The sequence below is a fragment of the Phoenix dactylifera genome, chromosome 9 (genome assembly GCF_051530095.1).
Source record: "Phoenix dactylifera cultivar Ajwa chromosome 9, Ajwa_hap1_PhDact_Kaust_v1.1, whole genome shotgun sequence".
Lineage (NCBI taxonomy): Eukaryota > Viridiplantae > Streptophyta > Magnoliopsida > Arecales > Arecaceae > Phoenix > Phoenix dactylifera.
In genome coordinates this window covers 8,373,282-8,517,460 of record NC_143198.1, presented here as the reverse complement: position 1 = coordinate 8,517,460, position 144,179 = coordinate 8,373,282, and the positions used below count along the sequence as shown (strand labels likewise).

Sequence of the window (144,179 nt, the reverse complement as noted above, 5' to 3'; positions counted from 1 at the left end):
TATTTTTTTTAAAAAAATTCTGAACAATATGAAAAAATCATGATGAAATGAAATTTTTATGCGATCAAAAATGTTGTTCCACATTATAAAAGCTGATATATACCATAACAATTACTTAATTTAACACTATCTTGGTGCCGCCTAATTATATTACAAGACCAGATAATTCTTTTGATCAAATAGAAAAATTTACCCTTCCAATTCTGTATTAAATTTATATATTAACAGTGCATCAAATTAGACTCATATAATGTGTAATATTGTGATGTAATATGATAGTATCGTCATATTATAGTAAAACTGTTATTGTATACATCAGATATGATAATATATACAATATTAATATCATATGACTATAATATTATATTTATATTATCAAATTTGATATATAAGAATTGTATTGTTGCATCATATCTTTTGTTAATCATGCTAACATTAATATTATGTGAAGGGTTCCAACTAGTGCAATTGGGGGTTTCAAAACAAGGATCTGGGTTTGAGTCCAGTCCTCACTCATATTTTCACTATGATTTCTCTTGTTCTAGTTCTCAAAACATAATAATATATTGTATGATATTACATATAGTTGTAATATTATATTTATAATACTAATATTCTGCTGTTGATAAACATAACATGTAGTAATGCTATTATATTAAATGAAACATGAGAGGAGATTTAGGTGAGGGCCATTCTAAATTTCAGCAAAATATAATTGGAGATAATCTCCGAATAAGCCCATCCCTGCATACCTAAGGAATATATTATCTGGAGTTATTTGAACATCTAGCAGGATAGCTTGGTTTAGTTACTCCATGCCTGAAAAACATGAGCTATTTAGCTAGCTTCTTTCTTTCTTTTGTTCTTTCTTTTTGTCGGAAGAAAGAAAAAAAAAGTGTTGTTGAGCATATATTCCAAGCATAAGCTTGGTTATTATGGGGTATATAGACCTTTTTGTTCATAAAGTATACAAATATAATGCATCCAGATTCTAGATGCCCATATCAACTTGCCAATTTGAACACCCTTGACTTGTCTCATTTTTAATTCATACCATGTCATGACACAAAACTATTGCTCAACATGCTACGTGCACCATAAAAGAAAAATGGGATGACAAGATGTTTTTTTTAGCTATTGCAGAGAGCAGTGATAAATGTACTACACCAATAGTGCTATTTGAGAGCCTTTTTTTTTGGTGAAATAGATGAATCATATCATCCTAGAGTATATATAATCAGAGGCATCTACCGCAATTCCATAGAGGTAAGAGAGATGAAGTTCCATATGACACTTCCAAAGTGATGGGCAACGTGAGAAGCAACCTAATCAACCACAATATTAGCCTCCCTATATATGTGAGTTGCTTCAAAAGCCGAAAGAGTTGAAATGATCCTCCAATAGAGGGTAAGGCTATCATTCTGTTTATCCAACTGATGACCATCATGGAGTCGTCCTCCAGCAAGATTCGGTTGGTCCCGAAGACTATGATGGCCAAGTTGGATGCCTACATGTATTAAGCAAGATTTGAGAGCCCTACTATCTTGGATGCCTACATGTATTAAGCAAGCTAACATGGCCAAGTTGATGTGTTGTGGATGTTACCTGTAAGTTGGATTGGAACTTGGAAATTCGATGACCTTTGCTTCCAAATGCATGGATGACTACCCTTTCTTTTCCTACTAAAAAAGAGAAGAGCGGATCTCCAAATCAAGAGCATGCCCAGTATCGCCAAAGTGGCAAAGATATAGCTAGAATCTCTTAATATGAGATAGACACATAAAATTTGTAGGCCTAGTTGGGGCTTGCCACATTGGGTACATGTCTTCTAGCAAGGGGTATTATAAGAACCAAGAAGGGCGGTTGATGCTTCTTCAAGATGTGAAGCCATTGATTGCTAACTTTTTGAATGCAATTAGTGGCTCGATTATTTTTCATGATCAAATATTAGAGTTAAGCACATCACCGACCAAAACATGCTGCTATTGTGATTGCTTAACATTTCAATATGATTTTTTTTTTTTCAATTTAAGGAGAGGCTTCAACAATGTAATTGCCCTAGTGTAGGAGTCCCTTTAGTACTATTATTTACTAGTTTAATAAATATAAAATTCAAGATTTTCTTTTATTCATATCATCTCCAAGATTTTAGCATAAATTATGTAACATCGCCCTTTTTCTCTATTTACAAATCAACTTAAGTAATTTTACCCTAATTTGCATAAAGGCTCCTTTGTAAGCCTTCCATCACCTAAAGTAACCAGGGTCTTTGGTTAAATAAGGGGTTAGAAGTAGGGATGCCCATTATTCAGGTCGGATTAGTTTAGGATTGTTTTTGAAACTGAACTGACTTAAACTAATTTTCTAAAATTGAAACCAAAACTAAATCGACCATCTGCAAAAAGCAATTTAAACCAATATGAGAAATTCAGTTTGATTTGGTTTGGTTTATTGGGCCATTTAGTGGACTAAGTTGATATTAGAAAATAATAAGAATAGAAATTAGAAAGTGGAGAACGAAAGAAAAATGAGGCTCAAAGACACTGTTGAATCCAGTATTGCATCGAACCAAATTTCTATGAATGGTTCCTTGCTAGTAACAAGCCATCCAAGACCGCATTCCATTTGGAATTTGTTTCAAAATGCCACAAACCGTCTATCATCAGTTCATCACAGCCTCTCCTAGCAAAGCAATAGAAAATAAAAGAAAAAGTTAAAGAGAAAGGAAGGGAGCAAGAGGTAGAATATCATGGCTTTTACGCATCTAGAAGAGCAAGAAGAAGAAAGGGAAGAAGAAAGAGAAGAATAGTAGACCATATTGGGTTTCAAAGGAATTTTTGAATTGATGAGACCAAAAGATCTCCCCTTCTCTGCTCCTCTGGCTGACAATCTCTCCATCTCAAGATGGTTATAAATCGGTTGCCTACAGAATAACTGACTTTCTAGAGCTGCCTTCCATATCATTCAGGAAGAGAGAAGACAAGCAAAGTACAAGAGGAGAGATGGTAGTTTATTTTAACAAAGATCTGATTATATGAAATTGAATAACAACAAAAACACAATCAAGTAAATGAAACTCCAAATGCCTGATGAGAGGAGAGGACATTGTTGATGCCATGAGAGGCCAGGGGAGAAAGAAGATGAGGGCGAGTGGGGATTAGGGCTCAGTAGAACTGAGATTAAATTAGGCCTTCAATGAGGAGAGGCTTTTGGAGCGAAGAGGATGCTAGTGAGGAGAGGGCATCAGAGAGAGGAAGACGCTGGTGAGGCTATGAGGGGATGGGGGGAAGAAAGAGGTGAGGGTGAGTAGAGATTAGGACTCGGTGGAATTGAGATTAGATTAGGGCTTCACTGAGGAGAGACCCTCATAGAGGAGAGGATGCCTGTGAGGAGAGGATAGTGGTAAGGTCATAAGGAGTTGGTGAAGTAAGGAGGTGAGCGTGAGTGGGGACTAGGGTTGATGGAACTAAAATTAGATTAGGGCTTCATTGAGGAGAGGCTGCTAGAGAGGAGAGGACGTTGGTGAGGAGATGGCGCCACTAAGGAGATGACGCCAACATGATCATGAGGGTGAGTGAAAATAGGGATTTAAAGCTCAGTGGATTTAGGGCTTCCTGGGCTTGATAAGGAGAGGAGAGAACACTAGTCAAGAGAGGAGAGGACGTCGGTGAGGAGGAAGCCAAAAAAGAGGCAAGGGCGAGTGTCAACTTTTGAGTGATGAGGAAGGAGACAAGGGCTTGGTGGCTTAGGTTTTAAGGCTTGATCGATGGATAAAATGGTGGAGGTGCGGAGGCAAACAAGCTGGACTAGTAAACCAAGAATATATCAATATAAGGGTTTGGATCAGTTCAGATTGAATTGGTCTTTTACAAACTTAAACTAAAACCAAATCAACTTTTTTTGATTCAAGCCTTTCTCAAACTAACAGCAAATTGACTTCAACAAAAACTAATATAAACCAAACCGAAAAAACTAGTTTGGATTGGGTTCATGGTTCAGCCAGTTTTTTGCACACCCTTAGTTAGAAGACAAAACCCTTTCACCTAGTTTGAAATGACTATCTTAACCTTGGTTACTCTTAATTAGGGTCCATAAAGAGTGCTTTTTTTCCACTCGACGACAAAACCCTTTCACCGTCTAAGATTTACTTTCTTTCTTTCTCCTTGCCAACCACACTATTGCTACCAATGCTATTTGCTATCAACTGACTACTCTTTCGCTATTGGAGCAACTTGATTTTCCTTCGATGAGCAACTGCACGCTAATAGTTTTGCTTTTAAGTGATCCTAAAAAATGGAATGGATCTCTCTTTAGTTGTAGGCCTTATCTCGGTAGTGCTCGTTGTGCCTCACCCTTCTCTCCATGAGAAGCTCCATGGTAGTGGTGATGCCGTTACTATGATACTATGAGAACGACGAGTGGTGATCATGTATCAGCTTGCCTAGGCATTGGTTGACCTCTACATGTGGTGTGACTTCTAGATCGTCCATGGCAACATCAAGGCCTCCAGTGCTCTCTTTGACAAAAGATTAGATGCGAAGCTTTGTGAAGACAAGATAAGAAAAAAGAGAGGATGAGAGGAAGAAAGGAACTCTAGATTCGAAGTCTGGAAGTGAAGAAGTGCTTTGAAATTGAAGAAGTAGAGAAGAAAAAAAAAGACCCATGCCTAATAAAGAACATGATGGGTACTTTAGTCATGAAGCATTCAATGGTCCCTATTAATGTCTATAGTAATGTTTTCTTTAGGTCTGCTAATTGAACTTTAACCCATGGGATTTTTTTGTAAATTAAACCAATATCACTTGAGTCGATTTGTAAATAGGAATAAAGAGAGGCTTGATATATAATTTTGACAAAATCTTGGGTGTGATATGCAGAATGACCTAAAATATATTATTAGGCTACTATAGCTTCAAACTAATTTTTTTTCTTTTTCTAGAACAATAAATGAATTTGTTTTGAGTAAATAAAGAAACAAATAATTTCTAGTCTAACTATCTTAACAAAAAGAAAAAAAAAAAGCTCCACCACCCTGTGTCATGTGGTGATAGGTGCTTTATATCACAACCCTACCATGTATCACATGAACTTAGTGAATTATGCCAATCTCTTATTTCATATAATATGGAGCTTTTTTTGAGTACCATGATTGTGGCTCAGAGCTTTACTAAAGGGCGGAGCCACGTAACACAGCTTTTGGGGAGGGGAGGGGAGAACTGTAAGACTGGAAATGGATCAAATATAGATTAGATATTAGGGTGTATGTGTATTGTATCCATATTTTGCAATAAATATAGATATAGATACGAATATTAAATGGATACCAAAATCAATATTCATATTTGTTCTAACTAGATACGGATAAGAATCAGATATTAAATATATCCATATTTGCTCTAAAAGATGCAAATATAAGTCAAATATTCATATATCTGTATTTTTTCTATCTTAATATATATATAAGCCTGATATTATTCGAATATAAACTTAATCTTTAACAAAAATGAATGATGAAAAGTAACATTAATTATACAATTATAGAGGATTAGAATGGAATTCATGATGCATATTGCACACGACACTAAGCAACTAAAGATTTCAAGTATAGTTATTAAACTAGCATAGAGAGTAACATGGTAAGGATCCAGGTCACTAGTTCAACTGAATTTGTATCAAAATATTAAGAATAAAAAATTATTTAAGGCATAAATATAATATAAAAATATTAATTTTTTTTTGCAGCAAGTATTATTATCTTTCAATTATAGCATAAATAAAAATAATTATGAATTATTTATTCTTAGAGAACTTGCAAGAAAATATATATATGAATATAGAAATACACATAAGTTATTTTTTTAATATTTTAATTGTAAAGCTCTAAAATATAATAAACAATAAAATAAAGTATGCTCATTTTTCATTTTTATCAAAAAAATAATTTTTTATATATCATAATGTACATCAAATGATTATTTAATGATCTTAATATATGCGAATAAGCAAAATAAACTCTTTATGTATAGAAGAAATACATATTGCAGCCTTGTCGTTGAGGGCTTGCTATATTTAGATCTTGATTCGCAAGGTATTTAAAATTGGAATTCATATTTGGATTTGACAAGATTTGTAAATAAATATCTAAATTCGGATCTAGATCTAAACAAGCATAAAAAATCCTATACAAACTCGATCCATTTCGGATATGGAAATGAATGCGATCAGATAAAATCCGGCCTATTTTCAAACTTGGTGTGGCCAACATCAGTCTCCAGCACATCTCAAATCACCGGCTTGAGATCCATGATTAACCAAAAAAATGAAATCTTTTGGTAGAGAAAAATAAATATCTTTATTTTATTTTTAGGAGCCCAAATTTTTTGGATCTCTCCTCTCTATTCTATAAAAACTACCAAATAGAGACCATTCGACGTCATATAAAAACTAATAAAGAAATTTTATTAAAAACAAAAAAAAAAATCAGATAGAGAACGCAAATCAAATCCTCTTCTAGTTAGAAATCATGCAATACTACTATTCATCCTTACTAATGGCAATAAGTCGAGTAAGAATCGAGTAAGCTATTACTCGTATTTGCCTCGTACTCTCCTCAAGACGAGGTGAGTAGAGTTAGATTGAACTCGATGGACAGACCAGATTAGATAAAATTATAAAAATTATTTTTTAAAACAAATAAAATGAATAAAAAAGAATTTAAAAATAAATTTTAGTACTTTACATAATATCAAATAAAATAAGAATCGAAAATATAGAAGATAGCAAACCAAATTTTTAACAATTATAAAAATATAACAAACAAACATATTATTTTTTAAAAAGTTAAATATTTTTAAAATAAAAAATAAAATAAAAAATAAATAATTAAATATTATGGTATGTAATTTTTTATATGTTTAATTTTTTTCATGAGTAGGGTAGAGAGAGAATTTATGAAAAATTATATATACTTAGATTAGGTTGGAAATGAGCTTTGTATCCATTTTAGATTCGCTGCAGGTTGGGTTGGTTAAAACTGGCTTTACTCAGGTTGATATTTACTCATCCCCCTTCCCACGCCTGACACCTCTAGAGGGCGTTTGGTATGGGGTGATCATCTCAGGATCAACGGTGATGTGGGTAGAGGTGATAAGATCACCGCGTTTGATTGCACCACGATGATTTTACGTGGTGGTGATGCTAAATCACCTCCACTCCTCAAATTGCTGTCCAATCCGGTGATGGGATACCCGTTTTTGAGGTCGGAAATCCTAGATCACCTTAGGGCAGTGATTCTGGGTTGAAAGTTAAAGATGAAAATACCCTTCAATTTGGCAGAAAAATTGATATATCAATATACCATCAATATATTATGTCAATGTTATATATATATAATATTATGTTGATATTATATATTATATTAATAATATATATTATATTATAATATATTACTAATCATATTATTATCATATTATTATTGAAGGATAATTTTAAATTATAGGAGAAATATATTATTACATTTTATATTTATATAATGAAAATATTTAATATATTACTCCTATTTACCTTATTTTTTAATCCAAATAATTATTAGTATTAAAAAATCTATCATAAATATAAATAAAATTATTAATTCTATAATGAAACATAAAATATTTTTATAAGATTAATAATTTATAGGAGTAATAAATATATTTTTATAGAATATATTAATAATTAATATATTAATAAATATATTAATAATTAATATATTAATAAATATATTAATATTTATTATAATATATTTTATATATTTAATAAATATATGATAAGGGCTACTAAAAGTAGAATATGTGACAAAATTATGAAGCTATTATAGGAATTAGCATATTATCCTATATTTTTGATTTATTAAAATTAAAAACACATAAAAAATTCATGTAAGATATCTCAAGGGTATTTGTGGTATTATGTGATCGGTGATCTTCCATCTCCGTACTATACCAAATAAGTCACTCATGGATCAAATAACTCCCGCATTCAATCATCGGGATCTTAGATCACCGTTGCAATCCTGTTGGGGTTACCAAACGCCCCCTAAGATACTGAATATATACCAACCGGACCGCATCGCTCGAGATTTTCGGAATCAAACCGATCTTCCAAAAAGAAATCGCTTCCGGCTTGTGTTTGTGTATCCATTATTATTTGGAAGCCGGCCGGCGGCGAACGCCCCGCTTTCACATCCGTCTCTGTGTTTCTCGTGATGTCGCCCCATCTGGCGACGAGCTCTTCCCTCGCTCCTTGTCCCCATCTCTCGAAGGCGCGGCCGCTTCTCCGTGCCTCTTGCTCTACTCCGGCCTTCGCCGCCGCTCCGGCCATCGAGGCCCGCAACCTGAGCTTCTCCGTCTCCACGAGGCCGCCGGGCAAGCTCGTCCATATATTAAAGAATTGCTCGCTCTGCGTCCCCCCCGGGCAGCTCTGGATGCTTCTCGGGCCCAATGGCTGCGGCAAGTCCACCCTTCTCAAGGTATTCCAAGGCCTCCCCTTAGTTTCCTCCTTAAAACCGAATAATATATTATTAATTTTTGTTAGTGGATCAGTTTTTTGTTGCTTTATCATGATTGCTAGCTGATTCGAGTTTTTATAGTTCGTTGTATTAATGGATCAGTTTTCTCTCGCTTTTTTTTAAAAAAATTATTGCATAGTTTCTATTTTCTCGCATTTGCAGGATACATTTTGGTTTGCTTGGATGATGTTTTTCTGTATTATGCATCATATACTTTTTATGTAATATTATAATAGTATGAATGTGATTCGGACATATGTTTTCTTATGAGGATTTGAAAGTCTTGAAGTTGGATTCAACGAGTAAGTGTTGGCGTTATAGATTACTCAGTCAGTCCTCTCTGTATGTGTAGTATGTTCTTCTTTCCCTATAAAATGTTTTAGATATGGAATTGCCCATGAAACATTTACTCCATTATTATATAATGAACTCATAATGAAATATGTGAAGGTTTACAAGAATAAATAAAAAAGATAATGCATATATGGTGCTATGGGTCTCATCCTCATGAATCCATCCATTAACCAAACACTAAGAATTTCTGCTAATACAGTTGGAGCCTTTTTCATAAAACACATAAACATACTACATAATTACTGTTAAAAGATTCTACAGTTAGGGCCTTTTTCATAAAACCATAACTATGTTTTTTCAAAAAAAAAATAGTGAAATACTTTTAAAACACTACATGATTGCTATTAGCTATTAACACGACCAAGGATAAGATAAACTGCGAAAAAACATAAAGAACTTTCGAACAAGATAACAAACACCAAAAAGGAATATATTTTGATTTATAAATGGGCAATATTTCAGAGACGAAAAAAAGATACCTTTATTTAATGTTCTCAAGTTAATCTTTTGCATGAATTATAACCCTCAAAAACTAAAGAATAAACCCTGTTAGAATTAAAAGTAAATTTATGAAAGCTCTTGATGGTGTTATCCTTACTATATTTTTAGGTAGGAGAAAGTTAATAGTTATCAAGGAGTATAACTGGAAGACTCTGTTTTTTGCAAGATGAAATCAACATAAAATGGAACCATTACAATATTTTCATAGTCACATTGAGAGGGAAGAGACATAATAAGAGGCAAGGGAAAGGATATTAGACTTAGTCTAGGTGGACATGATTTAAAGATTGGACCTCTCCAATTTGCACTAACAGCTGTCATGCCTCAAGATGGTGCAGTAGGTAAACACAACAAATCAAATATCTTGTTGCACCTAACCTACTTTGTCAAACATATTTTGTCAATGATAATCAATATGATAATAGACTCAAGAAAAGTGGTAAAAATAAGTATGCACTAAGACTCCTTAGATGAGGCATGCCTTATTTGGAAATGACTAGGTCTTCTAAGTTCTAAGGCTTTAGACATAAGACGTATTAGACCAAAAAGTATTAAAGAGATGAGAACAATTTTTTATAATTGCATTTATTAGATGAGCATGGAAGAAAGGGCAACTTCGCATGCATCAAAATTAATTTTCTAATCACCAAGATATTGATAATCATTTGAAAACCCATGTCAAATATGTGCAAACCCAAATTAGTAACTCCAATAAAAATGCATGAATAAGTTGAGACCTACTAGATTGAAAGAAGATGATAATGTCACTCCTTTTTTTCTTTATCAAAAATATATCATTATGAAACCAAATGAAACTAGGAATGGGGAAGGGGAGATTTGATAGGAAGGATGGGCGAGGGTTGGATTTAGCTGCTAAAGGACACTAACACTAAAAGATAATATATAACTGCTTTTTTAGATGTGGCTTATTGAAATTGTCATGTGTAATGTTCTTATCATGGCAAATATTAAATCCTTATGATCACATATCACTATTAGTTGATGAGATGATAGAAAGGATATATAAATATATTTGCACTTGAAAGCTATTAAATAAAATTCTAGAAATAAATTCACTTCTGCGTATCACATGAAATCAGGAAGATGACAATTCTATGTGATCTTAAATATTACTGATTTATTACAATTTATGCCATCACAAACACAATCGTTGATGATTCTCTCTTGTTAGGAAGTATTTTGCTACTAAGACAATAATTGGGGCTCGAGGGATTGAATCTACTACTATTTCAATTGTATTTTCAATACATAATTTTAATCCAATAAGATGATGGCTAAGAAGGGAGGAAAATATCTTTTAAATATAAAATCTCTAAAATAATTTTAGTAATCTTTCTCACTTGTACATATTCAATAAAAGCACAAATAATCTTCAATATTTTTGACTCATTACAAATTTATGCAATCACTAACATAATACGATTCTTCCCTTTATGGAAGTATTTTACTAAGGAGACAATAATCGTGGTCCAGTGGATGAAACCTACTATTAATCTCTAGTGTGATAAGTAATTTTGAACGGCGAGGTTTTGTAGAACAAACAAAGAAATAGAAAAAAGAATTAAGGTTAAGGGAAGAATCTCACTTGGCTACCCCCTTCCTCCACTTCTTTTTTGCTTGGCTTTCAACCTTCTAATACTATGCTATTGTTGTATCCAGAGTCGGCGGAACCGTCCCGAATCAGGTGGTTCTGGCCGTTCCGAGTCATATCGGCGGCTCACTAGTATGGTATTGGCAATGGATAGCACCTCACTTGATCTTACTCTTTACACGATGATTGCCCTTTTGGGTTTTTTGATCAGCACCGGCTCAATCACCATCGCCATCTTCAAACCGTCAAAAAGCCGTTCGGAAATGTTATGTCTCTGCGGTTCAACCGCTTTAACACAGAAACAAAAGGAAATTTAGCATCACACCTACAAAAGATCAGGCAAGCACTTTTATTTTCTTAGCTGCTCTGGATTCTATTCTAGATGCTACTCGAAATCTCGAAAGAGTGAAATCTAGCCTTTTGTTTTTATCCTTTAGAAAAAGCCCATCTCTGCAGCAGTTGCATGGCAAGGGCAAGGGCTGTTGTGATTCGACGGTTTAGAGCATTACCCAGATAGCTAGTAAGCTCCTAGTAGCTCTTAGTAGATAGCTCCGAACCTGTCTTCTTTTCTCTCCTTTCTGTGGAACCGAGTTTATGCTCTTCCTGTTCTGGTGGTACTAGGCCTTCTGCCGCTCTTTCTTTGGCTATTCCACTTTCTTGATTGACCTTATCGAAAGGATGGAGGAGAAGAAAAAGCTTTATCCCACTGGCTCTCCTGTCGCTTTAGACAATGATCCAATAAGAGGAATAACTGGGACTCTGGTATCGAATTTTTTACCTGAACCGGTGGCTCACTTTTTCTAAGTAATGGGAAAGAGGACCGAAACACTATGTACCATTTGATAACCCAAAAAATGAAATGGGTCCCAGTGATTTGGATCTCACACTTTCCACCAACCTCAAAGGAATGGGTAAGAGGCTGACTCCAATTTGAAAAAGGGAGAATATGGTGGTTGAAGCAGCTACTGCCCTACCATAAGAGCAATAAGCCAGTCACAGGCAAGCAACCTCTTGAGTCTCTAACTTCCGAATCCGAATGCCCAAAAGAGAACCAGTCGCTTTCTTCTAGGAAGCGGGTTAAGACTCATCTGCAGCTGTTTTTCTCAAATGTAGGTTCGGGAGCCGGGGTAGGAAGGAATGTTTAGAGATGGAGCGAAAGACCGCACTCGAGGCAGAGAGCGCTCGAAGAAACGAAAACTGTTGCCGAAGGTGGAGAAGAAAAGAGAGGAAAAGAGAGAGTGAGCGGGGGAGGGAGGGAGAGGGAGGAAAGCCAGCAGAGGGTCGGTGTAGGCCGGCGTAGGGTGGCGGAGGCCGACGCCTGAGCGGGAGGCGAGGCCGCGGCCAGTTCTCTTGTTTCGAACGAAACAGATGTGCGACCGCTTTTTTAATTTTGCGATTTTTAAGTAAAGTCGGCGATTTGCTGACTTCACTTAAACATCGCAAAAGTGGCCTCCCTTCTTGCCCAAACGCCGGCCTCCACCACTGTCCGCCGGCCTTCGCCACTGTCCGCCGGCCTCCTTCTCCCTCCCTCCCTCTCTCTCCCCCTTCTCTCTCTTTTTCTCTCTCCCATGATCTGTGTCGCCCTCTCCTCTATCGGTACAGGCCCGGCATGGCACGACGCGGGCCCGTACCAACTCGTGCTATCGGAGAACCGGTATAGTGCCCGGTATTGGTTCCACCGACCTTGGTTGTATTTATGGCCAACTTCGAAAATTTATATAGGGAATTAGGGTATCTACGAGCAAAAAGGGAATAGTGTCTGGAGATACCTAGAATGCTTTATACTTTTCATAAGTATGACAGTAACTTGTGGGCCTAGAAAATGTCTTGTTGATGAAAACTTAATAATGCATCATATGTTCCCTCAATATCTCTCATATTTGAGTTCCATTTTGTATATCACGATTGTCCGTGCACCACATGTAGCCTGTGATCACATAGGCTCCATGCCTCCATGTGCACAATGCACAGTCGCATGTACTGCATGGCCCCCGTGCGATCTCTACTTATCTTTCTATGCATGGATTTGCTATGACCTCTATTTTGTTATTATTTTACATTTAGTTGTTATACAATTTGCATTTTACATTTAATCCTTTTACATAGTTTGGCCAGTGTTTTGCACGCACTTATGCATACTTTGCCCACAGTTACATGTAGATTATGCATGTATACATGGCCGGGGATTAAACATAAAATGGTCATTGAAATCAAAGACTAAGAATAAAGTTCAGTTAATAGGGTTTAAACATATATTGGCAGCCAATCCAATGTTAGACCTCCATCAGCCCCTTTATGCTATATGAACCTGTTAAAATGGGTCTTCCATACCATCTTTACCTCATCATGAAAGAGTGGTGAAGACTAATTCATCTTAATCTAAGACTTCTCCTCCAAGAAAGTTATTGACCTTTCGATAGTTGATTGTGTTGTGGTAACCTGAAAATAGCACAGTAGTTCTTCATAATTAAGAGCTGATGTTAAGTCTTAAAGAGAGGGTCTCTAAATAAGAATTTCTAGAATATGATTGGTCATAGAACTTCCTGAAAAGTGTATGCATTTAAAAAGTATATATATATATATATATATATATATATATATATATATATATATATATATATATATATATATATTCAAGAACATGCTCTTTGCATGTGTGCATGAGCAATCAAAATTAGTGATGGCAAGGGAGCTAGGATTTCAGCTGGAGGACAACAATGATGATTCTTGACTTGTAATTTATTTCAAAAAGAAGATCAAAAATTAAAAACCAAATAATCATACAGGTCTCTATACATCAATTTGCTTGAATGCATAAGTGCACAAATGACAAATAAGGTGCATAAACATTCTGTAATTCTTAGGTCCTTAACTCGTCAAATTTAAAGTATCCACAAACAAAAAGAATAGGCATGTCTAATTTAATACTAATTTGTAAGGCTCTAAGTACAGGTTTCTATAAAGAAATATGTGACAAGTACGAGATCCTTAACATGTGAAGGAAAGTATAAAAATGGAGATAGAGACAGATGTCTTCTTAGTCAGCCATGCTTCCTATCCCTTCCAATATCTTTATTTTTCCTTCTATCTTCTTATCTAGGCCACACAAGGTGTGTGGTTCTATAGGCTTTGAATCACCAGTTTCATATTGTACTTTTTAATCTTTAAAGAAACTAGGTAGAGGTTTTCTAACAGATTATTAGTTTCCTAGTAAGTGGGGAATTTGAGGAGTGTAGGAGATGGACTTTGTATGTTGATAAACATAGAGAGATGGAGATCTCATGGCATGTTCTCAAAAAAATCATACAAAAAAACGAACTTAAAATTTATAGGTGGGAAAATCTCCATAGGTAATTATCTAATACGTGAGCTCTCAATATCCTACGTGGGGGGTGGCGGGTGAGGGGTGGGGGGTGGGAATTCCCTCCTCCCCTCTGGCCAGCGAATGATAGAAAATACAAATTGATAGCCCACACCATTAAATGTGAACTAAAGTTCTAAAATGACCAAAATATTAGATGCCAAAATCCCACAGCATCAACTTTACGGAATGAGGCCTTGTAATAAAATCCTTCCTGCTAATGCCCATGAGGCCACATAAATCCTTGATGTCCATGTATATTGCTTAGCCAAGTGTCCATATGAATCCTTATCGATATTACAAATGAGGCCACAAATACCACCTCCTTAGGAATCTGCACAAAACTCTTCAGTAATTTTAATGAGGCTGATTATAGCTGATATACCGCCTCGCTAGGGGTTCACATAAGTCTTTCACTTTTACTATATTTTCAGTTTAGAAAATCTTCCAAATGCCTTACAAAAACTTATAATATATATGTTCATATTATAAGTGTTTTGCAAGGTATTTGGGAAGTTTTGTAAACTAAGGGCTTGATTGGGAAATCCAGCACCCGTTGGATCATAGATTACACAATCTATTTAAGTAGAGCCCATATCCACCCAATTCTTCTCCAGCACAAATTCTGTGGGAGAAAAAAAGACCTCCATAGGTCCTTTTTTCATCCTATAGCCCAACAGGCCCATAGATGGGATCTAGGCTAAGATTAGGATAGACCTTTAGGAAAAAATGGGTTGAGTAGGCTAACAGACCCGATTCCTATAGAAAATCTAGCCAATCATGCTGGATTTCCCAAATAGGCCCTAGACTGAAAATATAGCCAGAATGAAAGACGCATATGAACCCCTAGCGAGGTGCCTTACATACAGTTAGATTCAAGTCATAATACATAGGTAAAATTCCAAATACCAATTTAAAATCTCATACAACTCAGAATTTCCATGTAAAATACCAAAGGATAACAACCAATTAACATGGTGCTAATTTTCAAAGAAGGAACTAGTCAAAAGTCTTTGGAACAAATGATAATTTCTATTATTAAACAACTTTAACACCGAAGCTGATTAGAGATTCCAAAATTCTAAAACAAACCATGTTTTGGAATTAGTTTTGAGGTCTTGAAACAACATAAATTTCCAGCAGATACAAAATTTGGAAAATACAAATGAGATATTAAGATATGAAAACTGATCAGGTCCTTTAGATTTACAAAACCATTGTTTGGTTTGTGAATTGAGTTTAGGGTACAAATTTATCATATTTCACTTAAATAAAGAATGGTTGATAAAAGTAGTTATAGGAAAGGCATAAATTTTGAAAGAATTTTAATTCAAAATTTTCAAAACCATAGGTAAGATTAAGATGGACTATGAGATTCAAAAATAATATGGAGGAACTTACTTCCCAAAATGAATAAATGAAACCCAAAACCCTTATCCAGAATTTCTTCCACTTCTTCTAGCTGAGCTAACCTTCCCTTTGGCCTCCCTCCTTGTCTCTATTTAAAGGCAAGGAGAGATGTTCTGGATTATGTGGGGTCCACTTCACTAGGTGGTTCTCCACCACTTATGTATGTTGGTCACAAGTAGGGCCCACTAAGTCAATTACCTATTAGATTGGTTTGGTCAAAAAGTAACTCAGCAGTAGATTAAGACGGGTACAAATAGACAAAGGCAAACATAAGCGTATTTATGTGTAATATCATTTTAGTAAACTTCTAGTTACTTAAGACATTACATGTAAATAGGGAAGTATCCCCTATTTGAATTCAATGAAAATTCAAAATATACAAAAATTTCAAATCTTCAAGATTAAAAGTTGATTTCCGACTTTAGCTCAAATCCCCAACTTTTGGCTCAAAGTCAAAATTTCTTCTTTCATATGCCAAGGAATTTTCCAAATCTTAAAGTTTTGTAAATTCTTTCATACCTAAACATCAGTAAAACCCAAAAGTCTGGTTAGAAAAGTCTTACAAATTAGTCTCCATAGCATGTCACCCAAAATGACACCAAACAGTGCTTAGCATTTCTATAAATTGGTTCATTTTTATATTACTTTCATGTATTCACATACATATGTATTTTTCAAAGTATTGTCTATGGTCTGCCGAATCGGTACCGGTAGGTGTACCGGTGACCTACTGGACCGATTCGGACTGGTTCGTACCGGTGCCAAACCGGTCCGCATAGTATAACGCGCTGCAAACACGTACTGATGCAAACCGGTCCGATTCGCACTGGTACACCCTCTATACCGCTCTATGGAGCTGGAACCGTTTTCTACCGCAGTATTGTACTGGTCAGGGACCGGACTGGTCCGGTACGTGCTACACCGGATATTGTCTATGGTGTTATATTTTATCCTTCTTCCGTGATGTTTCTGAATTTCTCCATTGCATTTTACCAAATGTATGTGCAGCATGTTTTTTTCTTTTTCTTTTGCTTTGCTAAGCTCATGTTAGGGAGATACATCTTATCTTTTGGACAGCATTTTGCTTCATGCAACATGCTCTAGGATAATTTGAAAGAGAAATCTTGGTGGAGATGAAACTTCCCCTTATGAGGGAGTAGCATTGTGAAGATACTATCTCGGTGAAGCAAAATATTGGGTCTAGCAGTGAGTCGTTGGAATATGAGGTTTATTAAAATAGTAGCTTTTGTGAAGCATAACAATAAAAAGAATGGTGCTACATGAGAGGGTTAGATATTAAAATTACAGAGGGTCATAGGATCGGATACAACTGCTGCTGATAAATTTTTATTAAGTAATGGAATGTAACAGCAAATGAGGAATGCCTATAAGCTTGATGTGGAAGCTAGAAGATAATCGGTATAATCTGTGGAAATGCAACAACTGGAGATTCAAACACCGGTGATATAACTTCCATTTAGTATAGTAAATTTTTTTCAGATTAATAAAGGTGCAGACACTGAAAATTGAATCTTCATATGACAACTCTCACTATTCTCATGAAAGCATAAAGAGACGGTCTCTCTATAGTTTATATGTAACAAATGATAAACAAGCAGTGGCAGAACTCTCATATCATATAAAGCAAATAATTTGCAAAATATTTATATGACCATATATGTGATCTATTTTGTATAGGATTAATTTCTTTTTTCTTGTTGTAATTCTTTGTTCAGGACTAAGGACTGTGCCGGAGGCTACAGTTATCTTTTTTCCTCTGTATGTATACTTTTAGACACTTCATACTCCAATATGCATGATCATAATAATACAACACCATCACAAATTTTAGGAATTTAAAACTTTGTTAACCTTTCTTATCATTTTTTGCAATCATGTGTTTGTATATGAACTCATTTCATGAATGGTTAGGTCTTGGCAGGACTCCTAAATCCATCTGATGGAACCATGCATGTCAATAGGCCAAGGAGCTTTGTATTCCAAAATCCTGATCACCAGGTTTTTCTTTCTGCTGCTGAATTACTTTGGATATTTCCTTCATTCCCACTCAGAGTCATATTTCTATTCTCTATAAAAACAAATATGATACTTCCTGCAAATTGAAAGATGTTAATTGTCAAGAATCAAGATTGTCGGATTGTTGATAGTACACAGAGAAATTTGACCAAAATAAATAGTTTTACACCGAGAATTTCATGTAATTATTAAAACTGTTTACTGCACATTTCTAGCCTTCAGTATCTTGGACAAAGTAGTCTTGCAGATGTTGGATTATTGATTAGGGCATGGGATGTGTATGCTTTGCATGCAACAAGTTGTTAATCTCTAAATATCAGATATTGCAACATTGCAGTGTGGACATCCCTCAAGGGGGGCAACCATCAATCGGAATGTGAAATAGGGCCACCACATTTTTTTCCAACCAGGCAGAAAAATAGGAAAAACCTAATCTGAAGAATCGGAAAAGGACTGGAAGGAACTAGAGGAAAAGTAAGGCCAAGGGTATTGCTAGGGAAGGGAGCCACCCCTTAGCCAGCCTTGGATAGATTGGGCTCTTACTCACATTCTCTCAGGCAAAGTTTATGAATGCCTACTAGATTCCATTCCTCCCATATCGAAGACTAGATATGGGTTTGGTTCGAATCCAGGTGCTCCCATGACATAGGGACCACATATGCTATGCCTCTCGGAGTCTCTCTAGGGCTAGGTAATTGAGGTTTGCCCCTATGTATCCTAAAAACGGGCGTATTGAGGTCATTTCGAAGTAAATATGAAATAAAAAGAGGAGATAAGCTACTCCACTAGCTAGTCTAAGTTATGTAAGTGAAATAGATGCATTTGTTAAGCAAGAAGCATTAATATAATGAAATTACATGAGATCTAGATTCGTCGTTTCGGTACCGGACCCCGTATCAGTACCAACTTATTACAGTGTCGGTATGCCTAGTATGGGGGCTAGTACGGCGTACCAAGTGTCGGTACGCCCCTTGTACCACATTCGGTATTGGTACGGTATGGTACAGTTGGTGTATGGTATACACTAGTACCGACTGGTGTGGTAAACCGTGCATGGTATTGAAAGAAGCTGCTTATATTTTTTTGAAAAGAAAATAAAGGAAAAGGGTATCAAATCTACATTCCAATTGATGGAATGGCTCTTCTTCTTGGAGAGGACCCCTTAGGGGTCTCCTTTTTGTTGAAATCCCTGTTGAGGCTTGTTGCTTGCTTCTCCTTCAAGAACTCATTATGGGTATGAGGATGTAGATCTAGGCTTGGAAACTTGGGAATTATGGGTATGAGGATGTAGGTCTAGGCTTGGAAAAGATGGCAGGAGGCTAGATTTAGACTAAGGAGGGTTCATTGTGTGTAGATCTAAGTTGGAAAGGTAATGGTAGTGTTCATGGCAGCAGGGTTATTGCTAATGTTTCCAGCTAAGGGAAGAGGGAGAAGGAAAAGGGTTTCCTAAGTTAAAGGGTTTCTAACAAATCGAAATGGCCAAAAGATCCATTCTCTTCTCTAGTGGAGGCTTTTCATAGGTGAGGGGCTGGTTTAGTGGCTGAGATTAGGCCTTCTAGAGCCTTCTCAAGACTGGATTCCTTAGCTCACATGATGAATGACTACATGGCTCTCACATGAATCAATGCTTATGGAGGGCTGAGATTTGATTTCAAGAAGCATTAAACAGTTCATTTTAGAGAATCGATGGCATGGTTCAAGTGGTTTAGTGAGCCACTTATGAGTCACAAAAGTGGGTAAATATTGTCTTGGTGTCAATCAACTAGCCTACTTTGGATGCTGAAACATGTGTCTGGAGAGCTTATATTGAGCTGAAATTTTGTGGGCTCAAAGTGTAGGCGAACATGTGGGTAAATTTTGGACCAAATTGTAATTCATTTTGGCCAGTGGTCAAATCTAGCCAAACAGGCTATTAGTAAGACTGTTTTAGGTCCACATTGATGCGTCGGACACAAACATTTGGAACTTAAACCAAAATGGATAAAATTGATTTTAAAAGGCCTAGCTATGGTTAGGGAATTTCTACTACAGGGTTTGGGACCTTTGGGTGAGGTATGACTAAGGTTGACCTAAAGTTGACTTGGGATTTTTGGATATTTAGCTAGGAATGCATGGCCGGGTTAGACTTTTGCTGATATCCTAGTTTTGATGTAGCATTTGGATCACAGAAGGAGCTGCCAAAAAGGTGTTTGGGGGTGTCTACATGTGGTATTTGATGTATATATTATACTCTATGTTACTGCAGAAGTACAAAAGTTTCTTCTCCTTTCTTTGTTCAAAAGTGTAATTCTCAAGGTAACATTTTGTGAGATAGATATGACAACCCATTAGTTTTATGTTATAATTCATTTACTTATCTTTTTGATTTAGATATTAATGATATCTTGAGCCTAATAACTAAGTTGAAACATGACAATTGTGGGTCATCTGTCTTAAAGGCATGTATAGTTTTTTACTCCTAACTGCTTGGCACAGGACCTTCATAGTACCATTACTTCTTGTTCTATACTTGTCTTCCATTATGTTATTGCTTCTTATCTTTTCAGTTGGCAAGTGCTTCATGAGCTAGTGAACCATTGACCTTGTAATTTCTTCAAAAAGTCTCACATTCTTCCATGTTTTTCAATATAAATGGACTAGTTTGGGATTTGTTGTGAATTTTGAGGATGGATATGCAAAATATACTACTGCTGGGCACATGAGGTGCATGTTTATTATTCATGTGGAAGGAGCATTTGACTGATGGTGGTGATTCCATCAATCATGATCGCTTAGAGTTATCCGATTCCAAGTGTACATTATCCAATCCTTTTCTTCCTTTTTCTTTTTCTTCTATAAGAGAGTGGATATGGAGCAGTATATTTTCTAAAACAACAACGATTTTTTTAAGGGAAGTGAGATGCATGGCATCATGCACAAATGCTGGACATTCGCATTATATATAGAAGATGTATTCTCATGTCCCTGAGAGCAAATTCTAGTAGTCTTGCAACATGAATTTGTGCTGGGGATCATTTTATTATGTGCTAAATGTACATCAAGAAAAACCATCTTAAATTCCAGATGGCATGCATGGTAAGTTTCAAATCATCATATAGGTAACTTAGTATTGGTTTTTAACTTAATCTATGGTATGGCATGGACATGAAAGTTACATAATGAAACTGCATTCTTGGAAACAAGTACTAAATTGATACAAACAAGACTATGAAATTCCCATCTTAGACATTGCATGCAGTCTTGAGTGTTCTCCAGAGATAGGTTTTAGAATTATTTGTGACTTTTCATTGGATAATTTTCACGAATACTCCTATCTACTCTCTTTTGAGAAATTACTTTACAAAATCCCATTGTGGAAGGGCAATATGCGCTCAGATATTACTTGCACTTACATATTTGGTCACATATCCTTACAGAAATCTTTGGACCTTGTTTATCAAACTAAATTAATCCATGAACTGTTCAAAGTAAAGGTCATCTTCACTTACAGTGACTATCATTCTGACTCCTAGTTTCTACCGCCATTGTACCTTCGCATGCATAAACTTAGTGCAGGTCTCTTCCTGATTCATTTATGCTAAACTCCATTTCCGAAGAGCAAAACAAGTTTGAGGACAAAACATGTTACATATTGAGTTTATAGAAACGTAACACTGAAGTATCTTATCTGAAATACTATGACTCTTCTAAATGCTATTCTAGCTAAAGAGATTAGCTTCCGAAACAATGTCACCTTAGAATTGGAGGGAAGAAAAAACAATAAGCTGGTCAATGTTCAAAGGATTTCATTTCAACATTGTCCAATCTTCTAGCATAGGCTTATGCACTAGGCTATTGAGTGCCATTTTTGGAGGCAATTTCAGTTCCTTGTTTCCATATAATGCAATCTCATAATTGGGGCGCCTTTTCCTATAACTAGCCATACCTCCTTTTTTAAAAACTATAGCTAGTTGTGCGCTCAAATGTCGGTCTTTAAGATACCATCATATACTGTGATGGATGTCTTGGAGACAAGTTTCATACAAGAACACAAAATGTTCTTACCAATTCAAAACATTTAGTCAGAAAGGCACTTTCTGAAGGTTCTTCATGTGTCATTTTGTAAGTTTCAAATGAATAGATGTTTAAATTTAATCTCTTGCTAAAGAGTGATTGTTTAATTAAACAAATAATTAGATTTACTGAGACTTAACCCGGTAAAAATAATGAATTGATATTTTCCTAGACAAGCTGTTTCAGCATGTGAATTCTTGAAAAAAAAATCTAGTGCGAGAAGTATTCATTACTAATATATTTTTCTTTTGGTGATAATGAAGTTTTTGACAACGTAGAGAGGGGGGAGAATGACTGAATGTGCTACAAGTTTCTATTGATAATTATAACTAGAAAATGATAGATGAGGTTACATCTTTATTTATGAAGTTTGCTTTTCAGGATGTAGTTTTCTAACAACATGCTTTCTTTCTGGGTGACTCCTCAATTGTTTGTCTTGTTATATTTAAAATCCAATATGATTTCTATTTAGACTTTTTATTTATTTCAATATATAGGATGAGATCATCGAGAATAGTGAATATTTTACTAGACTGATTTATGCACCCAATCCTGATCTAGTATTACCTGCAGAATGACCTGACCTCTAAATCAGTTCCAGAAAATCAAATTTTATAGAAGGGTCAATTTTCTTTCCTTCTCGCATGTTCACATATCTTCAAATATTGGATTTGGTCTTTGTTCTATTGCATCAATTTTTCCAGCCCATGATATTGTTGATAACTATTTTTTGCCTATTCTACTTTTTTTTTTAATATGTCTTTGCATATTCTACTAATGACTACACATTGATTTCTCCAAGTATTTTAATATTTTTGACTACCTTGCTTGCAAATCTCTTTTACAAGACAAAAGAATAACCATTTCAGGCTCATTGGTTATGTTTGTTCCCATTATGTGCAAGCAATTGTTGTTAGCAATAAGGGTTCTGGTACTTGTGAAAAATTTCTTATTAAATCCTTTGGTGAAGGAATCATCTGGTACAATAGTTTGTAATAATTGCTGTGGGACATCAACTTCATTGGCTTTAGAACTTGACCTTCGGAAAAATTTTCAGATAACTCAAGAATCTACCTGTGCCTTGTCAACTATCTCGGATGTTCATACATGTAGGTATCATTTCTTGAGAAAAGTCACAAATTGCTATTGACATGCATTTTTGGGAACAACTACTAGTTGACACAAACGAGGCCATCATGTTCACATCTTAGGTAATGCATGCAGTCTTGAATGTTCTTCAGAAGTTCGTTTCGGATAATGAGTTTGTGACGTTTTGTTGGGCAATTTTCAAGAATGCTCCTCTCATTTCTCGCTTCTGAAAAATTACTTTACAAGTCCAATTTTGAAATGGTATTGTGTGCTCAAATCTAATCGGACTGACCTATTTTGATGCATATCCTTATACAAATCCTTGGATCTAGTTTAGCAGACCAAGTTAATACTTGAATTTGTCATCTTTACTTATTAGTGAATGTTATATTGTTCCTCCTACTTTTGATCTTCATTATGCCTGCACACATATAAATTGAATGCAAGTCTTTACACGAGTTACTGACACTAATGCCACTTCCAAACAAGAGAGCAAGTTTGAGTATATAACCTAGTATATAATATGTTCATGGAAAGCCAAGTATTTTAGCTGAAATGCAATGATATTGCTAAATGTTAATCTACATAAAGAGATTAGCTTCTGATATAATACCATGTTACATGTAGAGGGATGAAAAACATTAGGTAGATAAGTGTTCAGATTATTTCAGTTCAACATTGGCAAATCTTCTAGCACAGGCTTATGCACTAGGATATTAAGTATCATATTTGGAGGCAATCCCAGCTTTTCTTTTCTCTATATAATGCAACATGCCAAAAGTTGGGGTCTCCTTTCCTGTAAGTATCTTATAATTCTTATATCCTTTGCAACAAATATAGCTAGTCATATGCTCAAACAGTCTAGTGTTAAAGATACTATGGTATATTGTCATCGATGTCTAGACAAGTATCGTATGACAACATAATGTGCTTCGTTGCCAACTCATACATTTCATCAGAATGGCATCACTTGATATTCTTTGTTTATCAGTTGCTAAATTTCAAATGAATAGATGGTTGAATTAATTCTTTTGGTGAGGAGTGATTGTTTAGGTGAATGATTACTTAGATTTATTGTGTTTCTGGAGTCCAACAAAAATAATGAGTTGATACGTGTCTCTACGTGCTGTTTCATCATCATCATCTGGTGATAATGAAGTTTCTAACAACATGAAGAAAGATAAAAGAACATATTGAATATGCTACAGGTTCCTATTGATTATTATTAAACAAAAAATGACAGATTAAGCTCCCTCTATTTATTGAATTCACCTTCCAGTATATCCTTTCTAACAATTTGCTTTCTGTTTGGATGAGTTCCAATACTTTGCTATATTGAAACATCCAGCTCATGCATCCATTTCCATGTAACTGCTATTTAAAATGTTTGTTTAGTACAATACTTAGGTTGAGATAGTACTAGGAAAGAGAATGCATAGGTCCTGATCTTGTGTTACCTGAAAGATGAAAAAAATTTCTTCCCTTGTTATTCACATCTCTTCAAATGTTCAATTTGACCTTTTGCCCTATTGCATCAATTTTTAAGCTCATGGTATTGTGGGTCAAGATTTGCCATCTCGGTACCGGATCCCGTACCGGTGCTACACTAGCATTGTGTTGAGATCTTTTCAGCATACGGAATCTTTTCAGCATACTGAGTGTTGGTACGCTATCCATACTGGATATCGGTACTGAATTGATATGGTACGGTATGCCCCATACCGCCCGGTTTGGACCAGTACGGCCAACCATATTGTGGATATCCTCTTTAATATCTTTTCTTTCCTATTCTACTTTCCCCACCGTATATTCTTCCCTATTCTTGCTTATTTGGCATTTTAAAATGCAGCTAAATCTACACATCAAGTTCACTAATTACTTAATGCCCTTAACTAGATTTCTTGCAATATATGCTATAAGTCAATAGCATAACTATTCAGGCACACTGATTTTGTCCCTATTCTGTACAAGTAATTCATGGTAACAGTAAGTTCTTTTTGGTACCTGTCAAATTCATATGTTGTATAAGTACTTCTTTTTAAACTTTACCTGCTTGAGTAATTTAGGCACTGAAATTTCCAGAATCCTTATGTAGCATAATTGAAAATTGTGCTTCTCTTCATCCTATGTTTCTATAGGTGGTGATGCCCACAGTGGAAGCAGATGTTGCATTTGGTCTTGGTAAGTTCAGTTTGACATTAAATGAAGTCAGATCAAGAGTATCAAAAGCTTTAGATGCTGTTGGCATGTTAGAATACTCACAAGTAGGTGGCATGCAACACATTTGGATTATCTTCTATTATGCTGGCAAATAACTTATTTTTATAAGCCTTTATTTCATTGTGTAGAGGCCAATTCAAACTCTGAGTGGTGGTCAGAAACAAAGAGTTGCAATTGCAGGTGCTTTAGCTGAAGCATGCAAAGTTCTACTGTTAGATGAATTAACAACATTTTTGGATGAAAATGACCAGGTATCTTTTTCTGCCAAGAAAACTGGACTTTGTACTTGGCAGCACTTTCCAGTTATGTGCTTCTTACATGTTATTATGAATGATGTATTCTGCTTGTTAATGTGTTTATCACCACGTGGATAAGAAACAATGTTCAAAAGTTACTGACTACATCAGTAGGAGTTTGATTGCCATTGGTTCATCCACCTTGTGTTTGATGGCATTTTTTAGATTTCTCTTTGCTTAGCGGATTGATGACCTGAACTAGTAGTTCTTTCCCAGGAAAAATGGATGAACCCTTGGTTCCCTTCTGAACTGAACTTGAAAAATGAAACCATCACTGACTCAAAAGGTAGAAGAAAGAGATTCATATTTGTGGTGTTTTTCTGGTACAAACTCAATTTTCCTAACTTGACAAATCAAGTTTTCATTCTCCATACAAAGCTTTCATAGTTGGATTTTTTGGTTCTCTTTCTGTGTGAACATTTCTTGGCTACCAACAAAAGCTGGAGAAATGTCCCATGTGGATTTCTGGTAGAGTCAAAAAGTCCTGGAACCCAAAACCAGTGGAAAGAGAATCCATGTTCAGTCCAATCAGAATTCAGAAAGAGGGGGTTTCTTTGTTGAGAGTGGTAGAATCACAGTCATTTTGCGAGAAACCCCATCTCCTGGTTTGAGACGGGTTCAAGGAATCTGCCATTCCATATTAAGGTACGCTGCTTTTCTTATGGAAGACCTTAGGGCACTATGTTTGGAAAAAAGCTCTGACTCTGTCTCTTAGTTGTTGCATCTTCTCCCTTTTGACTGGCAAAGAGAGCCATTCCTTTAGCTAATAGTCATCCTCACCCCATAAAAAAAGCTGATAGTAACAATAAACTCCAGCTAGGTGGATTCTACCACCTGTGTGGTGGAGGGTTCAACATGCAATTCCCTCTTGGCTGTTGGGTAGCTGCTCAGAATTTCAAAATCTGTATCTGTGGTTCCAGTATAAATGCTATTCTCAAGTCAGACAAGACACTGATTTGTTTATTACATGTTTTTCATTTTATAGGATCTCCCATTCATCAAAAATGTTGTTCCTTCTTTTTCAAAACCAATCCATATTTTATATATGAGATAATGGAAGAATTGACAAGTTGTATCAATTATTCTGAATGGAGGATTGGAGTTTTTCTGCCAAATTCTTGTTCAAGTCCGGAAACAAATCTATTTATATTGTTGTATTGTTTCTAATGGCAGGGGCAACATTGCACCATGCTTGTGACTGGAAACCTTACCAAGTTCTGAGTTCTGACAGTCATGGGATTGCAGTTTATAATAACTTATCGCAAATTATTTCTTTAGGAAACTTGATTCATTTCTCTTGTTTTTGAATACAAGATTTTGACAAACTTCCAAAACCAGCAAAGCTTATCCTAACCCAATATGAATTGTTTACAGACTGAATAATGCAATATTAACATTATGATTTCCAAGGTGGTCCTTTGAATGTAAGGAATTACTTTTAATCTCTCTTCTATCTGCCATCCAGCTAACTTCATCTGCTAATCCAGAAAAGTATCATAAATACATGTCTTGTTGATGGTTACAGATTTATTTGCATGAAGCGTCGGACAGAACCATAAAAATCAATCTCTTTTTATATTTTATGCATAGTGGAAAACTTTTCCTTTTCTTCCATTGTGAAGCACTGCCTTATTATATTAGTTCATCCTTCTTAAGTTTCATACACAACATCTCTTTAAGTTCCTTGACATAATTTTTAACATTCTTTATTAAACATTAGATACATCTCTGCTTTTTAGGATGAGATCTCTTCAACTTCCCTAAAATTGTTCCCACTAACAATTCTTTTCCCAAAAGAGTCCGCTAGTTTTTAATGTTGGAATTCAAGTTTCACATTCCTCCATTTGAATTCTGAGTTTCATTATATTTAGTTATTTAACTTGCATTTGGAATTTCAAATGTGTCCTAGAAAATTGATGGAATTTAGAATTTATATTGGAGAAAGGATCCAGATGGAAACTTGAATTCAAAAGCTAAAATTAGAGAGGACATTTTTGGGGAAGGATTTGCTGCAAGGAACTATATTATGTGGTTAGAAGAGAGGTGCTTATATTCTATGTCATGCAATCATCTTGTACTGTGTCATCACAACCATCCAACTTTTTTTCTAACTTTTTAGGTCAGCTTTATAATCATTATTTGTCAAGTATTCCTATTTAGGCCACCACTGATATTATTTCAAGCTTCTTCATATCCTTCCTGAGAACATCAAGTTTTATTTAAATTTGTATCTGTTTCATAGTTTTTGACATTTTTTACAATTGGCTGTTAATCGATATCACTCCACTTTTCTCATCTGGGCTTGGGACCAGTCACGTGGTGTTTCTTGTATTGCATTATGAGTAACTCAAATATGACTCTAGCACAAGATTCGCCGAACCGGTACCAGGACTTGTATCGATCGACAGACGGTTCGGTACCATACCGACATGCGGTAAGCCGAGGTGTGCCATTTTTTAAGCTTTTTAGGTTTGATTTATTGGTAATCAATTTTTTCAATTTTTTCAGTGATTTTAAGTATAATTTGTTGTTTCTTAATGTTTTTTGATGTTTCTATGATTCAGATATAACCTAAATAATGCATCATGTTGTTTTAAAGTGATACAAAACATAAAATGATTATTAAGATTTTGCATGCTACAAGAATTAATGTTGAATATCCTAATATCAATTAGTAAGATACGAAATATAAAATGTTATAATCAATTATATATATTTAAAATACAAAATATATACCGATATCTAAAATTTCGTCGAGTGGCGATACCTCTCGTAGATATCCAGATTATTAGCATAATCAGGAGGCACATCAGCCCATCCCTCTAAACAAGCGGCATTATAGTTCTGTATGCTCATCCCATAAGAAACTCTATTTTAGGTTATAACCACTCTTAGATCTCTCGCTGAAGCTTCGGCTCTAGGAGGTGTTCTCTTGCTGATAATACAGCTGTGGAGGATCCCATCCGAATATGGTGGCAGCAAAATCTGACTCGTAAGATATTTCGGACTGTGTAGGATAGTAGCCGTTGGAAGTTGATGCCTCAGACATCATATCCATATCTGTATCTATATGGGTCATATGCTGCCTGTGGTTGCGGGTAATAGAATTCAATATACGACTCAGAATTTGATACGTCTATGGATCCTACTCCACGTGCGAGGTTATCTGCAATTGCATCGTGTCTTCTTGATTGACCTCGAGAAACCTTTTCTATATGCAATTGTATTCTCGCGGGTTCTATCAAATTGTGCACTGTAGTCTATATCCTATATAGCATGCGTAAATTGGGACTCACCGGTAAATCAAACACCACCTTGAGGTGGTCTCATAAATGGCGGTCTCGTGTCCTCTACTCCTTCCCGGGCTAGTAGATTCATGACTACTAGAAATGTCATCACTGTTATTCATAGTCTCTGAATTTGAGTAAACTGACTCCACAATCTCCATCGGGGTTGCAACTATTGTTTCTTTTTCTTTTTTGCTGAACTGAGCAGCTGCTTGCTTACCCTTCGTGCTATTTCCTACCTGGCTACGCTTGGAGGATGGATGTCTCTTTCTAACTGAGTCGACCGGGTAGCATGGTGGCATCATCTAAGCAACTCTCGACCATTTTTTCAAGTTTATCAATTATTTAAAAATAATAAAATTTTGTTATAATTTAAAAATATTTTTTACTTCAAAAAATACATTCGACTTATCTAATATATAGTACTAAATTTTTATTTTATTTTATTTATTTATATATTTTAAATAATTTTTCAATTTAAAAATATGTTTAAATATCATAAATTTAGAAAAATATATTTTTTATTTTAGAAAATACTTTTGAAATATGTAATATGTATTACTAATTTTTCATTATTTTTTGTATTAATTATATATTTTTAATTATTTTTAAAATTTAAAAATAATTTTTAAATATAAATATTTTAAAAAAATTATTTGAGCTCAGATCCATGTAGAATCATACCATGGATGCTACATAAATTTTTCTAGGCCCTACATATACTTTTGATTTTATAGTTATTTTTAATTTTATTTTTTATTTTTTAATCCAAAAATATATTTTAATTTTAAAAATTATATATAATTAAAATTAAAAAAAATTTGGAATTGTGTAGATCATCCATAGATCTACAACATCTCATAAAATCATGCCAAAATCAAAAATTTTGGCATGATCTCTCCTCATTTTGCAAATTTCGAGTTATTTTTTTGGCTTTAAAAAAAAGAAAGAAATGAGGTACGAGAGTGGAAGCATACCTTATTTTGGGTTGGCTCCTTGAATCGTCTTGAATCGTCATGTTTTTGGCGCCGGCGGGGGGGGGGGGGGGGTGGTTGAAGGAGAATATTGAGTTTCTCGGGGCCTTCCAACATCCCATTGTTTAAAAAGAAAAGGAGAGGGGGAAAACTGATTTAGAACTGGTCCAAACCGATGTGAACCGGCTGGGTTGGACCGATTTCGTGCGGTTTGGGACTGATTCTGAATTCCACGGGTGAACCGACCTGGTCCCCCATCGGGTTGGCTCGGTACTGGCTAAACCAGGTCGAACATACGTTATCAATTCTAACCATTGCATCGACATCACCATTTTTCATCCTTGACAATTTCTTGTATGGAATACATTGATGGACCCTCTTGTGGAAAAGAATCTTCAAATGTCAGTTGGGTAGGTATATTAGAAGATAGAATTGATCCTTAGCCATGATGCATCATCAAGAGGAAATATAAATTGGGGAACATAAAAGCATGATCCACCAAACCGGTTGCTGGTATGGTACCAATATATACTGTACTAACACATGATATATGTTATAGCATACTAGTTTGTTACCAAGACAGCTTGTTTCCTTTTGTTTTTTTATATATTTTGGTGATTATATGAATGTTTGTTATTGATTTCAATGCTATTTTGATCTCATTTTAAGTCATATTTGTCTTTATAGATCCTATTGTCGATTAATGAATGCCATTATAAAATAACTAACATATATAATGCATATTTTTGATCTTAAAACTACGTCCATCAAAATGATCTGGACTACAGAATATGTAATTATATTTAGTTTCTCATGGAGTGTCTATGCCGCTTGTAGACATCGAGATCCTAATTGTAGTCAGAATGTAGGATCTGACTCCAATCCAGATACTATGCTCACCCTCGTGTGCTCCATATACTTTTTTTAGCCCATGGATATGCATTACTCACTACTTATTTTTGAATTTGGCTTAGGTTCAGGTAGCTATAATCATGCCCAAATTTAAGTAAATTGCTATCAAATTGAGATAGCAAGTGCATCTATATTCCTAAACATGCTATCAATTTTTTTTGAACATAAATTTATTTACTATTATTTTTTAATTTGAATATGTTTTTAATCTAAAAATTATTGATTAATGAAAAATTATGATTTCTTCTTCAATACATAGACCATTCTTAGATCTATAGCATATAATGAAATCATGCCAAAAGATAAAATTTTGGCATGATTTCAGCTCAATTACCCCATTTTTTGCCTTATTTAGGCATGAAAAAGAAAGAGGGAAATGGGAAGAGAGGAGTGTTTTATATACCTAAAGAAGATGGGATTTATCTTTAAATCTAGCAAAAAATGATCTTCCCCCTCCTTTGCAACTGTTAAGGTTATTTATATCTGTTGCGGCAATAAACGAGCAATGTGATATGGTGCGACCCAATTTGTCCAGCTTATCATTCATGTGGCGACCCATATGCCTTCAGAAATTCTTTGAGGCATTTTGGTTGGGCCCTCGGAGCCAACTTGAAAGCTAGGACAAGCAGACCAAAAGCAGCCGACCTGTAGAGCCGAAGTCTTATAGCTCAGCTCGACAACCTCGGCAACCAACCCGAACTGAGCAAAACTACTCACGGTAGAGGCAATCTGGTCCTTTCACTTAGATGTGCACGTGGCCTCGGCAATTCCATCATATGTTAAGCTGTTGCGGCACATTCTTGGGTTGTTACACCACATTAGTAGTTTATTATAGCATAATCCTGAGTTTGTTAGGATACGATTCATTGAAGATACGAGATTCTAGCTATAAAATGGTCCAAAAGGTCCTCTAAAGAAGGTGAATGCTCCACTACTCTCTAGTATCGGCATTATTATCCTTTTTCTTCTTCGTCTTTTTTTTTCATCAAGAAACCCTCTCTAACTTAAGCATTAGAGGGCCCGATTGGAGCCAACCTAGCTAGCTCTCTGACCCTCATCTGTTGCCTTGTAGTTCTGCGAAAGCAGTTCACATCAGTATCTTGGGATCGGCAGCAACAGATTGGTGCTGCCATTAGACTTAGGAGGAGCAACAACCGAGCGTTCATGCGGCCTACTCTAGATTGCTCCCCATATAGCCCCTCGAGATCTATCTTTTCAGTCGATCATGAGAGCTGTCAATGCCAGACAATTCAATCTGCTTGCTAGCAGGTACATGCTCTGACAATGGCGATGCAAAATGTGTAGCAGTGGGCCGGCAATCCACTTGCTAGTTAGTCAAATTGCCAAGATGCCCCAGTGCAGGGTAGCAGCCGCCATCGCCCTGAACTCTCTAGGTAGGGTTGGGGGCATGATTACCCTTCTTCTAGTATGAGTTCCAATTCTGACAACTTCCTCCATGTTGCAAGAGAAGGTCTCTAGGCGAGAAGCCGTCCTTCGTCATGAGATCAAGGAGTTGTGTAGCTAGATCTAGGCCCTACAAGGATAGAAGGCTGTAGCAAGAGGCGATCTGGAGACGATGCGTGTGCTTTCACCAAGGAGATCTTGGAGGAGCCCTTGCCGAGAAGATTTACGATGTTGCAGTTTGAGCACTATGATAGTACCCCCAATCAGGTGGACCATTTAGAAAGCTTTAGGTCTCTCATGCCACTTTGAGGAGCCAATGATGCAGTGATGTGTCGGACTTTCCTTGCTACTCTCAGAATGGCTACCTGACTATGGTTTTCGAGCCTTTGGCCGGGCTCAGTATGTTCCTTCGACCAGCTCAGCTCAATCATTGGTTCGTCGGCCACTTCCTCAGCAATAAAAAGCAGAGGAAGACATCCACCGACCTGCTTGCCATTAAACAAACGAAGGATGAGTCCCTCCAAAGCTACATCAACCTGTTCGATGCCAAGACTCTTGAGGTGCGTGAGTTGGATTAGTCCACTGCGATGGCCGCAACGATGATTGGGTTGAAAACTGTGTGCTTTAGCTTCTTGCTGGATCAAATGCCTTCGAAGGATTTAGCTGAACTTCTTTCCTAAGAGGATAAGTACATCCGCATTGAGGAAGCCACAGTGGCTCAGAGGGAGGCATTGGGAGGAAGGAATAGCAGGAGATGTTGGATCTATAAGAAGGACGAGCCGAGGAGGAATCTTGGCCAAGAAGAGGGATCGCTATGCAACTTCAGAACCCACCTTGGAAGTTCGAGAGGTATGCTTGAGGGCTCAGGTATTGATGGAGATGCAGAATCGAGAACATCTCAATTGGCCTCGGAGGATGAAAACCTCAGCTCACAAGAGGCCCAAACAAATTTTGTTGGTTCCGTAAAGATCACGGGCATGACACCAAGTGCTTGCAGTTGTGGGATGAGATCGAGGCCTTCATTCGGTGAGGACGCCTCTGCCGCTACATTGGCAACCGGGGGGAGAATGTTGGGTAGGATGGGCGAACCTAGGATGAGTAGGACAATAGCAAGCCACTCATTGGGGTGATTGCTTCCATTCATGGAGGGGCTGCAATAAGATTAAGCCCATGATAGAAAGGCCCGATCAGCAGGACCAGATCTTGGAAAGATCAAGGCCGTCGGACGAGGAGACTGCCAGGCAGCCAAGCTCTGATATTCTCAGGGATGGCCAAAGTAAGAAATGTTAAATCGAACTTTGTGCCTTGTATTACTAATGAACAATGAAAATGTGTTTTAGCCCTTCCCCGAAGCAACATTTTGAAAGTCTCAGCACGACTGAGTTGAGGAGATACCTCAAAAGTGTCTTGGAACTCCGGAAAGAAAAAGTCTCAACATGATTAAGCCGAGAAGACACCCCGGAAGTGTCTTGGACCAACAAAAAAAAAGTCTCAGTTTGTCCGAGCCGAGGAAACACCCTAGAAGTGCTTGAACCCTCTGGAAAGAAAAAGTCCCGGTATGACTGAGCCAAGGAGACACCCTAGAAGTGCTTGGACCTTCGGAAAGAAAAATACTCAACATGACTGAGTTGAGGAGACACTCTAGAGGTGAATGCGACGTTCGGGAAAAAGGTCCTGACACAAACCAAGCTCGGACGGGAGGAGGCACACTTAATCCGATTACTCGAGTGTTAGTTGACCAGAAAAACCCAACCGACTAAAAGTTATGGTACAAGACAGGCTTGGAAGGAAGCCATGATCCCATAGAGATAAATCGAACAAAAATCTTAACGCCCGAGCAGGCTCAAAGTACTCGAGATCATCATATAGAGAATAGCAAACTGTGGGCCCATGAGCCTTTGATTAGTTGGATTCTTCTAGATCGCTGATGCTTGGATGATTGGGCCAAGCGCGCTTCCTCCTATCCGTGCCTCTACTATACCAGGTATGGTCGATGGAACCGTCCCGAACCGTTCGGTTCGGGGCATACTGAGCCATACCGACGATGGATCAAGATGGTTCCAGCAACCAAAACGAGAAATTAGCGACGGAGGGGGAGAAGGAAAGAGAGAGAGAGAGAGAGCGGGGAAGGAAGGAAGAGAGAGGGAGGGTGGTGGTCATCGCAACTTCACATAAAATTTTTGAAAAAAAAGGGGTCCCTCTGGGATCCCTGTTTCAAATGAAATAGGGGCACTAGAGGCGGAGCCCTTTCTCAGCCCCTTCAAGCAGCTTTTCAGCCCTCCGTCGGTCGTCCGCCACCCTCCTCTCTCCCTCTCTCTTCCTTCTCTCTTTTCCTCTCTTCCATTCTCTCTCTCCCTCACCCTCAATTTTGTGTCGTTACGAGCCTGGCACGAAACGACACAGGGGCATATCAACCCATGCCGTCGAATAACCAGTCTGAGTCCGGTTTCGGCATAGCAATCCTCGATACTAGGACTTTTAGTCGGCTGGGTTCTTTTGGCTAGCTAACACTTGGGTGATCAGGCCAAGCATGCCTCCTCCCATCCAATCCCAGTTTGTGCCAAGACTTTTAGTCGATTGGATTCTTCTGGTTAGCTAACACTCGGATGATCGGGCTGAGTGCGCCTCCTCCCATCCAAGCCAAGTTTGTGCCATGACTTTTTCCTGAAGGTCACATTCACTTCTAGGGTGTCTCCTCGGCTTAGTTGTGTCAAGACTCTACCAAGAGATCTCAGGCACTTCTAGAGTGTTTTCTCGACTCAGTTGTGCTGAGATTTTTTTCGTCCTAGAGGTTCCATGACTTCTGAGGTGTCTCCTCAGCTCAGTCGTGCGAAGATTTTTTCTTCCTGAAGGTCCTAGGCACTTCTGGGGTGTATTCTCGACTCGTCCTTCTCACAACTCTAGCATCTCCTACCATTTCTTCCAATGCCTCCCTCCAAGCCACTGTGGTTTCCTCGGCATGGGGTAGATTTGTTTCCTTCCTTTGGTTCTTTGCGTTAAGTTCACCAAAATATACTTGTATTAAATAATTTATCATTATGTTTTCTTTAATATAGTTGGATTGGATTATTGTGTTTGTTGGATGGTCATATTATTATTTTTGAATTATTGAGTTTGTTGGATTGTTGTGTTATTATTTTTGGATATATTTATTAGATGAGCTGGTATGAATTATATTATAAAAATTGTGGATGACATCTTTAATTTTGTTATTTATATATGAAAATTTTGATATGAATAGAAAAAGTTAAAACGATTTTCGGTTTTTAGTTTTAATTTTGGTTTTGTGATTTTCTTCAATGGCGGCTATGGTTTTTTATTTCAAAAGCCTTTAGATTTCAATTTCAGTTTTAAGGAGCGGTGGTGGATTTCGGGTTTGACTTCAGTTTTTTCACTAACCACACCAAATCCACCCTATTGGCATCCCTAGTTTAGGGCTATGGCGGTTGCTACCCTATGTTGGGGTGTCTCGGTGGTTCGATTGACTGGTAGGGGGATTGTCGGTCCACCCTGCAGGTTCTACACCATCGTTGTTAGGGCCTGCACTTGCTAGGCGAGTAGGTCAATTGTTCGAGATCAACAGCTCCTGTGACTGGCTGAGAAGACTGAGATCTAGGGGGACTATGCAGGGAGCCATCTGGAGTGGGCTGGATGGATGCTCGATGGTTGCTCCTCCTGAGTCTCATGGCTTTTCTTCCTTTGCTCCCCACAGACAGCGTCAATATGTTGTTGCCGATCTCGGAACATCAATGCAAACCATCTCCATGGATTTGCAAGGCAATAAGCAAGGGTCAGAGTGCTCATCGGATTGGCTCCCGTCAGGCGCTCCGATACTTGAGTCAAAAAGGGTTTCTTGGTGGGAAGCAAGGAAGAAGAAGAAAAAGGATAATAGTATCGGTACTAGAGAGTAGTGGAGCATTCATCTTCTATGGAGAACCTTTCAGGCTTTTTTTAACTAGGATCCCGTATCTTCAACGAATCATATCCCAACAAACTCAGAGTCGTATTGTAACAAATTGCTGATGTGGCGTAACAATCTAGAGACGTGCTGTAACCGCTTAACACTTGATGGAATTGCTGAAGCCACGTGCGCACCAAGGTGAAATGACTGGGTTGTCTCTGTCATGAAGTAGTTCTGCTCGGATTAGGTTGGTCGCTGAGGTCGCCGAGCTGAGTTGATAGACTTCGGCTCTACAGGTCGGTTGCTTCTGGTCTGCTCGTCCCAACTTCCAATTCGGCTCAGCGGGTCCAATTAGAATGCCTCGAAGAATCTCTAGGGCATCTAGGTCGCCACATGAATGATGAGTTGGACAAATCAGATCGTGCCACATCCTGTTTGTCATTTATTGCCACAATAGCGGCAATACAAATGGTCCTGATTCACAGATCTGGTTCGGGGCTTGTTAATCTCTCATAATTTAGAGCAGCCTTGAGCAGGATTTTTTTCCCCCTCTCCATTTTTTTGGGGGGGTCGGGGTGGTAGTGGTAGCCTGGGCAGGCGGACGGGGGAGCTTACGTATGAAAAAGAAAATTCAGACTTAAGATGCCATTGTAGGGACAGCACAATGGGCTTGTATGATGGTAATTTGAATCAGGAAGAAAGGCACCATGCAAGGAGAAGATAAAAAATTATGTTTTCTGGAATGTAGCAGGTGATGCCAAAGAATCACTTTGGACAATTCTTATTTGCTCTGTTCTAACTGTGTCATGTTTTGGACATTCTAGACACCAAGCAACACATTTGGATATCAAATAGGTTTAATTCAGTGTGACCTTGCCAAGGTGAAAATAGGTCAAGAACAGGGACCAACATATGGACACGAATTGTGGGCCTTCTAAGTTTAAAGAAAATTGTAGCCCTAAATATATTGTACATGTGACTGCTAGACCAATAACTAACATAATTCAAACAACCTTTTGCCATATAATGCTACATGAGGCTTATCAGGTTCCCTTTTTCTTCGTGCACACGTGTGTGTCTGTATGTGTGGGTTGTATTCAATCCCATCATTTTCCACTCTTGGTGGTGTTCCAGGCTTGGGCAAGTCCTTGCTGCATCAGATGTCATAGTTCTGTCCTTTGCCACCAGAAATTTGTCAGAGTGCATTAGTTTTTGATCTATTGGTTTCTCGTGAATTCTGCTGCTTTATACATGTTTGCTACCTCATCATGTTGGGTTTTCAGTTACATCTTTAGGTTGTTTGCTTCCAATATGCAACAACAAGGACATATATCAACGAAACTAAATTGTGAAATCTGTGTTACAACTGGAATTTTTGTTTCTGCAAGTCATTTTGAGTGAGTAATGTTGATTGACAAGATTTTGTGTTGTAAACCAGATAGGAGTTATAAAGGCCGTTAAGAATTCTGTGGCTGGTCCTGGAGAAGTTGCTGCATTATGGGTTACGCATCGCCTGGAGGAACTCAAATATGCAGATGGAGCTAGTTATATGGAAGATGGACGGATTGTTATGCAGGGGGATATCTCAAGTGTTTCAAAGTTTCTCAAGGAGAAGCAAGCATGGTACAATTGATCTCATTGTCTTTCGAGTGTTTCTAAACATTCATATATTAGGGGTTCCTACTCCATGAGTCCAAAATGATAAAATTAGTGTCTTGTTTTAGCTGAAGACGGGCTACATGCTTATATATTTCAAGCAGTGAACTTATAGAAATAGAACATATATATTGTAACACCTCAACTGTAGCTTTGGGCAATGTATGTGGCTATGTGCATATAAGTCTATTTGGAGGTAAAGTGATTTATGCAGTTTATCTCAGAAAAATATAGGAAATATTGAGGGCTAGAATTTAATTGCTTACAAGACCTTTGATATAAATTTAAAAGTGCAAGTTAAGGTATGCCATACTGTACTGAATCGGACGGTACGGAGCATACCATATCGGTTCAGTACCGGTACATAGTACAGGGGGTGTACCGATACTCAGTACATCCAACCAGTTTTGTACTATACCGTACCGACACAGTAATAGAGTGGCACCGATATGGGGCCTGCAAATAGTATATTACAATTATCTAAAAGTGAGCTACCATCTTGTGTCTCTACTAAGCTGACAATCTCATGCTTGACTTACCACTTCATGCTACTATTGACACCTCATGGTATTTTGTTTTGAGCTACTGCCTTATCATTGTTAAACCCCATGCTTAAGACTATTAAATTAGCCACCTCATTCTTACTAATCAACCATCTAGTTGAACCTTAGCTTGACACTGGCTACTATTTTATGGTGGGTGGACATCTCATAGTCAAGACTATTGTATGTATGAGATTGCAGCCTTCATTTTATCAGTTGGTTAGCATAGAAATTTTCGGCAACCTTAAGGAACTAGTGAAGAGGAGAGAGAGTAAAGAAGGAAGAAAACTGAATAGCAAGCAATCAATTCCAATAAAAGAAAATTGGAGAGAAGTTCTAGGATAGAAAGCTACAGCTGTACTTACATTGTTGACATGCAATATCTTTGATTGATAGACTTTATTGGATTCAAAATTTTGTTTTCTGCTCCTCATTATCCATGATTTCTGGAATCTTTGTTTCTAACTAAAGTCATGGTAGCCTATAAACTCCAATTTCAGAACGCATACATATACATATACATAATACTTGTTAGTATTGATCATAATTTTCATGATTTTTGATATTTTCTCTAATATTTTGTGTTAAATGAATTTTGAGAAATTTGGTTTCTAATAATATTTGACTTCTGAACATGTCATAGCTTAGCTATCATAATTTAGATTTATATCACTATATCAAAGGATTTTTTCAATCTAAGCCATTGGAGATGTTTGTTGGTAGTTACAGTATCCAAAAGTGAGAGATTTTCTATTGTAGCAAGGGCCTTTTTTTGGGCTAACCATGAGCTGATACTGGTTGTTGTGATTAGATTGTGATTGACCCTTTCTCTTGCAAGAACATTAGGGCTTAAACTGGAGAGAAGAGGGTGGGGTTGGATGAGGATCTATACGAGCATATGTTTAGTCCCAAATTGACTATGCACTGAAAAGGTCTTTAGTACTTAAATAGGTTGTATGATCCCAATTAATGACCTCTGACCGGACCTTTCAGGCGAGGAACTAGTTTGTTACATATATTACGTTGGAGAGTGCTTATGAGTTCATCTCGAAAATAGTGGTCTTCCCATCATTGTTCTCGAAGAGGGTGGGGGGAGTAGGGCGATCGATAGGCCAGGCTGGGCCTAGGCCCATAGAAAGCCCAGATTATAGAGGTTAGGGCCAAGCCCAACCCAGCCTGAATCAAGCCCACGGGTCCAAGCCCTTGGCCGAACCCTACTATGAGTATTATTCCCGTCGATTTGGGTCCATGTCAGGCCCTTCGTCTTTTGAGCTGAAAGCCCAGTTGAGGTCTGGCCCGAGCTACATTGTGCCCTCCTTCATTTGGGGCCAAATCAGGCTTTGTATTCAAAATTGCAAGCTTGAGCTTGGTTTTCTCAAATCAGGTCATCCGGTCATTTGAGCCATCCCAACTCATTGATAGCCCTAAAGTTAGGACTATAAATGGACCATACAAGGGCTAAACTTGTGGGGATCTTGGTCTCTAAACCTCGAATCCAAGTTTTGATTCAAGCCAAGCCTGAACCAGTCTGGCCCAGGCTTCATCTATTCAAAATAAATGATTACCTATGAGGCCAGAGACAACGAGGTAAATATCAGATTATCCAACTTGTTACCAGAATTTTGCCAGCTCTACTCGAACAAAGAATAGACTTCGACCGTTTAACTTGAGCTTGATTGACATGTCAATTAGCAGCATTGCTGAAAAATGCTACTTATGAAAAATTCAAAAATTTTTAATATTTATTAAAATCAAAAATCACTAGAAAAGAATGCTACTTAACTTTTGAAAAAATTAAAATTTATTTAAGGTTTTAAAATAAAACATCACTCGGTAAAAATGCTACTTACATTTTTGAAAAAAATTAAAACTTTTTTAAGTATTTTTAAAATTAAAGATGTTCTTTTGAACTGAGTATTGTCTCATGGGAAATATCCTCTTCCTAAGAAGCAGACGTGGGTCCCCTCCCACTTTCCATCTTGGCAGGGACGCCCCTCCTCTCTAACTGCAGTACTTATATTGTTACATATATTTTTGTTTCCTATCGACATATAAAATAAGATGGTTCACATGTAAACTTGTTAGTGATAAAGGCAGACCTCTTTTTGTCCACCAAAAAATGTCTCAACTGCAGGGATAAATGAGGCAGTAAAGTTCAAAACCTACCTTCTCTACAAGTAAGATAAATGCATATTTTTTTATCTCAAAGGTCCACTGGGGCTCTGCTTTTCTAAAATTATACTACTAAACGCAACCATGGGGAACATTAAAACATGAACTTGTGTTTATTTTTTTTCTTTTGCAAGGAAGATTTTGTATTTTTACATATTTCTAACACAGAGTACCATAATTAGTGGTCACCAACATGCTAGGAAAAAAAACAGCAAAATTTCACATCAAGATTATATGCATCCCATCCCAATAATTGGTAAGTTTGCAAAAAGAGCAAAGTTCAAGTAAGATAAATGGGGAGGTCTGAATACATCTCAACCACATAAATACCGGCGGTATAGATAGTCATGGTGGCAAAATGCAGTCCAGTTAATGTTGTAACTGCAGAACATACAAAATGAATATGGATATGGATACTAATATCTAATCCAATTTCAGCCCTACATCTCAATAACTAGTAAATTTGCAAAAAGGAACAAAGTAAGTTCAAGTAAGGTAAATGGGGAGGTTTGAATACATCCCAACCACCTAAATACCAGTGGTATAGATAGTCATGGTGGCAAAATGCAGTCCAGTTGAAGTAGTAGCTGCAGAACATAACAATAGAATATGACCTCAAAACCAGCATTAAAAAGAAAGAAAAAAAACAAAACATCTCAGTTGTTGGGACAATAAAAGCCCTTTTTTTTATAACTGGAAATCCAAGTCAAATTACTTGATCAAATACAAACAAACAAGCATGCAACTCTCAAGTTTTACACCCTGCTAGGAAAATCAAATCTAATCAACAAGATGGCTGCTTATTGAACAAATCCAAGAGCGGAAATGGAAGATATGATCAGAAGGTGAAAACTTAACAATAACATGAATATCAAGGAAGCCCATTTTACCAACTGGCACTGGATAAACTGCCTATCAAGGATAGACAGATAACATGATTGCAGCAGCTAATGGTTACAGTAGCATTTCACGAAAGCATAATAAAAAATAATGAGATTACATGCCCAGTCTTTCACTTGTATTAAACAAAAGACACTTATATGCTTGGTGTCTCTTAAGAACTGATCATATAAAGTAGCATAAAATTTCTTTTTTAAGTCTTTGGTTTTGAAAGTTATGTTAGATCTACCCCTCCTAATGTGTTTTCAGCAAGATTTCATTCAAACATTAATAACTTGCAGCAGTAAATAATTCAGCCATTGAATACACGCAACAATTTATTGGTCCTGCTATATGCCCAAACAACCCCATTAGATGGAGGCTTGATGCGAATCATGGAATATGATATTCCCAATCTACTATTTGCTCTGACCCTTTATAAACCTAAAAATCTGCTGGAGCCAAGAACCCTAGCCATCAGACTCCCTTCCATAAGAAAAGGTATTTTTCTTTTCAATTTTTGTATGCATCTCTTGAACCACATTTTAGAAGAAAATTTTTTTAATCCTTTTCCATACCTTCCAAAATCAATCTATAGTTTTTTTTTTTATCATCAACCTTGCGGCCCACGCTGAGGTTCTCCTCGAGCGTGGACCACGAAGAAGAGCCCCTGGACCGCGGAAAATTATTTTATGGAAAATTAAGAAAAATTATTTTATACTAATAATTATAATATTTTATACCTTTATTTTTGTGTTATACTATAAATATAATATCATATTATATTATATCATAATACATTAATATGTTATGTTAAATAATTTAATATTATGTTATATTATGAAAAATTAATTTATACTAATAATTATAATATTTTATACCTTTATTTTTGTATTATACTATAAATATAATATCATATTATATTATATCATAATACATTAATATGTTATGTTAAATAATTTAATATTATGTTATATTATGAAAAATTAATTTATACTAATAATTATAATATTTTATAACTTTATTATTGTATTATACTATGAATATTATATTATATTACATTACATTATAATACATTAATATGTTATTTTAAATAATTTAATATTATGTTATATTATGAAAAATTAATTTATAATAATAATTATAATATTTTATACCTCTATTATTGTATTATACTATAAATATTGTATTATATTACATTACATTATAATACATTAATATGTTATTTTAAATAATTTAATATTATGTTATATTATGAGAAATTAATTTATACTAATAATTATAATATTTTATACTTTTATTATTGTATTATACTATAAATATAATATATATTATATTATATCATAATACATTAATATGTTATGTTAAATAATTTAATATTATGTTATATTACCAAATATTAATTTACTCTAATAATTATATTACTATTATGCTATATTAACATAATATTATTTTATATTACAATAATATTATACTATATTGTATATTTATGTATTAATTTATGTTATTTTTATTATGTTCTGTTGTATAATACTATGCAATGTCCTTTATGGTAATTTTGTCATACAAAAGTACTTTCTCAGTTTGTTTACCAAACACAAAACAAAGTACAACAGCACTTTACGAATGTAGTTACCAAACAGCAAACAGCTTTTTATAACAGCTCTACTTCAGACAACTCTACTTCCAATAGCTCTACTTCTAACAGCTCTACTGCCAACAGCTCCTCCAAACAGGACCTTATCCTTCAAAAAGTATATCTGCTGTGAGTGTTAGACACTAATTAATCTTCTGCAAATCCTCACATGGTATATTATCGCTGCTCGAGGAAAAGAAACAAATCACAAAATCTTTCAGGTATGGAGGGAATGACCATATAGCCAGCATGCATCCATTGGAAAACAACATTTACTACTGGACATGATGATGATAATAGAAATTTGGGATAGGTACATTAATGTGTTCGATTTTTGACCCAGATGACCAATCGTGGTTGGTTACTGTATGGTTATAGTAACTGACTCCCAGAAAAGTTGTAACTCTCTTATCTTTGATGGAAAGATAAACTCAAGGGTCTCTCTCTTTGCTTATTTTTAAGAAACACAAAACCAGTCTCCCTCATGGGTGTTAAACAAGGTCAAGAGGGAGAAAAGATTTTCACTATTTAGATTATTCTAATAGATCCAGGTACGAAATTACTTACTGCAAATAAATAAATTCAAATATTTATGATTATTCAGATCCTGTAGATTATGTTTATATAATGAAGACGACATAATTTGAAAAGATTTACTCATTAGGCATATCATGTCAGAGAAATAAGCATGACACAAAAGCATGATGATAATAGAAATAAGCATGACACAAAGTTTACTGATGCTAAGAAGTCTCAAAAAAATAAAATTGTCCCATGCGCAAACTTACAACTTTGTGACTCTGTTATAATGGGAGGCGTGTGACATGAGGGCCCAATTGAATTGGTTTCTTGTCAAATTATAGCATCCTCATGGCATGTAAAGAAAAAATACCGGAGAGAAGTGACAAAATATGAATGGAAAATTGTAAAAACAAACCATTAAAGAGAGAGTGCAATATATACATATATATGTACATCTATAGATGAATGTATGTATATATGCATGTGTTTATTTACACATCTACGTATGTGTGCATGTAGATATACATATATCCATACATTTGTACACTCACAGATGGATAGAATGTACTCTTTCTAATAGGACAAAGGCCTTAATGTTACTTTGTAAATTCAATGATGGATAATGTAAATGGAGCACTACACTATTGATTATGATCTACATCATCAAAAGCAAACAGAAACATGACGCATTTGGAGGTATCATCTATGTATCAAGTGGACCAAAAACTAACATATTTTAATTGTTGAATATGATGTTTGTTTGAAAGTATGCACATAAGTTAGGCTTTCATTATACATGTTTCATAATGTGTAGATTATGTGACAAATGGTGTAGATTTTGAATTCATTTTTTCTTGTCGTAGATTTTAGCATGCTGGCACTATAATTAGTATTGCGTCATGCCCCTAACCTAAAATCACGAGTCAAGAGACTTGGCAACCATAGTATACTCATAGGGCACTGCTCCATGGGCATGCAAAGTAGTGGAACAAAATCACAGCAACTAATTTTTCAAATTTAATAATTTAATAAGTCCAATACTAAATAGAAATTACATGAAATTTGTTTTTATAGATTTAACTTCAATAATTTTCCAAATATTCAATCAAAGAAAGAAAGTTCTATATCATGCTTCCAACAATTATACTAAGAAAATAAGTATTACTTCTAGTTGCTCTTGCATCTGGTCACACTCCCATATACCCTTCGTAAAAAAAAGCGACCAAATAATGAGCTCAACAACCTAATAAGTAATAAATACCTTGTCTAGATTCAAGTAGTAAATTGATAAAATTTTCTTGCTAATATTAAGTATATAAGCAAAATTATTATATTTTAATAAGACAATATTTACAATCATGATTATTCGTGTTTGCTCAAATATTAATATTAATATTCATAAGAACAATTTAAAATACCATAGTTCAACTCAATAGCTTTGAGACTATAATGACATCTATATCCTTTGGTAGGGCTACAGAATCGTATTTATACTCTACGGAGTAGACCATAGTATCATACTTATATCTTGTAGAGTGGACCAAATACTATAATACTCTGCGGAGTAGGACAACATTTATACCTTGTACTAAAATACTCGAAGTACCAGTCTATAAACAACATTAGTAGGGTCCAATATAGAGTTGGGTTCAGAATCCAAGATTTAAACACATCAAGCTATTCATAAATTTCATACACACACACACACACACACATATATATATCAACAAATTCTAAACAATTATGCACATTCAATAAAAGATTTATAAATAATATGCATAGTATTTATAATAATAAATTAATACTTTCATTTTACTTGTTAATTAACTTATAATTTATTTAATATCAAATATTTATTCAAATGTAAATATACAAAGCTCTAGAAAAGATAAATCATTACTTACCTTGTAAGCACATTTAGCAATCAAAACCAACTAATTCTAAAAATTTTCTCTAGAACCTAATATGTAAAATTATGTTTTTATCAAAATATAGCCATGATAAATTTTAACATGAAACTCTAAGTCTTTAGCCCCATAGGATTTAGACAAACCTAATAATTACCTAAAAATAACATGATCCTAAGCTTGCATGAAAATTGACCAACCTAAAAATTAATTCTATGTATTATTTATTCAAAATAATATATCATAAGATATACTAAATTAAATTATAATTACTTTATTATCCTCAAAATTTCTAGATTAATATTTTATAAAGATAAGTTTCCGAAGCAAATTATAAAAAAATTAAAATTTTGATTATAATATTTATATAGGTAATTTGATAATATGAATTTCAGTTATAATTTATTGTACATCTTAAATTAAACAATTTTTAGTTTGCAAAAATTAGCCATATATGAAAATATAATAATCAAAATTGAAAATTAATGTATAGATATATAGAAATATATTATAGAGATTATGTGAATACCATCCTATTTGCATGAAATTATGTGAAATTATTTATATAACGTCCTAAATAAATAAAATTATGTGAATATCTTAACTATTTGCTTGCGTACCTTTATAAAATACTATTTTTGTGTGTACACCCATATATTTTTTTTCTTTGCATGTCTACTTATGCCATCTAACATCGTGACGACACCGACTATTTAAAACTAAAATTATTGGAAAACCCTTAATGGGTTAATGTATTAAGGGAATAACCTATAAGGGTAGGCACATAAATAGTAAACTTTCAATGGCATACATGCATATGATAAAAAAAATAATGTGGAAGGATATAGATGCAAATAAAGAATTTGTGGGGTATATATGAAATAACAAATATTTATAAAGGGTATATACTCAAAAACCCTTTCTATTATAATAGATTTCCTGGTAAGTTATGGGTCTATATTGGATGAAGAAGCAATTTATTCTAGTATGCTTGTCGATCTCTGCCTAAGTTGCTCAAATTGGACCATTAATCAAATTCAAATGTTTCAGAGGACTCTACAATACTCCTTTGCCTTTTCATTAGGGCTTGTATGTTCACCTATTGTGAACTTTGAAAGAAGTATTAAAATGTTCTTCAATACAAACACCTATTTATGTGCAACAATTCAACTTAATGGGTTCAACAAGAGCAACCTGCACAAGGAGAATATACAAGGACCTAAAATTTGTTAAACAAGTAGATTTTTTGACAATGACCTCTTTATTTTTAAAACTTATAAAAAGATAGAATGGAGCATTAATTTATGATCATGGGCCCTCTAAGAATTATTGAAAGTATGAATAAAGACTTGATACATTTTTGTAAGAGGAAAGCACAACATATAGAAGCTATGTATAAACACATTTAATCTTAGTGTCCAACTTCAGCTCAATTACCAATTCACAAATCTAATTTATTTTTAAATTTAAGTAAATTCATTTTAACTAATGTCACTGATAGGACTATGACATTGAGGGTATACATACAAAAAAAGTATTTTATAAGGATATACATCAAAATGGCAATTTGCAGGGCTATTCACATAATTTCGTATTTTTAAGATGGTATACATGTAAAACAAGATGGGTTGCACCTAGTACCTGTTAGGGGGATAAAAAGATCAATTCACAATTGTAATAATAATTATTTTTTTGCTAAGGCGGGTGGATCATACCAGACGAGTACGGATGCATCCAATAAAATCAACAAACAAAATACCTTAAAGTGCCAAGGGTAGTTACTCTCCATCTCCAGCCCACAGAGTACTACCCGAGTGACTGGCTACATAAGCAGCTATCCAATTCATGGCCCCATTAGGTTCACGGAAGACATGCTTGGCCTGAATTAATTTTTTGTTTAAATAAATATTATTTTAATTAACGTCTACGGCAAAATTATGATGTTAAGGGTATATACACAAAAAGGTAATTGTTAAGGTTATATGTGCAAATAGTAAGTTTTGAAGCTATTTATGTAATTTTATTTATTTAGAAGGGTACATATGCAAAAATATTAAAATAAATAAATCAACAGAACATGAAAATTGTTTTTATATTGCATATGTTAACCACGATGCCACCACTTAATATGAAGGCATTGTCGCCATCTTTTTAGTTCTTTTGCTTGGGAAAGTTACCAAAATAAACTTGCACAATCTCTTGAAACCTTTGATAGAGATAAATATTTTGCACAATGCCTCCAAAGATTCCAGAGACTCAAATGAGTTTGATCGATTTGTGTAACCTTGGGACATTAGACCCAACAGATATATAATTTCTGTTTCTGAAACTAGTTTTTTTTTTTTTTTGTATGTCTAGAACTGCTATATGGTAAGAAGTTCAGGATCATGTCAAGAAGGTTGTAGCTCTAGATGCTTATATTTCTTGAGTTTCTCTAGATGTAAAGCTCCCTTTTTCTGAGCCAGCATGAGCAACATTATTGGTGCTACTTATATATGTTGGTGCAGGAGCATCTGGATTTAACTAACATCTATTCAACAAATATAAATGTGAACCTTGGAAATGGAAATTACAATATTTGTATCAACTCCAGGTACATTGGAAATTAACGTGTTGATAATTATATACTCTTAATTTTTTGTTGCATAAGCATGAGAATGAGAGTACAACAGTCTCACTCATGCACAAGTAGTATAACAGTCTGATGATCTTTGTGAAGTACATTGATATTTATCCAATTGGAGGTAAAATTTGCAATTACCAAAGATAAATATGCTAGATAAAATATCATTATGATAGAATAATAAATGTATCTCAAATTGTTAGTTTTGTAGCTGGCTTTATAGTTATGCTGCTCATAATTCATCGAAAAAATAGTCCCAATGTTTGTCTTAGGCTCCGTTTGAGGGAGCTTTTAGAGGACCAAAAAGTATTTTCTGATCCTCCAAAAGCACTTTTAGATGAAATAAGGATATTTGGTAAAAATTTTGGAAAGCTCTTTTAGCTTTCCCATAAAGCTAAAAACAGCTTTTTGGGAGAAGCTTCATTTTGGAGTTTTTCGGAAAAGCACTTTTAGGCTCAGTCGGAAAGCTATTTCTTGACTAAAATATCCATAATAAAATATAACAATTACACAAAATGTCCCTTTAATAATTGTTTAATCAATTTTATCATATAACTAGAAAATTTGTTATATTATGAAAAATTAATTTACACTAATAATTATAATATTTTATATCTTTCTTATTGTATTATACTCTAAATATAATATTATATTACATTATATCATAATACATTGATATATTATGTTAAATAATTTAACATTATATTAAATTATCATGCTAAAGTCTACAATATTATATTGCTATATTATAATAATATTATATTACATTACAGTAATATTATACTATATCATATATTTATGTATTAATACATATTATATTTTATTATGCTCTGTTGTATAATACTATGCAATGTTCTTTATAGTCATTTTGTCATACCAAAAGTACTTTTTTAGTTTGTTTACCATACACATATTAAAGTGGTACAACACTTTAGAAATGTAATTAACAAATAACAAACAGCTTTTTATAAAAGTTCTACCTTAGAAAACTCTACTTTTAAAAGTTCTACTGCTAACAACTCCTCCAAATGGGGTTTTAGTTGGATATCCATAAATATTATTAAGGATTCGTTTCATGTACTACAACAATTAATAGGATATTGACAAAATCATGCAAACCAACCATAATGAAAGTTTAGTTGTCCTATATTCGACGAGTAACATGATGGGTTGCAGATGTTGTCGGCTTATATATTTCAACAAGTACTAATTTTTTTTTTGATATTAGAGTGCTAAGTGTTTATGTTTGACCTTGACATCACATGTACAATGTCAGGCTTCTTGTTATCACATTGATTTTTGTTGGGAACATTCAGAACTAAATGCTTGTAAATTAATATATTTATACTCTCATAGAGACATATGTTTATGTGGGATGTACACATGAGCAATAATTATAATGGTCCTAGTGGTAAATGGCAGAAATACCTTTCATGTATTGCACTATAGGATGGTAAAAATACCATCCATGTATTTACACCGCATAGCCTTCATTTGCCCCATGCCATCAATGCAATAGTGAAGGATAATTGCAATGATAAATGCATGAAAAATGTACAATGATGGCATAAGGAAAATGACAAAAATACCCTTATGCATGTAATGCTATCTAAGTGTAATACATAGTAGGCATTTGACCTTTATCCTATATGCTTGGGTCCAACCCTAGCCCGACTATAATCTATGGTTCAAGAATATTAGTTAGGATTCTTTGGTGTGATCAAAGCTAGAAATGGAAAGAAATTAATTTATGCAAAAGAAGATCAATCATGCTTGCTAAGAGGAATTTCAAGAAAATTAAAAAAATGAAAAAGATTCAAAAAAGTTAAAAAAAAGAAAGAGAATGATAGCAAACAAAGAACTATGTTAAGAATAGATGTAATATACAATAATTTTGTTTATTGATCAAGGAGAAATTGTTTACACGAGTAGCAGTTGTATGAATTTATAAGAATTTAAAGCGATGCAAAAGAGTATTGAAGAAGGAAATAGAGAAAAGGGTGGTTCTCAATTTGTAAATGGGTATCAGAATGTTCCACTCTTAGAAGGACTCTTTGGAGGCCTCCCTTCTTGCGAGGGACTTCTATTAGGTTCCTTGCTCTTTGTTTTAATTGGATGGATCTTGATAAGATTAGTATTTTTAATTATGTGGCAAAGCTTTGGAACTAGGGAGAGTAAAATGATAAAGGGTAAGAAAATTTCAAAAGAGAGTCCTATCATCTAAAAGTTCCTTGGGCATTAATGGTTAAGGTCATGTGTGGGTGTAGGGCTAGGATTATTTGTTCTTTTGTAAGCTCTTCTCAATGGCTAGGATTAGTCTAAGTATCAACTATGATTGGTTCTATACAATTCACATGAATTGAGAATTGTAAAGGGCTAGGATTAGACATCAAGTGACTTAGGTTAATCTTGGTTTAATGAGGTAAGATGGCTTAAAGTTTAAGTGAATCACTTTTAGTGATTACAAAACTAGATGCAAAAACTAGTCACAAAACTAGATATGGAAATTTGACCTAGTATTGAGGCCCATCCAACCATCTTACTTGATGCCTTTTGAAAATAATGTTAGGATCTATAGGTTGAGAGAAATTTTGTAGGTTGTAAGTATATGTATAAGAGAGTGAGTTGACAAAGTTTAGTTTGACCATAGTTTGACTAAGGTCAAATTGATTAGCCAATAAAGCTAAATTTGACCTAATTTTAATAATTTGGCATATTGATTAGTTGTTTGGACACCCAATTTGGCAAACACTTGCCTTGGAAGTATAATAAAGATTGGGAATTGTATTTAGGTAGGTTTTGACCTAAGGGTGTTCTAAGTTAGCTTAGGTTTTTGAGTCATTTATGTATTTTTAGGACTTTGCTCTACACTTGTTTTAGTAATCCATTAAGTATTATAAAGTGCAAAGAGTCAAAAGAGGATATATGGGGGTGTCTATAATACTATATGTGTTTGCATGTTTATATGGGGGTGTCTATAATACTATTTATATTTGTATTTATGAAGCTCACATGCGCTTGGATGTATCTATTATTACACCCTAATCAAACTCTTTTTTTTTTTTTTTGGGTGTTTGGACGAGTTAGACAATATGAGTGAAGAAACATCTAAGGGGATAAGAATACAAAATAGAGATGGGAAAAAGGAATCACGAAGAGAAGGGGGAGGGGGAGGGGGAGGGGGAGGGAGAGGGAGAATAAAAATGTAATGGACTAAATACAGTCATCGATACTTCTTATAATATAATCATAGTTACTATATTTTTATTCATATTTATTGTACCTATTTATTACTTCTGGCCATCCAAAAACATTTTTAGATGGAATAAGAATATTTGGTAAAAAATTGAAAAGCTGTTTTAGCTTTGTCCGAAAGCTAAAACAGCTTTTTGGAAGCTTCTCCGGAAAAGTACTTTTAGGCCTTGTCGAAAATCTGTTTTGAATTATAAAAAATTTTCTTTTTAGACTAAAATATCCATGATAAAATATAATAATTATAGAAAATAATAATATTAATATATAATGATAATAATCATAATATTTTATATTTTTATTATTGTATTATCCGATAAATATAATATTATATTACATTATATTATAATACATTGATATATTATGTTATATAATATTAAATTATGTTATATTATTATGCTATAGTATACAATATTATATTACTATATTATAATAATATTATATTATATTACAGTAATATTATACAATATTTTTTATTTAGTTTGTTTTTTTTTTGGTAAATCGGCAGCTCACACATGACGAGCGTGAAGCTGGCCCACAAAATCAGAAAACAAAATGCTACGCAAAGACGAGGGCACAGCCTCGTGGCCTATCCAAAGAAAACCTCCCGAATGATGGGCCGCGAAGGAAGCAACCCAGTCAACCGCACCGTTTGCCTCCCGATATATGTGCGAGGCTTGGTAGGAGACGGTCTCCCCCAAAGCTCTACGGATATCGTGAAGCAGCGGCCGGTCCTCAACTGAGTAACCCCCTTCCCGGATCCACCCAACCACCGTGGTCGAGTCCCCCTCGAGAAGGATGTGACTCGCACCAAGTACCCGCCTCGCATAGGAGACACCCTCCCAGGCCGCCCGAAGCTCTGCAGTCACCACTGATGAGTCAAAAATTCTGCGTCCACCTGCCGCCACAAGTCTGGCGTCATGAACCCTAATAATAAATCCCACACCTTCGCAGCTCCCATCCGCTGATACGCTGCCATCGAAGTTCACCTTGAGAAAGCCAGGGAGTGGGGGCACCCAGGATACAAGTATCGTCCTGGACGCTGCAAGAGCAGAATGGGGGCCCCAGATGTCCCTAGCCAACCCAGTAGGTGTAGCCTCAATAGAGCCGGTGATCTCCGCCGCAAGCCGTAGAGCTCGGTCCGCCACCAACCTCGGATGGTGGCTCTCACCATCGAAAACCCATGTATTCCTCCCCAGCCAACAATGATAGGCCAGGTAGGCATCACGAGTCCCCCTCTCCTCTCGTACAGACCCCCGGACCGAGGCCTCCAAGTGACGAAGGAACTCCTCAATGGACGCCCACAACTGCCTCTGGTCGGGCTGAGCTGAAGCATGTCTCCATATCTGATTGGCTTTAGGGCACTCAAAGAGAACATGATAGATGGTCTCCTCTGTCGCCTGACAAGCTCCACATCCGGCCGGAACCCTCACTCCCCGCCTCACCAAAACCCCACTAGTAGGTAAACACCCCCAAGCCACCTTCCACAGGAACAAGGCCACTCGGGGGTGAATGTGCATCCTCCAAATCCAGCCGCAGTCCATCTGTCTCGCAGAGGGCCCTCTACCAATAGCCAAGAGGTCCCGGACTCTCACAGTCGTCCTACCTGTCCTGCTCCATACCCTCCTGTCCACTGCCTCCCCCTCCGGGATCGGCAGAGCTAGGACGCGCTCAGCAAGGTGCTCCCCGAATACCTGTCGAACAAGACTGGCGTCCCACCTCCGCTCCCCCTGGGCAAATAAGGCACACACTCTACGTCCCTCCATCCAACCATGGTCAATCTCGGTGGGCCACCCCTGCAGTGCTACCTCAGCCAGCCATCTGTCCTCCAAAATGCAGATCGACCGCCCATCCCCAATCTCCCAACTGATCTCTGGCATCACTCCTGGGGCGCGAGCGCATATCTCTCTCCGGATAAAGGAAGCTCCTCGGCCAGTACGTAGGACGTAGTGGGGGCCAGGGTCCCCGTACTTCGCCCTCAACAGTGAGCCCCAAAGACCCTCAGGCTCTAGGAGAAACCTGGCTGCCAACCTGGTCGCCAGTAACTCCCTCCGCTCGACCAATGAGTGAATACCAAGTCCTCCCCTGTCAGTTGGCTGGCAGATAGACTCCCAAGCCACCAGATGAACGCCGTCTCTACCTCCCCGCCGTCCCCAGATGAAAGTGCGAAACATCCTCTCCAATCCCCGGATCACAGCAAGAGGGACCAGGGTATTGGAGAGCAAATAAATGGGGATAGAGCTCAACACTGACCGTACCAAGATGACTCGGCCCATCATCGATAGTGCACCCGCCTGCCAACTCTCCAAACGGTGGGTGATGCTCAGCTCCATGGATGTACACTCCCTCCGGCGTAGACGGCGTCCCGTGATAGGCACCCCGAGATATGTAAGGGTCCCCTCCTGCTCACCAATCCCTAGAAGACTCATAATAGACTGCCTCGCCCCATAATCAGTCTTCGGGCTAAAGGAAATGGCAGACTTGGTCAGATTAACTTGCTGCCCCGACATACCACAATATGCCCCCAAGATCCTACTAATGGCCCGTGCTGATCTACTCGTCGCGCGAGCTAACAGTATACAATCATCAGCGAATAACAAATGCGAGACCCTAGTCGTCCCAGCAGCCGGGCCATAGACCTCCAACTCCTGCTCATGGACGGCCTGTCTGAGTGCACGGGACAAGGAATCAGCACATAGAATGAACAAAAGTGGTGACAAAGGGCAACCCTGTCTTAATCCTACCGACGACTCGAAGAAACACGATGGTGAGCCGTTAACCAATAAGGCAAAGGACGGGAACAATATGCAACCGAGCACCCATCTAACCCACTGTGGGTGAAATCCAAATCCCTCCAGGCATCGCCGCACAAACTCCCATCTCATCCTGTCGTATGCCCGCTCCATATCAAGTTTGACAAATATTTTAAAAAAATAGTTATTAAACAATAAATAATTTTTTATAAAAATTTTATTTTGGCAATAGCCGTCATCAATGAGGCAGGCTTGCATGGTACAGTTTTCCTAAAGTTGCAATGGAGTCGGAAAATGCCAAGGTTTACTCCAATTTAGAAACATCACGTCTTACCCCCATACGTGCATCGTCAGACGCTTCGGCGTCCAGGCTTCTAGTCCTGCAATCATAAATTATAAATAAACTAATAAATGGAGCCCATTACGTGCGGTGCCGGTGTCCTCGCGCCGGCCCGAGCCAGTCCCGAGACCCGGGTCCCGCCGGGCCCCGACCACTAACCCCACCCTATTTCCCCTCTAATAAAAGGGGATCGAATGGAGCAATTTTTCCCGTTTTCTTTCTCCCTCCCTCCCCGATTCCTCCCCTTCCTTCTGCCCTCATCCCCTCTACCCCGATCTCCGCCTCGGAGCTCTCTCTCATCCCCCCACCTCCTCCCCTTCTCCTCGCTCGAATCCTCGCCATGCGCTTCTTGTATTGATTGATGACTCACGCAAAGCGGCCCTTCTCCAGCGGCGGCGGCAGCACCACCCACGGCAGCAGCTCATCCGGCGGACTCATCGGAAGACCCCTCTCCCCCTCCGCCGCCTCCTCCTCCTCCATGAAGAAGGCCAAGTGCCAGCCGCCCTCCGCCGCCGCCGCCGCCGCCGCCGTCGAGAGGGAGAAGAATGGTCTCCATCTCCATCCCACTCGCTTCGACCCCGCCACCGCCCAGCCGGCGGAGGAGGAGGATTCCATGCTCGTGGACCAGGACGACCTCAAGGCCGGCGCATCCACTGACATCACCACCACCGGCGTCGCCGCCAACCTGTCGAGGAAGAAGGCCACCCCTCCCCAGCCATCGGCTAAGAAGCAGCTTGTGATCAAGCTCGTTAAAGGTAGCTCCTCTTTCGTTGGTTCTTTTCTCGCTTCGATTCCAGATGGTCGAGCCCCAAAGATCTGATTGTTTTTCTACCCTCGTAAAGATTTCCCCTTAATCGATCATTTCAATAATCTGTTCTTAGTCTCTCTGCGTGAATTTCTTTTTTAATCCCATCATGAACCTAATTTTACTGGGGGTATCTGATTCTGCGCTTTGTCGGATTTAAAACTGGAAAATTCACAATGGCCAGTGGCGGATGTTCGTCTTCCTACAGTTCAGTTAAATTCACAATGGTGAGTGGCTCATCTTCTTCTTCTTACACTTCAGTTACATCCCCGGAGCGGTGGTTTTTTATTCGGAGTCTGAACCAGGTTGATTTATATATTCCTCGGGGAGCATTCCTAGGAATTTTTGCTGGGTGGGTTCGTCGTCACCTACGGTTACAAGTTACAACAAAAAATTCAAAGTTTCCTGCAAGGGTGCTATTTTTTCTATCTGATTCAGACTGGCACTGTAGCTAAATCCTCATAGTGTTTTGTACTTCTTAATTTCAAAGATTGGGAATCCCTTAGTTTTTGGTCCTAACAGCTCAGGTGTGGGTTTAGCCACTGATATTTAAATGCTCGCCCACGTAGGAGAGTCATCTTTGCCATTACTTCTGTTGTTGATGAGTTTGCTGGCGGTGGTGTGGCCAGCATTTATTTGCTTTATCTATGTTTGTTGCATACAGATTTCTCCTTAATTGATCCTTCTATAATCTTTCCTTATTTTCTATATGTGAATAACTAATTTAATCCTAAGATATGCATATTTTTATGGAGGAAATTAAATCTGTGATTCTTTGTATTAAAAACTGGAAAATTCACGGTGGTAATTGGGCTTGCGCCTCAGTTTTGTGCTCTGAGGCATGGTTTTTACTTGCCAGACTGGCCCAGGTTGATGTATAACCCTTGGGAAGATTCGTAGGAGTTCCTTGCTAGTTGCTCTTCACCTAGGGTTTCAGTGAATAATGTCGAAGGTTTTCTTTTTACTTTTAAGAAAGCAATTCCTTGTTTTGTTTAATTCAGGCTAGCACTGGTAAGCCTACTGAAATACTTATAGTGCTTTCTACTTTTAATTTTTAAAGATATGCATTCTATTTTTGGTCCTCAGATATTAAAACTACAGGGTTAAGCCACTGATCTTTTAGTACCTGTATACTTGCTGGTACTGTAGATGGTTCATCTTTGACATGGTTCTGTCCTTGATCAGTCTTTGCAGAGCAGTCTCTTTAATGATGTCTTTATAATTTTATTTGGATGCAATATCTTTTAAGATTATCATTTTTCTTTTAAAACATGATCTTGATAAGAAAAATTATTTTGCAATTTAATTAAGTTATATTTTTTTCATTTGACTTTAGCACATCCATATATTTGTCCTTTGCTTTTGTTCAGTCGGTATGTGAAAGAACTTCTCAAATGCTAGCTTGCTATGCTGGTTACGATTTGATAAATGACTCAAGACTCTAAGAAACTAAACATGGAGATGGACATATAGATTTTTATAAAACATTTAATTCTAATTTCCAGATTACGAGTTATAACTATCAGATTTCTTTTTGTGCACTTCTTCAAATAACATCTGGTGTAGCCTTCACAAGTTATATATTAGGGGCAATCCTTTCTTTGTTGGTTTCAATGCTGGGGAATCTTCTATAGAGCGAGAATATAATATTCATCTCTCCAACATGCACAATTTGACTTTTCATGTAATGAGACCTCTTATGCATCAGGGAAAATGTATGTGAATGTTTAAAGCCTGTATGGCATGTAGAAGGAACTAAAGAAACCTTGAGGCAAATGTTGGTAATACAATAAGACCAGTCTAAATATGACCATTTGTCAAAATCAAATGTCTTTAAAACTCGAGAAACTGGGATTTGGACTAATATGTTCTTGAAGTTCTGAGTAGTCTAATTAGCCAGGAGAAGGATATTGTATGAAGTCATGTGGTGCTGCAATGGAAACAGATTACATATGCTAGTTGCAATGTATTTTAAATGTAATCTAAATGTAATTTTTGGATATTTAAATGTAATTTAATTTTCTAGAGCATGTTGAAATGGTTTCAAATTAGTAGAGGAGGAAAGAGAAGAGAAATGAAGCAAAAGGGGAAGAACTGATAGGAACAAATAAAGAGCAAAAAAAATTAGATAGTTATTTCATATGTCATTTCAGAAAGGATTGATCTTTGAAAAAATTCTTTTAAATTATTTGGAGAAAATAAAATTATGAGTTGTTTTATTTTACAAGGTTAGAAGAAAAGAGAGAGGTAAGGAAATGAGGCAAATTTTATTTTAGAGAATTGACAATGTTAACATGTATAATTAACATTTGTGTTTGTGTATAATTAACATGTAACCCTTTTTGTTCCTTTATCTGGTCAATGTTCCACCAATTTGATTTATTGTTTTAGATTTCTTTATTTGTTTGTGTACAATTGACAATGTTAACATGTATAATTAGCTTGATGTTTTTGATTTCTTGTTTATTGTATAAATATTAGTTGCATCAGAAGAAACTAAATCAGAAATTTAACATAGAAACAGAGTATATACTGAGGAGCACAAATTATTCACACTAAGAGGTTCATCACCTTATTTATAAACTTGCTTGTTCATTCATGACCTGTAAAACTTCTTTAAAATTTTCTTGTTCTAGTTTTTATTCTAACAATTTGATATTGTTTTGTTTTTGTTGTTATATAGGTAAGCCAACTCTGCCAAAAAATTTTGAAGAGGATACATGGGCAACTTTGAAGTCTGCTATTACAGCTATATTTTTGAAGCAGCCAGATCCATGTGACTCTGAAAAGCTTTATCAGGTGGTTTTTGCAATGTTAGCTTGTTCTGTGAGCCATGGTATCTCTCTTTTTTTTTATTTATGATGTAGAGTGATCATTTTTTTCCTTTTCTCAACACAGGCTGTCAGTGATCTTTGTCTACACAAGATGGGAGGAAATCTTTATCAACGTATACAGAAGGAATGTGAAGTACATATTTCGGCAACACTATCCTCATTGGTCGGCCAGAGCCCTGACTTGGTTGTATTTTTATCATTAGTAGAAAAATGCTGGCAGGATTTTTGTGACCAGATGTTGATGATACGTGGTATTGCCTTATATCTTGATAGAACTTATGTCAAGCAAACCCCAAATGTTCGGTCATTGTGGGACATGGGGTTGCAATTGTTTCGGAAGCATCTCTCTTTATGTTCTGAAGTTGAACACAAGATTGTCACTGGCCTTTTGAGGTTAATTGAGAGGGAGAGGTATGTTCAAATTTTTGAATCTTCAAATTTGTATGCTAATTGCATTCTAGGGAAGAACTCATGCATTTTAATATGCAAGGTGGAAATTTATTGTGCTTTTTGATAGTATATGGTTTCTTGAACTGAACCTATTAGGTGAAAATTAAGATTATTAGGCAGGTCCATATCTTAAAATTATCTTCTCATAGCTAGGATTGGATTAATATGGGAATGGGATTGCCAAACCAATTTGTAGGCATAACAAAAGATAGTAATATAGTATTCAGGGAATAATAACATCAGCAGGGAAAAAAATCAAAGTAACACAAGACGAAGGATGCATATTATAGGACCATGAAGGCTGTCCACTATATCCTTGCACCCCACTCTGCTTCCCTCCCTTCCTCTGACTCTCCTTTTTCTCAACCATCTCCATTACTTGGCCACAGGTTTCTAAACCCATGTAGCAAACTACTGCTCCTTCCTTTTCCTAGGAGAGGCTGGATATCAGCTTTCATTAGCCAATTTGCGACCTCATTATTATTATTTTTAATGGCTTAATACTTTTTTTAGCATGACTCCTATCTTCCTTCACTAGCTGTTTACTTTAGATAGATTGAAGGGACATTTTGCATCATCTTTATGCTTAACATTGCCTGCGTAGGTGGAGAATGAGATTTCATTTTAGGGCCTGTTTGGATGCACGGGAACATATTACCAAATGATTAAGAAACTATACAACTTGTGTAATAGTGAAGCAAGATCCCATGAAAAAATTTACTTGGGAATCTTTAGCCATTTGCTGTTTTGTTGATTGTAAAAAATAAAGGAAAACAATTAAAGCAGCTAAAATCAAAACTAGATGTCCAGAACTCTAGCCAAAGTTAGATCTTGCATGAACTGCTGCACCATACCTATTATCAGCCCAACTTAAAATCTTCTTTTCTTCTTAATTAATTAGTTACATTTTTATCTTAAAATTTCTCTAAAATTTAAAATTAAAATCAATAAAATGAATGATTAAGCATAACACTTTCTGCTTGAGTTTAGCTAGATTAAACCAAAAGATGCATGATGTAATATATAATTTGATTTCAATATTTGTAATCAACTCACTTTTATAAATTGGCTGCTAAGTTATATTAATCAAAGAATCTTCAAATTTGTTAAAAAACTCCAAATTTACTTTCAAAAAATAAAAAAATTAAATATTATATTCAACACATAAATGGATTGATAATACATTTTCATCGATCACAACTCTCCCTTCTTCCCTTCGTCACCCCTTTCTACGCATTTGAACTTTCCTCATCCTCCTCCACTTCTCACACACAAGAGAGAAAAGAAGGGTGGGAGATCTAGGCGCGACTAGAAGCAGGAAAAGAGATGCATGACTAGTAGGATGGGTTGGGAGTGGGTTACAATAATCAATAGCCATGGATAGAAAGAAAGGCCTCCTAGGAGGGGGTTCTTTGAATGGCGGCTAGATATGTGGCCATCATTCTTTCTAGCAATCCTCGATAATGAGGTGGTTGAAGGAAGGGGTTCCATTTGGAGTGTTTGGAGTGGATCAGAGGAACAGAGAGGCCCGGGGAGTTGGTGGGCTTTGTCACACAATATATGGGGAAAAATGAACAGTTGGTGGATTTTTTTTTTTTTATCCCTATGAAATCTCCTATTTACCATGGTTGTTTATAACAATAGAGACTGGATCCACATGGCTGTTTCAAAAATTTTTCCCTTACAGTTTAGAATTTCCATGGAGCACCTGATTCCCATGGAGCACCTGGTTCCCATGAAATACGACAGAAAATATATGTATCCAAACAGGCCCTTAAGGGCTATAAGTTACAATTGACATTTAGTGATTCGGCAGATCTGATTTAATTAAATTAAGTCAGGAATATGGTATAATTATTACATCATAACAAGACAGCATGTTAAGTTCCCTTCATTCAATGTTCCTTCTCTGTATGAAATGCGATAACATTATTGGTCCTTCAAGTTATATAAAATTTTTTATCTATTCCATAACCAGTTTTGTTCATATGCATTTACTCTTTGTGCTCCATTCAATTTAGAAGAAAAAATTCTTCATGAGAACACTTGTAACAAAAAAATTGCCGTACCATATCTCATTTGACATTATTTTCTGTAAATTTAATGCTGCGATCCAACCTTTGATACAGTTTCTTTAAGGTGTGTTGTGAACACCTTGCTGTACATCCTGAATCCTGATAGTGCTGTTTTGCCTAGTATTTGCTCTCAAGTCAACTTTTCGTCCTTATATCTTGATGATCAAGAAATGCAATTACCATCCTATGGCCATCATGCACAATAGAGACTTTGTAAGCAAACTGAGCATTCACACCTAATCTGCAGCATGAGGATTTTAGGTGCAATGAATCAAACACTCAGTTCTTTAATGAGTGCCCAAGATATATAATCTGAGCCCTCTGCAATGCAACCTATGGAACTTATGTATCACATATTATGTTAGATGTTTCATGTCAGTAAGTAATTTAATGAACGTGTAACATGTATGAACTAAGGGAAGATCATCTTGTTATCGCCTCATGATGTATCAACTACCAGGTAACCCAGGAGGCACCTAACTGACTAACTTAAGTATGCGTTTTAAATTGTTTCATAGTTGGTTTGCTTTTGCTGTTTTTAAGTTTGTTTCCTTTTTTATATTGTTGTAAGTAAAATTTGGTATTATTATATTATACTATACTTTTTGAGTAGCTCTCGATAACACACAAACTGGAATAAGCCACAGATACTGGTAGAATATGCACGATGGTTACTCGCGCTCATCTTGGAGACAGCTTGTCATGAAACTTTTGTCTAGTTCTTTTCTGTAGCCCTCTTGAGAGTTGTGATGTGCAATGAACACCATCTTGGAGGGATAAAGCTTATTATCCTTTTTCTGTAGCTTTTTTTCTATCCTTTACTCTTTATGATGATTTTTAGTTTGGTGACTACTTTTTGAGAGTGAGGACCAATCTTCTTCAAACCTACTGAAATTTCATTGTGAAATATAGGGGGTTGTTTTGATTAAACCTAAACTGGCAGTGTCTAAAGATGGGAAGTTACCCCATGTAATTAAGGCTTCCTGTTAAAAGTTCTGTTTTTTAAACTAAATGTACAACCTTGTGCTAGATTGTGTTGATTGTCAGTATAATTCCTTTGGTACCATCTAATGTTGTTTTTGTTTTGACCAGACTAGGTGAAGCTATTGATAGGACAGTACTCAGTCATCTTTTAAAGATGTTTACGGCTCTTGGAATTTACACAGAAAGCTTTGAAAAGCCCTTTCTGGAATGCACTTCTGAGTTTTACGCTGCTGAAGGTGTGAAATATATGCAACAATCAGATGTTCCAGACTATTTGAAGCATGTGGAGGTAATTTGGTCTTTTCTCTTGTTTATTTTCTTCTTTTGTCTTTAATATGTTAACTTCTAGGCACTGTCATTTTTGATTTCATATCTTATTCAAGAAAATTCATTGGTACAAACTTGCAGTCAAGGCTACACGAGGAACATGAAAGATGCTTGCTCTACTTAGATGCAAATACAAGGAAGCCCCTTGTAGCAACTGCTGAAAAACAACTCCTGGAACGACACACATCTGCAATTCTTGACAAGGTGATGCCTGTTCTACCTTCCTTTTTTTTAAAATTTTTTAATTGAATTTGCAAAACCCTATCCGTTGTTTTCACAGTCAGCTCTCCTAATATCTATAGTTTTAACATTTAGGGATTTACAATGCTCATGGAAGCGAATCGAGTCAAGGACCTTCAAAGAATGTACATGCTCTTTCAGAGGGTTAATGCTCTGGAGCTGTTAAGACAAGCTCTTAGCTCGTATATTCGGGGTACTGGGCAAGGTATTATTATGGATGAAGAGAAAGACAAAGATTTGGTTTCCTATCTTTTAGAGTTTAAAGCATCTCTTGATACAATTTGGGAAGAAAGTTTCTTCAGAAATGAAGCTTTTTCAAATACCATAAAGGATTCATTTGAGCATCTCATTAACCTTCGTCAGGTCCGTGCATGCTTCCACCGTGATTGCTTAATGACAGCTACTTTATCTGTTTTCTAATTTTTGTTTTCTTATGCTTCTTGTTGGTCACTTTCATTTTGTTGTAATATGGAAGTGAAGTTGGAATTTTTTAAGAATATTGCAAGAGATCTTGAGCAGTCTGAAGGAATTTGCTTCTAGGTTAATCTATGGTGTCAGAAAAATACAGATATATTGCTAAATATAGTCTTTTTGGAATGCTATTTGGTTCAGCGGAACATTGTGGTTTCTCTCGAATACTCTTTTCATTTAGATGTCCTGGGAAATTGTCCAGGTGGCAACTTTTTCTGTGTTTGTAACTTTCAGCTCTTGTGTATTCAGTTAAAATTATGTGATGAAAACCAAGCTACAAACAGCTGTTAGCTCAGCTGGTTGGCATCCAGCTCTCCAGGGGAGAGGTCCTGGGTTCAGTTCCAGGTAGTGGTGAATAACCACCATACTGCTCAAAAGTGTGCTGAAAAATAAGCTGTGTTATAGGTTGGATTTGAGCTATTCTTTTTATACTCTCTTCTGTTCTGACAGCTCTCTTCTGATGCTTAATTTCCATTTCCTGTAGATTCTGTTCTATGCTGCTTAACAAAATTCTTCTAGCCAATTACGTAGTAAACTGTTTTTATATTCTTTCGGCATAAACTAGAACTGATTTTTGTAGAGATGCCTCAGTTCCCATATCACACACCTGGCAGACAGCTCTTTTTTACTTGTATGTCAATTGTGTTGTTAGCATCATATCTAATGGCATCCTTTTCTCCTTAAATAAGATTTATCTTCCTTTTCTATAAGAGAAAATGTGAACCTTGTAGGAACTTACAATAGATTATTTGTAGTCTGTCTTATACCAAAAGCAGATGAGTCTGTTTGGTGGCAAACCTGATTGGTGATGGGTCTTCATACATTTTTGTTATTACTGCCAGACCTTTATGATTGCTGAATTAGTTTCAGGTGACTTCCGAATCAGGGATGATAAATGAAATAGGAACTGGATAAAATCATATATCGAAACAACTTCAGTTGATAATTTATTTTGATCTTTCTGATGCTAAACCTGAACTTTGGAACTTCCTCCTGTTTCAATTCTTCTGACTACCTAATTCTTACGGCCATTCCCCTATGACAAATACCATTTACCAACAGAAAACAATGCAACATTTTTAATATTAGCTTTATCTTTGCTCCATTTGCATCTATATTTTTGGTGGTAATGATCTCCAGAATCACTTAAAGTTCCTGATACCGTTTAATCATAAACTTGTGCCATACTGCCACAATTTGAGATGCAAATATATGAACCATTCACTAACTCAAAGTAATTTGCCCCTGCTCAATTTGATGTTTCATTGATATTGCTCAATCCAAATTATTAAATAAAAGCTTCTTTTGTTATTTTTTATATAACAGAATAGACCAGCTGAACTGATCGCAAAATTTCTGGATGAGAAGCTTCGTGCTGGAAACAAGGGTACATCCGAAGAAGAGTTGGAGGGTACACTTGATAAAGTGTTGGTTTTGTTTAGGTTTATTCAAGTAAGCTACATAGATAATTTCCTTCTAGTCGTTGGTTCCAATTTATGCTGCAAGAATGTACCAATAGAAGGAACCTATTTTCTCTCATGACTGCAGGGAAAAGATGTCTTTGAGGCATTCTATAAAAAGGATCTTGCAAAAAGATTATTGTTGGGCAAGAGTGCATCAATTGATGCTGAAAAGTCAATGATTTCTAAGGTAATAATATGTCCTTGAAAATGTTGCTAAAAGATTGCTGAAAGATTAAACTTAGTTTTTGACATTTTCTCAATATTTCTAACATGCAATTTATCTTCTTTTTAGCTCAAAACTGAGTGTGGAAGTCAATTCACAAATAAACTTGAAGGAATGTTCAAGGTATGCAATCTCAATCCATATCTTCATAGTTTAGGGAGTTTAATCATCTGAAGCTATGACTGCTTAGTCGCTTATTGATTGGTGTAAAACATGGCTGCATTCTCTTTGTTAAAGCTTAAATAGGGAAGATTGATATAGATTTGAAGCTTTAACGGCATCTGAGTATGATTTTTTCTGTACTTATTCATGATATCAAAAGATGGTTGTGCGTGAGGGCCTGCTTGGGCGTTTATTTGGGGGAGGTCCTGAGTCGCTACACTATGCTTGTCTGTTGCAATTATGTGCACATTTTCTAGCTGGGACCATAAATCTTTATCCAGGGTGCTGTACTGTCATAATAATGTTTTTTCATTGACTTTAGAGGAAACTTATTTATCATTAGTTAACAACAAATTGAAGTTCGTTTGGATGGTGTTGCCAGCTTTCAGCCTGTGAACTACTCTTGACTTGAAGTTGTATAGTGTGTCTTCTTTACATATTCTTTTGTTTTGATTTACAGATGAACTTGAGGTTTTATAACTGCTCAAAATTATGTGATTTGAATTATTGACATTACTGGATATCTGATTTGTCTCTTTTCTCGGCATTCCACCTATTGTGACTAAGAATGGTTGATACCAATCTGTGAGTGCTATTTTGCTAACAAACTTTAGGACAAGTCTTGTTCTTTGAAGGTTTAACTTTAAAGATAGATATGCTCCTATTTTCTTTTGATGATGATAGATTTACTAATCAATGAATTGGTACTTTCTAGAACCCATTCATTTTAAGTACAGAACTTATGCTCCTTTGGATTGTCTTTTTAGTTGTTTCACTCACCTTGTACATGTCTGCTACACATATTGATCTATCTATTGATTAATCTATGATGTGGTATATTTCTTTGCTATATGCCGAATTTTGTTTAACTTAGGGCTTGTTTGCGATTTTTGTTGTTTTTGTATTTTTGCTTCTACACAGATTAGTGAATATCACTTGGAGATTGATGTTGGAGATAGCATTTGTATGAAACTTCTGCTGTCCTTGCTTCTATTTTCACTCCTTGTGGATAAATCTTTGCTTCCGAAAGCTCTAAAGATTTTCCAAGCAATTTGAAGAAACAAAAGGGTTTTATCACACATGTTGTTCAGTCTAGTTTATTTTTTTTCCTGGTTTTTGAAAATGAAAATAGAAAACATGAGTTATACCAAGTGGGTCCTTCATTGCTGATAGTATGGCTGCCTATTCATGTAGCCTTTATTTTCGTGATATGGGTATCTTTGAGGAAATAACTAGGAGGCCGTTGTAGAGATGTTGATACTAGTGAGGTGAATGTGAAGCTTCATGCATAGGTTGGAAGGTCAAATTCTCATTGGGCCCGTGCTATTGATATACACTTGCCTTTGCCAAGGCCATGGCGCGTGATATTAACCAATTAGAGAGGTCAAATTGATGCTGTAATAGGAGAGAAATGAAAAAGGAACAGTATGGTTTCCTGCAAAGAATGATATTTTGTTTGTCATATTATAAGGGAGGGTAATCGTGTAAAGGAGATGACTGATATTGTCTTGGCTTTGCTTGGTAGCTGGCTATGGAATTAAGGGTTAAGGGTCCTGGTAAGGAATCATTTTAGGCAAAATATTGCTGGAGTGTCTTATTATCAGTGGCACAAAGGGTTGTTTTTCTCATATTAATTCGATATCTTCTTCTAAGGGTAGTCCATGAAGGTTATGGTCCTTCCATGGAAGGGATTCAGATCAAAGTGGAGAAAGTTCATGGCATTTGACAATGCATGATATGTGGTTCTATTGCCTCACCTTGAATATTTATGCATTTTTCTTGTCACACGTTACTGTTACTTCTCATGCAATATTTTGTATGAAAAGGAGTGTTCTCCCCTTATCAAAGCACTAGGTAGGCACCCAAACTTAAGACACCCAAACCTTCCATGAAGCTAAAAATATTTAAAACATGAACTATAATGAGGCATCATGTATTTATGGATCCGTATGAGGATTGCATTTTTTGGCATTGGTGAATAACATTGAAACAGTGTAGTAATTCTTTTCATCATGGTGTCCTTGGTGGTTCTTGCTCCTTTCTTTCTTTCTAATCTGGGGTATGCACACTTTCAAGTTACTTGACGATTATGTAGCTAGGTGAGATAGAACAAAAACAGGCTGCATTCCATCAATGAAAATCGCCAAGGCCTTCCATTGATGTGATGATGGTGGTGTTGCTGGTTGTTTTACTATAAGCATTTTTAGGTACCTAGTACCCTGATGGCCACCACCTGGGAATTGGGTGAGGTGCTTATGGTTTGAATCATCTTCTCTATATGTTTCAGAAGAATATATAGAATTCAAAGAAATTGCCTTTGAAAGCTCCTTCAAATTAACATCTACTTGTAGTGGATGTTTGAGTTTTAGGGGATATGTGACTAAAGGTAACATGTCAACGGTTTCCATTTCATTTCCATTGATTGGGGATGGTCTATTGACTAGTAGAATCAGCTTTACAAGCACTTTATATCTGAAGCTCTTTCAAGGCTATCACCTTTACTCTTGGGTTGTGAATTGTGGTTAATAGATACTTACTTACCAAGAACAACCTCTATAAGGGGGAACAAAAAGTATAAAAGTGGATGGTGTGGCGAATGACAATATTCTATAGTATTTCCTCTTTCATTTCATTCTTTCTTTCTTTGCGGGTCATCCTTTTCTTTTATGAGTTTTGTGCTTTCTTTTGGTATGTTTTGGTTTCCCTGGTGTCTCCTATAACCCTTTTAGTAGGCTGGAGTAAGTAACAGATGTCAAAAGTATGGAAGACATTAGTTGATGGGGCATATGCGGTGAGGCAGAAAGTTGTGAGAGAGAAGTATGGCCTAAAGACTATTGGGCTAACCTGAAATCAGGTGATGTTGGGCTTAGGCTTTTAGGTTCGAAGGTTTGGAAAATGAAGGGGCTAATTCTAGTCCAACGTAATAACAAATATAGCGGAACAAAACCTAGATTAAGAATTGCTGTCCTTATTATTTGTCTTCTTTCTTTTCCCATTGTTTACTCTTCTCCTCTGAACTTGCTGGGCTTTACTCTTGTTTCAATCTTATTTAGCCATGACACTCTAGTGCCTTTCTTGCCTAGGCACTTCCATGCTTGATGTCTCCTGAAACCTCGACAACCCCTATGTCCCTTATGACTTGGCCTTTATCAGCCAATTTTCACTTGCTAACCCCTCCTTTTCTCCTTTTCCTTTTGTCTTTTATTCCCCTTTTCCTCGACAACCCCTATGTCTTTTTCTCGACAACACCCCCCCCCCCCTCCTCTGCGGCGGGAAAAAAAACTACATAGTTAATATGTCTACCTAGGTGCTTATTTAGGGTATGCTGCTTAGACCATGGCCAATTTACACTCTAGGGTCTTTTTTGTTGGCATTTTCAGTCTTGTGGTTCTCTAGTCTACTTACTTAGGCAGTAGAGGCTTTTTTCTTTCCTTCTTTCATCATATTCTTCCTCCTTTCCATTGTTTCCTTTGTTGTGACTGTTATCAGAGAGTTGCTTTATTGATGGTTGGATTGCATTCTTAGTTGATGAAAATAGGGGTTTATGAAGCATGGAATGTGCTTACTATATATATATATATGGAGGCCTAATCTGTTGGATGACATGGCTGGATTATGGTAATGGAATTTGGGACTCATCATATGATTCCTTAAAATATTAGTTATGTCCAAGATGTTATCAAAATCCAATACTAGCTTTTCCATGCTGTTGATGCATATGAAGACAAAGAAATGCATGCGTGAAGACAAAGAAATGCCATGTTCTTCAATATGTCTTCTATGCAAAGTTTCAAGTGCCAGCTTGTTTCAGTCAGGCCACTATCAAAGCTTAGCAAGGATCAGCAAGATGCCACTTAATTTGTTTCTTTGAAATATTTGTAATTAAATAAGCTATTATTATTATTATTATCATTTTTCATTTTGCCATTATGTGGCATGTGAGCAGGCATGCATAGCATGCACCCTGGAATAAGCACTTGAAATATTGGTTTAATGTTGTGATTGAGGTCATATGCTATTAACTTTTCTAATATGAAGAATGATTTCCACTATACATGGGTGGAAATTGATAGTGAGAACAAAATATTACCAACAATGATTAGGTGACAAAATGGTGGCCAAAACTTATAAGATCCAATGGATCACAACTACATGATGAATATAAGAAATAAATACTTCAACTTTAGTCAATGGTGCAAAATTGTACTGTTTCATTTATGCTGGGCTACAACGAATATAGTGTTATAAAACCTGTAAAAAGGTTGGCTTTAAAGACATCTTATTTGTCAAACCGTATCAACTTGCACGGACAGAGGGGAAAATAATAAAGAAACACCGAAAAGTCACAAGGAAGGTATGCCAATTTCTAGAGTTTAGCTGTCTAGTGCACTTTTTGGACTTACTTGGAACCAACGTGCCTAAATGTGTTTAGAAATTCATACTGGCCAATATGTGGTCAAAGTTAAAAGAAAGTCTTTTTAGATGTCTTTAGATGTTTGTATCTTTTGATTAGTTAGATGAGAAAGTATTTAACATTCATGAATCATGATTGTAATAACTGTTTACAAATTCTAAATTTCTAAATGTAAACATTTTACAAATTCCGGAAGTCCTTATGGCAAAACAGATTTAGAATGCCGTTTTTTGTTCACCTTGATTTTAGATGAACAATTTTACTCCAAGGAAAGCTCTCCAATTTTACTTTTAATTTTAGTTAATTAGGGATTGTTTATGTTAAAAAAATGTCCAATAACATCTTTTTTAAAGCTCCTTTAAGTACGAAACAATTTCTAGCTTCAGTATAGCAAACAAACATGTTTTATCAGGATACGGTTTTGAGGATAGTTTCTGGCCACAAAAGTGGGACCATCTTGTTTTATTTTCTGGTAATTTTAGACAGTTAAATGGTGTGTAAATGAGTTTCGGACTTAAATATCTATTATCAACACGTGAAATGGTGCTAACTGGTTGAGTGGGTGAAGTATCTTGAAGCGACTTCCCATGAAGTGACTTATGCTCCTTTCCAAGAATGTAAATATTTTTCTTTGAAGCTTTGAATATCGTATATATACTAGGAAACATGTAATAATTTCAAATAATTCTGGTATTGGTTATTTTTCTAATATGAGCAATTTAATTGGCCAGAGGTGATGTAATCTTCTTGTAATTGGAACTGGATAAAAGCAATAGGAATGATAATTAGGAAAATGGTATTGGTGGTTTTGCTATCCTGAAATCTGGGGTAGATGAGTTCCTTCATTTAAACTTTTTTTCATATATGTAATGTATGTACATATTTGAAGATAAATTCAGAATTACACACAATTTTGCATTGGAAACATAACCAGACTACTGGGCCATTTAATCCATGATCGAGGCAAGTCTCAAGCCTCAAAGTAAAAGAAAGGAAGACTAGGGACAGAAAAGAAGACACTATTTTTTTTTTTTGTATTCAAATTCCATCTCTTGGGATGGCCTCAACCTGATATATAATGGCCAAGACTTTATCATACATATATTAACCATTGATTTAACTATGCCAATCCTAGTCTCTTAAAACTACATTCGACTAAAGAAAACAAAGTAAGGAGCATTTATATTCCTAATTGCAATCTAACGCTTTGTGCGCCATGTGGTTTAAGTCAAAATAAACATTCTTTGCGCTCCTAACATGCCTGAAACATACATCTCATTGGGGTACAAGAAGGTATATATAATTGCAACAGTTGATAGTGTACAATGAATTCTCAAGTAAAGGTCAAAATAAAGTTCATTTGTTACATTGAAACCTGAATGTCACCTTTAAAACCATAAAGATTTGCAACTAGAAATCAGAATTTTATTCATAAATGGGATACTGAAACCCAAATTTAGCATTCTGTGCAAATAGTTTCATATTTCATGAATAACATAGACTATTAATTCAATGATTCTTGATAGAAGTCTGGTAGAGATAAGTGTTCTACTTCAATAAATTGAGTACAAAGATAATATGTAGAAATTAGAGAATCAATACTATAAATAAACTATGTAAGGATACATAACTGCAAAATATGTTTTAAAGGTTCACACAACTTTTCTTTTCTCTCTAGCTTTTTGCAATTCTTTAATTTATTTCTTTTGTTTATTAGGTGCTATCTTAGTTGGCCCGGATTTCTGGAGTTGCGAACCAGAAGAAAGAGGGCAGTACCCTCCTGTTTATATATGGCCTCTGAGCATGCGATGTGAGGGTGGGTAGTAGTTGGTTGTCAAGCCAAGGTGTTGCTAGGTGGCTGCCTTCCCAGCATGAGGTGGCTGTTTTTTAATAAGGATAAGCATGAGATGTCATTTCAGAAACCAGCATGAGGTGGCATCAAGTAGGAGTTGTAGTTTAGTGGGTAACATTAAGGTGGGAGGTCAAGCATGAGATGGGAATCCTTAAATAAGTATGAGATGGCAACTTGCTAAATAACATGAGATGACGTTCCTTAGAGAAAGCACAAGGTGGCACACTTGAAAAATCTACAGCCTAATTATTGAACTTTTCTAATTTATACATGGGGGGATTAGTGACAATTTTCTTTAGGTGCTCAATATCTTCTATGTATTTCTAAGAAAACTCCACAAATTCTTTGCTTCTAGAAAGATCATATGCAAGGTTTTAAATACGGGTATCAAATCATGTGTTATTCTTCCATCAGAAAGGTATGGTATCAATATGGTATTGGTACTGATGGTGTATACTGAAATCGACAGTTTACACAAAATTGAAAAACCATCGATGGTACAGCTAGTATGCTATCTCCGATATGCACTGGTAAGGAACAGTATGCACTGATATGGTAATTTTGGTGTCTTGGCACATGTACCAATGCTGGTTCATGCTGGAACGGTATTGTACTGGTTGTACCACCCTGTTTCAACTGTTTTTGAAACCACTATCATATGCATCTGCATAGTTGTAAGGTAAAATGTGTTTAGCTCAACTATACAAGTCGTCATAAATGGATGTTGTATGGTTAGGGCATTACATATGGTTCCATTTGATCTGTCTGGCATTCCTGGGGATTTCTTTCTGTGTCATTTGGTAGACCCTTTATCAGTTTCTATTACTATTATTGGACTTGTCAGTGTAGACAATGTCAAAAAAATCTTTTGAGTATCTGAATCATTTGATACCATGGAATATTCATTAGTTGATGGGGACTCGACCTTGCTTGCAGGTTGAAAGCTCTGTTTCTGTCTCTTGCATATTGTACAAATTAATTTTTGCTTTCTCCCCATGAATACTCGATGTATGAGAAAGAGGGCAATGGATGTCCCAAGAAGTGGAGACCTTGTTGATTCAGTGGATACAGATTCTAGGATCTCTGTCAATCATAAGTTTTTTTTTTTCCCTTGTAAGCTTTCAATTTGGACCAGTTTGAGACTGTGAAGGAGGTCTTGAGGTTCAAGTATATTTATGTTTTCTTAGGATAGATAGCAGTGAACACCCACAGCTGATATCCGTCGCTATCCCTTTTCTCTATAAACAGTGCACGTGTGGAGACAGAAGCATCTTTATAAAGCCTGAAGGCACTGGGTGGGGAAAGACGTCCCTTTAATTAATATGCCGTGACTTAATGTTTTACAGTTTCAAGTAGTTTCTCTATTATTTGGCGTGCTATGGCTGACAGCTGCAAGGAAATTGTTGACCCATTGCTTTTAATTATTTATAAATTATTTATTGATTATCTGCAATTACCAGTTTGGTTTTGTAACTATGCTGAGTGCTCACCATCTTCTTAGTTGTTTTTTATAATAGTTTCATGCTGATATTTTCTCAGGACATCGAGTTATCGAAAGAGATTAATGATTCTTTTAAGCAATCATCTCAAGCCAGGACAAAACTTCCAACTGGTATTGAGATGAGTGTTCATGTCCTTACGACCGGGTGGGTATCATTCATTTTATGTCAGTCATAAGATTTAGGTCTTTGATATGTGAGATGATGATAAAGATACAGTGTACTATTCTTATTTCTGACTTCAGTTTGTAATTTTATGCAATTTTCTTTTTTCTGGTGCTTTATAGGTATTGGCCAACATATCCTCCGATGGATGTTCGGCTTCCACATGAACTGAATGTTTATCAGGTTAGGTCACTGGCAATGTGTGCTATGCATCTCTTCTTCATGCTTTTTACCTGGCTTTTCTTGAGGAGTTATTTTATGATTCTTTTATGCTGAGCACCATTACAGGATATATTTAAGGAGTTCTATTTGAGTAAGTACAGTGGGAGGCGCTTGATGTGGCAAAATTCATTAGGTCAATGTGTTTTAAAAGCAGAATTTCCAAAAGGCAAAAAGGAATTGGCAGTGTCATTATTCCAGGTTGGTCTGTCTTTGATCTTCACTTGATTCCACTAGTCTTTAATTTGACCTGCTTCTCAACTTTTTATGGCTTCATCCATGTTCCAGACTGTTGTATTAATGCTGTTCAATGACACTCAAAAGCTCAGTTTCCAAGATATTAAAGACTCAACCGGCATTGATGATAAAGAACTGAGAAGGACTTTGCAGTCACTTGCATGTGGCAAAGTCCGAGTTCTCCAAAAGGTGCAGACCTCATTCCAGATCTGTTTCTTTCTATTGGCCCAGTTGTTTTATTCAAATGCTCTGCACATTACAGATCCCTAAAGGAAGGGAAGTAGAGGATGATGATGCATTTGTATTTAATGAAGAATTCAGTGCTCCTCTCTACCGCATTAAGGCAAGCTTTTCTCTGTTAAAATCAGTACTGTGGAATTTCATGCGTGCAACTAGAGCTAACATGTCATGTTACCAGGTGAATGCAATTCAAATGAAGGAGACAGTGGAAGAGAACACCAGCACCACTGAAAGGGTATTCCAAGACCGTCAATATCAGGTTTGTTTGAACTGTCTTGACTGTAAAAAGACTTGCCCTGTTAAAATTCTTTTTGCTATATGTCAAAATGCATGAGTGAGGAATGAGCTCCTAAAAGAAATGAACATATAGTTGAGTATATGGGAGAAAAATTGCACACTAGATTTACTATAGGAAGTATTGTTAAAGATTGAGACATGTTCAACCAAATGCTATTAGTATTGCACTGCCTTCTGTTCTTAAAAATTTAGTTATATAATTCTATTGTCTGAAAGATGCAAACTTTCCTCTGATTAAAGGTGTAGAGGAAATAAACTTTACAAATGGGAGGCTAAGGCCTGTGAAGTAAATATTTGGCTTTTGGTGATTTTGGTAAGAAAATATAAATGAGAAAATGATATTCATATATTAACCCACATGTCTTATCCCAAGATTATAGTTTGGCTTTATGAATTGCAGTATGTTTTAACAGAAGTTTTAGGAGTTTATACGGGACTAAGTCTCAACCTAGAACCAACCCTCAATGGATTGGAGCAAACTTCTTAGCAAAAGCAACTGTGGGAAAAAGGGGCCTGATTTGTGATATGGAAAACTAGTTGGAGGGCTCGTATGCTAAGAAGCAACTCTCCACAGCATGTCAAGTTTTGAGTTGAGTCCTGGTTAAAATGACATGGATTACATGACATGAGACACATTACTTCAAGGAGGGAAAAAATGTAGAAAAGAAGAGATAATGGATTGAATCAGTGCATAAAGAAGCGGAATGATAAATACTTCGTGGAAGTGAATTAGGTTGAGACAAAGGAGATGTTCTCATAAATTGTTAAATGAGGAGCGCATTAGGAACATGGAGGTACGCAGATTTATGAATGGTTGGAGACAAGGGAGAAGCGAATCCTTCAAAATAGCTTCTGCTATCCCAAACTATTCCACAGGGGAAGTAGATGAAGAGGAGATGCAACTTTGAGCTGTCATGTAACAATGAAACATCATCCAGACTTCTTAGCCAGGAGAGCCAATAAACATAATATGAGCATAGCAGGTTTGAGGATATGAAGTGATGGTGGACAAATATTGGAAGATCAAGAGTTAGACTAGGTAGAAATTTGGTAAGAAGATCATTTGAAGGAGTATGTTATTGGCTGAAATCTTGGATGCCACCTGAAGGATGTCTGGTTATCTGTTATTTAGTCTGAATAGTTGGAGAAATGGGGAAGACCAAAGAGGAATTATAAGGATGTAAATTTTTTAATTTTGGATACTGTGCAGAAAAGGGTACTAGACTTTTATGGGATGGGGATTTGTGTTATAATATTTTTGTGAATACGTTCCACCAGTCATACTGACTAATTAAGTTTTACTGTTTTGAGTACAGCTGCCATCACTTACTAATTGCATGACCAAGCTTTCTTGTGCAAATGACGGGTGGAAGTCTAAATATGTAGATGTGGCCTTGAGAATTTCCATTGTCCTTTGTTCTTTTTTTCTGAATTCATTTCAGGTTGATGCGGCTATCGTCCGCATCATGAAGACAAGAAAAGTACTAAGCCACACGCTTCTAATAACTGAGCTCTTTCAGCAGGTAACTTTATATTCATCTGATCATTGAACCACTTTCTTTATCCACTTTTGTTGTATTGACATTTTGTCATGTGGTTCTTTCAGCTCAAATTTCCTATAAAACCAGCAGACTTGAAGAAAAGGATAGAGAGCCTCATTGATAGGGAATACCTGGAGCGGGACAAGAACAATCCTCAGATCTACAATTACCTGGCTTGACCCCCTTTGCACCCTAAAGTAAACCTCTTCTGGCAGCAAATCAGGGAGCTGCCTCCCTCCCAAGGTCATGCTTTTGTTTGAGGGGGTGGGGGGGGTGCGCTGGTTTTAGCAATCTCTTGATGTCAACCATGTACAGGAAACTCTAGCCATCTTTTTCCTTTTGTTCCAAGTAACACCTCGGTAAAGTATCAAGTTCCACTTCTGTTTCTTCTTGTTGTGGAAGTAATCAATTGTAATTTTTTTCGAAAAAGTGCTTCCCATGTGTTGCAGCAATATCCATACATCCTGTTCTTGATAAAGATGAAAACCTGCTGACGATGCTTTTATTTGCTTCCAAAGAGAACACAGAGAAACCTAGTCAGTATATTTCAACTATCAGTAGGATGTGGTTATCAGACTGAATGGAAGATCTCTTCTAGGCCTTCCCACCAAATTATTCTACTGCATCAAGTCTTGCTTGAAAGGTACATTTATTTCGTATTTTGGTGGCGGTTGTGGTGGGGTTTGGCTTGGGGGAGGTGTGGAGGGAGGCGACCACTAAAGGCTGGAATAGCTAGTGATTTCCTTTTAGAATCTAGAAAGGGCAAGTGATGATCAATCCGTGGTTGGTAAATCATACATGAACTATTCCGCCTCTGAACTAGTCCGTGGTTGGTAAATCATACATGGGCCGGTCGAACCCGATCAGCTAATAGTAGGTTGAGCTGGAATAAATATATCTAATATTCATAATTTATTTATAATATAATAATTATATATAATTAAAAATTAAATATATATTTTTTAATTATTATAAAAATTTATTTAATATTATGTATAATAATTACATATTCATAATTTAGTTTTAACTCGAATTCAAGTCAATCGAAATATATGTGGTCTTGAATTTTAAGTATAATATATACTCAAACATGCAGAAATGCAATTTACTTCATAATTTTAAATAACAACTATTACAATATCATTATGATACCATGAAGATTTTGATAAATATATAATATTTAAAATATAATTTATTATACTGCTATATTAAAATTAAAAAATAATTCAAAAATAGATTTGAAAAACCATATGAAAAGAAATCATGAGATATTTTTGGGTGATAAAATAGATATAAATTATCCCGAAATGGAATTTCAAAATTCAAATAAAAAGAAGAAGGAAAATAAATCGAGAAAGATAAAGATGCTTCGAGTACCGGCAGCACCCGTATGGTTCCGCGCACGACCCCGATCTCCTCGTCTTCCAATTCGAAGTCCTCCAACTCGAGCGTCCACCGCGGCCATGGAATCGGAATCAGCGGCTTCGACCGGCGGCCGAGGAGAGGCGAGGGCGGCGAAGCGGGTGGTAGTGTGCGGCGGCGGAGTTATCGGCGCCCGCACCGCCTACTTCCTCGCCAAAAATGGGGCGGCGCAGGTCACTGTAGTGGAGAAATCCGCCGTCGCCTGCGCCGCCTCCGGCAAGGCCGGTGGCTTCCTCGCCCTCGACTGGTGCGACGGCGGTCCTCTCTCCGCCCTCGCCCGCGCCAGCTTCCACCTCCACCGCTCCCTCTCCCTCCTCCTCGACGGCCCTAACGCGTACGGTTACCGCCCCCTCGACACCCTCTCCGTCCCCCTCCTCCCCGCCGGATCCTCCTCGGCCACCGCAGCCGCCGGAGCATCGCCGCTTCTCCCGCCGTGGGTCGACGGAGGCACCGCCAGGCCGCCTAGGACGCTCGGGACGGTGGAGACCACGGCCCAGGTCCACCCGCAGCTCTTCACCCGGACGCTCCTCGCCGCCGCCGCGGCGGAGCACGGGGTCGAGGTGGTGATCGGGGAGGCGGAGCGCGTCGAGGTGGAAGGCGGCCGGGCGGTGGCGGTGGTCCTCAAAGAGGGTGGTCGGGCCATCGCCGCCGACGCCGTGGTGCTGGCCCTGGGGCCCTGGTCCGATCGCTTCCCCCTGGTCTCCTCCCTCTTTAACGTCTCCGGCCGCAAAGCGCACAGCATCGTCCTCCGCCCCAAGGATCCCGCCGCCATAACCCCCCACGCCCTCTTCCTCAGCTACCAGCCGTCGCCCGGGTCCAAGCTCTTGGACCCCGAGGTCTACCCCAGACCCACAGGTGAAAAAAAAGAAAGATAGAGAGACCAAGAAGATGACTTGTTCTTGATTTTTAGTCACTTTGCTGATGATTGTGTTTGTTTTCAGGAGAAGTGTACATTTGTGGGATGTCGAAGGATTGCGAGGTGCCGGACGATCCGGAGCAGATTGTCGGCGAGAGGGAGGCGATCCGAATGCTGCACAAGGTCGCTGACTCGTTGTCCAGCCACCTCAAAGACGGAGAAGCCGAGGTGGCGGCGGAGCAGGCTTGCTTCTTGCCGTGCACCGACGATGGTCTGCCGGTCATCGGGGCGATTCCCGGGGTGGAGGGATGCTATGTTGCGACTGGACACAGCTGTTGGGGCATTCTCAACGGACCGGCGACCGGAGCTTCGCTCGCGGAGCTCATCTTGGATGGCTGTTCCACTACTGTGGATCTCAAGCCCTTCAGTCCCTCCAGGTTTCTCCGAAAGCGAGCCAATCAAAGGTAAATTCCCATGGATGTGAATGTAATAACTGTTAATTTGAAACCAGAAGAATCGCTTGGAACTCTGCTGTTGCCACTGCACGATCCCATGGATGTAATAAGTGAAATAGTATGTAGTCAACTTGTCACTCTTTCTTGCTCTCCCAAGTATCCTGTGCTTAAACCAAGAACAGTAATTGATGCAAACCATGAGCAGTTTTCAAGTCAAGCTGCTGGGAGTGGACTTGCACAGAGATTAGTCCGAGATTTTCTTCTTTTCTCCATCAGATCTTGTCAGTGAGTGAGATTATCTTCTCTAGAAATTTGTGATGCGAAGGCTATCCATATCACGAGACCTACCATGACAAGGAATCTGTCCATGAACCAATTGTCAGATAGAATGACACCCTCCTTCTTGCTTCGAAAGGTTGTCGCAGTCTCCAATCTTTCTGCTTCCTGCTCAATGGCCTTCTTTAACATCTGTGAGTTTCCACACGCAATGGCCGGCGTCGGCATCTCTTTAAACCGGTCCATATCCTCAGGTAACTTCAACTAGTTTCTCTTCCCCTGGAGATGACACCTGAAAAGATTCACCTGATTATGTGGCTCAAATGAATATGGAATACCCCTCTCTCAGAAGCACAAAATCTAAAAATTTGGTGTGGATAATAGTTATACTACTTATCTCCAGAAAAAGAAATTTAGAACATGCCACTAGAGCCACATACAAAGGCATCTTCTCACACTCCACAATCTCGTCCGGTCATTACTTGTAAAGACTGCTAAAGTTTTTAATTTCCTCCATTGCTGAGCACCCATATCTGAGAGCGAAGGGGCAAACGATCGGTACATTCAAAAGTCTCAGCCAACAACATCATAAATCAAACAGAACTATCTTTCAGTAGTGAGGGCTTGAGCAGACCAAGCAAAATGAGACAAGTTTTTGGAGCTAGCCACTTTCCTGGCTTTAGACAGAAACCTGAGTGATCATGAGCATTTAAATATGGGGTGCATAATTCAAAAGGTTATGAAATTCAATGGCTGCTTGGGAAAAAAAAAACAAAAAAACAAAAGATGCCCCTGCTGTTGTAATAGATTTTGGTTGGCAAGAGGTAACTAATTTATTAAGAATCCTCTAATCAAGAAAACAAATTAACTATAGTATAGTATTAAATAAAATCATCTATATATACTAGTTTCCCGCATCATTTTTAAACATACCCACAATTTTGTATGGCATCATAATGTGTAAGGAGAAAAATAGGCACCAAAAATACCAGCAAAATTAGATTCATTTTACTGGGCGCTTTGTGAAGGAAATGAAAATTTATCTGATGACCTTAACAGGCTGCAAAAGTGAAATAGCAAAATGTACCCGAAAAAAAAAACGGTGAAATAGCAAAGGTTGGTGCATCTTGCTGTCTGAAGCAGATGAATTGATGATTTTACAACTGAATACTATTTTAACAAAGTTGAAAGGTTCCGAAGCGGTCAGCTGCTCCCCAGACCTCAAATGTCACCCACTTCATTCAAATCTGTGATAGCAAAATGATCGCCAAAAATTAAAAAGAATATATATATGAGAGTCCCAACAACATTCTCAAAACTAAAGGATCGACAGAAATTAAAAAAAAAATAATGAATGCCAACAACATTCAAAAAACTAAAGGTATACTGCTTCATGCATTTCTTTACTTTTGATGAATGGAGGGAGATATGTGCTTATCTCATACCAGATACATACATACATACATACATAATTTTTGAATACATACATACATACATACATACATACATACATACATACATACATACATACATACATACATACATACATACATATATATATATATATATATATATATATATATATATATATATATATATATATATATATATATATATATATATATATAGGTCGATCCAGACTTTGAAAAGTAGCATAGAATATTGCTTCGACTGCTTCGATATCAGAAAAAATCAGACTCAGAGTGTTATCAGAGTCCCGCCCAATGGGCAATTGGCAGCTAAGATCAAAATCCATGGTTTCGCCTACCAGTGAGTAAAGAATCCGGGGTGGTAAAGTTGGGTCTCAATAAAAGCAGTCCGACAAGTACGTTGTCCATTGCTTCAAGGAGGTTGGTAGCCAGAAAAGAAAGTCAGTGGAAGGACAGGGGGCTAGTTAGGATCAAATCGACGAGCTGGTCGAGTAAGAGCTCCTGCTTACCTCTCCCAATGATGGTCGAGCCTACGAACATCTCAATAGTATTAGACCCAGCAGAAGAAGTAGCAGCTGCTGCAGAGGCGGATTGTTGCCTGCGGAGATCAGCTTGCTTCTTCTTGGCATAGTCCTTGAGCATATGGTCCCAGGCATGACAATAGCGGCACCCCATAGACTGGCCGAATGCATGACGGCTAGAAGAATCACGAGAAGCAAAGGACCCAGAGGTAGAAGATCGGGAGCCAGAAGCAACAAGCAAGTAGCTGGCTCAGCAGAACGAAAGGAGCCCAAGACTCGCAGACGAATCTCTTTAGCTATAAGCTCTGAAAGTGCAACATCTAGAGTGGCCAGAGGAGATTTGTGCAGGAGCTGGCCTCTGATGGACTCAAACTCTAGGCAATAAGAAGAATAGGCTGCGTCCGATTCCTCTTCTGCCTTTTTGATTTGATATATATATATATATATATATATATATATATATATATATAGACACACACACACGCACACTCAGAGCGTGATCAACCTGATCGGCTGTTGCTCGAAGTTCGATATTCAACCATCTAACATGCTTGCAAGTGAGAGACATGAGATGAAAACTGGTAAAAACTTGAGAAAGGAAATGACATAGGTAAAGTATTTACCACTACGTTGCCATTTCGATACCCTACTAGTGGGGGTTGAACGTTGGCATTTCGATTCCCTGCCAGTTGGGGTTGTACATTGGCACTTCGATACCTTGCCAATGGGAGTTATACATTGGCATTTCGATATCTTGCCAGTGGGAATTGTATGTTGGTATTTTAATACTCTGCCATTGGAGGTTATGCAGTAGCATTTTGATGTAATCATAGTTTCGGGCTATCGAGTTGAATTTGATGATTTGAAAGAAATTGATTTATGAACGACATTTGAATTTTGAAAAAAATTGAATTTGCATGAGTAATATTTCGATAATGCTACGTATCTAGATTTGGCTTTAAATTGATAAAATTCATATGCTTATTTTCTATAAAATGGTTATTTAATTTATTGTCTGATTTATCTAGTTAAAGTGTTCAATACTTACTGAGTTGTCTATCTCATTATACAATTTTTTACTATTTTTTACGGATCTGAAGAATTAGCTCGACTTGAAAATTTATCATGGGAGAGTGATTAGAGACAAGATTTTGACATCTTTATTTATACCAGATTTTTGTTTTAGAGTTGATGCAATATTTTGAGATATTATTGGTTTTGTAAGACTTTTAATTTTGTTGTTTAATTAGAATTTGAACAATATTATTTAAATTATTTTCTCTGTCTTATTATAATATCATGATGAGATGCCTTGCATACTCGTGGGGAGAGTTTTTGGTGCGAACACCAGTGCCAAGTCAGCCATCATCGAGTCTACGGTCGCCACAGGGTCCAGCTAGTTCAGCTAGTTTGATTTTATTTTGGATTGATTTATTTAAGTTGGGTTTATGTTATGTTGGTTGGGTTTATTTGCATATTATCATTTTAGGGCCTTTTTGGGATTGTTTTATTTGCAGAGGTCTATTTGTTATTTTGTGACCCTATATATATGGGTCCATGCACTTATTTAGGGTTTGATGAATGATGAATGAAAATTAGTTTCCTTTCTTTTTGAAGTCCTGGTGTGAAGCCATGGCTAGAGCCAGGTGAAAAGTTTGGTTCTTCTTTCTCCCCCTCTTCTTCTCCTCTTTTTCTTCTTTCCCCTCCTTTTCTTCTCTCTTCCCTCTCCTTTCTGTAGTTGTCCTGCATCAGCTTTGGCATCGGAGCAGACATGCTTTGCCCCTATTGCCAAAGCCTCGATCTAGTTTATCAGAGCTGCAGGAAAGAAATCCTTATCTTCCTGTGTCCTCCTTGTTCTGTGGGTTCCCTTTCCGAAAGTTCCACTCCAAGTCCTAAATCAAGCGACGCCACCCCGTAGGCTAAAAAAAAGAGAGAGGAAAGAACCTGTTCATCGTTCCCTCCGCCCGCACGCAGCCGCCGCTCCGTTTTTCTCTCTACCCGTCGTAGCAGCACCGCCACTACCGCCACCTCCTTCTACAGTGCCGCCTCGTCGCTGGGTCGCCACTGGGGACCACCGCATCACTACGGAAGCCCATCGGCCGCGTCCCTGTTGCCACCGTCTGTAGTCGGAGCCGAAGGAGGAACGCCACCGCCCCTCTCCGTCGTCGCAAAATCCGGCCACCGCCACGTGGCAGGTAGCCTTCCCCTCAAAACCCTAGGCGAATCCAATCGGGCTGAATAAAAAGAGAGCATCACACGTGACTCGCACATGCTCAACCGCACGCGAGCCGCATGTGCTGCCCAAAAAAAAAAGAAAAAAAAAGAGCATATATATCAAGCATACTATCTGACTGCAATTACTTGTCTGGATTTATTACATAATTCTAAGTTTATTTCAATTGTTAGAGTTAGCTTCCGTTAATATTGAGCATACATATTGACAATCAAAGTTCATTGCATGCATTAGGTCTGCATCAGAGGTAATATTGTCCTCATTTGATAGGATAGCACATAATTGAGTCATTCATCTTATGCACCTTCGTAGTGGTCGTATCATCCTGCATTCCAAATCTCAATCTACCATGGATGCCCGCATCGAAGCCCTAATGAAAGCGGTCGAAGACTTGACCACCCGACTCAGTTTAGTTGAAACCTCCTTACAAAGGATCAATGGATCCAAAGACGATAGTGTCGCCCCTTACCCTGGTCTAGACCTAGAGGATGAAGCCCTAGATCCACAAGGCTCCGTTTGGCAGGATATTTTTGACAATATACCTTTCCTAGGCTGCCCCCATGCCAACCCTCGTCCCAGAAGACCGGGTCCCTTCCTTAATGCCGATCGAGGTCACCGCCATGATGTCGCACCCAGAGAGCTTCGAGACCACGACGATGATGTCATGAGGGGTATTAAGGTTGAAGCCCCTGCCTTTGATAGTCGCCTTGACCCAAAAGCTTTCTCGAACTGGATGCACGAGATGGACCTCTTCTTTAAGTGGTATAATTTGTCTGAAGAGAAAAGGTTCGGTTCGCTAGAATGAAGCTCATCGGTCGAGCTAAACTTTTTTGACAAAGCACCGAACATCTGTTAGCTAGGAGACATCAATATGTAATAATTGATTGGGTAGAGATGAAAGAGAGACTTAAAGAAAAATACCTACCCCTTAACTACCAAGACGATCTCCTTAACCGATAGAATACTAATCCACATTAATACGACGCCCTGACACACGGAGCACTTCCACGGGCCCTAATTTCTCAAGATCCAAACCTTCTATAGGATCCTCTACCCCTAGACCCCCTCCTATTGTCCCTGTCCCAAGTCGAGACACTAACAGCAAGAGAATCTTTGGTGAGCTTCCCAAACTACATTCCAAAATTCAATGCTACAAATGCCAAGGTTTTGGTCACGTTGCCTTCTAATGTGCTAACAAATCTATCATTATTGATCAGCAAGAGCAGGAAGGTGACAAAGATGACTTGGAGGAGCAAGTCTATGAACCGAACCTCAATAACATTTGGGATATTGAGGAAGAATGTGAGAACAACCCTGACATCCTAGGGTGCACCCGCACTATACCTAGTTCGCTTGCATAGTCAGATAGAGAGTCTGACCAGTCCACCATGAGTGTTGTTAGATGTGCCCTCGGACAACCCATCGAAACTGATGTTAGGATTTTCAAGTCTGTATATGCATTTGCACTACACATTCATAAGTTACATCAGAAAATCCATAAGGGCATTCATGCACGTACTGCTCAATTTAAGGTGCAAGCTGATTTCCACAAGGATGCCAAAGATATTCAAACTTGGGGTTACGTAATAATCCGTCTTAAGGAATTGTAGTCTCTTAGTGTTAGACAATGCAGGGTGTTGCACAAGGATGGCATTGACGCCTATACCATTGACTTTCCATTTGATTTGAGTAATAACCTTACTTTTAATATCAATAATTTGGTTGCAATCCCTGATGACTCTTTCGCTGCACCCTCTCTTGAGCCCGAAACTTATCATATTACCGATTCCATGCCATCTTCGTTTCCTTTTCTCCTCCATCGAGCACAAAAAGAATATATTGATTCTATTTTAGCCGAGCAAATAGTTTTTACCAGTGATGGAGGCATTCAGCGTTTCCTAGTTCGTTAGCAAGGACAACCAAAGTTCGGCTACACTTGGATTCAGCGCGATGAGTTACCGCCGATTGATCCGGACTTGTTGGAGTACTACCGAGGCTACACCGAGCCGCTTTCGTCGAGGTCGACTCCTTCCCATCCGGGGAGAGTTGGTGCAGACACCAGTGCCAGATCAACCATCATCGGGTCTACGGTCGCCACAAGGTCCAGCCAGTTCAGCCAATTTGATTTTATTTTGGATTGATTTATTTTAGTTGGATTTATGTTATGTTGATTGGGTTTATTTGCATATTGTCATTTTAGGGTCTTTTTGGGATTGTTTTATCTGCAGGGGTCTATTTGTTATTTTGTGACCCTATATATATGGGTCTATGCACTTGTTTAGGGTTTGATGAATGATGAATGAAAATTAGTCTCCTTTTTTTCTGAAGCCCAGGTGTGAAGCCATAGCCAGAGTTAGGTGAGAAGCATGGTTCTTCTTCCTCCCCCTCTTCTCCTCTTCTTCTTTTTTCCCCTCCTCTTCTTCTCTCTTTCCTTTCCTTTCTGCAGTTGTCTTGCATTAGTTTTCTACGATTGTGCAGCAGTTGCCGCGACCCCTGACTCGTGATCTTGGGTCGGGGGCGTGATATTAGGGTTACAAAATGATACCTATTTATTAAATGGATCTGGTTAGAAATTATAGATTTTATTCAATACCTATTTTCAGCCCGACCCATTACCCTGTCTAACTCATAGGCTTGGAGTGTGTTCAACCCATGATGCTTGATTTGTCCTTGGCACTACCAAAATTGACAATTTTGCCTTCTTTTGCTGTGCATTCTTGTGCGGACATGCATTTTTCTTTTCCTCTCACGAAACAATGACCCATGATGCGTAAACTATAATTGAATTTCATCGGTGGTTAATGCAGTTAACCTCTATAACTCATTTCATATCTATCCTATTTTTGGCTGAGGTCATAAGAGGATGGATGGATGGAGTTAGAAGGATGGATGATCCCATCTACCATTTGGTTCAAAAATCTTAAAAATGATGGATAAAAAAAAAGGGATCGCCATCGATGGCCCACTAATTTGCATCCTCCCAAATTAAAAAAAAAATGCAAGATAGGATGGATGGAGCATGTGAAGAATACATTTCTACGTTGACAAATTTATTCGTATTAATTTTTTTGATAAAATTTTAACACATCTTCGCTCTTTTTTATTAAAAAATATTTTATTAAAAATATCATACAAATATTATACATCCTTTCCTTTATTCTTCCTATATCAAATAGAAGAGAAAATTATTCTTATCCATCCCACTAAACGCATATGAAAAATTCATTCATCCTTTTTCTCGTTCATCTTTTCTTCTTTGTCCATCCCGTACCAAATAGAGGGCCAAGGCAGACCCAAGATGGCTCATGCTCGTAACCCACCGATTCGTCCCCATCGAATGGATTTGCTTTTCCGATGTAGGCGTCACTTGAGCTAATCATGAGCCGGATTTGGGCATAAATAAGATTAGATTTTAAATAGGCCCCGCTCGAAGCCCATAAAAAAAAAGAGTGGAATTGAGGCTAGGCTGTGATCCGTTGCGGTTGGGGCCCAGCAACGGTAACCAAAAAAACGAAACTTCATTTGGCGGCATCAGACAATTTGTGCCATAATCGGTGCCATGTTGGTGTCCGGTGCCAATTTGTCGCATGACACGTCGGTTTTTGTACAGTCGATAACCGCCCCATGATACGGTTCGCATTATTATTGGTAACGTCCTACCCACTGCTTTTATATTATAACAACACGCATAAATAATAACAATAACAATAATAATATTAATAATAATAGTAATGGAAACCATTAACGTTTTTGTTATTAATTTTAGCATTCATTGTTTTTTATTATCGGCATTTCCCTTTTTTTCATCGACGACGTGTCTCCAGCGGATTTACTTTTCCCGCTTCCTGCGGTTGTTAGAGAGAGAGAAGTTGAATGACCTCTCGGTTCTCGGGGGTTTCCTTCAGGTGGCCGTGAACGCGCGGTGGACGTTGCATTCCCTCCCTCCCCCTAAATCTCGATTCAATCTTGTCTCATCGAGAATCCGAGAGGAATCAATAAGAAAGGAGGAGATTTGTTTCCAATATCTCTTCCGAATAGCTTGGTAGGGATTAATATCATTTTTTCCTTTATTTTCCTTTTATTTCTGCCTTCTATTTCATGTTCATGATTATTTCTTCTGATTTCGTGTTTCGATTGGTTTTGATTTCTCAATCAAGAAAGCATGTCACTCCCAAAAAAATTTCAATTATGATGCCTTGATTACCCTTTCCTTTTTTGTTTTTATATTTTAATTCAAGGCATTCAAAGATTTGGGAGAAAAGGAAAGTGATTGAGGATTGGGAAGGTAATTGCAGTCTTTTTGATCCCTATGTTTCTGCTCAATTCTCTTGTTTTCTTCGAATATAGTTTGAAGTGCATATGTAAAGTATTAATGTGATTTTTAATTATGTGGTCGCGGCATTTAATGAATGCGTGAGGATGAGTTATTTATATCTCTCAGTGAGACCGAATTTCCGCAAATAAAACCTGTATGGTTTATTTGCTGACAAACATACTGATGCAAGCTTTGTCAAAATGATACTCCATTTATCCGCATTCTATTTCCAATAACAACAAGTGCAACATCGCCCTCTGGTTTTTATCTGGTACAATTACTGCAGGAAATTCACTTTAGGAAAATGATCACTTCTTCCATTGAAGAGTTCATGTGGGATTGGGTGCATTTAGCTAGTGTTCATTCTCTCATGCTGGTCTCTTGTCACTGTGTTTCCCATTTTAGTCTCACTTTTGGCTTTATGACTGTCTGATCATACTAGGCATTAATTTACCTTTTGCACATTATGGTTTTGGTGCTGATAGAGTTTTTGGGAATTCAGAATTTCAGATACAATAGTTCACTCAGGTTCCTTATGATCTATAGGCCATGTGATCATGCACGGTTCCTACCTTTGCCTTTCAAGAAAGTGCCTTGGCCTATCCCAATTTTTTGATTACATTCATGCAGTCAACCGAAGCTATGGGCTGCAGAGATATGCATCCTTCTAGAACATCATATGTATGCCTTGCTTTGTGTTCTTTTTTCTTTCCCCCAGTTTTCTTTGCCATGCAGGATCCTTGCCTGAAGGATATTATAGCTGACTTGGGCTCTCATTGCATATATGATTGATCATGAATGGCTGCACTTTGGTAATTTCCAGTTTCTGTTTCATTGATGCCGATTTGGTTCAAGATGTTTGATTGTGGTTCCAGGCAACATCTATGGATAGATAGAAAGGAAAGGTTTTAACTTGTAGATCTTTAAACAATTCTCTGCCTTGACTGTATATGTGGCTGCTCATATGTCTTGCTTGCGTTATGTGGATGAGACCTGAGAGGCTGAGACCATTTTTGGATGTCTATGTACTTAAGACTGTATATTCTTTAAAATCATGCCTTTATTTTGTTTCATGAGTTCACAGTTTGTATAACTGCATTTGTCTTTGCTTGTACATCAAGTATTATAGCTTGACGTTGATCAGATATGGGCCAAAGCCAGATATTACTGTCATTTTTGCTAAAATGGATGATAAATATGTTCCTATGTAGTTTTGTTTTGTAAGAACACATGCCAAATCTTCAAGCTAAACGTAATGAGCTGTGCTCATCCAATGACAAGACTCACGACTGGATGTTGACACACTTTCATCTTTCATGTAGTGGTTTCCTATTCTCTTCTGTCCATCCACTTCATATTTTAAGCAGTGCCTATGTATAAGGCAAGGTACTGGGATTGTAATCAGTGTTGGCAGGGTGGAATACTAAGAACACTTTTCCTTTCAGCCACAAATATTTCTTTTTCTTGCTCTTAATATCATCATGCTTGCTAATGATTCTCCCTTGATTTCATGCTATTTTTTATCCGTAGGCAACCTCACAGCAAAGCACTGGATCTTTCTTTTTCATTCAGGTCTTTTCTTCTTTCCCTTCTAAAGTTGGCTTTTTTATGTGCCGTGTGCATAGATGAAAACTATTTCTGTTTATATGAGTCCATTTGATGTGACACCAATCTGATAGTGGGCTCTGTCTGATTTTTACTATTAAAGAATTCATCTAGATCTTAAGATTAGATCATGTTTATGGTGTATTTAGCTTCAGAACATTCTCTCTCATGACACCTATCCTCATTTATTGTGTCCTAGAAACCCCTTATACTGACAAGTGGCAAGAAGCTTGCGCCACTGTTGATACTATTAGTTTCAATTTTTAACTCGACATACGTACCTAGGCAGTTTGGGGTTGAAGCCATTTTCATATTGTCTCTTTGATCAATTACATTTTCTTCTTCATTCTGTTGAGCTAACTTACTCGCCACTTTCTTTCATGAGCAGTGCCACACGTTTTAGACATGTTTAATTCCTTTCCTTTCTAGAGAAAGGAATGAACTATACGTGTATACATACATGGACATATACATCCTGTGCATGCCTGCACTCTGTATGTATGTATGCATGCATATATGTACTTTGTGCCCACTTTGTTTCTCTAAGTATATCACAATCTTCAATCAAGGGCTTAACTGCTTTTGCCTCTGCTTAGGATTGTTCTTTCATGTATCAAGATATACTATCTTGTCGCAATAATTCTGCTAAGAAGAACGCCTGCCCTTCTCCTAGTAATTCCTTGCAGATGCTCATGGGTTACTCATACATCATTTCCTTGTGTGATTTTGAAGACATTTTAGGCCTTTTAGGCTGAGTAGAAGGCACAGCTTTTAATTTGTTATGAACCCGAATAAACTTAATGAATTCTAGCCAATGAACCATGTCCCTTCATTAGATATATTAAATTGAAAGCCAGACAAAATGAGCACCTAAGAAGAAAAGACCATATGCATATAATGCTTAAGATGTCTTGTCCTTGAGTTTTGGCATCTAATTTTCTCTCAAAGCATTCTCCCTTTCCTCTCTTTACCTTGTGCTACTTGTTTCTTTATTTGGACCTAACATTTGCTCTTATGACCAAGCATCCTCACGCATCCATTGGTTTTGATAAGTTTCTTAAGTGATCCATTGCAGCCCTTGAGTTCTTGCTTGCTCTTGTTGCCTTCTTTTATGACTCTGCAGTGCCAATGAGCATAATCCGTTGAGTTTTTGTCTGCTCTTGTTTCATCTTCTTTTAAAGACTTCCCTGTGCTAATGAGCATACTATAGTAATATTCTATCAAAAGTACAGTTCTTAATTTTCTTGTTATGATCACTGCTATGAAATATTTGCAGTTACTCATGTCGCATTTCTCTTGTCCAGGGATCCCAGTTTGGTGCATCCCTATGCATCTTACCAGTGCCATATGTTTCAGTGAGAGAATGGGATCTAGAATGAACCCAGGACACTGGTTCTCTCAAGATCTGGGACATCTTAGCTGTCCAGTTCGTACTGGTTGAGGCAGACTGGTTGGCTAGCCAGATCACCCAGTACCAATAGGGACAATGGGGTCCCACTCATGGAAAGAGAGAATCCTGATGGAAATAGGGTTAGCAGGCACAAGAGAGAGGAAAAGAGAGAGGAGAGGAAGGGAGAGAAGAGAGGAAGGAGAGGAAGAAGAGGGAGAAGAGAGAAAGGAGGGAAATCATGCTATTTTTTTTTGTTTGGCATGAAATTTGTTCACTTAGGAGTAAACAAGAAGGGATCTTGGAGGAGTACCTATTTAAGAGACTCAAAAGCCTATTTAAGAAGCTAAAAGGATCTTAAAATCATCAAAGCCAACAAATATTAAATAATAAAACTTAAAGAAACCAAAAAAATTAAAAAATGGGATCTGGATGTGTCCTGGTACCATATTGGGACAGCATCCCATCTTGATTGTTGGGATAGGAGCATCCTGGTACCATACTGGCCAGGACCAAACAGGGATGGTTACTAGTACCAGGTCTTAACTCCTTGCTCTTGTCACAATTGACACATCACTTTCTGATTTCTTCCATGCGCATGCTTGCATTAGGATAACTGCTAGATTGAACTGCAGGAAATTGGCCTGATGTTAGAGTCGAAGGTTTTCACTTTATCGGGAGTATTTTGGCATCACGAGAGTTCATTTTTTGAACAGATGTTTTACCATCAAAGATTTACATTTCTCATCATGACCATCTCACCCTAATGGTGGTCTGTTCTGTGTAATTATAAGTTTCAGCAGTTGGTCTGATTCCAAGGTTACATGTGCTGTGGTCATTCAAGATCCTTTTGTTTTTTCTGACAAAATTCAGGTTCGATCGGTGAATCCAGTCTCTCAAGTTCTGCACAAGCTTTAAGTCAGGTGATGGTGCACAATTCCTCCTGCTGCATATCAAGAAAGTGGCTTCTACCTTATTCCATCCATGCATAGAGGTAACACTGTAAGTGAGGCTGTATATTGAAATGTGAAGACAAGATTGACATGTTCTTAAGATTATCAGTTATTTTTTTGTTAGAGATGCCTTGATTTGGTTGAAACTTCTTATTTCTTTGCTGTGCAGGAGCCTTGCATAGAGGATATTGGATGCGTCTCTGCTCTGACATAGCTCGATCTGTGTATCAAAATCTCTTATTAATGGGCGCAACATGGTTATTTGCAGTTTTCTGTCTTTGTGATGCATAGGTCATAAAAGATGTTTGATTGTGCTGGTTACAAATCTCAATTTATGGATGGCCAGAGAGAGAAATTTGTAAGGTGTGGTTATTCACTGGCTAAACACTTTGTCACTTATTTGTCACACACTCCCACTACTGTATACAACGATTATATTGCAATTATTTCTATCCGTTGCTTATATCATGTGCAAGAGGCCTTTGTTGAACGTATGAATAGTTTAGATTCTTTTTCTTTTTATTAGTAGTCTATGTTACTCTTTCTTGTGCTGGTAGTTTCTTTTCCATCAAATGTTGCTTTATGATGTAGCAGAAATACTTCATTCTATTGTTTGCAATTAAAATGGTCGGCATTCAGACTTGCATGTTATCATATCATTAATCTACATATATCAGATGATGGATATGTATTTTATATCAGTGTGACTATGCACTATTGTGATTTTATTACTTATCTTTTTTGCTCCTCATAATGGATTCATTTCATTCTCCACACATTGCTACACTTGCTGTACAAATTACATAATATCAAAGATTATACCTTCTAGAGTAATTGTGATGGATTCAGATAGTTACGGTAAATCAGTAACACAAATTTCTTGTGCATTACCAGTCCTCACCATCGGATGTGGACACTCTGTTTCCTGTTACTAAAACATTTTTCATTTCTTTCTATCCATATATTCTGCAAGGAATCCTTGCTCAAGATGATGATTGGGACAATGTATAGATGCTGGAGGATGTGTGATATAGAGAATATTCATTTCTCGTTCCTTGATTGACCTTCTTCATCTTATTTTTTTTATCTATTTATTTTTTGGATTTGTTGTATTATCTTCTTGACACATCAGGCTTTTAAAATTGGACCATTCCATTTGGTCTTTTTGGTCAACGTGGACAATGCATCTCTTTCTTGTCAAATGGGTTGTAAGCAGGTAACATGCACTTTACTTTTTATCGTCTAATAAAACAAAGTATTTTTCTTCGTTTAATAATGTTTCTTCTTCTTCTTGGGTGGTCTTCTATAGTTCTAGTTTGTTATAATTTACACTACTTCAAAGTGTCCTCATTTGATTCATGGTACACTTGTTTGACATGGACTTTGTCCTTGATGAACCTTAGATTAGATGTACCTGATACCATGTTCTCATAGGCATCCTTAGTCATGAGTCAAACCTTCACATAAATTTGCAAAGTTTTGCCACTGTCCTTGTTGACCCCAGTATGATTTTGATGTTTACAAAGCCATTGAGGTCATATGATTGTACTAATAGCATCAACTCAATTGATCTAATATCTAAATACTTAAGGAAGAAAGTAACGATACATTCTTGATACGCCTTACATATTCGATTGAAACAACACTTAAGAACTCATCTAAAGACAAATTCATTGGAAGAACTTGATGGAAAATCTAAATTTTCAGTTTGACAAAGTTAAGAGTCAAGTTTTCCTTAAAAGGCAATTCTGTCTTTTCCATAGTTAAAGAGATAGAAACTTTTATGTGCCAAGCATCCTAAATTGCTTGCAATGTCTTTTATTGATTTTATGTGCAAATCTAACCTTAAGATGCAGAAAATCAGGGCTAGAGTCGACCCCAGAAAGTTTGGAGCCGACTTTGATATATTTGGCACACCTTGGCACACTTGGCACAGCCCTAGAGTCGACCCTAGAAAGTTTGAAGCCGACTCTAATACATTTGGCACACCTTGGCACACTTGGCACAGGCCTAGAGTCGACCCCATGAAGTTTGGAGCCGATTCTGGCACATTTGGCACAATTTGGCATGCTTGGCACAGGCTTTAGGTCGACCTCAGAGAAATTGGCACTATAGCTCGAGTCGACCCCAACCAGTTTCAACTGTCAGAGCCGACTCCATCAAGCTTGAGTCGACCCCAACCAGTTTCAACAGAAATATGTTCTTTGGAATTCCTTGTCAGAGCCAACTCCACTGTAGCTCGAGCTGACTCCAACAAAATCCGAGTTGATCCGAGCTCGATTGACAGCATAACGGCTAGTTCTGCAGATGTACTTTTTAAGGCTCCAACGGCTATAAACGGCTAGTTTCTCAATCCAACGGCTAGGAACTAACTTTTGGAGGTTGGAGAAGTATTTAAGAGCCACTATTCATCAGGAAAAACATCCTTTTGAGAATTTAAGTAAGCATTTAAGAAAAAGAGATAATCAAGAGAGTTTAATTGATTGCTTTAGTTCAAATCCAAAAGAAGGTTGTTGAGCAGAATTCAAGTACCTTCAAGAGCTCAACCAATTCATTAAGGAGTGAAGCAATCTTAGTGAAGAAAAGAAAAGCGCCTTCAAAGCAATAACATTTCTCTTTTCTTTTCTTTAATACATATTGTCTTATTTGCTCATTAAGGAGCTTTATACTTCGATTCACTTATCCCTCTTGTAAGGTTTGTTGGTGAGCCCATAAAACTAACGGTTAGGTTTTTATTGGTGAACCCGTAAAACCAACTATATCGATTTTTGGATTGTGAGCCCGGTAAAACAATCTAACTGTAATTCGAGGGATTAGTGCATTCTCAAGGGAACGCTTAAGTAGTGGACGTAAGTGCCTTGAAGTGCACCGAACCACTATACGTGCTTGTGTTTGCATTATATTTACTTTGTGCCTCTTGCTTTATTTTTTTTTATTATATTGTGTAGTTGCTCTAGCTTAAATTCTTAAAGTGATTTAATTATAATTGTCTAGAGCTTAACTACTCTTGCTTCCACTGCACTTATATTTTTCACATAGGCCAAACTACATATTTATTTAGAAATTAATTTGAGGTTATAAAATTTAGAGAACCCAATTCACCCCCCCTCTTGGGTTGTCATCTTGGGCAACAGTCCTGAAATATCATGGCCCTTTTTGGAATATAGTAATTCAATACTTGGCTTGAGCTTAAAGTTATTCACCTTTTTTTTAAAAAAAGGATTAGTTATGCTTCCTTTCTTTTTTATTGTTTAGACTATCCTTTTGATGGATTACACTTTCTCCTTCTTTTGTTGTGTGATTTAGTTTAGTTATCTTGTTTTCTCCAAGTTAATACATAGTGTTTTACCCATGGTCTGCCGTACCGGTCCGTACGGGCCGGTACGGGCCGGTACGTACCGGTCCGGCCTGGGACCGGTACCGGATCAGCGTGAAATCCGGTACCGGTAATTTATTGTTGAAGGATCGGTACGGAACCGGTACAGGACTGGTTCGGACCGATACGCCACCGGTTCGGACCGGTACGGACCGGTTCGCCACCGGTACGGAACCGGTACGGACCGGTACGGGACCAGTTTCGTACCGGTCCGGGACGCCACCGGCACGCTGCCCGGTATCGGTACGGCGGACCTTGGTTTTACCTTTAGATTATTGTGTTTGTTATTTTAGGGAACACTAGGAAGGGGGAACATTGGGGTTACTATTGTTGATTTCTTTTTGCAAACATCTTTCCAGCTCTAAGATCACTTTTTTAAAGAAACGAAATTCCTTTCTACTTTCATATTTACTTGGAATAATTTTTACTTGTATCTAGTCGAACCTTCTAGTCTGTCAGTTTCAACTTCTTTGTTCTCTCAAAGCTTTCTATTTTTTCATTTTCTTTTTTTTTTTCTAGATACTCCTATGCTTTCTTCTAAGCCTATCTTTGTTCTAGGGATCCAAGGCTGCCTTACTTTGACATTTCTTTTGAGCTACGTTGTTATTTAACATTCATCATTCTTAAGCATCCCATGTGCACTCATCTACTTCTGTTGCCATGTTTTAAGAAACTTTCTTTAACTTATTCTACCTTTAGGGGTTGTTTGGAGCCTTGTTGTTGAAGTTGCATTGCATCATTAGTCGCATTGCAACTTAAGTTATTGTATTTGACTTATAAAGAAGCTTGTTTCTTGTGGGCGTCTTTGATAGACATTTTGTCGAACACTTTGTGAGCGGATACCAATTCGGAGTAGTCAACATACATGGAGATAAGGGTGTCTTGGACATAAAAGTTGGTATTGAAGCCCTCGGTCGTGAGGGCTTAGGTTTGGACCTAGGCACTCATGGGGAGGGAGTGGGCAGTGGTGCAGGCCTTGAGGAGCGTGGAGAAGATGAAGGAGAGGGATATGGCAGGGGGCTAGAGGCAACACATGGTGGTGTAGAGATGGAGGGCGTGGCAAAGGCGGTGGAGGAGAAATGGAAGAGAGAAAATGCTTTTTTTCAATTAAGATATCTACTCGAGCGGTTGCAACTCGTCTTGTGCTCACTGTGAGTCAACCTACCACAAGATAGCCTTGAGTTGCAGCGTAACAACAACTTATTGTGTAATTTTAGTTGCAGGCATTCTAATAAGTGGGCTGGCTTGCACCTAAAACTTAAGTTGCATGTGACACCACTTATAAGACTCTAGAGAGCCCCTTAGAATTGCAGGTTGAATTTATATGATGTCATGGTTAGCTTGGGCTTGACTGTCTGTCTATGAATCATGGGTCTAGACTTGCCCCAAGCCAATAATAGGCATCACTAAGGTTCACCATCTCGATACCGAACCCATATTGGTACCATCTTATTATAGTGTCGGTATGCAGCTTGTTCCAGTATAGCTCGGCGTACCGAGTGTCGGTCCAGTATAGTGCGGTTTGGTACTAGTATGATATAGTGTCGACTGGTACAGCAAACTTTGGGCCTCACCAACCAAGCCTACACTCTGCCAAGGTCCAAGCTTGGATTATTTTGTTAGTAACAAAATAAAATGATTTATTGCTCCTTTGTTTATAATTTATGCACATTGGGTTACTTCCATTTTTTATAAAAATGACAACTTTATTTCCACCGAGACGTAACAATGAGAATACATTTTATGTACATCACATGTATAGATACATACATATATATCTACATGTATACATATATGTGCCATGTACATGTGTGTGTGTGTTGTGCATGTGCAAGTCTATTTGTATGTGTACGTATGTATTTATAATGCATAATTACCATAATACTCTAGCAATCCTTTGATTCAATAATTGATCGCATGTTTTATGTGTTCTATTTTCCATATTAGTCCCAACCCATGGACCGCCACCCTAGTTTTAGCCTAGTTTTATAGCAGTTTGAGCTTGTTGGGCTCTAGGACTTGTTCACTCCCATCCCTACATTTTGTGTACTCCATCTATTTTTGGACCTTGCTTGCACAGGGGGATTATAATGCTACTTCATTACATTGCTGTATAAAATGTATAAGTTTTGGTATTCCATTTTCTTGCCTTCTCTTCTGGAAAACTTCCATGCTAAATAGTTATTTTTCTTTATTCAGACTTTCATGTCAATTAGGAGTTTTGATCTTATCATGACGCAATATAATATTTTGTGGCAAATTGCGTATGCCTAAGCAACTTCAAACCCTTCAAGAGACCCATACATGGTTATTTGTTTTCCAAAAATTGCAATGGGGTCTACGAATGAATGGGTCGATCAATTGCAAGGAACCATATATAGGTGCACTAAGTAGCAATATTCTTGCCCTAGTAACATTCATAAATTGTCATGGACTGATTGTAGTCATCTTTCTATACATCTGTGTTTATTAAGTATATGCAAAGAATGCTTCATGTAAGGTCCGCCAAACTGGTACTAGGACCCATACCGGCTTGCCCATTTTTTTTTGAATTTTTTAAGATCAATTAATTGGTAATCAATCTTTTTCAACTTTTTCAATAATTTTAAGTCTAATTTTATATTTTTTTGATATTTTTTGATATTTCTGTGATCTCGGTTTAACCTAAATGATGCATCTTGTTGTTTTAAAATGATACAAAATATAAAATGATTAATAAGATATTGCATGCTACAAGAAGCAACATGAAAATCCTCAAATCAAGTAGTGAGGTAAAAAATATAAAATAATACAATCGATTATATATATTTAAAGTACAACATATATACTGATATCTAAAATTTCGTCGAGAGGCGATGCCTTTTGTAGATATCTAGATCATTAGCATAATTAGGAGGCACATCAGCCCACCCGTTTAACCAAGTGGCATTGCATTCTTGTATGTTCATCTTATAAGAAACACGCTATGAGTTATACGCACTCTTGTATCTCTTGCTGAAGCTCTAGCTCTAAAAGGTATCCTCTGATTGATAAACTGGCTGATAAAATGACTGTGAAGGGGCCTGTCGAGATCAGCCGACAGCAAAATCCGACCCGTAAGATACTCCGGGATGCGTAGGATAGTAGTCACCGAAAGATGTCTCAGATGCACCATATCCATATTCGTATCCGAATGGGTTATAGGCTGCCTGTAGTTACAGGTAATAGAATTCAGTATACGTCTCGCAATCTGATACGCCTATAGATTATACTCCATGTGCAAGGTCATCTGCAGTTGCATCGTGTCCTTTTGAATGACCTCGAGGAGCCCATTTTCTATATGCAATCGTATCCTCACGGGCTCCACCAGATTATGCACCGTAGTTTCTATATTGTGTAACATGCATAAAGTGGGACTCATTGGTGAATCGAAGACCATCCTATGGTTGTATCTCATAAATGATGGTCTCATGTCCTCTATTTCTTTTCTGGCCAACAAATTCATGACCACCAGAACTGCTGCTCCTGGTTTCTAAATCTGAGTAAACTGGCTCCTCCTCCACACTCTCCTTAGGGCTGCAGATATCTTTTGTTTTTATTATTAGTTGCTGAGTAGCTGCCTCCTTATCCTTCGTGCTACTCGCTGCCTACTTACCCTTCATGTCACTTGTTGCTTACTTAACCTTCGTCCCCTCTCTGTCTGGCTATGTTTTGACTATTTAAGTCGCCTTCCTGACTGAATCGACCGGGTAGCGTAGTGGCATCGTTTAAGCATCTCTCAGTTATATCTCTAAGAGGATGTCTCGGACAAGGAGTCACGTGATTATCCCGTGGCTGTGGTTGATCTACTGAAAGGATGCATGGAATATTGCTCTCTACCTATTGCCTTGCATCAACTCTAGCCTCGCTGGCTACGAAATTAGCCAGTTGTGGAGGCAATTCTCGCTTATCAAGTTCTTGCTCCAGCTCTAGCCTTAGCTCCTACTACTGGCCCACAAGCCATCTGATTATAGGATCATCCTCATCATCAACGAAAGTACTATGGATCGAATCTGTGTATTTTAGCTCCACTTTCTCATCAGCCTCAACCTCAGATTGTAGTAAACATATATAAGGTTGTTGAGGCACTACTGTGTCGAATGGTTTCTCTACTTATTGTGGATGAGGGCGAAGGTAGACCAGTTGGGAGAGGATCCGGATAGCTAACCGCTTAAGATTTTTCACAAACAAACCAAAATGAATCTACTATTTAGCTATAAAAACATTAAAGAAAATTATATATAAGATAGTATCATATTAGTAAATATTTAACGATAGGTAAATGTCTTCCTGATCTGTAATATACTTGGATTCATACTTTTCTTACTTACGACAGCTATTGAGACTTCAAAGTTGTCAGTGCCCTCTCTAAATATTTTGGTTTGTGAAGAAGAACCGGATTGTAATATGTTCATAATTGAAGATATGAGTTAACTTACATATGTCACTTAAGTTAACTTATTTTTTCTAGACATAGGGCCGCGACTTCTAAATCAGTCTCCATATCATATTACGTAAAGCGACTAGAAGTTTGTCATCCATATCAATTCCAGCTATGATGTACTGAACCTCAGGTTCTAGTAGTATGCTGGAGATAGAATTCATTATTGTCTTAGTAAAATTGTACAAGTACAGGAGTAGTCTAATTTTTAATGCCCTTGCTTACCTGCTAGATACAACTCCCTACCCTTCTGGTAGTCCCACCACCGCTCAATGATGTTGATGTACTTCTGGACATACGTCGAATCTGCCTCTTTGATCTGAATCTTTGCCCCCTCCATCATATGATACAAGAAGCTTATTTGGGGGTACCTCTTGTTGTCCATGGCCCGAAGCACTTCATACAATGGTCTGATAGCTTTCACTATTGTAATGGACCGCTGTCAGAATGTTTGTCTCGTCACCAAGTCCTTGACAATGCTCACTTCAGTGTTGGCCCTCACAAATCTACTCTTCTGCCACTCGGGACTAACAAACATCTAATGTAACGCTGCTTTTTCTCAAGAAGGCTATCAAGTGCATCGAAGTTGGTAGCAAACTATAGGACTCCTGGTCTCAAGATCTCTCCCCTACCTACCTCCTCATCAGTGAAAGGACTCATGTATGGTTATAAATATATCTACTGATGATTTGGGCTGCCTCCACTATCTGTTGCACCTTATGAATCTTCGTAATGTCCATTAACATGAGGTTGATACGATGTGCAGCATATGGGGTCCAGAAAATATATGGCTATCGCTCCATCAAGATCTCTCCGATAGTCTTATATTGTGGCCCATTATCAGTGATGACCTGCACGATATTCTCCTATCCTACGTGATCAATCACCTCCTCCATCAATCTGAGGATGTACATTGCGTCGTGCACCTGATCGGAAGCATCAACCGACTTATGGAAGAAATTTTTCGTATCATAATATGTCAAGAAGTTGATAATGCTTTGCCTGGTAGGACGGGTCTAACCATCATACATCACCATAAGTCCATATGTGGGCCACTTGCTATTGTATGAGGCAATCTACTTCTCTAGCTCCTTATTATTGTCAAGAAGCTTACCATAGATGTCCTTCGGTTCTAGAGTATCCACAACGGGACTGGTAGCCTGTATGGAGGAAATGATAGACCTATAGTACTTATTGTCCATCACATTTGCTGAGATATGGCTGAAGTGGAACTAGGATCCAATAGCTCGCTACATATCCTTCTTCTTATCCTTCTTCAGTATTGTGTCAACCCTGCTTCGAATCCCTGCTAGGAAAGACATGTGGATCTAAATCATGGATGACTTCTTTTTATTACCAAAAGCTCCCAGCATAGATGCATTACTCTATGACTGAGGAGGTCCTTCTGAACTCTGGATCTGCTATGCTGCTCGCAGAATCAGAGACCGACTCGTAGTATGAGGGTCCAAATCGAGCCCTATGCCTGGCCACCTCATCTTGCTGTCACTAATAATCCAAGATTGCCTGCATGGTAGCATGGATCTGTGCCTCCTCGTCATATGGAGCAGACGTCTCCTCTGACTCCTTGGAGTGATAGAAAAGTGGCTCTGCCACTCGGTGGTCTACCTCTATCTTTTTCTTGGAAACTCTCTTCTTTGCTGCTTTGAAATCAGCGAAGTGCTTCTTCATTAGCCATCGAACATTCTGTGGGCATATCTGACACATAGATACGTCGGGATAACTACTTGCTAAGTGCCGCTTCAACCTAGTTACCCCTTTTTTCTTGATGTCTGTGTCGCACCAGTTGCACTTTTAATGGTGCCGACTCAAAAACATTTGCCCATGATCTCAAGTAATGTCATGATCTGGCTCTTTTTGTTGGATGATTTTATTCCTACAAGTTTATCAAGTATATCACTCTATCAATTATTTAAAAATAGCAAAATTTTCTGATGATGAATATAATTTTTTTACTTCACAAAATACATCTGATTTATCTAATATATAATAGTAATTTTTTATTTTTTGTTTATTTATTATATGTTTTTAATAATTTTTAAATTTAAAAATATATTTAAATGTCATAAATTCAAAAAAATATGTTTTCTACTTCAGAAAATAATTTTGAATTATGTAATATGTTCTAGTAATTTTTCATAATTTTTGGTATTAATTATGTATTTTTAATTTTTTAAATTTAAAAATAAATTTTTAAATATAATATTTAAAAAAATTAATTTTAGCTCAGATTCATATAAAACCCACTAATAGATGCTACATATATTTTTTTAGGCCTGTGGGCATGCATCTAAGATTATTTATTTCTCAATTTTTTTCAAATTTAGGCCTAAGCCACTGTACGCATGATCATATCAAAACTTGAATAAATATATGCTAAATTTTGTAGGAGGATATCTTGCATGCCCCTAAATATGCTTCTAATTTTACCTTTTTTTTGAATTTTATTTTTTATATAGTTTTATCTTTTAATCTAAAAATATATTTTTAATTTTTAAAAATTATATATATAAAAAATTAAAAAAATTTATATCATCTTGTTGGTCATTCATAGATCAACAACATATCTCTCCTTGTTTTGCAAATTTTGAGCTATTTTTTGGAGTAAAAAAAATTTAGAGGAAATGAGATAGGAGAGAAGAAGCACACCTTATTTAAGTTTGGATCTTCCTTCAATCGGGTTGAATCGGTGTGATTTTGCAAATTGAGGAAAAAAGAGAGCCATTTAGACTTTAAAAGCTAAACTAAAGAGAGAAGAAGATGTCGAAGGCCTTCCCCCAACACCTTTTAACAAAAGAAGGAAAGGGAGAGGGGCCCGGTTTTGAACTGGTTCGGTTTGCATCAAGTTGAAACGGAACTGGTTGGTTCGCATCAAGTTGAAATGGAACTGGTCGGTTCCTAAAGGTTCCGGCCAAGGAATGCCGTACCGGCCCGTACCGGCCGGTACAAACCGGTCCGGTCCTTGACCGGTACCGGAGACAGATGAAAACCGGTATTCATCTGCGAATCGGCCGGTACGGGCCCCGTACCGGCCGGAACGGGCCCCGTACCGGCCGGAACGGGCCCCGTACCGGCCGGAACGGGCCCCGTACACCGGTACGGTTTTTTTTTTTTTTTAAGAAACCACAGCGCTTCGCGCTGTGGCTTTTAAAACCACCGCGCGGCGCGTGGTTTCAAAAACCACGCGCGGCGCGTGGTTTTAAGGGAGAAGTGGCCCACGGGCCACTTCTTTCCAAAAAAAAAAGTTTTTTTTTTTTTTTTTGGGAACCACAGCGAGGCGCTGTGGTTCCTAAAACCACCGCGGGGCGCGTGGTTTCAAAAACCACGCGCCGCGCGTGGTTTTAAGAAGGAAGTGGCCAACGGGCCACTTCTTTCAAAAAAAAAAAAAAAAATGCTGTGGCCGACAGGCCACAGCTTTTTTTCTTTTTTAATGGGAAAGGAAGTGGCCTCCGGCCACTCCTTCCTATTAAAAAAAAAAGGAAGTGGCCTCCGGCCACTTCTTTCCCATCAAATCAACGAAAGAAGTGGCCGAAAGGCCACTTCTTTTCTGTTAATCTGGGATTAACAGTACGAAGTGGCCGAGAGTCTCGGCCACTTCTTAAGCCTCTCGTTCGGTTATAAAAACCGAACGAGGCTCACTTCTTTCCCAAACAATTTGAGGTTCTAAAATCCAGGAGTGAGTCTCTAAAGAGTAATCAGAGACGGAAAGATTTGAGAGATAGCGAGGAGGAGGTCCTGCCCAAAAAATCCAGCGGAGACTATTTAAGGTGCGGTTTTTTTATCCTATATTATTTCATTAATTTTGTTAATAATTTACTTAAAAAAATAGTTTATAAATTACTTAAATAATATGATAATGCAAAAATTTACTTTATTAGCTTAATTTTTTGATAAGTTGTCCTTTTATGATAGAAATGGAGCCATCAAGAAAAACGAACCCTGCAAAGCGTGATATTGGCTGGTCTTATGGGCGAAGACTTGGAAGTGAGGGGCAACGACACCAGTTTCAATGCAAGTTTTGCGACAAGGTTTTCAAGGGAGGAGGGGTAACCAGGTTGAAGCAACACTTAGCCGGAAATTCCGGTGAGGTTGCTACGTGCCGAAATTGTCCTAACGAGATTCGTGTGCTGATGAGGCAGAATCTTGCTGAGGCCAAAGAAGCGAAGGAGATGGCTTCCAAGAAGAGGGCGGAGGTCGATTGCCAAGCGGCAGAGCCACCTTTCTATCACTCTAGAGAGCCAGAGGAGGTCGAGGATCTAGATGAGGAGGAGGCAGATATTCAGGCGGCCATGCATGCAAGCCTGGATGATCAGTGGCAGCAGGAGGAGGTGGCCAGGCATAGGGCTCGATTTGGGCCCTCTGCATACGAGTCGGGCGGCGGTTCTCGAAGCACTAGACAAGATCCAGAGTTCTTGAGGACAACTTCAGTAAGGGAGGGCGTCGGCAAAGAACGTGGCCGGATTGCATCTATGCTGGGTAGTTTTGGTAGCCGAAAGAAGTCATCTAAAGAAGTTCCAGAAGGAGCGACAATTCATGATGTAGATCCGCATGCTCTCCCCAGTAGAGATTCAAGACAGCAGAGGGTAGACACAATGTGGATGAAGGATAAGAAGAAAACTATGTGGCGAGCTATTGGATCCTGGTTTCACTTCAGCCACATCCCAGCGAATGTGGCAGACAATACATACTACAGGTCTGCCATTGCCGCCATACAAGCTGCCGGTCCCGGTGTAGCTCCTCCAGGCCCGAAGGATATATACGGTGAGCTTCTTGACAACAATAAGGAGGAGCTGGAGAATTGGATTGACTCCTACAAGAGCAAGTGGCCCATATATGGACTAACCATCATGTGCGATGGTTGGACCGGTCCGACCAGGCGGAGCATCATCAACTTCCTGACATACTGTGATGCTAAGACCTTCTTCCACAAGTCGATTGATGCTTCGGCTTATGTGCACAACACCTCGTACATGCTGAAACTTATGGAGGATGTGATTGATCTGGTAGGAGAGGAGAATGTCGTGCAGGTCGTCACTGATAATGGGCCGCAATATAAGGCTGCCGGGCAGGTCTTGATGGAGCGGCGGCCACATATTTTCTGGACCCCATGTGCTGCACATTGTATCGATCTTATGTTGATGGACATTGGAAATATCCGTAGGGTGCAACAAACGGTGGAGACAGCCCAACGCATTACGAGGTATATTTATAACCATAACTGGGTTCTTTCATTGATGAGAAAGTATGCAGGGGGAGAGATTCTGAGACCAGGAGTCACACGGTTTGCTACCAACTTCATCGCACTTGATAGCATACTCGAGAAGAGAGGAGCCCTACGTCAGATGTTTGCTAGTCCCGAGTGGTATGATAGTAGATATTCTTATGCCGGCACTGAAGGGAGCAAGATAGAAGACTTGGTGACGAGACAGCCATTCTGGCAGCGGGCTACTACAATAGTCAAGGCTATCAAACCATTATATGAAGTGCTGCGGGCCGTAGATAGCAAGATCTACCCCCAGATGGGGTTTTTGTATCACATGATGGTCAAGGCAAAGGATCAGATTATGGAGGCAGATCCAGCACATGGCCGGTCATACATCAACATCATTGAGCAACGGTGGGGAGCGCAAATGGGTACGAAATTACATCTAGCAGGTAAACTAAGATATAATTATAGTGACAATTATAGTCATGGATATAATTATATAATTATGCTAAGATAGTCTCGTATATGTGCAGCATACTACCTAAATCCCCGGTTTCAGTACAGCATAGATGGAATTGGTATGGATGAAACACTTATGGATGCTTTGCGTAATGTGATTTACAAGATGGAGGCAGATCCAGAAAAAGCGGCCCTATGTCTTGAAGAGGTAATTATGATTTAGTAATTACCAGCATGTGTAAGTATATCCGCATCTTCAATTATTAACATGGTTTTCTTATGCTTAATTTTCACAGAGCAAATTATTTAGAGAGGGCAGCTACAGTTTTGGCCAACGAGCGGCTGTCGTCAGCAAACACAATATGAATCCAGGTACGTGACACATCAGGAAAACATTCACCTGGTGTTAGTTACTATTATGAAACTATCATATATGTAATTTTCATAAATATTTTTGCAGCTGAATGGTGGGTGCATTTTGGCGGATCCGCGAGAAATCTAAAGCGGATAGCTATCCGGATCCTCTCCCAAACAGTCTCCTCTAGTGGATGTGAGCGCAATTGGTCCACCTTCGCCCTTATCCACAGCAAACAAAGAAACCGTTTGACGCAAAAGCGCCTCAACGACCTTGTTTATGTGCATTACAATTTGCGATTGAGGCTAAAGTGCATCCAGGAGGAAGTGGAGCTCAAGTATACAGATCCGATTTACGGGTCCTTCACCGCTGATGACGATGATCCACTACTCGGCTGGCTTGTAGGCCAGCAGCAGGAGCCCGAGCTTGACGAGCCAGGATCGCCTCCACGACCAGCTACCTTCATAGCCACCGAAGCTGGGGTCGATCCAGAGCAATGGGCTGAGCGCAATATTCCACGCACTCCTAGAGCTGATCAGCCGCAGGCACAGGGGAGCCAGACAGAGAGGGCCAGGAAAGGAAAAAGAATCCCAATGGAGAGTGTCGAGGAAGAGACTTGGACTAGCAGCGATGAAGGTTCTGGTGGTGATGGATCTTCTAGCCATGGAGGGAGCGGAGGACAGTATGGTACTCATGAGACACAGCCGGAGGGTGGTCTTTATTTCACCGGTGAGTCCCAATTTATGGGTGCTACACAGGATACGGACCACGGTCGACCACCTGATAGAGATCGTGAGGATATTATTGGATATAGAAGACGAGCTCCTCGAGGTCGTTCAGGAAGACAGGATACGACTGCAGATCCGACAACATACGGATACGGATTCTATTATCCACAGCCTCAGCCTGACGAATACGGATATGGTGCATTGGATTTTGCTTCCGCCATATTTGGATGGGCTCCTACACAATCAGAGGACACCTCTCAGAGCCAGAGCGTGAGCGAGAGATCCGACAGTTCTTATAACCTGGCGCGTGTTCCTTCTGATTGGGTTGATTTGCCTCCTCCTGATTATACTTATGATCCAGATATCTACGAGAGCCATCGGCACTCGTCCCGATTTTAGATATCCTAGAGTACTTTAAATATATGTAAATGATTGTATCTTAATTTGAAGATATTTTATGTGTATGATTTTATCATTTGGAACGGGAGGAAAACATAACATGCAATCATGCATCATATATGTTTCAAATTTCAACCCTAAATTTAAATATGAAAATATCAAAAATCATGAAAAAAGTAATAAAAAAACATCAATTTTCACTTATTTTAAGATCCAACAGAGACAACATTAAAAAAAAAAAAAGTCTGGCTCGCGGAGCCCGGCCGGTACCGTACCGGTCCGGCCGGCCACCGGTACGCCGAGCCGGACCGGTACGGCGGACCTTGGTCCGGCCTTTTCCGGCCGGTTCGGAGCCAGAACCGAATTTAATAGCCAAACCAACCTAGTTTCCCACTGGGTCGGCCTAGCTGGAACCGAATTAAATGGCTAAACCAATCCGGTTTCCCACTGGTTTGGCTGCCTGGTTTGGCCCGGTTCGCCCAACCTCGCTTTCATGGAATGTCCACATGCAGCCTCTTTGTCGTTGCATGTCCTCCTTGTCATTTCTTTCACCTTCAACATGTTATTTATGTTCTTAAAAATGCTCTTCATGCTGAGGCTGTCCACCTTGATGTTCCCCTTGGTGAGACCATCGTTATTACACTCTCTTCACTTGATTGTCCTCATGCAGCATGGTGGGACTTCTTATGTATGTTAATGATATGATTTTTTATTTTTTCTTTTTTGTTAATGTGGTTTTGCTGTAGCTCTGTTGAAACCATCTTGGCTAGCTGTGTTGAGATTATTGTGATTATACTTTTGTCACGTTGACAATCTTTGGCACAGTATGGTAGTTCTTCTGATGTATGTCAATGGTATTATCAAGTTTAATGATGATTTTTGCAACAATTAAGTGAGTTTGAGTTGAAGGATGCTTTCCCTCACATTTTGCAACAATACTAAACCATTCGCTTGATCAATTGTGTTAATTTTTAGAGACATGGGGATATGTTGATGCAGTTTAATTTGTATGACTTTGACTAGTCCTATTGATTTTGAGTTCTTTAGGATATGACTTCATATTCTCATCATGTGTCTTATTTACTTGACCATTTCCCAGCACAGCATCACTCATGGTGGAAAGCTAGTTTTTTAGGATGGGTTGCTTTCTTAGATATTTGCACTGATTAACATTCTTTGATATCTGCTGACTACCATCATCTGCTTCTTGTTTGAAGTTCTGGTTTTCACTGATTGAAATGGTAATGTCCTGAATGGTATTCTAAAGTTTTCCATACCGGTTGGTACTAAGGCATACCGACCATACGTACCGTACTGTTACTGAACCAGTACGTGGTACAGAGGATGTATCAACACTTTGTATGCCGAATTGAGTACCATACTGGGCATATCGATGTTGTAATAGGATGGAACCAGTACAGGATCTGATATCAAGACAGCGAAGCTTGGTTCTACCAGCAATTCTATGCCCCCCCCCACCATAATTGACTCATCAATTGGAAGGACAAGATATGTTTTCTGTAATCTAATTGGAAATTGTCCATTGATTTACAATTCTGATGTGTTTTTGGCTTCATTGCTTTCCATCAGATTGGCTGTTTCATTCAGTAATGCCAATCTATTTTGGCCATTATCCAGTTTCTAGCTCACAGATTAGACATACCGAGATAGACTGCCATTGCATCTTCCTCCTCTATGAGCGTTTCTTTTCTTGTAGCTAGTTTACTGAGTAGCTAGTAGATTTCTGCATGAAGACTCATGCTAGCATGTAGCTAGCATTTGAAATGTAAACTCTCAAAACTATGATCCTGTCTTCAATCTTGAATTGGATGGGTACAGGCTCCTTGCAGGATTACATTTGGTTGAACTTCATGAGGTGACATGACCTAGTTAAATTTGTATATGCATGATATACTGTTAATGTATCTCTCACAAGACCATTTTTGTTGCTTATTTTGTTTGTACCACTTTCTTTGTCTATACATTCTTCTCATGAGCACATTTTCATCATACCAATAGAAAGATTATCATCAGGAATAGAGTTGAATTGGTGAATATCCTTCTAGGGCTAGGTTGTTCTAGATAGTTGAGTTTCTTTTGAGAATAGCTTACTCTCAAACAATTAAAAAATGTTTCAGTATTATTGGCTATATATCATTAAGATTTAAGGCATTAGAAAATTGTAAATGAAATCTACATATTGGATATATTGTATGATCATGGAATTGGCCTTTTAATTTTTCTGATCATTATGGCTAAAATGTAAAGAAGCTGAACCATACTTTTATTTTTACTCGTGCACTTGTTTAGCTTCTAAATTTTTATATAGAATATCCTTTTTATCTTCTTATCATCTATTTATTGAAGGCGTAGTTTCTGCATTCCCAGTTTCTCACATCCATTAAGTTTTATTTCTTCAGTACATAATTTTTTGCTTTTTGTGGAGGTTATTTGGAAGAAATTCAATTTATAGTTCTTTGTTGTTGAGAAGTCTTTCAAAATGAGGCTTAACAAAATTAATTAAATGATTGAAACTTATGAGCTCTATATAACAAAAAATTTTAGTAATTTGTCAATATCTATAATATTGTGAAAACTATTGAGTTGATGCTGGTGGGTAAGACCTTATAGAAGTGGTTAAGCTTATTGACTTAATTTCTTTAGTTCCAGGGATGCTGTTATTTGGCACTTGTAAAAAATTGGGAAGCATGGGTATTAGATAGTCAGGGAAGACAATATATCATGATCGTAGAAATAGGAGGGTTTGTTTGCTGATGCATAATTATAACAAATTAGCTGTCGAGACTGAATAGTTTTCTTGGTGATACCTGCACATGAAGGACTGCAGCACAGTCAAGCCACATGTTGGTATTGTTCATGTACTCACATCTGTAGGTGCTGCACGACTATCTGAGAATTTTATGACATTTTCCATATCTGCCTCTATTCTTTGTTTCTAACCTTTCTGGAAAGTTCATTTGAGGATATAGCTTTAGAAATCAGAAAAAATGTCCTACATGTTATCTTCTTTTTTTTTTTTTTTTTGTTTTGTTCTGGAGTCTGTAGTTTGGTGCATAAGAGATTTATGCCGATGCATCAATATTTCAGGGGATTTATACTCTAAGGTTTCTCCTAGAGGAGATAGTTGAAGGCCGATGAGTCATATTAAGTGGTTGAGGCAAATAAATAAGGAATAGGAGAGAGAGAGATTATGATTGTTATTCGCAATCTATTATTCTAATGAGAAAAATTGTGATATGTTTGTATTTATGCTATAAATGTTGTAGTCTTGCAGAAAACTTTCAATATTATACTGACTGTTGATTGAAATTTTCTTTCAGTCAATGTAATCAATGGAATATGTTATTGAAGATGCAAGTGGCTCCTTTTCATCTTTCTTAGTGAACTGACATTTAAATCTGGCGTATGCTATGTGTTTGTGTTGTAGGCTGGAGGAGTCAAGTCCTAGGGTATCTTGTGCTTCTGATATAGGAAGAATGAACAAGTGTGGTTTCAGCATTGAGGGATTTTGTGCTGGACCAAACAACCCATCAAAGTCCTTCGAGAGAGGAATGAGAAGGGGATCTGAACGACTTAAATCAATTGGTCGATCTTTTGGATTTGGTGTTTCTAGGGCAGTTTTTCCAGAAGATCTTAGAGTTTATGAGAAAAAGATATATGATCCTCAAGATAAATTTCTTCTAAGAATGAACAGGCTTTTTGTCATATCATGTATTCTTGCTGTAGCAGTGGATCCATTGTTCTTTTATCTTCCTGTAGTTGATCAAGAAAAAATTTGCATTGGAATAGATACAAAGTTAGCAATCACAACAACCACAGTGCGGACACTTGTTGATGCTTTCTACCTTCTTCGTATGTTTCTTCAATTTCGTACTGCTTATATTGCTCCATCATCTCGGGTTTTTGGTAGAGGTGAACTTGTGATTGACCCTGGACAAATAGCTCAGCGGTACTTGAGACGCTACTTCACCATTGACTTTCTTTCAGTGCTACCAATTCCACAGGTTTGAAGAACTGGCATATCTTTATGTTTTGGGGATTTCAATCATTTTGTAGAATTTATACAACTCTTTATTCATTTTTCTGTTGTCCAAATTTTGTCTGTATTTGTTTTGCTTTTAGAGTTGTTTGTCCTAGATTCTGATATCTTATATGGATTGTTTATGATCACTATTTTTGATCCGGAAAATATCCTACAACCTTAATAACTATTCTTTAGAAAAATTTTAAAGTTCCAGCATTAACCACCATTGTGGGCCATCCATGATTAGATGTCCTATCGGATTTCATATATGACCATCTGTACATTATCAGTAAACAAACTTACCAACAATTCTTATCCTAATAAAAATTCTGTATTTTTTTCACAGGCCTTTTTTTCGGGGGACAAATTGTAAGCTCTGACCTAAAGGACAAGCCTAGTCCCTTCACTCATTACTTAGAAAATATGCCAGTAATTAATAATTTGTGAATTGCCAACAGGACTTCAGTCTGCTGGTTGGCACCCCTCTTAGTGCATGTGCTGTGGAGAGGTTCTGGGTTCAAACCTGAAAGGTGGCATTCTTGCCATTTTCTCAGAAAAGAAATTAATCATCTCAGACCGATTTTGCAGATTGGAAAAATTCAGTGTTTTTTCTCTATTTCTTAAGAATTTTTTTATTTATATTTTCTTTGGCAATGTTTCTAAGTTCTCTTGATCTTTGCTAACTAAGAGTATTAGCATTATTACCCTGACTAGTTAGAATATGGATTTTGTTGATACTTTCATCACATGGCATTACTTTGGCCACCTAAGAATTGCCATTTTCTGTACATAGGGACATTTGGTAAGCAATATTTGGATCTAATAAAATTTCTGGTTTCCTTGAGATGAATGCATTGTTAACAATCTATTTACAAAATCTTTATGGGCAGTATCATGAACAAAAACTTTGCATCTAATGAAGAATTAATCACAATTTACTGTATAGACATACAGTGAACCATAAATAATAGCTCGTGAGTCCTAACACTTTCTGCTAAGAAGATATATCTATAAGAGAAGAAAGGTCTTGACTTTTCTTGTAACAATAATAATAATACTTGTAGTTGGCATGATTTTTTTGTATAAGGTTTCTTGCAAGGTTGGCCGGAATCGGTACTGGGCACCGTACTGGTTCCCTAGCGGTACAAGTTGATACGGGCCATGCCGGGCCTCTACCGACAGAGGAGAGGGCATGCAGACCGTAGGAGAGAGGGAGGGAGCCCGGCATAGGGTAGCGGACCCCTGCGGAGGGCCGGCGGAGGCTGCAGGAGGAGAACCGGCCACGGCTTCTGCCGGCCCTTCGCCGGCCTCCCGCCTTCTCCCTCTCTCTCCCTCCCCCACTTACTCTTTCTTTCCTTCTCTTTCTCCGGCTCCGACAATAGGTTTTGTTTCTATTACCAAAACCGTACTATTGAGCCGCTGGTAGGGCTCGAAATGGTTGGAACCGCCCTATTCGAGACGGCTCCACCAACCCTGGTTCTTCGATTCTCTTGCAGCCTAATGAAAAAATCCCTAATACTTTTTTGAAAAATAGAGATGAATGTAGTTCCCCGTTATCCTGTATTAACATTTTCACTAGACATTTTCCAAATATATAGGAAGTTTAGAAGGTTGCTCTCTACTCACATGAGCTTAAACTATAACTTCTATGGTAGCCATCCCAGCCTGTGAACTAGCTTTCTATGTTTCAAACACCATTCTATTGCCTAAAGGTGCCTCAACACGGAATTTTTCATCAAATCTTACCTAGTTGAAGTCACTTTAAAGATCTACTTGATCTCTTGATTCGGGGAAGCTTTCTAGACATAGTATTGTGCTTCACAACCAACCTATTTTGGCAAGGCTTCGATGATGAAGTGACAAGTCATATTTAATGTTTAAAGCATCTATGATTGATCGTGACAATGCTTGACATGGTGAACATATAAAAGAAGCATACTCATGGATGAAATTGTTTGTCAAAAGGAAAAAAATCTATATGCACCCTTAAGTTAAGGATGTATATGTGTCATAAACATGTGTCCAGGGTTCCTTACAATAATCGTCATGTTCTTCAATATGTAATATGCAATAGTAGATTAGAGGCGGCAAAAGTGCATAAGAAGGTATTAATTCTCTTAGAATTGATTGATATGATTTTGGGATTGTTTCATATAAAACCAAGGAATGCCGTACCGGCCCGTACCGGCCCGGTACGGCATTCCTTAGAATTGATTGATATGAAACAATCAATTCTAAGAGAATTGATTGCTTCAATATGTAATATGCAATAGTAGATTAGAGGCGGCAAAAGAGCATAAGAAGGTATTAATTCTCTTAGAATTGATTGATATGATTTTGGGATTGTTTCATATAAAACCAAGGAATGCCGTACCGGCCCGTACCGGCCGGTACGTACTAGTCCGGTCCTTGATCGGTACCGGAAATAGATGAAAATCGGTATTTTTTGGTTTTCATCTGCGAACCGGCCGGTACGGAGCCCGTACCGGTCGGTACCGCTTGGTACCGGCCTCGTACCGGTGCGAACCACCAGTACGGTTTTTTTTTTACGGAACCACAGCGCCTCGCGCTGTGGTTTTTGAAACCACCGCGCCGCGCGTGGTTTCTGAAACCACGCGCCGCGCGTGGTTTCTGAAACCACGCGCCGCGCGTGGTTTCAAGGAAGAAGTGGCCCGTGGGCCACTTCTTTCAAACAAACAAAAAAAAGAAGCTATGGCCTGTCGGCCACAGCTTTTTTTTTGGTGGGAAAGGAAGTGGCCTCCGGCCACTCCTTCCCATCAAAAAACAAAGAAGTGGCCGAGAGGCCAATTCTGTTCTATCAAATCAAAAAAAGAAGTGGCCTCTCGGCCACTTCTTTTTTGTTATTTTTTTGAGTTGACAGCACGAAAACGAAGTGGCCTCTCGGCCACTTCTTTCTCGCTCGTTCGGTTATAAAAACCGAACGAGAGGCTCTGTCCAGACTCCAGAGTAACTAAAATCCAGGAGTGAGCCTCTGAAGAGTAATTAGAGATGGGAAGATTTGAGAGATAGCCCACAAATTGAGGAGGAGGTCCTGTCCAAAAAATCCAGCAGAGACTATTTAAGGTGCGGTTTTTTTGTCCTATGTTATTTCATTAATTTTGTTAATAAGTAACTTAAAAAAATAGTTTATAAATTACTTAAATAATAAAATAATGCAAAAATTTACTTTATTAGCTTAATTTTTTGATAAGTTGTCCTTTTATGATAGAAATGGAGCCATCAAGAAAAACGAATCCTGCAAAGCATGATATTGGCTGGTCTTATGGGCGAAGATTTGAAAGTGAGGGGCAACGACACCAGTTTCAAAAAAAGGGAGGAGGGGTAACAAGGTTGAAGTAACACTTAGCCGGAAATTCCGGTAAGGTTGTTACGTGCCCAAATTGTCCTAGCGAGATTCGTGTGCTGATGAGGCAGAATCTCGCTGAGGTCAAAGAAGCGAAGGAGATGGCTTCCAAGAAGAGGGTGGAGGTCGATCGCCGAGCGGCAGAGCTACCTTCCTATCACTCTAGAAAGCCAGAGGAGGTCGAGGATCTAGATGAGGAGGAGGCGGATATTCAGGCGGCCATGCATGCAAGCCTGGATGATCAGTGGCAGCAGGAGGAGGTGGCCAGGCATAGGGCTCGATTTGGGCCCTCTGCATACGAGTTGGGCGGCGGTTCTGGGAGCACTAGACAAGATCCAGAGTTCTTGAGGACAACTTCAGTCAGGAAGGGCGTCGGCAAAGAACGTGACCGGATTGCATCTATGCTGGGTAGTTTTGGTAGCCGAAAGAAGTCATCTAGAGGAATTCCACAAGGAGCGACAATTCATGATGTAGATCCGCATGCTCTCCCCAGTAGAGATTCAAGGCAGCAGAGGGTAGACACAATGTGGTTGAAGGATAAGAAGAAAACTGTGGCGAGCTATTGGATCCTGGTTTCACTTCAGCCACATCCCAACGAATGTGGCAGACAATACATACTACAGGTCTGCCATTGCCGCCATACAAGTTGCCGGTCCCGATGTAGCTCCTCCAGGCCCGAAGGACATATATGGTGAGCTTCTTGACAACAATAAGGAGAAGCTGGAGAATTGAATTGACTCCTACAAGAGCAAGTGGCCCATATATGGACTAACCATCATGTGCGATGGTTGGATCGGTCCGACCAGGCGGAGCATCATCAACTTTCTAACATACTGTGATGCTAAGACCTTCTTCCACAAGTCGGTTGATGCATCGGCTTATGTGCACAACACCTACATGCTGAAACTTATGGAGGATGTGATTGATCTGGTAGGAGAGGAGAATGTTGTGCAGGTCGTCACTGATAATGGACCGCAATATAAGGCTGCCGGGCAAGTCTTGATGGAGCGGCGACCACATATTTTCTGGACTCCATGTGCTGCACATTGTATCGATCTTATGTTGATGGACATTGGAAAGATCCGTAGGATGCAACAAACAGTGGAGACAGCCCAACGCATTACCAGGTATATTTATAACCATAACTGGGTCCTTTCACTGATGAGAAAGTATGCAGGAGAAGAGATTCTGAGACCAGGAGTCACACGGTTTGCTACCAACTTCATCGCACTTGATAGCATACTCGAGAAGAGAGGAGCCCTACGTCAGATGTTTGCCAGTTTCGAGTGGTATGATAGTAGATATTCTTAGGCCGGCACTGAAGGAAGCAAGATAGAAGACTTGGTGATGAGACAGTCACTCTGGCTGCGGGCTACTATAATAGTCAAGGCTATCAAACCATTATATGAAGTGCTGCGGGCTGTAGATAGCGAGATCTACCTCCAGATGGGGTTTTTGTATCACATGATGGTCAAGGCAAAGGATCAGATTATGGAGGCAGATCCAGCACATGGCCAGTCGTACATCAACATCATTGAGCAACGGTGGGGAGCGCAAATGGGTACGGAATTACATCTAGCAGGTAAGCTAAGATATAATTATAGTGATGTAATTATATAATTATACTAAGATAGTCTCGTATATGTGCAGCATACTACCTAAACCCCGGTTTCAGTACAACATAGATAGAATTGGTATGGATGAAACACTTCTGGATGCTTTGCGTAATGTGATTTACAAGATGGAGCATGATCCAGAAAAAGCGGCCCTATGTCTTGAAGAGATAATTATGATTTAGTAATTACCAGCATGTGTAAGTATATCGGCATCTTCAATTATTAACATGATTTTCTTATGCTTATTTTTCACAGAGCAAATTATTTAGAGAGGGCAGCTACAGTTTTGGCTAACGAGCGGCTGTCGTCAGCAAACATAATATGAATCCAGGTACGTGACACATCAGGAAAACATTCACCTGGTGTTACTTAGTTACTATTATGGAACTATCATATATGTAATTTTCATAAATATTTTTGCAGCTGAATGGTGGGTGCATTTTGGCGGATCCGCGAGAAATTTAAAGTGGATAGCTATCCGGATCCTCTCCCAAACAGTCTCCTCTAGTGGATGTGAGCGCAATTGGTCCACCTTCGCCCTTATCCACAGCAAACAAAGAAATCGTTTGACGCAAAAGCGCCTCAACGACCTTATTTATGTGCATTACAATTTGCGGTTGAGGCTAAAGTGCATCCAGAAGGAAGTGGAGCTCAAGTATACAGATCCGATTTACGGGACCTTCACCGCTGATGACGATGATCCACTACTCGGCTGGCTTGTAGGCCAGCAGCAGGAGCCCGAGCTTGACGAGCCAGGATCGCCTCCACGACCAGCTACCTTTATAGCCACCGAAGCTGGGGTCGATCCAGAGCAATGGGCTGAGCGCAATATTCCACGTACTCCCAGAGCTGATCAGCCGCAGGCACAGGGGAGCCAGACAGAGAGGGCCAGAAAAGAAAAACAAAGGGTCCCAATGGAGAGTGTCGAGGAAGAGACTTGGACTAGCAGCGATGAAGGTTCTGGTGGTAATGGATCTTCTAGCCATGGAGGGAGCGGAGGACAATATGGTACTCATGAGACACAGCCGGAGTGTGGTCTTTATTTCACCGGTGAGACCCAATTTATGGGTGCTACACAGGATACGGACCACGGTCGACCACCTGATAGATTTCGTGAGGATATCATTGGATATAGAAGACGGGCTCCTCGAGGTCGTTCAGGAAGACAGGATACGACTGCAGATCCGACAACATACGGATACAGATTCTATTATCCACAGCCTCAACCTGACAAATATGGATATGGTGCATTGGATTTTGCTTCCGCCATATTTGGATGGACCCCTACACAATCAGAGGACACCTCTCAGAGCCAGAGCGTGAGCGAGAGATCCGACAGTTCTTATAACCTGGCGCGCGTTCCTTCTGATTGGGTTGATTTGCCTCCTCCTGATTATACTTATGATCCGGATATCTACGAGAGCCATCGGCACTCGTCCCGATTTTGGATATCCTAGAGTACTTTAAATGCATGTAAATGATTGTATCTTAATTTGAAGATATTTTATGTATATCATTTTATCATTTGGAACGGCAGGAAAATATAACATGCAATCATGCATCATATATGTTTCAAATTTCAACCCTAAATTTAAATATAAAAACATCAAAAATCATAAAAAAATAATAAAAAAATCAATTTTCACTTAATTTAAGATCCAACAGAGACAACATTTAAAAAAAAGAATCAAAATGTCTGGCTCGCGGTACCGGCCGGTACGTACCGGTACCGACCGGTATCGTACCGGTCCAGCTGGCCACTGGAACGCCGACCGGTACCGGTACGCCGACCGGTACCGGTACGGCAGATCTTGTATAAAACCATGATTCTTCATTTAAAAGAATCTAAATTAATTCTACAAGGATTGATGCTCATATGGGTGTTAGTATGTTTCTGACATTGTTTACATTCTTGATGTGGTAATTATATATATTTAAGGATTATTTTCATTTGTTAAAATATAGATATAAATTCTTTTATGTTTTATTCTTCAGGTTAAAATCACCAACTGCATGTTAAATTGATTGTTCTTGGTGAGGTGGTTGTTGGAGATGCAGTTTACTCCACAAGTTTGGTTGTATATGTTCTTTTAAATGTTTAGCATAATCACCAACCAAAATTGATCTTTGCTTCATTGTCCCATCTGTGTCATCTTTTTTTTTCCTGTTTTGATTTTTTTTTCCTGTATTGAATTTCCAATACTTTACCAAAAAAAAAATTCCAATACTTTTCTTTCTGACTGCAACTTCTTTAGATTTTTAGATCATTTGTCATACAGTCTTCTTCATTTGAAGTCTTGCATGTGGACCTGTAGTCAGGCCAATAACCTACAAGACCTACTCTACAGTCTATAATTTGCTGAGCCATAAGGGTTCTACTTCTACATGGTTTGTATCAAGGTTTGCTGAACCGACCTGTACCGGTCGGTTCAGCCCGTACCGGACCGGTATCGAGCCGCACCGGTCCGGTACAGGGGTATAAAACGGTTCCGACCCATATTGGGTCGGAACCGTTTGGTTTGAGTCTCGTACCGGTGCGAACCGGCTCGGTTCGCACCGGTACATGTGTGAACCGGTGCGAACCGCTCGGTTCGCACCGGTAGGAGCTCGAACCGGTGCGAACCGAGCCGGTTCCCACCGATTCGCTTCTGAAAAATAGTGCCAGTGCTGTGGCACTTTGAAAATGCCACAGTGCTGGCCAGAGGCTGGCACTTTCAAAAGTGCCACACTGGGGCACTTTTCAAAGTGCCACACTGGGGCACTTTGAAAAGTGCCACTCAACTCGATTTTAGATATTCGAGAGTACTTTAAATGTATGCAATTGATTGTATCTTAATTTAAAAATATTTTATGTTCTTAATCTCATTATTTGAATCATTTGGAAGTAATAAGTTGCATCATCTACTTTTAACCTTAAACCTAAACATAAAAACATCAAAAAAATATCCAAAAGTGAAAGAACTCCAAAAAAAAAAACGACGATGGGGTCGAAACCAGGCCGAATGTGCTCCATCGGTACGGTATCGGTTCGGCTCGGTTCGGCACCGGTACCGTACCGTTACCGGAGCCGACCGGTACGTCGGTACCATCGGTACCGCGAACCTTGGCCAAGGTCCGCTATACAGACCGTACCGGCATACCGGTGGGCACCGGTACTGGTACGGTACCGGTACCATACCGAACTGAACCGGTACCGTACCGATTCAGCTGGTTCAGGCTAAAAGCCAAAAAACAATGGGGATCGGTACGGGCCGGTCGGTACGGGTTGGTACCGAGTCGGTACGGGCCTAACCGGGCCGGTACCGGTTCGGTACGGGTCGGTATCGGCTGGTACAGGTTGCGAATAGTTGGAACCGAAAAATATAGCTGTACCGTACTGGTTCCGTCCGGTACCGGTATGTACCGGCCCGTACCGACCCGTACCGATCGGTACAGCAGACCATGTCCAGCTCCAACTTAGGAATCAAGCCAAATAGCTATATTGAAACCAAAACTTGATTTGTTTTGGTTCTGAGTACATAAAACTTGAGTTAATCAACTTTGAATGAGAAAGATGCTATGCTGTTGCATCACCATTGCATAAATACTATATTGACAAAGTTTTCTGCTCCGTTCATTTTTTCCTTTTTTTACCTATTATACGAAGAAAAAGCTTAATCATTCATTTCCATCTATCCAATTGACTACCAACTAATATTTATTTTATTTCTATATGTATACTGATATAGACTGAGTGCCTGCGAAGTACCTCAAAAATGTACTTCTAATGTTGTACTATTGTGTGGTGGGAATGATCTATGTTGGTTGGTATCTGTATATTGTTGGTTTCCTTTGTTTATCCTTATTTAATATATTAAGAAACTACTTGTCATGGTCTGCTGAATCAACCCGTACCGGCCGGTTCAGCCCGTACCAGACCGGTCTGATACAGCCGTGGAAAACAGTTCCGGCTTCCAAGTTCGTATAAGTCCGGTTCGCACCGATACATCCTTATACCAGTGCGAACCGGTCTGGTTCGCATCGGTTTGCTTTTTTTTTATAGACAAGCCACGCGTTGTGGTCTTTTTGACCACAACACACGGCACTTTTTGAATGTAGCTTTTTAAAATATCTTAATTTGAAGATATTTTATGTTCTTCATTTTATGATTTGTATCATTTGAAAGTAATAAGATGCATCATCTAGCTTAGACCTTAAACCTAAACATAGAAACATCAAAAAACATGAAAAAATATCAAAAAAAAAATAAAAAATATCAAAGTTGACTTAATTCCATAGAAGAAGATCCAAAAGAGAGAGAACTCCCCCTCCCTCCCAAAAAAAAAAATTGTCGTTGTAGCCGAAACCCGGCCGAACCACCCAAACCGGTTCAGTACCACCTGAACCGGTACCGAACCGTCCGGGTCTCCACCAATACTCCGACCGGTACCGGTTCGGCGTACCTTGCTACTTGTTGTGACTATCCACTAATTTTGAGGAAATTGAACAACCTTGTGAAAATTCCAGTGACTAGTTTATGGACAGTTCATGCACATAACAAATCAATCTATCATTAATGTTCAAACCATTAGGTTGTACTTTAAAATATAAGGTTATTGATGCAACTCCCATGATGTAATCAACTCTCACTATAGCCTACTGAAGAATAACAAAATACCCCATGTGCAATTTCCTGCCATTTCAAAATCATAAGGGTAATACATATGCATAAAATGTATGAAAACGAGTGTGTATCAGGCACAAGAATTTAGATTTAACTGCTTTTATGAAGATCAGTATATCTATTGTGTTTTTATTGATTATGTGGTCTCATTCATTTTTTGGGTCAGAGCAAAAATCATATGCTCATATTGGAGTAACTAGCCCTATGCCGTATAGGTTTTGTCTGATACTGAAGCTTTTAAAATGCTCACACACTTTGTTTAATTGAACTTTTAACATGGATGTATGTTGTTTTTGTTTTTGGTAATTTTCTAGGCTAACATTATTTATATGATATTTTACAGATTATTGTCTGGAGATTCCTCAATACTTTAACTGGTATAGATGTAAGGATTACAAGAGATGCATTGCTTTTTATTGTCATGCTTCAACTTATTCCCAGATTCTTCCGGATTTTCCCATTAACATCAGAGTTAAAAAGGACAGCTGGCGTCTTTGCTGAAACTGCTTGGGCTGGCGCTGCATACTATCTGCTGTGGTATATGCTTGCCAGTCATGTAAGTACATTTAGATTGGGTGACTATGATTCAGGGAAGATTCTTTTATGTAGTGTGTGGAGGTTCATTCTAAAATATCTTTTTGGAGGCAATGAAGTTCAATGTAAAATGACCAGACAGAACCTCTTCCAATCATAGTATGGAACAATAGATAAACATGGCCATGAATATTTCTTCTTGATATCATAGGGTTATTTTTTATTTTCTTTTTGATGGACATATATGTGTCTCTGAATTGCATGCTTAAACTTAGGCATTCCCTTCTCAATTATATTGCAAGACAAGCAATAACAGGATAATTTGATGCATCTTACCATTTAGATTTAGGAAGAATTTAGCATCTCACCTAGATCAATTGTGGTACTTACACAGAATTGCATAAGCCAAGATTTGAGTTGGAGTTGGACCAAATAAGTGAGCATGTGAGTCACCCAGTAGGTTTTTATCACAGATAAATATATTGTTTACTTAATTACAACTTAACCTATTAATCATAATGCATGACAGGGTTTTGAATGACTTACCTAGAAGCAAAATTGATGATAATTTTAATTTACATAATCCATGTCATCAAGAAAAATCATATCAAGATCAGCCAAATGAATCAAAGTAGCTACAACTTTTTTTAACCTGATAAACTTGATTATAGTGAACTTCCATGAATCAAACAACACTTTCAATAGCCTTGTCTTATTATGGACTCTGAGATTAAGGTATTGGTAGAAGCATGGTCTGCCATACCGCTCGGTACGGGGTTAATTATACCGTACTGTGAGGAAACCAATACGAAACTTAACTTCAAGTTAGTACAATCTCTGTATCGTCCCGTACTGAGGTATACCGCCCCTTATCGAGGTGTGTACTGGCCCGTACTAAGACATACTAACCTGTATGGAGGCATACCAAGATAAAAATTGAGAAAAATGATTAAAGAGCTATTTTGGTATAGAAGTGTACCGTACTATTTCGTACCATACCAAATCAATCAGGTTTCAATACAGTACCTAGTAACGAGATTGTGGACCTTGGCTCTAAGCAACTAAAACATCACAATTTATGGCTCTTCAAAGTCCAAGTTTTTGTCGACCACAAAAGACATGCAATTAGGCATAGTCCTTGGAATAAACTTCTACAGAATAGCATTAATTGTAAGTATAATGCCAGACTAAAGAATTCCTAAGTGATCTCAAAATAGTAAAGAAAATTCAAACCAAGTCAAAAGAATTCAATGCTATAGCAGTTGCCTTTGCTTTACTTATAGAAGTCATTCCTAATATTGGCTATTAGGTTGTTTGAATGGCAAAAACTCAGCAGAGGGCATGGTTCAACATATTATTGTCAAATAGCATAGTTAAACTCTAGCAATGGACCTAGCCTATTTCCTAGGCAATCGGCCAAGTGTCAGGGCAATTGCTCAATTAGCAGATAAAATTATTGTAATTTTTCAATATATTTCAATAAATTATCATTATAACATGCCTAAGGTCACAAATGGTCAACATGAACAACTGAAAAACTTACAAGACATATTCAAAAGTATAGTAGAAGTAATAAAATATATCATTGTCATCTTAGCTTAAAAGGTAGTGTAAGTATGAGTTTAGAGTTTTGGATGAAAGATTTGTATCACTTTCTTAGTGCTCAAGCTTTTTTCTCCTCCCTGTTTTTAGCTTTTTTTTTTTTTTTTTGGTAAACCGGTGTCTCACTATACAGTGCGAGTACGCCCCGAACAGTCAAAATACATTCTTAGCTTCATGTGTCATAAACATACACACAAGTACATAGACATGTATTTATTTATACGTATATATGTATGGTGCAGTTATACATAGGGTGTAAGTGAGAACTTTACCTCCATAATTAAAATCTAAACATTTGACTGTGATCTACAAATCCTAAAATGCCCTTCATATGATATGGATAACCTTGGCCTATCTGTCAAGTTACTACAAAAACTAAACACCACAATGTGCCCATTGAAACTATTTATCGGGGCCCACTTGTTGAATAAGCAAGGGGATCTCCAAACTATATGAATTTTTTGTTTGCATGCATTTTAAATCATGTAAATCACATCCAACAATATAGATTTTCATTTTACAACCAGCATCATCAAATTTGACAGTAGGTGCAAAGTCCTCTCTTTACATGTGCACATGCTTATATAGGATATCTTCCAGACAGAGGTCACCTAGGCATCCAAAGGCCCATCTACCATCCAGGCAGTCACCTATAACAACCATGGTTCCACATCCTTATATATGCTTGAACTCCATGAGAATTTCCTTTTTCGATGCAGTTGATGATGAATGCATGTTGATGTCGGGCAAGCTTTAGGCTATTGGATCTAATGGGGTTTAGGAAAGAGGTCAACCTATAGGTTGTGGGAAACCTGATGCAGCTCCCATGACATTAGGGCTGCAACTAAAATATATGCATGCAGAAATAAAATTTGAACTTGAACAGATCTGAATATTCTATTTTTTATGTGAGTCAAAACAGCGAGAAAGATAGTAGAAGGAAGGGAAAAGAGAAGAAAATGGGGTTGGATAGAGGATGAGATGAAATGTAGAGAGAAGAGAGATAAAAGAAAAAATCTCCAAAAAGGAGCTAATTCCATTCAAGATATTTCATAAGTCCTAGAAAATTCGTCATTCTCTATGGACCTTTATTATGGACACTTAACCTTAAAACAATGTTTCCTTACAATGAGAAGCTTCTCAGCTGATCTACGATGGACCATAGAACTCTAACTCAATCAAAGACACCACTCTCAAAAAATTTTAAAAATCCAAAAATAGTAGCATTTGTATTTCTATGGAACCCTGCATTGGAAGCATAAGATCACTTTGGAATGCTAAAATAATGACGACAAAAGCTTGGCCAACTCAACCTAGATCTAAAGTTGGATCTGTAGATTATAGTCCTATTTAATGTAGGGCTCAAAAATCCATTACAAGAGTAACCTTGAAAAATAGTATGTAAAATTGCTAGAAATAAGATAAAAGCCTAAAAACTGAAATTAAAATATAAATTTCTGCCAATTATGTTTCCAAAATCCGATTAAATAAAAGATTTTAGATCATCTCTAATTTTTTATTAGAATTAGAATGTGGTATTGGAATCTTGTTGCAAAAACTGTGTGCAGATGGAGATAAGCCTAAGAAATATGGAACTATGGTTCGATATATTCCTATATTGCCGTCATTTAGTGCGAAGGTCTGAGTTTTTGTTCCAAGTGAACTAGCAAGTAATTTTCTAAAGCAAGGAAAGAAAAATTAACTAGACTTGATACCAGGCATTTGGAATTTCCATTTAAACTTTTGGTATTTGGGGACAATAGATGTGAAGAAGTGAGGAATTAGGCATTGAGTGGATCAGATTAACTCTTCAAAGTTTAGGGTCTCAGGTCACAAGGATGGAAGGGTTAGGTTTTAAGGATGCAAAGGAAGATTTGACATAGATATCAAGAAAAAGAAAAAAGTGCTAAAAAATAGGTATTAACTGGTGGAGAAATAATAATTAAGTTATTTCTATTACTTGCACATATGAGGAAAGAAATATGCTACTCTTTATTAGTAACACAAAGATGAGTCCTAAAGATTGGCTTTAAGGTTTTTTTGTTTATTTTTCTTTTTATTTATGTTTTAATTACTTTTCATAGGAGAATTCATCATATTGGCTCATCCAAAATAAATAAATAAATCATCTCTGACTATGAGCATGTGCATCCATATACCCATAGTCTCTGACCGGTACGGCGAACCTTGCAGCAGACTACATTAAGGTTTTTTTTTTCTAACTGCAAATTAACTGATAAGAGATGCTGTTCAGTTTTGTTATCCACTAATATACCAAGATATATTATTGATACTTCTATCATCATTATTACTATCGTCATCGTCATCGTCATTTTGTTGTATTTGCAGATAGTTGGTGCTTTCTGGTACTATTTAGCTGTGGAACGTGAAAATGATTGCTGGCGTTTAGCTTGTAGGAGTGTTAAAGGGTGTGATTCAGCCTACTTGTATTGTGGAAGTGAGGATTTGGAATTGTTTGCCAGCTGGAGCAAAGTCAGTCAGGAAGTGACTGGCAAGCAGTGTTCATTGGATGATGATAATCCACTATTTAATTTTGGAATTTATAAGCAGTCGTTGACATCTGGAGTTGTTTCATCGTATAAATTCTTTCCAAAGCTTTGTTATTGCTTATGGTGGGGTCTGCGAAACCTGAGGTAAGACCCCTCTTTTGGTGTTACTGTCTAAGAATATGAGTTGCATTTGTTAGATGCAGTTTTAGTCGAGACTCTATTTTGGTTTATTTTATGGCATGGGTTATTAGCATATGGAGTCAAACATGCAAGTTTTCTTTACTTTTTGTGACAATAACTGTTATATGACAATAAATATCAAGAAGCAATACTCTCTTTGGACTCTGTATGTTATACTGTCAAACTTTTTTTTAAGGCTCCTCAGCCATCTTCATGCCAGTGGTTGCATAAAAGCGACCATTTTCAACATAGGTCTACTTATATATGAAACCATGCCAGTGAGCCTCATTATCAGTTCCCTTTTTGCTCTTAATGTATTTTAGATATCATATGCTAAATAAGTTCAGCTCCTCTGCAATCAATTCCTTGGGCAGTTATCATTTTGGCAACTTGTTAGTTTGGCTCAACTAAACATCATTAGATTGAAACTTGAAAGCTCTCTCCCAATTTTGATGTTGTCTAAGATTTAGACTAAAATCTGCCTATAAGATATTGACGCTGTTTGTTTGTCAAGTATAGTTGATGATCTTATATACACAGGCAACTCTGGTTTATTTGTACTTATTTTCCTTCTAGTTTTTGAGATTCTTGTGCTGATTCCTACCTATTGTGTAATATTTGGTTTAGTATTGGTTTTGGAACCGTATAACTGGCCTGGACCATTGTAGCATTGTTATTGTCCAAATAACAATTGACCCCATTTTATCATTCAGTGACCTCATGGGGTCATAACTGTAGGCATCTCAACAAAACTAGAGGTGCAAGGAACTGACTTGGTGTGAAGCATAATGTACATTGTTGACCTTTTCCCTGTCATCTTAGGCTTTTGGGATTAACTGGTTAGTTAACATATTATCAGATCTCAGCTTTACTGGAGGTTATTTATTTAATTATCCCGGGTTATCTATTGTTCTGATTCTTATCTGTCTTGACTCCGTTATATCACCACATGCATTGTTCTGGCCGCATGTAATGGGTGGTTATACATTGTTAATTAGTTAACGCTTGTTGCTTTACCTATCCACCTTTGTTTTCTTCATCTCTGTCTATTCAGCGCAATTTTCCTTTTTTTACAAGCATCATTAGTTAGTAATTATCTTTCCTCTTCCTCTTCCACTTTATAACCCCTTTAAGCAGCAAATGTTTCTGAAGTTTTGTGGATATTTGTTGCACCATTATAACCTTTGAGTTTATTTCATGATGATTCATAATGCCTAGTAGAAGACCTTGAGTCATTGCATGGTGTCAGACCTTGGTTCAATTATCATCCTTTCTTTCCTTTCTTCTTGTTTGTGAGATCTGCATTCTGGTGTTGAAGGCCTTCACTTCTGCACATGCGAAGGTGACTAGAAGAGAATGATCTCTAATCTCTCTCACATAAAGTCAAAGAATATTTTAGGACCAGGTTGGCCACACGATCAACTTTCTGTTAACAAATCCTATTAGAAATTACAGATCCATGTGATGGATGGGGTGCTCTATTTAGCATAATAATTTTTTTTTTAATAGGTAATACTCAGTGGTTAACCAAAAATAATTTGTAAGATTAGAGGACACTCTAGAACCAGCCTTTTGATGCCACTGTTTCATTTGATAACAGCCGTTGAAAAAATAGGAGACAGAAGGTTGACAATATGATAGATCCAATGACTTCTATGTCATTGCATCTAGAACTTACTCATATGTTTCACATGCTTAGAGTTGTAAAATTGACCAAACATCTGGCATCCTTATCTGAAATCAACCTTCCACTTTTATTTGGTTTTGTGACCGCATTGGTCTTGAGTTTGGGACCTACATAGGTATAGAACATGCATTCCCTTTTAGCAAATGATATGAAGTTTTTTACAATTGCAGAATAAGATGGATAACTTCAGTGTGGAGCTTATATATAACATTCAGCATGCAAAAGTTGTCCAAAACCGACCTGTGTTCTGCTAATTATTTTTAACCTCTTCTGCAATGCATGCAACAGTACCCTTGGCCAAGGACTCGAAACAAGCACTTTTCCTGGAGAGGTTATCTTTTCTATAGCACTAGCTATCTTTGGACTCATTCTCTTTGGACTCCTTATTGGCAACATGCAGGTATCCCATGCTGGGCTTCATTAAATTCTGAAAAAACTCAAGGATCTATTACAGCGGACATTCTTTAATCTTCTTCTCTTTCTGATCATATCTGTACTTCTTTTCAGACTTACCTCCAGTCTCTGACATTACGGCTTGAAGAGATGAGAGTCAAAAGGCGTGACTCAGAGCAATGGATGCATCACCGCTTGCTGCCGCAGGATCTTAGGGAACGAGTTAGGCGATACGATCAATATAAATGGTTGGAGACACGAGGAGTGGATGAAGAAACCTTGGTTCAGAGCCTGCCTAAGGACCTTAGGAGGGACATCAAGCGCCATCTTTGTTTAGCTTTGGTGAAAAGAGTACGTGATAGATTTTTATCTCTATGCTCTCTCTTCATTGCTAAATCTATACAAATGGCCTATTAGCTTGGCTCCTTATTCCTGGTTGGTAGGTCCCTCTGTTCGAGAACATGGATGAGAGGTTGCTAGATGCAATTTGCGAACGGCTGAAACCAAGCCTGTACACGGAAAATACTTACATCGTAAGGGAAGGAGATCCAGTGGACGAGATGATCTTCATCATTCGTGGTCGCTTGGAGAGTGTAACTACTGATGGCGGAAGAAGTGGTTTTTTCAATCGAGGTTTGCTAAAAGAGGCAGATTTCTGCGGCGAGGAGTTGTTAACCTGGGCTCTGGATCCAAAGTCTAGCTCCAATCTTCCCTCGTCCACGAGGACTGTAAAAGCTTTGACAGAAGTGGAAGCCTTCGCTTTAGTTGCTGACGAATTAAAGTTTGTGGCGAGCCAGTTCAGACGGCTTCACAGCAAACAGATTCAGCACACCTTCCGCTTCTATTCGCAGCAGTGGAGGACATGGGCGGCCTGCTTTATCCAAGCAGCATGGCGACGCTATACCAAGAGGAAAATGGCAGAACTTCGACGCAGGGAAGAGATGGCAGGAGCAGGTGATCCCATGAATGGTGGTTCGAGCCTTGGAGCAACCATCTATGCATCTCGGTTTGCAGCCAATGCTCTTCGCGGAGTTCGTAAACTCCGGAGCAAGAGCATGAGAGAGCTGGCGAAATTGCGAAAGCCTCCTGAGCCTGACTTCGCGCTGTATGATGCGGAGTAACGCAGTTTTTGGCAGCTTATGGTGGGGTGGTAACTCGAGAAGGTTTGGTTTTTAATTAATTATTGTAAGGCCCTTCTCTTTTTCGGTTCATGCACATCAGCGTATAGCATCTGGAGGGCTACTTAACGCATCGTGGTTCTTGATTTGGTTGCGGTCATCACCAAGCATTTTGTTGTACTTATGAAGTTGCTGCGTTTCTTCTTTTTTGTTTGTTGGAAATATGCAAGTATATTACATATGATCCATATTTGAATGTTGTGAAAGCGTGGGAAGGAAATGGAAAATTGTGGAAATTGGTGGAGCATGGTTTAATCTTCTCCGTTTCCTGAGATTGTATCATGTGGTTACTATTGGTTAATGTTTTTAAAACTAGATCAGACAGTGGATGATATGAGTAAGATATCATTATAACATTGTAATTATATTTTTATTTTTAAAAAATAAAAAATAAAAAAAATTCTCGAAAAATAAAAAAATAGTAAATACTGAAATACAATATTTTAGCCTATTTTTTAATTTATAAACACCAAATTCATTCAAATAAATCAAAATTACTGAGCTTATACGTTGATGGTCAAAACACTTCATTCATAGCCACCTGGAAAGTTGATGGTGCATTGCACAGGCTGAACGGCATGACTAAGTATTCATAGTGCCCCGAGTGAGTGCGGAAGGCTGTCTTGTGGACGTCTTCTTCCCGCATTCGTATTTGATAGTAGCCGGCCCTGAGATCCAACCGTGTGAAGTACTGTGCTCCATGCAATTCGTCGAGCATTTCGTCCACAGTCGGAATAGGGAACCGATCTTTGATAGTGGCCTCATTTAAGGCCGTGTAGTCTATGCAGAAGTGCCACGTTCCATCTTTCTTCCTCACCAAGAGAACTGGTGAAGAAAAGGGACTTGAACTGTGGCGGATTAGCTCCTGTTTCAACATGGTGTCCACCTGCTTTTCGATTTCATTTTTTTGACAATGAGCGTATCGATAAGGCCGAACATTGATGGGCTTGGCTTCGTCCTTCAACCTGATGGGATGGTCGAAGGGTCGTTGTGGTGGAAGGGATGTGGGCTCCTCCAGAACACCCCTATGTACCTCCAGTAGGCTTCGAATTGGCAAAGGCAGTGCCTCAAATTCTTTGTCTGGTTGTGGCTGAGAGTTGGGTTCCTCTTGGCCGTGGTTGGTCAGTAGCACAGCAAAGCAGTTGGCTCCACCTCTGCACCATCGCTCTAGCACATTGGCCTCGCAAGGCTGCATCTCTTTGCTGCAGATTGCTGTCCACCGCTTCTTTTGTCCTCCGATCCTGAACTCCATGGACATAGAGCTGTAGTTGGTGACTACTTTGCCCAAACTTCGTAACCATGCGTTGCCTAGGACTATGTCTAGTCCGACAAGTCGAAGCACATGCAGGTCTGCTTTGATTTGGACCCCTTGTACGTTTAGCTTGACTTCTCGGACAACCTCCTCACAAGTAAGCTTTTCACCGCTGGCAACTTTTACATCAAATGGCTCTATGGCTTCTCCTTTTAGGCCTATTCTCCTGAGTATTCCAACATTAATAAAATTATGAGAAGACCCATTGTCAACTAACAGAGATACCTCGTGCTTGCCGATCCATGCCATGAGCCTCATGGTGGAAGGTTGTTGCACTCCTGACAATGCATGTAGGGATAATTCGGCTTCATCTCCCTCTTTGGTCTCCTCAGTTTCTTCTGTGGGCTCTGGGCCACTGCTGCTATCATCTGTTTCTGTAGCGTCTTCGGTCTCCTCCTCACTGCCCACGTCTAGCAGGTAGGCTTGGCCAGACTTGTAGCGATGCTCACGGCTCCATTTGTCGCCGCATTTGAAGCATAGACCGTGCTTGATGCGGTCTTGAAGCTCCTCCTGAGTGAGTTTCTTGACGGCCGGTGGCTTGCTGCTAGATGCCGTAGGCTCTCTTCCTTTGAAGTTTGCCTTGGGTGGTAGGAATTTGGTGGCCCTGCTATCGGACCCATCTTTGGCCATTGGCCGCTCCGGCCGGTAGCTTTGGTCAAGGATTTCAGCCATACACATTGCCTCCTGTAGCCTAGTAGGCTGCTTGAGTTTTATCTCCTTGGCTAGCCATGGTTTGAAACCGTCGATGAAGGTCCCAAGCAAGGCCTCTTCGGACCATCCATTGACCAATGTCTATAGTTATCGGAATTCATTGATGTAGCATCGGACTTTGCCTTCTTGTTTGAGTTTGGCAAGTTGGCCGTGATGGTTGATGACAGGAGAAGGCCCCCATTGCACCATGAACTCTTCTACAAAGGCAGACCAACCCATTCTCCTGCCTTCCTTCTCATACAAGGCACGGATCCATCTCCACCACCGGACACCGGTTTGCCCTGCCTTCTAAGTGGAAACTTGCAAGGGTCACTCGATCAGTCCTTGGCACTTCATACACATCGAAGTACTGATCGGCCTTGCCTAACCACTCATATGGGTCTCCCCCACTGAACCTTGGGAAATCAATCTTGTGTGTTTTAAGCCCTCGCTCCCTAGGCCGAGGACCCCCCTCACCAAGGTCTTCATCTCGACCTCCTTGCATTCTCCTCTCCCTATGCTCCTGTCGGACATGAGGCCTATAAGCAGGGAAGGATTTCTCCTCTGCCATGACTTCCTCTCCATAGTAATCTTCTTGCCTCACACCCTCTCTATTTTCTTCAACCCAACTCTCAAACATTACCCCGGGTCCTTCTATTCTACTCCCCAGTCTCCTATTTTCCCTGATGCCATGTCCCCAACTGCCTCTGTCACTCTCCAGGCCCTGCCTTGAGGCATGCAACCTAGGCCTCTCCCTCTAATTTTTCTCTCTTCCCCTCTCTTCCATTCTTCTCTCCAATCTTTCTATGCATGTGTCTCCCTTCTCATTTCCACTCCTTCTCCTCATCTCAGCCAAGGTAGTGAATAGGGTTTCCAATGTCTTGCCAAGTTGCACGGAATGGCCTTCCAAGGCTTCAAGCCTTTGCTGTTGGTCATTTGAGTTCCCCAAGGACTCCATCTTCTCAAGGCTGAAATTCACAAGAAGGAAAGATCAAATGTGGCGTTACCTCTTGAGATAAATGCTCACAATGAAAGCACCAATGATGGAGGGGTGCTCTCGGTCCCCAAGCCCCACACCACGCCTTCCTTTGCTGCTAGGCTTTTAGCCGGGTTGCAACGCTGCCGTGGACCGATTGGAAGGTAGCGCCAGGGATTTACCCATCGGAATTGGAATTGGCAGCCTAAGTTAATTGGAAGATAATTCAGATGGTTGGAAAGTGATTGCACAGTGGCTATTCATTTGAACTAAAATGAGGAATACAAAGTACAAATGCAACAAGTAAATCTAGTGGGGTATACAAGGTTCCCGCACTAGCCCAATCTACTAAGGACTCGGAAGGAATCCCTAATAGCCCAATCTAGCAGAGGTAGACATGCCTCTGGCTAGCCTAATCTAGTGAGAACTTGGTGTGGCTCTCCCTAGCCCAAGCCCTATGGCCGAATTACAAGTGGATTCTCCACAGGTTTCTGGATATTCTGGATGGATGCCTCGCTTCTGCCCTTCAAGGATATTTATAGACTGCAAGGTTGGATGCAGTTGCTGGAAGGTAGTTGTCCCTTGGCTGCGGTTTGCTGCAGTTGGTGGATTGGCTGCGGTTGGCTGCCATTGGCTCGCGGAATCCGGCTGACCGGGCCGCACATCTTGGAAAGCTTGGCGCGTGCCCAGGCGAGGTTCGTTGCAACACTCCTCAAACTTTTGGATGCTTGGGGTGGGATTTGGGTGGATGCCCAGTTGGTATAGTAGGAGGCCGCTGTTGCGGTGCGCCCGCGCATGGCCATGGCCACGGGCGCCCGCACACGGCCAAGGTTGCGGCAAGGCCAAGGCCACGGCTTGGCAAATCCATTTGTCACGCTCCTCAGACTTTTGAATGCTTAGGGTGGGGTTTGGGCGGATGCCCTTCCGGTATAATAGGGGGCCGCTGCTGCGGCATGCCCGTGCATGGCCACGGCCATGGGCACCCGCGCACAGTCAAGGCTATGGCTCGGCCAAACCCCTTTGTCACGCTCCTCGGACTTTGGAACCCTCGGGGTAAACTTTGGGTGGATGCTCCGCTGGGATTAGTAGGAGGCCGCTGCTTTGGCACGCCCGTGCACGACCAAGGCCACAGAGTGGTCTGGTTTGGGCCAGACCCATTTGTCATGCCCCTCAGTACTTTGGAACCTTTGGGGTGAGCATTGGCCGGATGCCCTGTTGGGGTAGTAGGGAAGAACTTGCCTGCTGGGGTCGGACAAGAGTGCGCACAAGGGCGCGTACGGCTGGATGGTCGTGCCCAAGCTTGTAGGCTGTGTGCTTGGGCAAGAGCGCGCGCAAGGGTGTGCACAGTTGGTCGGGCGCGCAGAAGCTTATGAGTTGTGCGCTCGACCGTTGCCTTGCGCGCAAGGGCGCGCATGGTTGGTTGGCGCGCGCGGCTGGCCGGGCGCGCAAGTACTTGTGTGCAGCACGTGCGGCAGTTGTTTTGTTTGGCTGGCGCGCTCGTCTGGTCGGGTGCGCTTGGTTGGCTGACAGCCGTTGTCCCGCACGCAAGGGCGCGCATGGTTGGTTGGCGCGCGCGTCTGGCCGGGCGCGCAAGCACTTGGTTGGCGTCCATTGTGTTGATGGGGCGAACTCTGGCGCGCGGCCTGGTCCTGTGCGCTGCTGTTGGTGTGCTTGCGCACAAGCACTAGTCTTGGCCAGCGCATGTGCCCAATTGCCTTTGCCCCCTTCGGTCGCCTAAGGCTTGTTCAGCCTCAAGGCTTATCAGTTGCCCGATTCGGTCCTTAAATGGTGCTTGAACCTCGCTTGGCTGAGTGCCATGGCTGTGTGGTTTTGGAGGGTTTCCATCAGAACCCCCTTGTATCAGCTCTCTATCTCCATAACTAGATTCTCCTTCTCCATAATAGTGTCTTGAATAGAACTCTAAGGCTATGTTTGGCATTGTTGTCATTTAAAAAAAAAATAGAAACGTAAATTTTATTTCTATTTTTTTTCCAGATTTTTCATCACAGGAAATATGTTTAGTTTGCTTTTCTTTCACAACGAGGGTTGGCGACATGTCCAGCGATGAGGAAAAGGGAGCAGAGATGTGGTTAGCAACATGATCGAGGATAAAAAAGGAGCTCGACGTTGGATGGAGAGGCAATCTAGGAAGTGATAAAGGAAAGGAAGTGGGAGGGCCTAGTGATGTGGCTGGGGACAAGGGATACTCGACATCAGGAGGAGAGTTGGATGGTGAGGCCCAGAGAGTCAGTGTGGTTGGGTGGAAAAGGGTGAAAATCCACTTTTAAAAAGATTGGAAGTAAAAAAATTTCACTTTTATTTTTTCTAGAAATAATGAAAGTTGCTTAAATAACAATAAAAACAAAAGCAGGGTAACCAAACTATTTTCTGCATTGATTCCGTATTTTTGTTAAAAAAGAAAGAATTAGAAAAAAATAATGCTAAATAGGCGCTAAGTAGTCTAAGTTTGGTGTGGGTTGCCAGTAATAGGTCCTTAATTTAGGTTCAAATTCATTTATTTCTGCTATAGGAGCAAAGCCAAGCCGAGTCAAGTAGTTAGAAGCTAGAGCTTGACTCGATTTAAAATACTCGGTCTTGAAACTTCACTCAAGATCGATCGAGCCTTAATAACCAAGTTTGAACTTGACTCAATCAAAAAAAAAAAAAAAGTAATACTCAAGATCGACTCGACTCGAATATTAACCAAGCTATACTCGAGCTTGAATTTTAACTTGAAATTGAACCTTGGTTGTAATTAAAAAATATAGTTAAAATAAAATATAACATAATATTATATTTTCAAATATTATATTAATAATAAATTATAAATAAAAATATATTATTATTAAAAATATATATGTTGACTAGGCTCGCGAGCTTTAGAGCCCAAGTATTTTGCTACTCGAGCTCCGTAATAGTCGAGTCAAGTTGACCTTGGACCCAAGTCAAGCTCGAGCACCTTGCAAGGTGCTCAACTCATTTGCACCCCTAAAATTCTGTTGCTTCTGATTTAAGTCCTCTACAACAAAAATGGAGGTGATGGATTTCAAGTCTTTCCGACTATCAAACTATTATTGAGTCTTCTAATGCTAGTAGATGCAATCATCGCCGCCAACTCTGGTGAGACTCATTTGCACCCCTAAACTCCGATCAAAGCCTATCCACTAAAAAGCTAAAATCTTGTAGTGCTGCTTTCATTTTGAGCGAAGGACATGTTTCTCTTGGTTGAGTTGAGCCATTACATCTATTCATTGAATTGGTGATTGTCAAAGAATTCTTATTCAGAGAACCCTTGAGTTTAGCTTGAGACTTTGCTTGATTAAATAATCATGGTTCTTGTATGAATCTAAGGTTTTAATTGATTCATAAGATCGAGAATTCCAATCAATAGCAAAACTATTGTTAATGTATGTTACGCAAAAGAAAAAAAATCTAATAACAAATAAAAAAATAGGGAAGAGAAGATTCAAGAGGCTTGTAATGATCAATATAAAGAAAGATGGATGAGCCAATTTGATATTTTTGGCATTACATCACGAAGAAGAGATTCTAGATTTGTCACTTTGTATCCTTAGGTCAAATTGAACTTTCTGTTGCATAACTGTTGAAATCAAAATGTTTCTGCTTGAGCCTTACAAGATAAAATTCCCATATATATCTCTCAGAGTGGGAAAGGTATCTGATTGGTTTGAAGAATGTCTCCATATTCAAGAGATTGTGGATGATATAATTAGTATATTTTCCTTCTCATGTCAAGATATATTTTTAAGAAGGGATCATCCTTATGAATATTAATACAAGTAGCTGCAGTCTTTGCTATGCAAATTTCTTTGGTCTATTCAATACATAATGACCGCCAATTTTGGTTGGCCAATTCGATCAATTTATCGATGGACACCAATGATCCTACACATATTTCATGTCTCACGAATGGATTTAATAAACCTCATGAATTAACTTGGGTTGTAGGCATGATTTTAGCTATATTGGCTGCATCAAAGTCAAAATTTAAGCTTTTGAGAGGCAAGTTTCGTCATCCACATACAGCCTGCCACCGTATCCCCTTCATTTGAAAATCCCAGGAACAGGATCAAAATTTTTTTTTTACCTTAAGCCGTATCAACATGCAATATCAATACATCAGCATTAAATTTTCCAATTCCACTTTAACTAAAGAAAAAGATATCTAACCAGCCTTTTTTGCTAGAAAAATGTTTGAAAATATTATCGTTTGATATTACATCCAAAGATTTTAACTCCTCAGAAACCTTGTGCTCCTCTGGGTCATTTATTTCCCCATGACGTCCGGACCTAATATTTAGGTTGGAAAAAAAAAGAAAATTAAGCTGAGAAAACCAAGCATAGCCTGGAAAGAGTATGAGGATAAAACATTGCAATCCGTCATCAAACTAGCATATAAAATCCAAACAAAAATCTTCAAAAGACATGTCAAGGATATCCGAAGCCATCTAAGAAAGGAATAGCGAGGATAAGATGCTTTCCTTTCCCTCAAAAGGATTCGTGTCGCTATGAGCCCCTGTCTGAGCCGGATGCGGTCCATTGTTTTCCAGCATCCGGTTATTCGTGAGGCTCTTCTACCTTTTCCGTAGCAAATCAGGTAGAAATAAAAATTAAAACGAAGCAGATCCCAACCCCACAAAAAAAAGACAACAATAAGAAGATTTAGATCTATATAGAAGTGAAATTGAATAAAAGAAGGAAACCTTTTTTAGGCAAAAAAAAAAAAGAAGACTAGAAGATTATGTCTAAGGCCGCTTGGAGGAAACCATATGGGAATAGAGATGGAGTCCCCTCAAAAGGGCCTGAGATGGTTGATTGAAACACTATCACTGTGCGCCTCCTAACTAAACCAGATGGTATGATTTCTTGAGATGCCAAACAGCTCCCAGAGATCACCATACGGCTACTCAAAGAGGCAGGACGCGAGAGAGAGAGAGAGAGAGAGAGAGAGAGAGAGAGAGAGGTGAGAGCGTTCGGGACGTGGAGGTCGCGCAGCGCGGCGATGGACGGACGCTAGGGTTTCGGTTTGCCGAATGGAGTGCTTGAAAGGAGCCAGCGCTATGTATAGGCTGGGTTTAGCGCGAGCTGCATGCGAGGAGGAATGGACGGCTGTGATCTCCATCTGACTTTTTTTTTTTTTTTTGCGCAAAATACTACTGATGCATTTTATGTTTGTGATTCAGAGAGAAATAATATCAATAGCCATGATTTCTTTCCATTTATGGGACCCGACCCGATCTGATTTCTTGTTCAAATCCTGAAGTTGGACCGAGGCCCAACCCAAGATCAGATTTGGTTGAGTCAGATATACAGCTAAAATTTTTAACCCGACAGGTCATTCAGGTCGGTTGGGTCTATGTATAACTCAATCCTGATCTGAAAATTTGGGTCCGGATCTCATCTAGGTCGAAGTTTTAAAGTGAAAAAGTTAAATTTAAAACAAAAGAAAATCATAAGATATCCATATCTCTTAGGAAGCATGTTATGACATATTTAGTATGATAATATCTTTTCCAACAAGACTCAAAAAATAATTGAAAAGTGTTGCAAAAGCTGAATATTTTCTATGAATTATATGAATTATTATGTTTAAAGATAGACTAAAACAGAGCATAAAGAATACTAAATTAGTTGCATTATCAATCTACAATCTAAATGTCAAATTTTCCATCCAAGGATATCATTCAGCCATCTAGTTTGCCATAACATCCTTTAGGTCACCGGAACAAAATTAGATCAAGAAGCTTAGTTTAGTGTGATGATGACACCATTTATTTCAAACCAATTAATTGATGATAGAAGCCACCATTATATGGAACTAATTTCTAATAGGAACTTTGGGAGAGTAGACTATAGACAGTAGACTGGCTTAACAACAAGAGCACCCCCCCCCCCCCCCCCCTACTTTAGGTTAATGGGTATATTATGTTCGGGTCAACTAACAGGTTAAAAGACCCAAATTAGATCTACATAACAATTGGGCCAAATCAGATCGGACCAGGTTAGAACTCAATAAATCCGAGCCGAGCCAAAATATAAAATGGGTCCAAATTTAGAATCCGAACCTAGACTATGGGTCCTTAAATCGGGTTTGAATCAGGTCTAAGCGAGTCATGCATAGGTCAACCTGACCCATTTGCAGCCTTACGCCTATTGGATTTGTCTTAGCATTGTGTAATTTTTCTTGGCATTGCTTTTCTAGATATTTTAAAAGTTATGAGACATTATCTTTCCATTTCTTACTTGGTCTCGTTGCTCTACAAAATGCCTTACAGCTTTTTTGGCAAAATTTTGACTTAAAGCTGACCTATGTTGATCAGCTAAGAACCAATAGTTTGGACATAAATGAAAATGATCTGCTCACAGGATAGGCTTCAACCGAGGCTAGCTTGTTCTCTGTTTTTTTTGACTCTTTCTAGTTATCGATCTATCATTCAGTCTACTAGCTCTGGTTGCCATGTGTAGGATTCACTTTAGGCTCAGGCTAGACTTGGGCTGGATTTGGACAGGTTAGATCTCTCTCTCTCTCTCTCGCTTTCTCTCTTTATTTATATATTTAGAGAGAGAGATAAGGGAGCGAAGTCTTGCCAAGATAGGCATAGATCTATTTACATTATGAACTCATGAAGCTAGGATTTTTGCGTAGAAAAAATCCTTAAAGGTTGAAAATCTTGAGGGTTAACACCACTTATAGCTCAAATCCTTTTCCTTTTGGTGCATTATAGCCCAAATATTTGGCCTCTTGTATCCATGTTAAGAATTCTCATTCCACCAGTAAAATTTCCAAACCAAAATTGTTTAGAAGAACATTCCCTGCCCCCTCCTCCCCTCCCCCTTAATATGCAAATAAAATCAACCAATCAAGGTATGCCATCCAATCCAATAGCACCTAAACATAAAAATTAAACTAACATTAATGTTTAGCAAAATCATAACAAGTTAAATGTTTTGATAAAAATAAGGGACCAATACCAATCAATTAAAATTCGATACAAGATAACCACCTCTTTATCAAAACTAATCTAATTAATCATTTCCCACATATTACTATAGATTTCTAACCCTAAATATTGGTTTCCAAGGCCAACTCTAGCCCTAAGATTCCTCTAATTCTATATTAATTCCATACTATTAATGCAATCTAAAAGGATAGTAAGGCAAGGATTTATCTTAATTAAAAGCCCAAGTAGATTCCAAGGCTCCAAACTATCTTTCTTCTCGTCCAATAAATTGCTCCCCTCCTACTCAATTCCATTCACTATTAGAATTAGGGCAAATATAAGAGAGAAGTTGAGAGAGGTTGAGTGAGGAATATAGATAGAAAATACACGAGAGTGAGAGAGAGAGAGAGAGAGAGAGAGAGAGAGAGAGAGGATAGAGTAAGTGGGCTGGTGTGGGCTGGGTGCTAGAGAAAGGAAGGAGGGAGAGGGCTATGGTGGTTGTGGTGATCCACTAAAGGGGACCAAGGTGAAGAGGTGGTGTGGGTTTGGATCCTCAGTTGTGCACAGTTTGCATTGCAGAGTGTTGTATAATACTTAATAGCTGCTACATTATCTGATCATAGAGATATTCATTTATCAAGTAGGATAGCTTTATGTGCCATACACGATGCATTGTGTGCAATACATGATATGTCGCTGCTGATAGTTGTTTATCTTCTGGTGGAGGCCATCGAGCACTGTATAGCATTATGCATGGTAGAGGATCCTAGGTCACGAGAGAAGAGGATCAAGGTTGTGATAACACTCCGAAGGAGAAAGAAAGGAGCACAAATAGGGGGTCATGCATGGGAGAGAGTGGGAAAGGGTTTTGATGGAATGGGGTTTCACATGAGCCAATTACTCCACTTAACTAGTCCTTTGGGTTAGGCCGGGTCTCATAATACCAATACAAGGTCCATTAAAAGGGCTAATCCACTTAAGACCCAACTAGTCCATACTATACATATGGCTTGTTGAATCTAAGGCAAGGATTTATTGCAAGAAGTCTACTATATATGTCTTTTTCAGAAAAGCGAAGTTCATCTCCAAGTGATAATTACTCATTGCATAGTATAAGTTTCCTGGAAGAGATTATTCTAGTAAGTTTTATAAGCTTCACTATTTGAATATTTAGGAGAATCTTAGATGATTTCAATTTTTAAATAACTTCTTTGGAATTTTTTGTTTTCTTTTTTTTTTGTGGGGGTTAGAAATTTCAAACATTAGAGCCTTCTTGTTCAAATTGTTCTTACCTTATTTTAGTCCCATATTGAAAGATTAAATGCAAGTTGATCTATATTTAATACTCTACAAAACGGATCCCAATTGGATTTGTCGACCTTGGGCCAATTGATCTATATTCTTGCACATTCAACTTATCTCAACTAACTAATCACATGTATATGAGTATGAGGAACTTTTAGGGTAAGTGACACCAAATGGTGGTGATGCAAGTTAATAAAAGGAGCTCTAATTGGCAAGCAGAATATTTGAGCTAACTCGAATTTAAGCTATTTACAAACTCGAGTCCAAGCTTATGTGGTTTTTGGGCTACACATCTAGCTTGGTTAATGAGTTATTAGTTGTGCAAACTTTTGCAGTATAGTTTTGTTGTTTCTAAAATATGTTAAAAGAAAATCATTGTTTCAAATGCATAGTTCCTAAAGTTTAAATTGCATGGGTAGTCATTAAAGGTCCCTGTATTAATGAATTGTGATTCATCCTGTCATGTGTCTAGAGCACCCGCTATCTAAGTACCATCTTCTATTTAATCCAAGAGCTGCTAGACACACCTGCAATACAAAAATTAAGTTTTTGTCTTAAGTACCCAAGCTTTCTTAAATTCTTGAAGGTTAGCTATTATGATTCATTTTGAAATCCATATTTTCTTACTTGCTACTTTACTTATTGAGCTACTTACTCTATAACTACAGGTAAAAAATTAGTAGCTAGTTTTTTCACACCTAAAATATGTTGTCTTACTTTGATGATTTGATAGACATATTTTTTAATAATTTCTATTTTTGTAAAGGATTATAGCCAAGTCTAGCTTCATCAAAAATAGTTTGTTGGCTATTTAAGATCATATTTAGCTTTTTAGAACTTAAAGTAAATTTATCAACAATTAGTTTTAGTTTATCTACTTCTTTTCTTAAATTCTAGTTTTCTTCTACTAAAGATTGTTTTGCTTTTAAGATTTCTTCATTTTCTTTTATAAGAGATTGATTTTTCAGTTTTAGTTCTTTATTTCTCTAGCCAAGCTTCCTGAACTCATCTAGTAATTCATTAAAAGCTTCTTGAAACTCATCAAAGGTGAAATCACTAATGTGTTTAGAGTTTACCTCATCCTCATGAGCCACGAGGTACAGATTTTTTGTTTCTTGGGTCTCCTCCTCTGAACTTGACTCGACATTATCGCTCCAAGTTACAGCCATCGCTTTCTTCCTTAGCTTCTTGAGGGTTTTCTTAAACAATAGGTAGTCTCGTCTAAAATGACCTGGCTTTTTACACACATAGCACATCAGCAGCTGCTCCTTTTGTTTTTTCTTCCTGGGCTCCCCCTTAGCCAATAGCCCTTTTTTCATTCCATGTCTTCTCCTTCTCATTAATCGCCTAAATTTTTTTGTAATTAAGGCCATCTCTTCATCACCCTAATTAGTACCATCTGAATCTTCACTCTCTTCCTCTTCTTGAGATATCGATTTGAGGGCAATGGTTCTCTTTTTCTTTGACTTTTGTTCTTAAGAGTTCTGCTTCATGGTTAGTTCATGAGTCATCAAAGAACTTAACAGCTCTTCTAGAGAAAGGGTGTTGAGGTCTTTTACTTCTTGAATGGCAGTTACTTTGGCCTCCCAAGCTCTTGGTAGTGACTTGAAAATCCTTCTCACCAAATCAATATTAGTATAAGATTTGCCAAGACTTTTAAGATCATTAATAATATCAGTAAAATTAGTAAATATTTTAGTGATTGACTCATTTGATTCTATTTGTAACTATTCATATTTATGTACAAGCATATTAATTTTAGATTCTTTGACTTGTTAGTGCCCTCATGAGTTACTTCCAGCCTATCCCAAATATCTTTAGCAGAACTACATATTGAAATATGATTAAATTCATTAGCGTCTAGAGAACAATAGAGAACATTTATGGTCTTAGTATTTAGTTGTGCCATTTTCTTTATCATACTCATATCATTCTTTTTTGGGTTTGGAAAGAGACGCACCATCAATGACTTTTATGGGTGTGTGAGGATCATTAACTATGACATTCCACATATCATAATCTAGTACATAGATAAAGATACACATGCGTGCTTTTCAATAAGTGTAATTTATGCTATTGAAAAGTGGAGATCTGTTTGTGGCCTATCCCTCAGCAAGAAAGATTCTAATTGGGGATAGCATAGATCTTTAACTCCTTGACTATTAGGTCAACGAGGGGCTCGATACTAATGCTTTGATACCACTTGTTGCCCAGCTATGTAGCTTAAGAGGAGGGTGAATTGGGCTTTTCAAAAACTTTAAGTAAAATATAGCGAAATAAAACTTAATGAAGGTGTGTGAGTTGTAATGAGTAATTAACAAAAGTAAATATACAAGACATCAAAGCTCACAGGTCATGCACCATAAATACGTCAAATTTATGGTGCTTTGGTGCCAACTCTGCACCTACGTCCACTCTCTAAAATACCCTTCTTAAAAATTTTCGCTATAATCTTTTCAAGATTATAGTCCGATTATTTTAGCCGAGCTCATAATTAATCCAATTGATTTTTACTGGCAATCAATCAAAACTACAACCGAGCCTTTTTTTTCTAGGCTCAATACAATCAATTCAAGGTTTGGATGGACTTTTTTCTAAGTTTCAAATTTTGAAACTTATCTTAGCAAAGTATAAGAAAAATACATTATAAATAAATCACAGCTCCTAAAATTTAAATGTACACAAATAATTGGAGCCCTAAATCAGTTGGTTTCTCTTGAATAGACTTGAATGCTCTTCACCAACTCTCTCAGTAGTGAAGGATGTGATCTTTCAACTCTTAATAAATGTTCTTGTAACCCACCACCATGGATGTCGGCTTCATCATACTCCACCTTCTTGGAGAGAAACGGAGAGGGAATCATCCCTTTTAGATTAATGAACAAAATCTATTTTTTTTGGTCCCTAAGATGGATTTGGAATGGGATGATCTAATGGGGTTTATTTAAGCATTTAATAGTGAAAAGTGGACTAAAATTTGGGAGCATAAAGAGAATGAAGAAGGAAATTGAGAGGGGATCTACTCCCTCCGAATTAATGAGCAAAGTCTAAATTTTTTGGTCCCTATGAGATGGATTTGGGATTAGGTGATCTTACGGAGATTTGTTTTAGTATTTAATACAAAAAAATGGATTGAAATTTGGGAGGAGAAAGAGAGAATAAAAAGGGAAGCGCAGAGGGGATCACCTCATAACAAAGGTATTTTTATGTTATAATAACTTTATATGCTTTCATGAGATGGTCATGTACAAATGAACGAGAGGACTAGTTTGAAATTATTTGGAAACTTGTAGGATCCATTTGAAATTTTTTAAAATCAAGGGTGTGTCTTTAGGATATGACCTAAGTTTAGAGGGTGTGATCATAATTTTCCAAAGAGATTATTCTAAAAGTATTTTGACTTTTGTACCTGTAGAAGCATTTTTTAAAATATTTTTACTAAACATTTATTTTTAGAAAATACTTTTTTGTTTTAAAAGTTATTAAAGTATAGTATTAAGCAATATCAACTTGTATCAAAAATCATATCCCACTATGCATTCTTTTTGAAAAAATTGTATTAGAAATAAGATTTGAATTGCGTATTTTGCTCATAACATTGGTGTGCTTCATATACAATTGAGCTCCTTAACTTGAGGGACCAGATATAGTAGAATACAACAACAAAATTTCATAATCATGGAAAAGATACTAGGGACAATAGCAAAATCTTATGATTTGGTACAAATACTAAATTTTAATATGACAATCACATCCCATAATTTTTAGAGATTGCTTCCTGATGATATGTTAAGATTGTGCATGCATACTATGGGCATCTATGGTATCCAAGATCATGCATACTATAATTGATGAGATTATGCATGATTCTGACAACTATAATACTTCCCCTCTAGTTGGTGTGTAGATCTGAAACACTCAACTTGCCTAGCACATAAAAAAATTGATCACGGCCCAAAGCCTTAGGAAAACTATCGGTACATTGATTATCACTTCAAAAAAACTTGGTCTGGATTATGCATGCTTGTAGTTTTTTTCAGACAACATGATAATCTATTTCAATGTGTTTTGCTTGCTCATAAAATACAAGGTTCGCAGCAATACAAAGTATTGCTTGGTTATCATAATAGAGAGATATAGGTTGAGAGTGGTGAATAGCCAAGTCAGAGAGCAGAATTTTGAGCCAAACTAATTCACAAGTGGTAGAGGTTATTGATCGATATTCAACCTCAGTGGTAGAGCGAGAACAATACTTTATTTCTTTATGTGCCATGAGATAGGGCTATCATCAAGAAAGCTACAATAACCTGTGACAGAACGACGAGTAGTGGAACAAGTCGCCCAATCAGCATCACAATAAGCATTGAGATGAAAGTTGTTCAAAGTAGGCATTAGGATACTAAAGCTAAGGCATGATTTGAGGTATCTTAACACTCGAAGAGTAGCATCCATATAGGGTTGATATGGTGCATGCATAAACTGGCTAAGAAAATTGATAGCAAAGGTAATATGTGGATAGGTGATTCTGAGATAGATCAAATGACCTATCAGACGTCTGTATGGTCTAAGATCATGCAAAGGTTCTCCATCATTAGGTGATAATTTTAAATTTTGTTCCATCAGGGTGTGTCCTAGTTTAGCATCTAGAATGGCTACATATTCAAAAATATCTAAGGTATATTTCTATTGAGAGAGAAAAATACCTTCACTCGAGCATGCAACTTTAATGCCTATGAAATATTTAAGTGTGCCAAGATCTTTGATTTGAAATTGACCTTGGAGAAAAGATTTAGTGGAAGCAATGGAAGAAGAATCATTGCCAATAATGGGTATATCCCCACAATGGTGGTGTTGCCCTTAGATTTGAGAGTAAAGGGTGAATAATCGACAACTGATTAGTGAAACTAGCCTGAACTAGTGCTCTGGAGAATTTGGAAAATCAGTTACGAGAAGCTTATTTAAGACCATATAAGGATTTGTTGAGGTTCTCCTTTCTCTCTCTTTCGAGAAAAACTTGGTGGTAATTGCATGTAAACTTCTTCATTTAAATCACTATGGATGAAGGCATGATTGATATCAAGCAGGTACAAATGCCACTATTTGGCATCTTCGATGGCAATAAGACAACGAATCGAGACTAATTTGGCAATAAGAATGAATGTTTTATGGCAATCTAAGTCTTCAGCTTGAGTATAGCCTTTAGCAATAAGCCTCACTTTAGACTGGGGGTGACAATTTATGACCCAACCTATTAACTTGACCTGCGAACGATCCGCTTTAAGCAGGTTTGGGTTTGATATAAATAGGTTTGATTCGTAAATGGGTCATTCTAAACTTGTTTGTTAAATGGGTTGGTTTTAGATTTAAACCATTGACCCATTTAACCCATTTTGACCCATTTAATAATTAGGTCGAATTATAACCTGACCTATTTAACCTGTTTAACCTATTTGAAACATGCTTAACCTATTTCTGACCTATTTAACCCGACCCGTTTAATCTGTTTAGCTTTTTTAAATCTATTTAATCCGTTAAAAATTCGTCTAACCCATTTAACTTAAATCGAACTTGACATGTTTAATAAATTGGTTAGTGGGTCGGGTCGGGTTACCTGTTTAATAAACAGATCAAATGTAGATTTAAAATTTTTTCTTACTTAATAAAAAGGTCGGTTTTAGATTGATGATTTTTTGACCTGACCCACATCTAACCCAACCCCTATCTGACCTGATCCGACCCGATTGCCACCCCTACTTTATACCATTCAATACTACCATCAAACTTGTACTTGATCTTATACCCATTTGTACTTGCCTAGTGGAAGTGGCATCATGGTCCAAATGTGATTAAGCTCTAAGGCCTTAATCTCATCGGCCATAGCTTCACACCAGTGAGCATATTTCATTACTGAGGAAAAAGACTTGAGTTTTTGTAAGAGAAAATAGAAGCTAGAAAAGTACGGTGAGAGCTAGA

General features: G+C 38.2%; 6 protein-coding genes and 2 non-coding genes across 14 annotated transcripts; 5 read left to right on the top strand and 3 right to left on the bottom strand.

Annotated features, from left to right (window-relative positions):
- The first annotated feature begins 8,110 nt into the window (after positions 1-8,110).
- Positions 8,111-37,828, top strand: ABCI10 (ABC transporter family protein). Of its 4 annotated transcripts, XM_008811368.5 has the most exons (6): positions 8,327-8,506; positions 17,520-17,562; positions 17,716-17,802; positions 25,101-25,226; positions 25,311-25,433; positions 37,395-37,828. In XM_008811368.5, exons 1-6 carry the CDS (start codon positions 8,478-8,480, stop codon positions 37,587-37,589), a joined length of 603 nt encoding a protein of 200 aa, XP_008809590.2. In that variant the 5' UTR covers positions 8,327-8,477; the 3' UTR covers positions 37,590-37,828. The 4 variants fall into 4 exon arrangements, 3 of the variants coding, with proteins under 3 accessions (XP_008809589.3, XP_008809590.2, XP_088560297.2); XR_016396393.1 differs by lacking the exon at positions 17,520-17,562 and having other exon boundaries at positions 8,111-8,506; positions 25,311-27,912; XM_008811367.5 differs by lacking the exon at positions 17,520-17,562 and having other exon boundaries at positions 8,118-8,506.
- Positions 37,829-54,318: 16,490 nt separating this feature from the next.
- On the top strand, positions 54,319-75,250 carry LOC103721243 (cullin-4-like). Of its 2 annotated transcripts, XR_015968709.2 has the most exons (18): positions 54,450-54,993; positions 57,727-57,842; positions 57,942-58,288; positions 61,495-61,675; positions 61,795-61,917; positions 62,029-62,316; positions 63,751-63,876; positions 63,973-64,074; positions 64,180-64,233; positions 72,078-72,184; positions 72,325-72,385; positions 72,491-72,622; positions 72,710-72,847; positions 72,921-73,001; positions 73,077-73,157; positions 74,638-74,718; positions 74,802-75,095; positions 75,186-75,250. XR_015968709.2 is itself a non-coding variant. In XM_017846210.5 (17 exons), exons 1-17 carry the CDS (start codon positions 54,600-54,602, stop codon positions 74,913-74,915), a joined length of 2,526 nt encoding a protein of 841 aa, XP_017701699.3. In that variant the 5' UTR covers positions 54,319-54,599; the 3' UTR covers positions 74,916-75,214. The 2 variants fall into 2 exon arrangements, 1 of the variants encoding a protein (XP_017701699.3); XM_017846210.5 differs by having other exon boundaries at positions 54,319-54,993; positions 74,802-75,214.
- A 621-nt stretch (positions 75,251-75,871) lies between these two features.
- On the top strand, positions 75,872-77,686 carry LOC103721244 (FAD-dependent oxidoreductase family protein). The gene is made up of 2 exons (XM_008811365.6): positions 75,872-77,013; positions 77,100-77,686. Exons 1-2 carry the CDS (start codon positions 75,987-75,989, stop codon positions 77,480-77,482), a joined length of 1,410 nt encoding a protein of 469 aa, XP_008809587.5. The 5' UTR covers positions 75,872-75,986; the 3' UTR covers positions 77,483-77,686.
- Positions 77,687-85,597: 7,911 nt separating this feature from the next.
- LOC103721242 (putative cyclic nucleotide-gated ion channel 5) lies at positions 85,598-127,213 on the top strand. Of its 3 annotated transcripts, XM_089925300.1 has the most exons (10): positions 85,598-85,971; positions 86,168-86,214; positions 90,110-90,230; positions 90,359-90,552; positions 108,638-109,214; positions 119,221-119,433; positions 123,363-123,667; positions 125,679-125,790; positions 125,898-126,134; positions 126,227-127,213. In XM_089925300.1, exons 4-10 carry the CDS (start codon positions 90,491-90,493, stop codon positions 126,902-126,904), a joined length of 2,184 nt encoding a protein of 727 aa, XP_089781426.1. In that variant the 5' UTR covers positions 85,598-85,971; positions 86,168-86,214; positions 90,110-90,230; positions 90,359-90,490; the 3' UTR covers positions 126,905-127,213. The 3 variants fall into 3 exon arrangements, with proteins under 3 accessions (XP_089781426.1, XP_088560295.2, XP_089781427.1); XM_088704169.2 differs by lacking the exon at positions 86,168-86,214; XM_089925301.1 differs by lacking the exons at positions 85,598-85,971; positions 86,168-86,214 and having other exon boundaries at positions 88,361-90,230.
- LOC149752818 (uncharacterized) lies at positions 103,771-105,490 on the top strand. The gene is made up of 3 exons (XM_089925302.1): positions 103,771-103,915; positions 104,004-104,079; positions 104,168-105,490. Exons 1-3 carry the CDS (start codon positions 103,829-103,831, stop codon positions 105,187-105,189), a joined length of 1,185 nt encoding a protein of 394 aa, XP_089781428.1. The 5' UTR covers positions 103,771-103,828; the 3' UTR covers positions 105,190-105,490.
- Positions 127,214-127,478: 265 nt separating the features above from the next.
- Positions 127,479-129,603, bottom strand: LOC148702310 (uncharacterized). Its single transcript, XM_089925450.1, has 2 exons — positions 129,226-129,603; positions 127,479-129,065 (listed from the first exon to the last, which is right to left on the bottom strand). Exons 1-2 carry the CDS (start codon positions 129,601-129,603, stop codon positions 127,479-127,481), a joined length of 1,965 nt encoding a protein of 654 aa, XP_089781576.1.
- A 4,789-nt stretch (positions 129,604-134,392) lies between these two features.
- On the bottom strand, positions 134,393-134,533 carry LOC113462122 (small nucleolar RNA snoR138). The gene has a single exon (XR_003384331.1). It is a non-coding gene; the product is annotated as a small nucleolar RNA snoR138 (small nucleolar RNA).
- Positions 134,534-134,699: 166 nt separating this feature from the next.
- LOC113462121 (small nucleolar RNA U19) lies at positions 134,700-134,815 on the bottom strand. The gene has a single exon (XR_003384330.1). It is a non-coding gene; the product is annotated as a small nucleolar RNA U19 (small nucleolar RNA).
- Positions 134,816-144,179: the final 9,364 nt, after the last annotated feature.

Excerpts from the sequence above, each read along its gene's own strand:
- ABCI10 (XM_008811367.5), top strand. The coding sequence starts at position 8,243 with ATGTCGCCCCATCTGGCGACGAGCTCTTCCCTCGCTCCTTGTCCCCAT. Across the intron at positions 8,507-17,715 it reads GCAAGTCCACCCTTCTCAAG|GTCTTGGCAGGACTCCTAAA; the intron begins GTATTCCAAGGC and ends ATGAATGGTTAG. Across the intron at positions 25,227-25,310 it reads GCATGTTAGAATACTCACAA|AGGCCAATTCAAACTCTGAG; the intron begins GTAGGTGGCATG and ends TTCATTGTGTAG.
- LOC103721243 (XM_017846210.5), top strand. The coding sequence starts at position 54,600 with ATGACTCACGCAAAGCGGCCCTTCTCCAGCGGCGGCGGCAGCACCACC. Across the intron at positions 57,843-57,941 it reads ACTCTGAAAAGCTTTATCAG|GCTGTCAGTGATCTTTGTCT; the intron begins GTGGTTTTTGCA and ends TTCTCAACACAG. Across the intron at positions 63,877-63,972 it reads TTTTGTTTAGGTTTATTCAA|GGAAAAGATGTCTTTGAGGC; the intron begins GTAAGCTACATA and ends TCATGACTGCAG.
- LOC103721244 (XM_008811365.6), top strand. The coding sequence starts at position 75,987 with ATGAAAAGAAATCATGAGATATTTTTGGGTGATAAAATAGATATAAAT. Across the intron at positions 77,014-77,099 it reads GGTCTACCCCAGACCCACAG|GAGAAGTGTACATTTGTGGG; the intron begins GTGAAAAAAAAG and ends GTTTGTTTTCAG.
- LOC103721242 (XM_088704169.2), top strand. The coding sequence starts at position 90,491 with ATGTTTGATTGTGCTGGTTACAAATCTCAATTTATGGATGGCCAGAGA. Across the intron at positions 90,553-108,637 it reads CAGAGAGAGAAATTTGTAAG|GCTGGAGGAGTCAAGTCCTA; the intron begins GTGTGGTTATTC and ends TTTGTGTTGTAG. Across the intron at positions 119,434-123,362 it reads GGTATATGCTTGCCAGTCAT|ATAGTTGGTGCTTTCTGGTA; the intron begins GTAAGTACATTT and ends TTGTATTTGCAG.
- LOC149752818 (XM_089925302.1), top strand. The coding sequence starts at position 103,829 with ATGGATGAAACACTTATGGATGCTTTGCGTAATGTGATTTACAAGATG. Across the intron at positions 103,916-104,003 it reads CGGCCCTATGTCTTGAAGAG|AGCAAATTATTTAGAGAGGG; the intron begins GTAATTATGATT and ends TAATTTTCACAG. Across the intron at positions 104,080-104,167 it reads CAAACACAATATGAATCCAG|CTGAATGGTGGGTGCATTTT; the intron begins GTACGTGACACA and ends ATATTTTTGCAG.
- LOC148702310 (XM_089925450.1), bottom strand. The coding sequence starts at position 129,603 with ATGTTTGAGAGTTGGGTTGAAGAAAATAGAGAGGGTGTGAGGCAAGAA. Across the intron at positions 129,066-129,225 it reads TGGAGATGGATCCGTGCCTT|ACATTGGTCAATGGATGGTC; the intron begins GTATGAGAAGGA and ends CGATAACTATAG.